At 37.8% G+C, this 121896-nt stretch overlaps 2 protein-coding genes across 2 annotated transcripts; one reads left to right on the plus strand and one right to left on the minus strand.

Annotated features, from left to right (window-relative positions):
- The first annotated feature begins 30539 nt into the window (after window positions 1-30539).
- On the plus strand, window positions 30540-32618 carry tmem121ab (transmembrane protein 121Ab). Its single transcript, XM_053489348.1, has one exon. The coding sequence runs from the start codon at window positions 30912-30914 to the stop codon at window positions 31860-31862; it is 951 nt and encodes a 316-aa protein (XP_053345323.1). The 5' UTR covers window positions 30540-30911; the 3' UTR covers window positions 31863-32618.
- Window positions 32619-61003: 28385 nt separating this feature from the next.
- On the minus strand, window positions 61004-121630 carry slc24a4b (solute carrier family 24 member 4b). The gene is made up of 17 exons (XM_053489406.1): window positions 121268-121630; window positions 106892-107002; window positions 85761-85837; window positions 82938-83012; window positions 82609-82693; window positions 82337-82440; window positions 77846-77920; window positions 77628-77653; window positions 77455-77508; window positions 76421-76512; window positions 72920-73089; window positions 71899-72046; window positions 67570-67736; window positions 67363-67477; window positions 64802-64914; window positions 63750-63815; window positions 61004-62788 (listed from the first exon to the last, which is right to left on the minus strand). The coding sequence occupies exons 1-17, from the start codon at window positions 121428-121430 to the stop codon at window positions 62636-62638; spliced, it is 1794 nt and encodes a 597-aa protein (XP_053345381.1). The 5' UTR covers window positions 121431-121630; the 3' UTR covers window positions 61004-62635.
- Between the last annotated feature and the right edge of the window lie 266 nt (window positions 121631-121896).

The following is a 121896-nucleotide window of genomic DNA, read 5'->3' on the forward strand; positions in this document are numbered from 1 at the left end:
TTAAGGTTGGCAGCATGGTGGCTTAGTGGTTAGCACTGTCGTCTTGCACCTCCAGATCCTGGATTCGATTCCCACCTCGAGTTTGTGTGCATGTTCTTCCCATGCTTTTCTCCCTCCCACAGTTCAAAAACATTTAGATTAACTATGGTTGAACAAATGGGAATAAATACAATGGTCACTATTGGCCTCCACAGTCCCTAGTTGGGCTACAGAGGTTCCTAGATGGATTCCGAAAGGGTTACACGATTCAAGAACGTTTTTTGACGAATGTTCTGACCTTGGATAGTTTTCGTGATGGTTAGATCAGTTAACTACCCTTTAGCTAAATTTCCTCTGGTTTATGATTCTTAAGCATAGTGAAGCAATCAGGTTTTATACTGTAAAGTTTAGAGCACAGACTCCTTTATACCTACATCCTCTAGGGCATATGCCACCAGAAAGGGTCCTACAGTACAAGTGTCTCAGTCCTGTGCCTTTTTCTCCAGCTGACCCCTGGGGTAACCCAATCTCTTTGTGTCAGGCTCCAGGTCTTGGTACCATGTGTTATGCGGTTGACCTATTTTTCTCTTGGCTTATTGGTTCCATATCAGGGTTTGCCTTGTGGTAGGTTATTGCCATCTGTAGATGGATGGGTTGAAATTGAAAGCCAATTTGACCAGAAACAGAATATAGAGTTTCAATTCTTTAAGGCACTGATTTGTGGAAAAAGAAGTGGCCTATTTTACCTTCTTTTTTTCACATTAGATATGTTCAGTATTCAGCCCACTACAAATGGCCTTAAGCTGGCTTTGGCACATAACAAGGGTGATGCAGAGGCGGTGAGCTTCACATCTATCACTGTGTGCTCATTTTGTCAGTGGATCGAATTAATTCATATACACAAATGTTGCTGTGCAACCCTCTTCACTTAACACCCCTTACTCTTAAAACTTACCGAAAACATAATCAGGGTATTTTTTTTCTGGAATATTTAAGCCTCCATAAATAATCTGATTCAAAGTCAAATTTTAGGCGTCATGTAAATAAAGGCTCGTTTGCATGCATGTGACAGATATCAATTACACATCACCACATGTGAGTGTTATCCTGGCACACGTTTAAGTGCGGGCTCTGTCTTATTATCGACTCTTGCGGGTATCATCTTCAGGGAGTTGAGAAGCTCTCAAGTTATTTGGAGACACAGCACATTTTGTCCCCACTTCCATTTCCTGCAGTGGCGTGAGAAATGTATTAATATGACCTTTAATCTGGGGATGAAAGTGCCATATTTGCATTACTCACATTCACCTTGGTTCTGGAAGGTGTGTGAATTAAAGGCAGACTTTTTTTTCTAAGTGTTACTAATTCTGTAGGTTGTGCTATTTCCAAAGGCTGTATGTGTGTAAAAAAAAATCACGTATGTCTCCTTTTTTTTTTTTTTTTAAGATGTAATTTTTAACTGGTGAATGACATGGTTTGCCTAAAGATACATGTGACCACTGAGGACAGTTCCTTCTCTTAAAAGATGGTTTGGTTCCATTTCATACATTTGAACCATTTTCTGTGATGGCTTGATACATTTAAGCATTTGGTAACCTCAACAAAATAGATGTCATGTTAAATAAAGTGAATTATCTGTTATGCAATGGCACTTCTAATCATATAGCACAGTTACGGAAAGGATTGATTTATGGTCGCCCCATGCCATCTCTTGACATCACTCCCTCCGGCTTGCTTGTCAGAGATAGAGCTACAAATTTATAAGTGTACTCACTCACTCACTTATTGTCTATACTGCTTTATCCTGTATACAGGGACACTGGTGGCCTAAGTGGTCCCAGGAGACTTAGGCCACAAGACAGGTACAATGTGGACAGTGTGCCAATCCATTGCAGGGCACACACAAAGGTAGTTAGGGAATCTGCCTGTCTTTGGACTGTGGAAGTAAACCATAGTACCCAGAGAAAACCCAGCAAACACACATGCAAACTCTATGCATTTATAAGTTTATGTGTTTAAAAATTTTAATCAGCTACAGTAACCTGAATAATGCTTAATGAATAGAAACACTGTTTTAAAAATCTTTCACTTGGCCATAAGAGACGTAGGTGTCACGATTATACAACATACTGTAGTAATTAAGTTACATAATAAAACTTGCTTCAATAAATTAATTGGAGAGACTGGTGATCGGTTTCATGTGAACTCACTGTGTACTGTGTTTCTAACTGAAAGATCATCTTAAAAATTCTAGATATACAATTCTTCACCCTGGTCAAAAGTTACGTACCATTGTTGCTTTGCGCCACCAGGTTCTGGGTTCGATTCCCGCCTCAGTGTGCATGGAGTTTGCATGTTTTTCCTGTGCTTTCAGTCCAAAGACTTTATAGTAAGGCTAATTGCCGTGTGTGTGTGTGTGTGTGTGCCCATCCAGGGTGTAACCGGCCTCGTGCCCAAAGTCTCCTGGGAGAGACTCCAGGCTCCCCACAACCCTGAATACAGGTTAAAGCAGTATCGACGATGTGTGAGTGAGTTTTCCTGGCTAATAGATATATCGATATAGTTATATATTCTAAGCTAGCTATATGGCAATAGTTAAATATGCTAGGCTAATCAAATTGTCCACACATTTGTTTGTGACAAATTTGTGGATGCGTTTATGTTTAATACTGTTGTTGTTTGTTGCTTTACCAGCAAGTTTTCTGAAACGTAGTCTATGTACTGAACATCTTTACATACTGTATCTACAGTAGACAGTTACACACTGACACAGTTTACTGTCTACATTAATCCATAGTTTCATCAATTTCTATTTAGAAAGCTGGAAATAACATACTACCAGAGATGACAGAAAACTGTATTTTTATCGTTCAAGTGCCACGGCTTCTCCGAGCCATCAACTGAATAAGGAGAGTTTTGTACTCTTTGAATGCTCTCCTATTCTGGATTCTGGGGATGCATATCTTTAAATGTAAGATTTGGCAGAGTGCTGATATGAGATCTATATATGGTGGTGGCCAAAAGTATTAAGAGAGGTAAAATTCATTGTTTTAATCATTTTTTGAATTTTTAAAATAATAACAATCAAGATAAGAATACTTTGTTATTTTATGCAATGAGATTGCAACACAGAAATCAATATTTACTTGATTTTGCTGGATCTGGCTGGGCATAGAGTCAAAAAGATGTCTGTAGTACTGTGGTGTCAATTCATTGCTTCCCTGAAGATCATAGAAGATGGTTTTTCGACTGTTACGGCATTCCTCACCTATGTTCAACATTTTTCTATTGGGTTTAGGTTTGGAGATGACCCCAGCCATGGCTCCAGAAGCTGATCACCATTCTCACATGGCCAGTTATTCACTAGCTTTTCAGTAAACTCTTAAAAATCAAACAGGCTAGAACTAATTAGTGACATCACCTGTTTTATGCACAGAGAGAACTCTAATACATGGCACATGTTGTCTTTATACTTTGAACATTGTATTTTCTTTTTTTAAAGATTAGCATTTTTGGTCCAGCGCCAATCCCTGGTTAAACACTGTTGGGATTAGGTTGATTGTGCTCCAGTCCCCCTTGGCTGACATCAATGTCTGTTCTTAGTTATGTTATTGTGACTGAATAAACACAAACCCCTGCTGAACGTTAAAATCTACTGTAAAGTTTTCCTAAAAACCAAACCATATTACAAACACATTATATTGACTCTGTCTTTTATTGTATCCCCAGTTCCATCCACCTGTATACTCGATTCCTAGATAGACAGACAGACAGACAGACAGACAGACAGACGGACGGACAAATACATAGATAGCGTGATAGACAGTTTCTTATTACTTAACGACTTCCTTTCATACAGTTGCACTGGGGTTCGGGAACTTATTTTCCATTTCAGCTGTTATTTCAGTTTCTACCACCTCAGTTGGCAAAATGCCAACAAAACATTGCACACAAATATGAAATGTAAACCCTGTTTTAAAGCAAATGCAGTGGCCTTTACCTGTTGATGCAACTCTGTGTTAAACCACCATCTGTGTCCACAGCTGCTGAACCATGAGTGATATTCTCTGGGTTATGTCTCTGGAAATAAGCCACATAAAAATAGTTATTTATATTATTTATTTGTTGGTAGAATGTAAACATTTTGACTTTTTTTTTTTTTTTCATTTTCACAACTCAAACACTTGACAGACAAAATAATTGGGCATGTTAATAGATAAAGCCAGTTGTGTTTACATCCTTGACATAATGCATAGGCAGAAAGTGTTTGTCATGCACAATACAGCCTTTGTTGGGTTTCTTTCATGCCTTCATTTTTGTGCATTTAAATATGAGGTGACAGCGCACTGTGCTAGTGTCATTAAAAGCTCATTGAAGAGTTATAACACGCAGCATCCATCTTTTAATATTAATGCACAAAAAAACAGGTAATAGCTTGAGATAATGTATTTTATTTGATCATATACAATAAAAGGGCATGTTTTGAATAATGTGATGGACGGATACAGACAATATGCAGGACAATTTAATGTGTTTACATATTTGTATTAAGTGGCTTAGTGGTTAGCACTGTCGCCTTGCACCTTCGTGGTCCAGGTTCGATTTCCTCTTCGGGTCTGTGTGCCTGAAGTTTGCATGTTCTTTCAGTGCTTGGTGGGTTTCCTCTGGTTGTTTTCTTCTACAATCTAAAGACATGTAGATTAGTCCAATTGACATTTCTAAATAATTATGTGTGCAATTCATGGATTGGCACCCCATCCAGGATAGGCTCCATGCTCCCATGACCTTGTATACGGGATGTAGCAGTATAGACAATGATTGAGTGAGTAAGTGATTTGTATTAAGAAAGCACCAAAACAAATCTCTACACTCCAGTATACGAGTGGCAGTGTGAACTGAAACGTCTCTAATAGATAAAGATCGTTGCTTAATTTCTGGAAGGATGAAAGAATTTTTCAGTTATGAGTTATTTAAGCTAGAATGAGTTATTTATTTATATAATTATGAGTTATTTTGAGCTGTGTTGAAAGTAAAACGAGTTCAGGAAGAAGACACAAGTTATTTATTGAGTGAAATAAATCAGTTTCATTTGTAGGTTTTAACCTTCCATAGTAAATAAAGATTAAATATTATACCGCAGTCTGTTCTAACCGAGTATTCTGATTGGACAAGAAGGAATAACAAAAGTGGTAATATAGAGCATAACAGCACTGGGACATTTAACTATACTGTATGTATCAATCTGTGTCACAGATGTTCTAACAATCATTACTTACATTAAGTAAAAAAAAGTAGGTCGGTTTGGTCCACAGTTCTGGAAGGAGGGAAGAGCAGCTGCCTGCCAAAACCCATATTTAAAGCCAGTCATAGGAGCACGTCCAGCAAGAAAACACATCTGATAATGTTACGTCATCTTAAACAACACTTTGTCTCCTTTTTAGTCATTCTGAATTCCCTCTGAACTGTCCGTGTTGTTCTGTTCACATCTCACATGCAATACAAAGCTAACTACTGTAGCTTCTTACACACGGCTGCAGAGTTCTTCTGGCTTCTTAACACCAGTTGCAGTTAGTTAGTTTTGCCAAGAGTGGAATATACAGTATGCGTTGGCGGAGTAAAATCAGTGATTAAATAAACAAAGAAATGTCACAGCTATGCTGATATTCAGCACAACAGCACTTCGTCTCATGTGATATTGCTTAATTATAGCCAAGTTTATATTTTATACTATAACCTTTTATAATATACCATATCTTCAAAAATATTACATTTAAGTAGCCTCATTTTGGTGATCTCTCATAGTGTTCGATTTTGTTACAGGTTGTCACATGAACCAGCAAGCAGATTTGGTACAGTAGTAATAAAATAAATCCCGCACAACAAACAATGCAAACCGCTACTTTTTTTTCTAAAATACAACAATTAAACATTAATTGTGTTGAAAGTCTAAAATGCTCGAAATACATGTTGCTGTGTTTTTGTTGCATTTTTCTTGCTGTCTATAAGAGCTTTTCGTTTCTTTTACTAAATACAGGAAAAAAAAGTTGATTCCTCTTTTAACATGCTACCCTCGTGTAGGAGGGGAGTGCAGACAGAACGTGAGTGATTTGCCTGTTGGAAAAAGTGCAGTGAACTTGGATGAAGAGTAACTACTGCAGAAACAAGCATCAGAAATGTGACAGTAGAAAACAATAAGGTCACGGTGTTCTGTAAGACAGAGCCGCACCAAGCAGTAGCAATCATCTTGTCTATTTTGGACCGTGTTGAAAATAAGGCGAAGCGAGGCATATTTCAGCGTAATATCTTCACAAAATGATACTGAAGTACATAGTAAACAACTATATATCATACCCAGTTCTTTACTATGTACATGTATCTGTTATCTCTCCTACAACTGCACTCCAGAACACATGCAGATGTTATAAACCTTTGCAGATACAAAGACGGATATATAAGGAATTTTTTAATTATCTCCCAGATTCGGTTACAATTAAAAAAAGATTAAAGCTATCTTTTTTGGTACATGCAGCATTTAGGCATTTGCCCTTATCCAGAGTGACTTACATTTCCATCTCATTATACTGTTCATCTGAGCAGTGCAGGGCTAAGAGTCTTGTTTAAGGGTTAAACAGGGACAACTTTGTGGTCGTGGGATTTGAACCTGGGCCATTCTGAACCATAGTCCAATGCTTTGACCAATGAGCTACCCCCGACCACTCTAAGGATAGCGCTGTCTACCCCTTTCCACATACACAAGCTCACTAATATAAGCTGTCGGCCCTGTATGGCTGTGGCCTTGTTGAGATTCAGACTTTGAGTTTTTCTCGATAGGGTGAATGTTGTTCTGTCGCATCATTCAGGAGCTATAGCTGTGCTATTAAATCGATTATGTGATTATGTCGGCGTATTCAATTCTTTTGTTAGGGATTGAAGGGAATGCAGGAACAGCGTAATCACAGATTACAGCTTTTAATGAAACAAAACGTAAATACAGGAAATAAACAGCAAACTGAACAGGAACAGAGAAACAAACCGATGCAAGACAAGAAACACAAAACAGCCAGGAGCTTTAATAATGACACTAATCATGGACTAATCATGGAAAGAGCGTGAAACACGAGACAGAAAAGCAAAGTACACGTCCCTAACACCAAAAGACAGAAAGAGATCCACCACTAATGCACCACTAGCTGACAATCCTGGCATCATTGCTTCAATAGGGCGTGTTTTTTTTTTTCCAAACCAGTATCCATTCATACTTTTAATGATTCATGTGCACTTACAGATGTTAAGTCTAAACTGGAGAGAAAACTGTATTTTTAGATAACACCATTTTTTATAATACTTAATGCTTCTTATCTCCCGATCTATGCTTCGTTTATTGTACGTAAATATGCATACACGTTTACATTTTTACTAAAATTTTTGTTAAAAAAAAAAAACATTTACTAAATACAATTTTATTTCCTTTCATAAAGCGTCTGTAACTTCCTTAAATGCAAATATTTTAAAGATCTTAATTGTCATTCAGATGAAACTTGTCCAATTTAGATTCCACTTAAAAAAGCACACACTTAAAAAAGTGTATTATTCTAAAATGCAAAATTGTTAAGATATTGCAACATGAATTTGACATGGTTACGGACACTACAGATTTTTTGCTTTTTATAAGCTTATATCAAAAACCAAATTTAGCAACAATTTTTATAGGTCATGTGCGTCTGGAAGCTTACACCAATTTAAGTATCAATACTCATATACTGTAAAAATCTGAATAATTTACATATTAAAATGCTAATTATTAATGCTGAAAATGGACATTTTGGGAGCTCGATAAAATTATCTCTCCAAAATGCATGAAATTAGCAACTTGAAATTTTTAGGGAAGCAAGATTGGTCACTTCCATGTTGTATAAATTTTAGAAGTAGCCTCTTTGGCACTCACACTGTTTCCTTGTCCCACAAACTACTTGTAAGCTACGATTTTTGCTAAATAATACATTTTTTGTTTTCTTCTTCGCCTTTGTCTTAGTGCAGGAGATTAGTAAAAAAGAAAAGATTATCACTTTGTATGATACATGACATTTAAACAATCAACCACAGAAATTACACAGCTTTTTTCGAATTGAATCAGCAGTCAGTCTTACCATGATTCACAACCCTATCAGGAATCAGAATAGATATCTAGTAAACACACTGGTCTCAGTGGCAGTCAGTACTCAGGACAACTTGTACGCATCATAAAGCAGCTGGCTTTTGCAAATTAGGTCATTTTAAAGTCATTTATTTACTTTTGGATGGCATGCAAAGAGTCGCTACGGATATTATAAAATGAAGAACGCTTTACTGCAGACAAGTATCACAGAGTAGAGTAAAGAAGACCCAGAGGAACAAAAAGAGGAAAGGAAATGATCCCCCAGTCGATTCAACTAATGCAATCTGGCAAGATGAACAGCCCTCACCTGCATGCCAGAACAGAGCACATAGAGATGGAGAGGGCTGAGGATGTTTCTGTATCGTTGTTCAGGTGCCCTCAGAAGAGACGAGTCTACAGGCATTTATTAAGGCGTCGAATTTGCAGAGTAAATGAAGCTGGGAGACTCAATACACCTTTACTGAACCACAAGAGAAAAATGTCAAGTTATAAATGGAGGTGGTATTACATTTGTGATAAAATGCCTGACATGTACGCCTACAGTGCCTTGACATTTTAATTTCATCCAAAGTTTTTTCAGGTCTGTATTCTATTATATAGTATTGTGCACTGCTATTCTTTTCTTAGTGTGGCACCTTTAAACACACACACACACACACACACACAGACCACACTTGGTTACCTGCCCGTACAGCTTTTTGTTTGTTTTCTTAGTCAGACCACTCATTAAAGTTTCAAGCAATGGATCTGATTTTGCTCAGTTGGTTTAACAATACAAAAAAATCATTAAAGTTCACATCTTAGTACTTACATAATCTGCATTTGGAATTTATAGAGTTTTCTCATTTTCTGTATTGCACATTATTAATTTAATAATTCAATCAATTTTTATGTGATTTTTCAAAATAATTCATATATATATACTGTATACCTGGTCATGTATGAGAACATCAATACACACACTGTTTGTCATCATTTACTGCATATAGCTGTGCTTTTTTCTGTTTAAAGCCAATTTTCCAGTGTGAACAGATTAAGAATGCATTCTGTACACCTTTGATAAATGATTGCTCGATGTGGGACACCATGCATGTTGATGAAATACCAGGAATCTAGTATTCTAGCCTGACATAAGCAGCTACAGGGAGCCAGTGGAGGCTGGTAGAGAGGGGAATGAGGTGCATGTTTCACTTAACCCAAAGCCAAACGCACTGCTGATTTTTGGATCGTCGCCAGTGAGATAAATAATTGAACTTGATTTGAGAGAAGACCCCGTGACCTTGTTTTTGTAGGACAAAATTACAAAAAAAAAAAAACCCATTGTAAATATTACCATACCCCATTTAGATGAATGTTATTACGAGATATCCTTCTTACACTCAATCTGTCCTTGTGAGTCCTGAATGTCAGTATATGATGATATTCATATAAGGACTTAATTCTTTTGTTAAACCATTTCATAAACTATTTTAAGACACTGATTGAATTTGTAGTTATCAGGTGCTAATGAAAAGAAATGTGCAGTGGACACAACACTAGAGTCTGAGGCTCAGGAGATTAAATTAATTAATAGGACTAATTACGAAGTTTAAACAATATTATTTAAAATTAATTTTACTGCAACTTTATGGAGTTAAGGCGGCATGGAGGCTCAGTGGTTAACACCGTTGCCTTGCACCTTCAGGGTCTGAGTTTGATTCCCGCCTCTGTGTGCATGTTCTCTCCATGTTTGTTGGGTTTCCTTAGAGTACTCCTTTTTCTTTCCACAGTCGATATATGTGCACATTAGGCTAATTGGCGTTTCCAGATTGCCTGTAGTGTATGTGTGCGTGTACCCTTCACTGTATTGGCACCAATACAGGATGTACCCTGCTTTAAGCTCTAAGACTCACTCAAACTAACTCTCATATAGTCTAATGAATTGTATTTTTACTGGATCAAGCTCTCACACTTGCTTTGTGCATGCCACCAGTCTAGGTTGCCATGTCACAACAACACAATCCCCCAATGCAGTGTTAAAACCCAGAGCTGGGAGGTATATCGACTGTTTAAGGTATATTTATATATTATGCAAGGAGATAAAGGTTGTGTCAGTATTATTTGATGTTGTTTTACATGCCACATTCCATGCCAGTCACTGTATCTCTTCTCTCCCACACTCTACACAGCCTGCATTCTCCACACAGCCCCACCCACACTCTCGTGAACCTTGTAAACTTGATGTTTACAATATATGCTCCAGTGTAATATATGCTAACTCAAACCAATAGTTTTGCATTTAAAAGTCAAAAAGTCATGATGGAAAAACATTTACATATAAATGTCATGATGGAAATACAATACATATAAAATATCCTAAGCATAGCATTATGACCTTTGTAAACTGCAGTATAAATACGTGTTCAGTACACACTCAATAGGGTTTTGTTTCTGTTTATGACAACTCTGATGGCTCAGTGGTCCACCTCAGTAGAAAACTTAATTCCTTCTACTTAACTACTTAACTACATCTCTTATGTGATATATACCAAGATATAATATTTGTCATTTGCATTTATTATTATTATTCACTATTGTTCAAAGGAAATGGCGCAGTGTTGGCCCAGGCAGTTATGACTCGGGGTTTGCTGATCGGATAGTTGGAGGTTCGAGACCAGCTACCATAGGGATGCCACTGTTGGGTCCTTGAGCCTGGCTATTAAACCTTCACCTCATACAACCCATCAGTGTTGGTCTCAAGCCAGGTTAGAAAATGGGAGAGTTGCAACAGAAAAGTTGCATCCAGTGTAAAAACCTGCGCTTAATTGTATGGATCAATGATGGTATCTCGTGACCCGTAAGTTAAAAGAAAAAAATGTTTAACGGGAGAAGCTTAGTAGCCTGATTTAAATTAAAAATTTGGACATCTCAAAAGTTGTTTTTAAACAAGATTTCCTTGCTTCATTAAAGTATTACATGGAAAGCAAAATTTCATGTCTCTCTTTTTTTTCCTGAGCCGAGAAATGATCCAATCCTTGACCAAAAACGGTGATTCTATTCAAACTGTAAGTTTTGTGATCCATTGGACCCCTATTAAAAACGTGACAGTTGACTGGAGATCCTACCACGATTGTAAAAATGTAAATAAATACAATGGTTACCATTGGCTTCCACGGTGCCTTGTTGGATTACAGAGGGTCCTAGATGGATGGATGGATGAATGGATGGATGGATGGAAGAATAGATGGATGGATGGATGGATGGATGGGTGGATGGATGGATGGATGGATGAATGGCGAGAATGATTTTTGTCTGGATGTTCCATGCCCCTTTAATGTAATTCTAAATGGTTTTTTTCCCTCATTGATGTGTGATTATTGTCATTATTATTATAAGTCTTGTCTAATCTATAGTGCTCCACCAAGGTGCTAAATTCCTCCTCTTGTCATCTGCTAAAGCAGGAATTTCCATGTGCTCAAAGTCATTTCAAAAGTTCATTAATAAAGACCATATATAATGTAAGTCATTGACATCATTAACCTTGTTAAAGACACCTCTGGAAAATGGTAGCTGTGAAATCTTATCTTCACGGCATGATCCATCAGCCTTTGGAGTTTTAAATATACCTCACACTAAATCTTAGCCTGAATAATAAGTAAGTTAAAAAAAGAATTTACAGACCTTACATTTACACCTAGCAATCTAATTCTTAAAGTGCAACTATATAAAAGCAAAAAAGATCAAACAATCATCGGGAATATTTTCTCCCAGGTTGACAGGTTATACAAGCAAGACCTTGACAATGCGTATGACAGCTTGTTTATCTAAAAAAAGACGGCAGTATGGATTTTTTTTTCTTATTAGAGCTACATTTCCGGAGATGTAAATATGTATAAGTTTTAGTTTTAGTGTCAGTCAATGTTTCACACACTATGGATTACTATTAAGACTCTAAGGCAGATGGTGAATTGTTTTTCTCCGCGTGCCTTGCTGAAGCAGAACTCCTCCGTATGTGACTCAGTGTGACCTGCTTATTTCTCGCTTTGGCTTTGATTGACAGGCGTGCATACTCTTTCTCATTCCCCTTCCCTCCATGGGCAACTTAATCATGCATGTTCGTTTTGATCTCCTATTCAGCTTTATGCATAAAGAATGTGTTTCGTGCAGATTTGCTGATAAAAATGCATTTGTGAAGTGAAGTTTGTCAAAAAATTTGACAGGCCATCAAGTTTTGCCAAGCTTAAAAAAACAATAAAATTAAAAGTATACCTAAAGGCACAGGACTGTCCTTGGTGCCTGTCACCCTTAATAACCAGGGCAAGGGCCTGACAGACTCAGTAAAAGGTGTGTTGTGTGTCCTCTGTGCTTGTCAGTCTCAATAAAAGGCATGTTGTTTTGGCTTGTCTTTGTCAGTATAAGGTGTGTCCTCTGTGCTTGTCAGTGTCTGTAAAGGGCTGTCCTCTGTGCTTATCAGTCTCAGTATAAGGTATGTCCCCTGTGATTGTTAGTTTCAGTTACGGGTATGTCCCCTGTGCTTATCAGTGTCAATAAAAGGTGTGTCCCCTGTGCTTGTTAGAGTCAGTAAAAGGTGTGTCCCCTGTGCTTGTTAGGGTCGGTAAAAGGTGTGTCCCCTGTGCTTGTCATTGTTAGTAAAAAACTTGTCATTTGTGCTTGTCAGTGTCTGTAACATGCTTGTCCTCTGTGCTTGTCAGTGTCAGTAAAAGGCATGTCCCCTGTGCTTGTCATTGTTAAAAAAAAGGCGTGCCCCAGTGCTTGCCAATGTCAGTTAACGACGTGTCGCCCGTGCTTGTCAGTGTCAGAAAAAAGACGTGTTCTATGTGCTTGTCAGTGTCAGTAAAAAACTTGTCTTTTGTGCTTTTACTGACAAGCACAGAAGACAAACACATACTTGTCTTCTGTGATTGTCAGTAAAAGGTGTGTCCCCTGTGCTTATAAAAAGTCAAAGGCGTGTGCTCTGTGCTTGTCAGTGTCACTAAGAGGTTTGTCCTCTGTGCTTGTCCGTCTCAGTAAAAGGCGTGTCCCCTGTGCTTGTCCGTCTCAGTAAAAGGCATGTCCCCTGTGCTTGTCAGTTTCACTAAGAGGTGTGTCCTCTATGCTTGTCAGTGTCAGTATAAGACTTGTCTTCTGTGCATGTCAGTGTCGGGTAAAAGCGTGTCTTCTGTGCTTGTCAGTTAAAGGCGTCTCCCCTGTGCTTGTCAGTGTCAGTTAAAGGCGTCTCCCCTGTGCTTGTCAGTTTCACTAAGAGGTGTGTCCTCTATGCTTGTCAGTGTCAGTATAAGACTTGTCTTCTGTGCATGTCAGTGTCGGGTAAAAGCGTGTCTTCTGTGCTTGTCAGTAAAAGGCGTCTCCTTTGTGCTTGTCAGTGTCAGTTAAAGGCGTCTCCCCTGTGCTTGTCAGTGTCAGTTAAAGGCGTGTCTTGTCAGTGTGAGTCTGATGTGTTTGCCAGTGTTTCTCAGTTAACAGCTTGTCCTCCGTGCCTGTCATTCTTAGTAAATTGCATGTCCATTGTACCTGGCACTCCCAGTAAATGGCATGTGCCCTATGCCTGGCATCACCAGTACACAACATGTCCTCTATGCTTGTCAGCCTCAGTAAACAGCAAATCCCTCTATGCCTGTTTAATCTGAGTCAGAGGCATGCTGTAAGTGCCTGGCAGGAGGAGAGTACGCCATCAGTTCCAAGATAAGGTGTGGCCTCTTTGCTTTTCAGTTCCAGTAAGAGTGAGTGACTCCGGTGAAGACATTGGTCTTTGTATCCTTCTGTCCCTCAATAACGTGTGGCTTCTAAATGTCTTTTTTTTACTACCATGAAACTCAATTAAAAAAGCACCGAAATTGAATTAACAGCTTCACCTGTATCATTAATGTACTGGGTTGCTTTTGCATACCAAAAGGTGGATATACTGTAAAGTATATAATAATAAACAGCCGGTGACTAGATCTATATTTTATTTACGCCTAATGCCTGCAGGGTGATAAAGACAAGGAGAAAAACATCTGAGCAACATACAGTGAAAAACACCCTTCACAGTGGTGATCATGTCTCAGCATTCTGTTTAGTCCATACTAATAACCCAATTACACATTACGTTGCTAAGGCCTGCCCACTTCCTGTTTAACTTAATTATCTTTCGGCTTCCCAAATGACAGCGGGTCAGTGTCGGGAGCAGAAGGTCTTTTCACCAGGAACCTCAACTAAACACTTGAAATAGCAGCACAACAATGAGGCTGTTTTTGTAATTTAATTTCATGGTCAGACTGTGGCCCCATGAAAGGACTGAATGAGAGCGTGCACTGAATTATAACACAGCGGAATGAATGAAGGGGCCTAGAAGCAATTTCAGGACCCTTTTTTTTCCTATAGGGCTCGCATTAATACGCATCTGAAATGACTTTTAGAGCTCCAGGGAGAATCGCTTTTGCAAAACTAAAAGAGAGGCAATGAAAGAAAACAAGAGTTAGCCAAGAGTCAGTTATTTATATGTGACACTGAAAGGAGGGACACACGGGTGCACCTAGGTTCTCATACTTACAGGAGACATCTATATTCCAATATTAGTAATCTCACACTAATATTTTTAAACTTCCTGCGTTTGGATTAAATCCGGCTATGCGCGGTGCTTGTAAGTCACTTTGGATTAAAGTGTCTGTCAAATGCATACATGCAGCTAATGCTATTTTGACATAAGAAAACTCATGCTGGTATTTCATTCTAACGCAGTAATGAAATGTGACACCAGGATGTAGTGTTTTCATAACAGGTTGCAGAATATGGCGAGTTCTTAAATAAATCGAAAATCCATCATCGCATATGGCATAGTTCACCAACCGCTCTATATACAGTACATGCACATATACACAAACACATATATAAAAGCTATACAAATGTTCAGAGGAATGAAAGTAGGAAAACATATTTAGAGGTGACAATGAAGCTAAAGACTTGGACGTTTACTAGATAACAGCAAGTCTCTAAAAACATAAGTGTCAAATGGTGGAATATATAAAAGATTCCACTGTTGTGTTCATTCGCAATGTTCTGACCCACTGAGTCAGGCTATCTCCTACCATTTTATAGCAACACGGTTATAAAATGTATTTACAATTACCCACCATATCTTATCTTTATCTCAATTGTTAGCGATTTTACAGGAGCAGAACATAAGGGCAAATGCAGGCGGCAGCCGTGAGTGGTAATGAACAGGACAATGAATAGGAGATAACCAATCAGGACAAGAAACATGTTTCTAAAAGTCAAAAAGTGTGATAACAACACCTCTGGCTTGCATGAAAGGCACTATAAGCTGACAGGGTTGTAGAAATTAAAGCATTTTCCTAATCACTCAGTTCATCTGTTAGACGAAGTGAATCAACATTTAGGACTTCATTAAGAAAAATAGGCATTTGTTGTTTTTGTTGTTGTTGTTTTGATTTAAACAGGTGCATCCTTTGTGAATAAAAGCATGTGGGTTTGGATTTTTTACCCATTACTTATTCACTTAAGTAAGAAACAAAATGTGATAGGCAGGAAAACAATTCACAACAGCGTGGTTTAATGTACGCTTGAAAAAAAATAAAGTTTTCAATTTCTTAATAACAGCAAATTCAGAAATACTTAATCCTTTTTAAAACAGTAATTTATTAACTTATTGTCCTTTCTATGTTTTTGTTTATTGTCTCAAAACATACAGTGTAGCAGTGTAGTGTCTTTTTTTTTCTCTCGAGCACACTTTCTCAAAGCTAATAGGATAAGGGTCTGTCCACATCCCAACGGACACATTGGGCACATCGGGCACCAAACAATCCTCTCCCTGGGGACATATCCATTGTTTCAATGGCAGTTCCTTACTTATGATTGTATTTGAGCAGTTAAGTGTGAAGAACCTTGCTTAAGGACCCATTGCTCAGCAACGCAGGGACTGAAACCCTGGGACCTCTTGATCATCAGTCCAAAACCTTAAATCTAACAAGAGAGAATAAAATGTACTGTAGATTGGCATGGTACCAAAAACCCACAGAGCCTTTAGTTGCAAAGGTCCAACACTAGCCTGAGGTCAGAAGTATTCTATGACCACCCTCTAAGAAATGTATTGTGTCACACTCTCACTCACTCATTTATCGTCTATACGGCTTTATCCTGTATTCATTGTCACTGGGGCCTGGAGCCTATCCCAGGAGACTTAGGGCATGAGGCAGGGTACACCCTGAACAGGGTGCCAATCCATCGCAGGGCTAGCGTATCACACTCTTTCAAAAATGATTAATTATATAGACCAGTCTGCCTTTTATCTTATATTTTCAGTATGAAATAAAACTATTGTAGTGGTTAAACTTAAACTCAACAGGGCATTAAAGTCAGAGAATGTCAGAATGCGTCTGTTCACCGTTTCCACTCAGCTGTTAAATGCTAACTGTGCCCAAACACTCACCTCGGAATCAGAGTGTATTCAAGAACGACTCAATTAAGAGAGTCAGTGGGGCGAGGTGTTGATTGCTCCTTCAAATATAAAGGGACGGAAAGAGCACCTGGCATACTAATAGTCATGGACCCCTGCCAGAGTCACATACGGAAGCCATTTTTAGGTAATAAAGATGATACAAGTGAAACAGACAGCTCCCTGCTGTAGTGCTGCACTCACACCATGTAAAGATATCAGTGAAAAAAATGGAATACCTGCCCTTTATTGCACTTTGCCACTAGGTTTGAAAAGGGTTTGGAAAATTATGTTAGATAGGATAAGCATGTCGCTGTGTTTAGGTCAGATTTAAGCACATGCAACTGTTTCTAGAAACCACTGCACATCGCCGGGGGTCTTGTGGGGTCCAGTACAGATGGGCCAGAGTCACCCAAGTGGCACAAGGGGAACCTACACAAAACTAGGCATAATGTTTGACATTTGATCCTATAGCTGTTTGGTGTATTTATAAATACAAAAAAAGAAAGTGTCTAATAGAATACCAATATACACAGTTTTGTTACTGTTTCTTGTGGTACAGTATTCTATGAAAGAAAATAAAAAGGCATACTATTTTTTTTTTTTACGATATAATACCTCCACTGAGTGGTAGATATGGCTCAATCATGTTCAACACATATGATATAGTGACTCTACCAAAAGGTTAAGCAGATCGTTACAGGATTAGGACAAGCCTCTATGTTTTTCGGGATCATATTTCTGACCTTAAAAAGCAGTTAATGAATGTGAATTCATTGCATAACTATAGTGGAACCTTGGATTACGAGCATAATTTGTGCAGAAACTGGGCTCGTATTTCAAAACACTCGTAAACCAAATCGAATTGTCCCATAAGAAATAAAGGAAACTCAAATTATTTGTTCTACAGCACAAAAAAATAAATACATACAAATAATAAAAAAAAGTAAAAATAAAACAAATTAACCTGCACTTTACCTTTGAAAAGAATACAGTGTTTCTGCGTAGAGCAAAGAGAAAAAGTGTGTGTGTGTGTGTGTGTGTAAAAGTAGGAGGGGTCTGTGTGTCCAATGACGCGCGCACACACAGACATAAAGAGCAGGATGATACAGAGAGAGAAAATGGATCTTTAACCTCTCTAATGAGACTTGCTTTTACCTTACATAGCGCTGTACGCACACGCATACAGAGACAAAAAATAAAATATGTTTTACACACGCATGGTCACAGTGTTATAGTAAACAGTACACACGTGCACAAATGTTATGGTTGGTTCACCGTTGGCTCAGTTGTGATCACATGAGGTTGGCGCCAAGACAAAAAGCGCATGCATGATACATGATACTCGGTACTTGTAAACCAAGACTTGTTTGTTTTCTTTGTTTACTCGCAATCCGAGGTTCCACTGTATTATGAATTATTCCATGACTACAATAAATCTCTGCTCTCTTTAAGCATGCATGCTCTCTGCATACAATAGATTATGATATGACTCTGTGATCGCAGTCTGCATAAAGTGCCTTGTACGAAAACTGCCACGATATTAAGTTTATCTTAAATGCTCATTATTACCCTTAGCTGAACGTCATTATGTTGCAGGCACTCAATAAAGCACTTTTAAGCACAGATTGTTGGCCAAATTGTACTACTGTAAAATAAAAATAAAAACCTTCTGTACCACACCTCTCATAAAGAGCGTGGCTGTCTAACTCACAAAGTCATAACGTACTCCGAACTAATTCATGTGAGTACAGTGATGGCCCCCAGCTGAGCATCAGAGCGAGCTAGGCGACGTTTTTCTCCACTTTAGAATCATTGATATGTAAAACAGTGCCGTACCAGACTCCCGCTGGCTAAGACTTCCCAACGAGTTCAGAGCTGTTACTGGATTACCACTTATCCATCACTGTCCAAGTTGATACCACTTTAAATTCCAGCTCTGAGAGGCGTATGTCGACGGGGGGTTTCATTCTAGCGCTGAAGAACGGTTTAAAGGGCTTATATTAATAATCACCCACCATAGACAGTAATACGCTTCCATTTGGAAATGAGTTCTTACCGGAATTAATTTATAAGAGTCAAATTAAGATGCTGCATATGCGAGGGACATTGTTACTGTGCAAATGAGCCACAGCAATCGGCTAATCAGTCAATTAATCTGTGCCAGATGAAGTGAATCACTATTCAAGGCTTCATTTAACAAAATAGATTGCAGCAAAGTGGGGACTTCTTGTTCTGTTTATCTACGCAGATGAATAATAGCACAAAGCATCAAACATGTGTTTAAGAAAGACTATCAAAAGTAGGTCTACCAGGTATTCATGTACCAATAGATTTAAAGGTCATCATGTAAGAAATATTAGCTCTTAGCTAGATAAACTTGTAAGTAGATGGATAGGCAGATAACAAGCTGGCTAGATAGAAAACCCTGCATGGAATCAGATAGAGGCTCCGTCAGGACAGTGTTATTCGTATACGATTGTTTACTTACAACCCAAAAAAAAAACACGTCACAATTCATGAGATGAGAGTGTGTCAAAACCAAAGGGACCGTTTTCTTTTATAAAGAAAACCGTTCTTATAGGACGTTGATGTGAGGTTTGTATTCAGGTACTCTCTATGACTCTACATGTTCGAAACAGTGTTGAAAGCTCACACTGGCAGAATTCAGATGAGAAGAGGCGAGTTCAAAAGCGGCTTTGAATGTCCAAAGCCAGAACAGAAACAATAGTCGACAAGGAAAAATATGAATTATTCTCAGACTGTCAGCAGCAGAGGTGTGCTGTGTGAAGTTTGAAAGATTTTAATCTAAATACCAGTTAGAAAAAAAAACAGCATAAATTTAGTGTGAGTATGTTTGTGTGTGTAAGTGACTATATATACACTGCGGCTCAAAAGTTTGGGATCACTTTTAAATTTCTTTGTTTTTGTTTAGTGATTTATTTTTTACATTCTAATATAATACTGGGAAAATCTAAACTATAAAAATAACACATATGGAATTAGTTAATTATGTAACAACAGATTCTTATTTTAGGACACGGAGGTCAGCCTTTCTGGAATAGTTCTTGTAAGAGTAGTATTGTATCAAGTGCATTTGCAAAACCCATCAAGCACCATGAAGAACCTGTCTTTCATGAAGACCTTTCCAGGAAATCAAGACCAAAACTTACCTCTGCTGCAGAGGAGAAGTTCATTTAGAGTTACCAGCCTCAGAAATCACCAATTAACAGACAGCACCTCGGATTAGAGCCGTTATAAAGGCTTGACGGATCATGTGTAGCAGATACATCTCAATCTCAACTGTTCAAAGGAGATTATTGGATATTAATGGACGCCTTCAGTATTGTCACAGAGTGTAGAAAGAAATAACATCAGGAACAACCTTGGAGTTAGAAAGGGATCCCAAACTTTTGAGCATTGCTCTTTTAATGATATCTTTACATTTTATACATTGGACCACCCGAATTCAGTCTCAGAAAATGTTCTGTCTTTCTGTCTGCCTGTATGTATGTCCAGCAGATTCCCCACAGCATCATGCAAAACTGGCTTTGACAGACTTTAATAAAACTTTTTAATTTAATAATCCAATTTTACTTACTTACTTGCTCAATGTACTGTAAACAAACACCTGTACCAATAGAGATTCATTTCAAAGCTAAACTGTGAATATTTTTACTGGGATAAGTTCGTATTTTCACCTCAAAAATAACAGGACTGAAGTGGTATAAGTGAGAAGTTTAGAAGTTGAGCTCTGTCCCTTACTTCCAGTGAAAGGAACTCTTAACTCTTCAGCATACCAAGACATTTTGGACAGTTTCATGTTGGGGATAACTGCACACCAGTGCCCAAAGCAAGGTCCATAAACACATGGATGACAGTTTGGTGTAAAGGGACTTGACTGGCCTGCACCTCAGTCCTGAGTCCTGACCTCAACCCAATAGAACACCTTTGGGATGAATTACTGTAGAACGGAGACTGTGATCCAGGTCTTCTCATCCAAAATCAGTGCCTGAGCTCACAAATGCGCTTCTGTAAGAATGGTCATAAAATCCCATAAACACACTCCTAAACTTTGTGGAAAGCCTTCCCAGAAGAGTCCAAGCTGTTATAGCTGCAAGGAGTGGGCTAATATCATATTAAACCCTATGGATAAAGAATTGGATGTTACTCTTACTCGTAAGTTCATATGCATGTGAAGGCAAACGAGTAAATACTTTTGGCAATATATTGTAGTGTGTATATGAGCTAAGCTCTTTGGGGAAAGTGGTAAAAATGTATCAAACAGCAGAGGGGAAAAATAAAATATATTAAAAAAAGGAAAAATGGAAAACTCTCTGAGAACACTATCATGCTGTAGTGTTTTGTTTTTTGTTTTACCTCAGAGCTTGGTACATTTTTGAAATGTTCTACACACTAAAGCATCCAGAATAAATTCCAACAATACATTTTGATCCTAGTTATTTCTGTTATTCTCAGTGGCAAAGCTTCTGTGTGGATGACCCATAATTTACTCTGAGCATATGTCATTTTCAACCCAGCTTTCACACTATTCATAAGTAGTTTGTGTCTTGTGGGTGTGGAGCAATGGATACTCTTCTGGGTGCCAGCAGCATTTTTTGGAAGAGCACAACATTTACAACAGTATACAGTTTATTGTTGCTGTTGAGTCTGGTCAGAATTCATTAGAATATGTGTAAAGGGTTATAAAATTGGCTGACTGATCTACATTATATGCCAGGCTTTGTATTAGCTATTAGCATTGCAAACTGTACCAGCTACAAAGACTGTTCAGAGACACAGTGATATCTGCTATTTTGCATCTTTTTAATATTTTTTGTCATCATCTCTCTCTTTCTAATTTTAATTTCAGTATCTCAAAATTTATATCCCACTGTCTCATACAGTAAACCCAATAATGGCGAAGGCTGCAGACTTGACAGCTTTCTAGAAGATACTCATGAAGAGCTTTCAAATATAGTCAAATTTACTGAGTGTTAGGATGGATGGATGGATGGATGGATGGATGGATAGATAGATAGATAGATAGATAGATAGATAGATAGATAGATAGATAGATAGATAGATCGATCGATCGATCGTATTTTTTTTGTTCACTTAATTTTTTTGTGATCGATCGATCACAAAAAAATTAAGTGAACAAAAAAAATCCCAAAAACAAAAAAGGAAATGAAAATATGTTCAACGGCCATTCAAGTCAAAAAAGAATTATACGTTTCATTCCCTTAAATTTTTTGGAGCAGTCATGTTTAAAGACTATGTGTGTAAAACATTTTTAAAAATCAACTGATAAATCTTAATAGTAAGCAAAAACAACCTCAGACAAACAACAATATATAATGTTTTTTTTATCGTGCCATTATTTAAAAAAAAAAACCTGTGGGCAATACTGAGTACCACCCATTATCTCAATAGCTTGTGGATCCACTACCTTGCAGCAATAACTTGAAGGAATCAAGTCAATCGTGTTTTTTTTTTCCAGTCTCTTATCATTGTTGAGGAATTTTGGCATATTCCTCTTTTCAACAGTGCTTCAGTTCATTAAGGTTTTTCGGTGTTCGCATCGACTGGGTTAAGCTCTGGACTTTCCAAAACCTTTATTCTTTTTATTTTTAGCCATTCTAATGCAGATTTACTGGTGTGCTTTGGATCATTTTCCTGTTTCATGACACAATTTCACCCAAGCTTTAGATGTCAAACAGATGGTTTATGGTCCATGAAGAAGAGTTCATGGTCAACTCAATGAGCAAGGTGCCTGTGACTGCAAAACAAGCCTAAATCATCACCCCTTCATGAGCGTGTTTAACAGTGGGTATGAGTTGTTTCTGCTGAACTGTTGTTTGGTTTCTGCCATTAAGGCTACTTTGTCTCTCATCTGTCCATAGGAAATTGTTGCAGAAGCCTTGTTGTTTGTTAGGATGTGATGTTTCGAACCTCATTTGTGCTTCCATGTACTTTGTAGACAGAAAAGCTTTTTTCCTGGCAACCCTTTCAAACAAACTGTACTTGTTGAGTCTTCTTTTAATTGTGCTGTCATGGAGTTTTACATTTAACATGCTCAGTGAGGTCTGAGATGTAGCTTTTCTATGTGCATTGTATGGGCTGACCTTCGGGTGAATGCGCTTAGACGTTCACTCTTGGGAAAATTAACAACTGTTTTTCATATGCCTTCCACTTAGAATGTTGAACACCATAACTTAGCCTTTCCATGGGTTTCATCTGTAAAAATATGCATAAACATTAGTAATTTATATATGAATTTATATATAATTTAATTACTAATGTTTATGCAGATTTAAACTTGAACTTGCATGGAAAGGCATGTTTTGACGATTAAATGTTTAAATGCATGTGTTTTGTTTTAATGCCTCCACATTGATTTAATTAATCATACATTTTGTTAATAAAATTGTTTCAAAAAATTATCTATAAGACAATCTTTTTGTTTGGTAAGTCTTTTTTTTTTTTTTTTTTTGGTTGGATTAATAATTATTTAATTCCTTGTAAATAATATCCATAGCATGATTTTATGATGATTAATTAAGATAAACATCATAACCAAGAATTAATCGAGAATTAATAATTCTAGTGGATGCCTTGTGGGTGCACACATACAGTGGCAGAATTTATAAAGAAAAATAAATCGTAAAAAACTGTTCATGCCTCTTTCTAAGACCCCGAAAATAAAATCAGCAACATTTTACCATGTAAACGTATGAATATCAACTGCATTCCTCTTAGAAAGCCTCATGCATTTAACATGAAAGCAGCTTTTTGAAGCTTTACCTCTGTGTCATTTAGTTTAAAAAGTCTATACACGCACAAACTAACTGTATACAACTCACCAATGTGCTAGAAATTGGTGTTGAAACACTAGCCCTTAGCATCTGCTCTGGAGAATCTTGACTCCCAGGCACTCACACACACCAACACTCAGAATAAACTCACTCTAATACACACTTAGGCTGCTGTCTCAGTCTCAGAGAGACAGGATGCTTTTGAGATGTGCATAGTGTGTGTGTGTGTGCGTGTGTGTGCACTATATATAGAGAGAATCCTATACATAAGGAGATCAATGAGCATGCATTAGAAGTGCAATCACATCCAGAACACCAGATGTGTTAGTACAGTATGAGTTCCTCCTGAGTGGTAGAGAAGTCTGTGTGATTCTGGTTTTCTTTCTTTCATTCTTTCTTTTTTTTTCTTCTATTCTTTATTTATTTATTTCTAACAAATGCTAATTTACCCTATCTATAGAGGATTTGAGGGACTCTCTCTGTATATTGTTCTCTTACAAAAACCATTCAGTAATGTACTTATTTATAGTCTCTTTTAGTATAATGACTGTCATGCTGTCAAATTGTCATTGTGTTACAATAGTCTGATTTCGTGAGCTAATGACAGCTCGTTGGCTCAATAGTTTCCGTGTTCTTCTGCAGATGCAAGGGTCTACTGTCACTCCGCTCGTACACAACTCCTTATTAGCCCATGTTTCTTTTTATTTATTATTATTTATTTATTTCTGAACATGCTTTGACATGTGTGAGTTGACAAGCATAAAAATGAGATTTAAGCCTCCCATCTGCTTCCTCCACACAGCACTAATAAGATGACCGGCTACAAACAAGAACTTCTCTGGTATGCATATTGTACATCGCAACAAGTTAATCTGATTAACGTGGGGACTGTTTTTTATTTCCAATTCCCCTGAGTGGAACTGAGGATGGAAGCACGGTTAAAGGCATATGGATGTGAATTGGTGCTCTGTAGATCACTGACTGAGAGCTGCTGTATACTGTACAGTATGTTGTGTCCAGGCTTTGTGTGGGAAGTTTGTGCTAGATCAGCTTATTGATTAAAAAAAGTCAGACGACCTTGACTGTCAGACAAGCAGCATGTTACTGTTTGAATGTTAAATAGGTCGCATTTGAGGCATAATTTGATACATTAGCAGCTTGGGTGGATTAGCGTTAGGGAAATTAGTGGCAATACCAGTGTATCTATACAAGTGGTTAAAAGCTTTTACTTTTCATGTTTTCTCACAGTAAGGATGCTCAGAAATTGTAGATATTTCCTACAATTTCTATTATATTAATACTATGAATAATTTTGAGGAATTTAATAAAGGACCTTTATATACTATTGAATGTGCAGTGTGCATACTATATGTGCAAGATACTTTAAAGTTGTGCAAAACAGTAGTACAGTAATGTGTACATTATTATAGGTGTTCAATCCGGGACTTTTAAACCTAAGCCAATTGAACCCACCATTATTTCTCGATATGATCCCCTGCTACAGTAATGCACTTATCCCAGTGTTTCACTAGTGCTTAGATACCATCAAGGTAGAAAGTTTTCTCAGCATGCCAGAGCCATGAACTAACTGCCTGCTTTATATCTGAAATGCTGACCTCCCAAGAACTCCGTTACAAATGGCTTGAGGCATGTCACTGTATGGGGGATGTGGTGATAACTCCCAGTCGAGTTTCTGTAATGTGCATAAGGTGTTATGTAAATAAATATGTGTATAGTTCCCACAAGCAGATGTGTCTGTTCTGTGTTGATTTTAAATTAATGATCATGGGAATGTTCTAAGTAGACTCTACAACCTTCTAAGTGCGACCTTCTGTATTATTGCGGCTGAGAGTCTCATCACCACACTGTCCCAAGTTTCCTGTACATTTTTTGCCTTTAATTCCATCTCAAGTCCAGGTTTCACTTAAACACCCCTTGTATTATGCAGAATGTGAACAGAAGTGCTGGGTTTGAGGTTAAAGTGTCTATTATGTTTAATGAGGATCATATCACTAGGGAGAAAACAAAAATTTTCAGTAAAAAGCTGTTTGTTTGTCTTTTTATAGCGGCAATGTCTCTGGGACTTCTTCTGGAGGCAAGCATGTGAAAGGGTCAAAGGGGTCAGCTATAATCGTACCAGCATGCTTCCTCCCTATCCCTGCTGTTATACTGTAGATGTCCTGAAGAGAGAGCAGATTACGTTCAATAACAATTGTAATAACCATTTCTGCTCTCCTGATTATGTGCCAAATCATGCAGTTATTGATGTGGTGAGGATGGATTTGGTGATCACAGTGTAGAACCATATTCTGCGGTCAATTTCTTTAACTGCCTTAGAAAGAAAATTCCCTGCTGTGCTCACTTGAACATCCTCAAGGTCTTGGCTATTGTCATGTGGACATGATGTTTAGCCAGCTTACGAAAAAAATCTATGATGTAACTGTTGAGCAAATAGACAGTGGGCTTCGTTTATCAAGCTGCATACAAACGAATGTACAGTGGATCCTTGTATTACAAGCATAATTCGTTCCGGATTTCAAAACACTCGTAAACCAAATTGCATTTTTCCATAAGACATAATGGAAAATTTAATTATTCGTTCCACAACCCCAAAAAATAAAAAGTAAAAATAAAAAAATTGACCTGCATTTACTTTACAAAATTTTTTTTTTATTCCAGCAGAAGTGTTTCTGTTTGTACGCGCAAGCGGTTTGTGTGTGTGTGTATGTGTGTGTGTGTGTGTGTGTGTGTGTGTGTGTGTGTGTGTGTGTGTGTGAAGCTTAAGTAAGGAGCCCCCCCCCTCTTCTCGTCTTACACAGTTACCCTTCCTCCACTCTTTTTACACACACGCGTGCACACAACAGAAACACTGTTTTATCGGGAAAATAAACAAAAAATCTCTCTAATGACACTCGATTGAGCGACACACTAACGGAATCACTGCTGTAAAATAAAAATAAAACAAATTAACTTGCACTTTACCTTTGAAAAGAATCGGGACAGAGCAATGTTTCTGTGTGGAGCAGAGAGAAAGAGTGTGATCACAGTTACACGTGACACTCGGTCAAAAATATGATACTCGGTACTCGTAAACCAAGACTTGTTTATTTTCCAAGTCAAAATTTAATTAACATTTTGCTCGTCTTGCGGAACACTCGTTCCACGTTACTTGCAATCTGAGGATTCACTGTATGTGCAACTAACTAAAACAAGTACAAGGGCATAGGATATAAGTAAAAAAAATCATAAAAATCTTATCCTGGAGCTTTCTTACTTTTTACTTACTGTTTATGCAATGAGGCACAAGCACTGATGTGGGATGGGAATTTTTACCAAGGCAGATATTACAGTATCAAGGCAGGTATTACACATATACTAATATATATATTTTTTTTGTGTAACAGTAATTCACAAGGTATTCCGGTGGTAAAATAAGTAAGGGCTGTACAGAGGATTTTAAATTATAAACAATTCCAACCCCTACTGACTTTGGGTATGATTAGCATTGCAATCTAGTGGATGTGTTTGAATTATTCGGACACCCATCCCTCACCTCCTCTCTGATAATAGAGTTCCGAAAGGTCATGCACGCCACTTTGCACTGGCTGGTACCCTCTTGGCTTCTACACGCTGATTCTGAAATACTTTCCCTGTCACAATGCTATTACTCACAGGTGCTTGCTATCAGCTTCTCTCTATATAAACTCATATAAAAAATATGAGTTATATTTTGTCACTGGTTGTGCAAGTTATTAGCTGTATTATATACCTACCACTATATAACCTTTTCTTGATTTTGGGATGATTTTGCCACATGGTTATCTACACATGCCTGGTTTTACATAGAGTTTGGATTGGATTTGCTAGTACTATTTTTGCCTGGAACCACAGTATATCAAGACTGTTTAATATTAGAACATAGGTTATAGTCATAATTCTTAATATTCATTTGTATGATGTTCAAGTCAAACCGGGAAATTTCTCGAGCTTTTCTTCAAGCACAGTCCAGTGATGGGAGTCATGGCTGTAATAAAACATTTAATTGATGCAAACATTTTAAAGAAGCCTCTTTGTTCGTGATTTCCGATCCCGGAAATCACAAACAAAGTCAGAGCCAACTGTAGCCATTAGCATGAACATGAGTAGAACGCTTGATCCTTGAAAATCGACAGTTACTTTGCCTCCAACTTAAAAGAGATGCATCTATGTTCTGTTGTTCTGCACAATCCCAGTTTGACTTGAACCGATGAGGCTCCGAACATAATAGGACAACATACTATATACAACATGTAACTAGAGACCCTTTTATATATTTCAGTAATTTAGACTTGACAGCATGAAACAACCCTCAAATTCATACCATTCCAATATTTAATTACTGGCATGTCTAGTGGTAAAAATATACAGGAAGCATATTTTAGTCTATGCTTCTCAGAGAACTGTCATGCATGATCTTTTGCCCATCCACCTGCAAAGCAGGCTATAATTAATGCCACGATATTGGCATGCATCAGTGCTCTAGAGACTGCAGTGATTTAATTCTGCACACACCTCGCTTTAATTCTAAGCATGTGGGAGTATAAATTGGAAGACCTCCAAAAAAACTTTTTTTTAAGTATAAGTCTTTACTTCTAACACAGCTCTTTATAGAGATGTCAGATGTACTCTACAGTACTCTACGAGGTACTCGGCGCTTCTAGTGTTAAAGGGAAAAAAGGAAAATAAAAAATGTACATTTGATTTGAGTTGCCAATATAAGTTTTAACATTGGCTAAGTTTTAGAGTACTTGCATTATCTTATATTTTATGCAATATATTATTATTATTATTATTATTATTATTATTATTATTATTATTATTATTATATAGCCAAATAAGTATGTGGACACCTGACCATCACATCTTTATGTGATTCTTCTCCAAACTGTTGCAACAAACCTAGAAGCAGAAAACTGTCTAGAATGCTTTTGTTTGCTGTAGCATTTAGATTTCCTACAGAGGGCCATGTCTGTTCCAGCATTTCATTGACACTATAAACAAACTGAGGTTTATAAAATCATGGTATCCCATGGCTAGCCTGGAAGAACAAAAGTGGCCAGCACAGAGTCCTGACCTCAACTCAGTTAGTCACAATTTTGGAATTAATTAAGAGTCTGAATCAGCCTTTTTTTTTGCCTAACATCAGTCCCCAGCCTCCCTAATGCTGAATAGGAAAATCCTCATGGCAATCCTTCAAAAAGTCCCCTTTTTGCCCTATGTCATCATAGATGTGTGAAGGGCCCACTTGTTTCTTTTTTTCCAACATCCGGGGCTTTTTGGGGGTCTTAACATGCTTAAAAAATCGACAGTTGGTCTACCATTAGGATGCCTGAGAGCCTGGGCCCCGGACGTGGCAGGGGGCCCTTTATATAAGATTTTGCTGCATACAGTAGCTCATACACACCTGAACGTATGCACATGAAACCCGGTATACATTTAAAGCTGAGCTGAACAACTTTTCCATTGCATGTCATGGGGTCTTCTCAACAGAAAATCAGTTATTTTGGGTCATTTTCAAATTTGAAATTTGAAATTCAATAAAAAAAAAACTAAATTATGGAGGGATTTTTAATATCTTAAATAGGTTAGCCATGACAATTCTCTAAACTTATGCCGAAAAGTGGAAATAACTTTGTGTGACATTATATTAAGTGACATTACATTGAATGACATCACATTGAGTGACATCATAGAGTAATCCTTATCTATGGCATTTTGGAGGTCTAAACATAAAATCCCTCCTTTTCTATAATTATAGCATAATGGTAATGGTATGTACTCTTTTAATGCTTGGGCCCGCTTACATTTGCTTGCAACTATATTTATATTTATGCTTTAAACTAACCAAGAGAGGAGCAATTTGAAGTTTATAAGTTTTGCATAAGAACCTTGCTCAAGGAGAGGTACTTGAGTAGTCTGAAGATTTAAACTAGCTGTACAACATGGCAATGACTAGCTCAGTGTGCTTTTTAGATGATAATATAGTTTTTCGTGCTTTCTGTTCTGGAAGCTCTGTCACTAAAACAAATTCCTTGTACGTGCAAGCGCACTTGGCAATAAAACTCTTTCTGATTCTGATTCTGAATAGCTGGCAAACTACACACTAAATTTCTTCGAAGTACATTTAAAATACAGGAAAATTGTGTAAATTAGATGTTTGTTGTACTATTCCACTGCCTGCCATATTATTCATATTGAATTATTCAGCATCAGATAACTAATACCTGGTTTCCCATTTTACACCAAGCCATCTGCATAGAAAAGCCTCAATGAGCCATACAAAAGCTGACATGCGGTATTTGATAAGCAGCAATCAGACAACAACATGCTGTTCCATTCATTACACGGCTTGTAATAAATCTGACACACTGGCTCTAATGCAGTCTGAGTGTGGAGCAGCGAGCTATACGTTATCATCAGATTTGTGCTGACATGCTTCTTTCCCCTCTCTCTCTCTCTCTCTCCTTCTCTCTTTCTCTACTCCAGGCTCCATCAAGCGCAAAGGAAGAATGAAGACAAGTGAGAGAGCCTCCCTTTTTGGGAGCCATGGATGAACATTGGCCCTTGAAAGTCCTGCCCTGCTATCTGGGTGATGAATGGCTACTCCACCGAGTCAATTGCTCTGCTCTACTTGATCCCTCACATGCTGTCTCTGGATTTAATATACACAGACATTCAAAGACTACCAGGTCAATTCAGTGGATCTACATTCTGAAGAGCTACACTATATTTTCTGCATGCGGTTTGATAACTCGATGAACCTAATAAATATTTTTTCTTATCGCTCTACCCACACTAACCTGAGCAGACCCCCACGTTACAGCTGGTATATGCATGCTAAGGATTTCCCTCGCTCAGCGTATGTACTCTGGCCATGGAAAAAATCATGGCATTTTGTCAATAAATGCTGAGGTGTGGTTAGCCGGCAGTCTCAGAAGTCAAGCAGAATCAATGAACACTCTGTGAGTAATGAGCGGATGGCTCTTACATTTAGTGGGCCAGAGAGGAACCACCTGCCAAAACCAAGCTGTGAACTTGGCTTTTTTTTTTTTTTTTTTTTCTTTCAGCCTTGTATTTCCATTGCAAAGTAGTTCGGCTCCAGCTTTGACTTGAATTGTGCATTGCTTCAAACTGGAATTATTACATCTCCTCAAGAAACAAAGGATCTCTTTTGAAAAAAGAAAGCCTGAATACACTCTTCCTATCTTTAGGACTGACTTTTTCACACCAGAAGTATACTTCAGCAAGAAAACACAGACCTGCAAAGCCACTTAAGGATTACGGAGTGAAGACGGAGAGCTTTTCAATTTATAGTAACGTAATTACGCCTGGAGGAAAACAGCTTTTGCACAAAAGGAAAGAGAGCTCTTTACATAAAGTAGCTAGGTACCCGGTAAATGAAAAGAGACTCTATTTTGACCCAGAGCTAGTGTGAAAAAAGGGGCAACATAGCAGTGAGTCAGCGTTAGTGGTGGTGGCCCTCGCCATGGTGCTACCACCACCAGATAAACGGCACGTCTGTCTCACCACCATTGTCATCATGACCAGCATGGCCTTCATGGATGCCTACCTGGTGGAGCAGAACCAGGGGCCACGCAAGATTGGCGTCTGTATCATCGTCCTGGTCGGGGACGTGTGTTTCCTCATAGTGCTCCGCTACGTGGCTGTGTGGGTGGGAGCTGAGGTACGGACAGCACGCCGTGGCTACGCCATGATCCTGTGGTTTCTCTACATCTTTGTTTTGGAGATCAAGCTCTATTTTGTCTTCCAAAACTGCAAGGCTGACCGCAAAAGTCTGGAGACCGTAGCAAGAAAAGCTCTGACTTTACTCCTCTCTGTATGCGTACCAGGCCTCTATTTAGTCCTGGTGGCACTTGACAGCATGGAATATGTTCGGACGTTTAGGAAGAAGGAGGATATGAGAGGAAGACTCTTCTGGGTTGCTTTGGACTTGCTGGACTTGCTTGATATCCAGGCAAACCTGTGGGAACCCCAGCTAACAGGTCTTCCCATTTGGGCAGAAGGGTTGATGTTCTTCTACTGCTACATTCTTCTTTTGATCCTACCATGTGTGTCATTAAGTGAGATCAGTGTACAGGGAGAAAATGTGTCACCGCAGAAGATGATGCTCTACCCCATGCTCAGCTTGGTTACAATCAACGTGGTCACCATCCTTATACGCGGCGTTAACATGGTGCTCTTTCAGGACAGCCGGGTGTCCACCATCTTCGTTGGCAAGAATGTGGTGGCAATAGCCACCAAGGTGTGTACCTTCCTGGAGTATCGGAAACAGTCTCGAGAATTCCCAGCACGAGAAAACGCAGCCGGTATTCCAATGGAGATCCAGCAGAACTCTGTGGGACATGGACAGGCTCTGCCCAATGCAACAAGCCTCCCACATGAACCAACGCCAGTGCAGGAGATTATCGACACATGACCAAGTAACCAATGAGAATCGAGTCTTCACGGCTCCAACCTGGCACAGTTCTACCATTTGATGAATACACAAAAAAGAGGGGACTTGTTGTTATTACTGTTTCATGTCTGAGTATGTGGACTGGTTTTCAACTCGGACATACTGTATGGAGGACCGCAACATACATAAAGCAAGCAGAAATTTTAAGGTGCAGAACAGAAAAACAGATTTCTACTGACTAAGCTGGCATATTTTGCCAGATTTTCTCTCTGTAAATGGCTGAAAACATCAAATCAACTTGTTTTCCTTTTAAGAACATTTGTGAGTGTGGGATTTTTTCTAATGCTGCATTTCTTGCTTCGTACCTGATCCACCAGATATCAGCATATCTCTAAATCGGTTCTTGCAAAGGACTTTTGATAGGTGTAGGATTAAAAAAAAAAAAAAAAGGAAGCAATTATTGATTTACAACTGAAACGAAACTCTTTTGGGAATGTCTGTTTATTGTTAGAATGAGATTTTTAACAAGTGGCTAGTAATTGACAGTGTTCAATTGCTGCAGCAATTATGACTTGTGGTTGTGCATCTGGAGAGCGTGTGAGTGAGGGTGAGGTTTAGATAATGATGATAGAGTGAAAGAGGGCCTTTGGCAACCTCAGCACAGAGAGTGAGATAAAAAAAAAAAGAAATTCAACCATTATCATGTATAATCTATGTACATTCCCTCACGAAAAGCCTTGAAAGACAGTGAATGCATTCACAGAGCTTAATTTGTTAAAATCGTACAAGTGAACATTATTATTATTATTATTATTATTATTATTATTATTATTATTATTATGTACTAGTGTGTGCTTCATTTATACATTTTATGTTGGAGGGTGTTTAATAAAAAAAGAATATTTAATCTCTGTGTTTGGATGCCTAAGAAAGACGTGCTAACTGTTAAAAATGTAACACTTCTTATCCTTAGCAAGAAGAAGAAAAAGGAAAATGATTTGCCTGTCATTTTCCTCCCACTACAGACCGCCAACATCAGTATGGGCTAAATACAGCAAATGTCACCGTCATTTAAATAAATTCTGCCAGCAAAAAGAGTAGAAAGAAATCACATGGCAACCCTGAAGAATAATGAATGATCTATACCACTATCAGCAGGAGCTCACCTTTCTTAGCCTTATCCAGCAAGGACACCATTTGTAAATCACCAGGCCTGTACATCAGGAAATGAATTGTGCTTCTTCTACAGGGTGGTAAAAGCCCCGTTCTTGCCCTTAGTGATTTATATATCATCCATAACCTCCTGATATATTCAATCTCAACACCATTAATTCAGCGCATGTGTATAATGTGAGGCGGTGTTTCGTATCTTGCCAGTTGTTGACACCCTCCTTGGTTAGCAGACAGTGCTGAGTAGACTCTTTTTCACTTGCCTCTGCTTTGCTGCACTTCCACACTTACCATCACTGCACTAAGTGATCACAGAGGCCAGGCTGCAGCCCATATATCTCCATGTCTCTCCGGGGTCATCGACAAAACCATTTTGAACCCATGTGCCCACTTACTTTGAACCAGCATCAGAGATACAGTACCTGAATCAATGGTAAAATATAACATAAGCGTGCTTACAATTAACGTTCGTACTCGTGGCATTGTTTATCAAGAGGCAAGCATGCAACTTCCTTAATATCTGCTCTCATTTTTAATGTTTTTCCATCTTGCTTTGGTTCAAAATGTGCACACAGAGGGTTCTTTTGTACTATATAAGAATAATAATATTGTAACATTAATACCTTAACATTACAATTTCAATACTATTCCAGTGGTACATTAGCATACAAATTTAATCCATTCTTGAGCTGAAACACCCATTCCCATAGGAAATAATATGCCGATAATCTGTTCCAGCCAGCCCAAAAATATTATTAATATTACCAATTTCCAACACTCTAATAATATTTTTGCAAAATGTAAATGAAATAAAATATTCAATAAATTGACAATAAACCTCACTTAACCTTAATTTATGATTTCTTTTGACACCGGCTGCTTTAAAAACCAAACTGAAAGAGGTTCCCTTTTCTTCTTGCTACCTTCCTTGCTAGTATTCTTGGAACCTATGGTGCTATGTCTTCACAAAATCTTTCACAAAAAGCAAAAAATAAAAAAACACATGTACAGTAAAGTCGCTTCACTTGGCTTTCCACTGACGCGGAAAGCCAAGTTACGGTTCCCAGACGCGCGTGCAACTTCGGTTCGGCTTGGTTTGTTCACTCGTATGCCCGAAAATGCTTCATATGCCGAGGCAAATTTCTTACAGAAATTTAGTTCTTAAGGCAAAAATTGGTGAGGTGGGGAGTTCATACAGTATGCTGAGCTACCACTGTACATGTTAAGCTATACAAGATGACCCCAGTAAAAATTTTGCCACAAACTTTATTACAGACTGTGTGGGAAAGTGTGAACAAAGAACAATTTTACGTTTGGTTTATTTTAACCAGCACAATCTGGATTCGTAGTGCGTAATTATATGTCATTAAATTTAATTATAAAGAGATTCATTTGTTTGTTCGTTTTAATGGTAACATTTTAACCTTGCCATTGCCATGTTTGTAACTCTCCTTTTTGCATCATCCTATAATATCCTATTTTCAATTGTTGGCTGATTTAAAGGAGCTTCATTGTATAAGCCACAATCTTGAGGTTTTAATTTATAAAATCTCTTCGGCTGCCAGAACTCGTTGCCAGCTGTCTTTGGTAGCAATGTCACTAAATCAGCTGCCAGTGAGCATGTCACTTTATGTGTTTTTGTAAGATCACAGATTTTCAACAAGATGAGTCACAGACGAGGCGGCGTGGCATTTTTGTCTGCAACAGCAAAGTTAGGCTAAAAATCATACATCATTGTCAACTCGCATAATCACAAACTCAACTCTACTCTCCTCTACAACTCTCAACTCAAAATGCATTTGTTTAGTTGTTTGGTATAGTGTATGCCATTAAATTCAAGTACATAAATAAAACCGCTACAGTGGCCATCTTGAAGCTGGAATCCATTTCTTCTTCAACCCACAGTTCAGGGTACTCCATTCTCAAATTGGCCGTAGCGTGTAAATGAGTGTGTGCCCTGCAATGGATTGGCACCCTGTCCTGGGTGTACCTCGCCTTGTGCCCTCTCAGTCTCCTGGGATAGGCTCCAGGCCCCCCCGCAACCATGAATACTGGATAAAATGGTATAGACGATAAGTGAGTGAGAGTTAATGAAGAAATTGTCTGATATGTCGTAAGACTTTGTGTAAAATGCCATTACCAAACCAAATGTTGCCTTTTAAAGTGTGTGGTGAATTACACATGCAGTTTATCATCTGGCAAATCTTTGAATAAATCTTCAAATAAAAGACTAAATAAATATCCCCAGAATCTTTGGATAAGGAAATTATACAGATTAAGTGTTTAGAGGAACAAAACAAAACAAAAAAGCCTGACACTGAAATAAACTATTTCAGGTTATTTTGACCCCTTCTGAAAAAAAAAGGCCTAGGCCTTGTCTATATGTGCATACAGTACTGTGCAAAAGTCTTGATCCAGCCCTCATTTCCACATATTTTGCTTTCAAGTATCATGATAATATTGTATCGGGTGGGCCCTGGTGATTCCCATCCCTATAAACCAGTGAGGAACAGGTGCCGATGATGACAGATGATCAGGCCAGTGATTAGTATACCTGTGATGAATGCTGAGTGGTTGGAACAGACGAGAGGGGAAATGAGGTCGCTGCTGAGGTTATTTGGTGGTTACTTTTTTAGCCTTCTGTTTGGTCAGCATAGCTTATTGTTAGGGTTATAGCGATTTTATGTAGACAACTCTATTTAAAAATTTTATTATTGTGTGTGTGTGTGTGTGTGTGTGTGTGTGTGTGTGTGCGCGCGCGCAGACTGTTACCTTGAATTGATTTTAGTTAGTCACCTGCCTCAGCTGGTCAGTTCGTCAGTTTTGGAGTGGACACAACATAAATATTAATCTTTATATCTCAGTATGACTATGCAATATGATCAATGTCAATTTTTGGTTTATACATACATTTCTTAAAATAACATGCATGTGGGATTTTTTGGGGGGTTTTTATGGCCAGAGAAGTAATCAACTTAATCTGTACACTGATAAAATCCTTTTTTTTTTTTTTTTTTTAAATAAAGGATTTTTTCCCCCTTTTTTTTTGCATTTAATGGTTCAGATGCCCTGGCTATATGGGTCTGACCACCAGGGCAGTGATTTTAAAACACCACTTGTGCAAGGAAGAAATAGATTTTTTTTTTCAACGTCAAGGATAAAAATAAATGATTTTGCTGGGAGCAGGGCCTTGTAGTGGTTTGGCATGCCATCACTTTGTCCCAAATATATTTATGGATTTTCACACAGGAAATGCTCAGGCAGACAGAGCAGAAGCTGCAGTGTCATCACCCATCACCACTGCAGAACAAATTAGGAAGAAAAACTGGACCACAGAAATACCTATAAGCATTGGCAACATGTAGGACTTTTGTACTGTAGGTCTACATTTGGGAAGCTTAAACCACATTCTCTGGGTAATGAAAGATACAAGCATCTGGGGTTTTATGATTCATAAATTTGCACAATTTTCAGTTGAGGTAGGTTTCAAAGACTAAATGGGTATTTTTTTCCTTTTTAAAAAAAAAAAGTACATTAGCTGTGTCGTTTAGGTGAGGCTTACGTATAATTAAACGACAATTTATTTATTAGCTAAATGATGTTAAGTTATAAGTAGCACGGCTTCCACAGCGTCCTACAATATATATATTGTAAACTATTGTCCTATTTCTTGCAAAGCTAGGTTTTTAAGCTAGTGCTCAACTTGATTTACTTCCTCACAGGTGAATTCATTCAAGAAAATAGCTGCTGCTGGCTTTATTCCTTATTCATCGCCCTTCCTCCCCACGTTGAAACAGCACTGTGGAGACTCACTTGCTAGCAATAACAAGGTGTAATGTTCTCCTTTCTGAAATGTTACGTTTTTTCCCCCTACTTTTATAGCTTTGCCAGAAGGAGATAAATGTTGCAGAGGTAAGTAACACAGTAAACAATGGGTGGATTAGTAAATAGGAAACATTTCATGAAATTAAATATAGGCTAGGCTTGAGTTTAGGATTAGCAGGGATGAAACAAAATAGTTCAAGTATTCATCTTTTTACAAATTAAATTGGTGTTGTTTTTTTTAGACAATCAACAAGTTATTTATACAAGCGTATGTGTGGAGATGTACTGTAGCTTACAGTAAAATGTTGTTAAATGTTTTCACCAAAATTGTGTAACTTTGTATACAAAGTATGGTTTGCAATTGTTTCTTATTACACACTGCTTTTTAATTAAAGATAGCTGGCATAAAAAAATCACTTTTTCAGGCTGTTACACACTAATATTATTATTATTATTATTATTATTATTATTATTATTATGGTACGAAAAATTAACCATTTCGTAATTTTCAGACATTCACATTTCTAATTTGTTTAGTATATTTCCAGGTTTTTGCGGCTATAGTAGATTTATGGCATGACAATGTGACATTATTACAGATAATACGCCATAACGGGTTTCCATTCATAGCCAAGAAATAAATCATGTCATGTTTAGTGACAAGATCTTGGACAAACATTACTGAATTCCCCCTTATGTGGGCTTTAATTCTTTATCCTGTTATATTTCATCATCCATGTTAGTTACAGTACTGCCTTACGTTATAGATGTCATTATGTTGAAAATCTAATAACATACACTCGGCAGTGCTGTAATGTAGATCAGCTGCCACTAACCATATTTCATACTGTCTCATTATCATGAACAGAGTAAAACTGAACACACATCATGTAAGCGCTAAGGTGAGCATGGAAACGAGGGGCGTTCAAGTCAAACCAGGACTTGATGGGAATGATTGTGAATCGAGGCATAAAACCGATTGACATTTACAGAAGCACAGTATGGCGATGAGACTCTTAGCAGCAGTAAAACATGTGAACGATGCAATCTTTTTAAAGAAGGCCTTTCCTGTGTGAATGATGAGCTCTCTGAACATTCAGAGAGTGGAACACCTGATCCTGTAAAAATGACGTTTAACTTTTGTCAACTTTCAGATTAAATGCATTTGTCTTGAACTGTAAGCAAAATCATTCAGCAACACCAACTGTTCTTTTGGCTGAGAGTGATTGCCACACACCCTATACAGTCCTGACCTCACTTTAAGCCATTTCTACATACTGTATCCAGGACATTAAAAGTGTTCCTGGGAGGCAAGTGTTTTAGATGAGAAGCAGGCAGTAGTGAGAAAACTTTTTACCTAAATGTTACCCAAGCCCTATTAAAATGCTGTGATAAGTGCATAGTTTTGCATGGGATTATATAAACAAATAAGGGTAGTATTCACTTTCATAACTGGCTTCTGTTATTCTGCACATTCAAAAATCTTGGTTTGACTTAAACAGACCTTGTAGTTTTATTATATTGATAAGGAAATGAGATAACCTCGGTTAAACATAAGTGATTATAAAATGTTATCCCTTTTTTACTGTAACAGATACAGGTATGATCATTTAACAAATGCATTTAGAACTTCTCCATCACCTCATCATTAGGGAGTCTAGAGTAATCTCCAGAAAATAGATTCCATTTATGAAGAAACTGAGAATAAATACAAAAGGATTAAATCAAGCTGGTATTTTTTTTTTTAAAAAGGCCTTTTAGCACATAGCAAAAGGTTTAATCAGCATTGGAAGGGATCAGACTCAATGACGGAGGGTGGATTAAGTCTAATTAAAAAGCAATAAAAGAACAAATAATGGATGATAATGGATAATGAATTCATAAATGAAACTTTAAGCCTTACCTAAAGTGAAATGCTGTAAAAGAGGGTTAATGAACTTAAGTAAAGTGCCTACACTTTAGGAGAAACTTTTCATTTGGAAATTTTGCTCAAGGTCAAAACAGCACTGCTCGAAATGTGTGAACTCAGAGCCCTCCAGTCTTTGTGTAAAAGTACATTTCCCATGAGGATCTGTCTTTATTAACATAATTTTAAAGCTGATTGCTGTCCTGGCCATGAGATTTCAACAGAGGCTAAAAAATGAACTATTTAAAACATGAGAATTTTCCTAAAAGCTTTGAATTCACCAAAAAGGAATATCACATATGATGTTCTACTAGATACACATCTGGTAACGGGAAGGTCACTGAAAAACTAACTTATTGTCATGTTCATGAGAAAACGTTTGTTTTGTAATATGATCAGGGTCAATACCCAAGTAGGCTGTGGCATTTAAGCAATGATTGATTGGTATAAATGGCCTCTAAGCATGCCAAGAAAACATTCCCCATACCAATACACCACCTCCACCAGCCTGGACCGTCAACACCAGGCAGGTCCATGGATTCATACTGTTGGGAGCAGATCCTGACTCCACCATCTGTCTGCCTCAGCAGCATTCGAGATTCATAATATCAGCCTACATATTTCCAGTTTCTCTTCAGCTGTTCCGTTTTGGTGAGCCTGTGCCCAATGCAGTCTCAATTTTCTGTTCTTGGCTGACAGAATTGGAACAAGACATGATCTTCTGCTGTTGACATATTGTGCATCCTGAAATGCTTTTCACCAGAATTGTGTGGAATGCTTACAGTATTTCAGTTACTGTAGCCCTTCTGTCAGTTCAAACCAGTCTAGGAATTCTGCATTGACCCCTCTTATTGACAAGGTTTTTTCGTCCACAAAACTAACAGCTCACTGGACATTTCTTTATTACATCATTCTGAGTAAATTATGGAGACTGCTCTGCGTGAAAATCCAAAAAGTTCAGCAGTTATACATTAGAAACACTCGAACCAGTGTTGTGTGATATTCCCACGTTAGAGCAGGTATGGGCTTGAGCCTTTGGTTGCAGAAAAGGAAGATCTCAGTGCTCCAGTGTACAAAGACATTAAAGATAATTGTGTGCTACCAAATTTGTGGAAAGTGGTTGTGATGGATAGGTGTCCACTTGTTTTTTCAGCGAAATAAAACAATATTCCTTTCATCAACTTGAAAAGGATTGATGTGCTTATTAATATTGGAAGTGTATTTGAAAAGGTGCATCTCGTTCAGCTGTTGCAAGCAGCTACAAATATTACATAAAGAATAATGCATGATAGAGCCTTTTGTTATAGGAAAAAAGAACCATGTTCATACATTTTTATGTACATTTGGAGGATTCAATTCAGCACGCACTAGATGACACATCAGAGGCAAAACATCACTGTCCGTCAGGATTCCACGTGGAACTATAAAACATTTAGTGATTCCCTGCGCACGGTCCGTTTCATTTTAAAATCTTTTCACTGTCATTGTGATTGCTGTCATGAGGTATGTTCCAAATTAAATTTCGACAGTACCTTGAAAAGAATTTACTGATCTAGAAAGTACAGAAGACTAGTACACAAAAACAGACCTTTCTGCAGCTTTGAATACTCTAAGAGAAATTCAAACGCTAGCTGCAATAAGCAAGGATGGTTTAGATTGGCAAGGATGGTTTAGATTACTAAATGAGACACAATTCTAGTTTTACCTTGAATTGCTCTGCAAGTCCTGCAGGTCAAGATAGTAAAGTATTAAAATCGCATATGCAATTTACATTTAAATGTTAATCCTTGTGGCATTTTTAAATAGTCACACAACAGATCTATCTTGGTAGTTTATTTGAATGTTAATGGTTTAAGAATAGGATAACCTCAGATGTGACGCTTCCTGAAATATGCCCATGCGTAAAATCAAAAGCAAAGCAAGATTTGCTTTTGTGTGTGTGTGTTTGTGTGTGTACTTTTTAACCTTTCTTGTTGTTCGCGTGGAAAACACAATTTGTATATCCCTACCTGTGCTAATGAAACGTGTGACGCTCTCTTTCATGATGCTGGACGACAGCAGCGATGTCAGCCATGTGATCCTGAGTGCAAACAAACAATATGCTGCAGCGTGCTGTGTTGCCAGGATTTATTGGATAGTTTGTTTTGTGTTCTCACGTCCCATCATGTCTACAAAATGCCCTTCTCTGTCTGCTGTATTTAAGGAGAACAAGAAATATGCAAGTAATTGCACAGCATTAAGTCAAGGGCTAAGTTAGGACTTATTATACTCAATGATGCAATGAACTGGTCAGTATCAGTCAAATTTGCTGTCATCGAGAAGACCTAGACTGATGACATGTAAATCATAGACTAGATACAGAAGCACACACTGCTTAGTCTGCTGACAGGTCAGGCTAAAGAAAGACTGATTTATGCTTCTGCGTCAAGTCAGTACCTGACATGCGTAACCTCAGAAATTTAACTACACATCGAGAGCTCGTCCAGTTCATCACCCCCTCTTGCACTCTTTGCTCTTGTTCATTAAGGCTCCCCTGACCACCATGGGCTCTAGATCCTTTAGCCGTACTGTTAATCGTCTCTGGAATTTTCTCCCCGAAAACATCCATAACATATGGGGGCAGTGGTGGCTCAGTGTGTTAAGGCTCTGAGTCACAGATCAGCAGTTCGAGCCCCAGCTCCACCAGGTTGCCGCTGTTGGGCCCTTAAGCAAGGCCCTTAACCCTGTCTGCTCCAGGGGTGCCGTAAAATGGCTGAACCTGCGCTCTGACCCCTGCCTACTAACAAGAAGCTGGGATATGTGAAGATTAAAGAATTTTACTGTGCAGTAATGTATGTGTGATGAATAAAAACTGAACCTATGACTTACGTACAGTATAACCTATAAGTTCTCCAACCACATTCAAATCTCAACTTAAGACCATATTATTCAGAAGTGCTTATCCCACATGGAATAAATTTATTTCTCCATTTGAAATGTCATTCGTTTCTGAATGTTTTAAATTATGTTACTTGTTTTATTTCATATTATTTCAATATCACTTACTACATGACCAGAGGTGGGTAGAGTAACCAAAAAATGGACTCAAGTAAGAGTAGCTGTACTTCAAACAATAATATTACTCAGGTAAAAGTAAAAAAGTATGTATACATATGCTGAAGTGTTTGTCTGTTTTGGCAGATAGAGAAGACACCACATTATGAAGCTGTTCTTTTACAAGTGAAACATGCTTTGTTTATGATGCCAGGGATGCATTACATGTGGGTTGGCAATTAATTCTGTGCTGAAATATACTTATATATTCATAGATTGTTAAAGTTACATTATGTGTACAATTAAAGGTAACATATAATCACACAAACATGAAAAACTACACATAGAAGTAATTTTTTTTTTAAAACTTACTCAAGTAAATGTAACAGAGTAAATGTTATTCATAATAATTTATTATTACCCACCTCTCTACACGACGTTATCTTTGTTATCAATGTTATCTTGTTTTATCTTTTAATTTATCTTTGGGTGATTAGAAAGGCGCCTATATAAATAAAATGCATTATTATTATTATTATTATTATTAGATAATTATTAGATTTGCTCAGTTTCATTCGCCATTGTTTGCAATTGAAAAATAAAGAGACTCAGCACAGTGGTATATAAAACCCAGCATCAACTAGTGGTTTGGCCGTGTAATTACAGAGTGACACAAACACTCAAGTAACCAACAACCAGAGTGACAACCAGCACTCAAGTACTGTATAACTTCTACCACATACCTGTAGGGTCTGCGTAAAGTAAGAAAGTAAAAAGTCAAGGTTAGAAGAATCTACATACGCACAAATCTTTGCAAAAAGTTTTAGGCAGGTCCAGCGTTTAAAACATTTAATAATTTTCATAATGTGCAGGTCAGAAATAAGGCAGTATGTGTCGGTAATGAAGCTGCTAAGGCTTTTAACATAGAGCTGCACAATTTTCAGTAGGTTATGTGTATTAAATGCATTTTCAACTTATCAGGCTGTAAACCCCATCAGATGGCAGGGAGCATAAGGTTACCACAGATTTTTATGGCCAAATGCACTTGCATGATGATAAAATATTCATGTTTTTATATGTTCATTTTTGTTTAAAAACTTTATAAATTAATATGCATTATTAACATTTTTATTATATAAGTTATTATATTATATATTTTATTATGTTAGTTTAAAGTGCTACTATTTTATCTGCATAATTTTCAGATGTTGGATTAAATTCCACCTACAAACTTTCAGTTGATGCCAACTGTAAAGTAAAAAAAAAAAAAAGAAGTCATTTCTGCTGTCTTGCATGCTGTACATTCCTGATTACTTATAAGCATAGATGGTTATAGATTGCACAACAACAACCCAAGACCTACATATCATGCCTGTATGTATTCATGTATTTAAGATTTATGGAAATAGCAGGCATCATATGAATGCGATGGAGTGCTAGTGCATGGGTTGTCAATTTCAGGTCATGCTTTTACTATATGAACGATCAGCATCTTCATATGGTTTCCCATTAATCTATATATTGTGCCACAAATGTACTTCTTGGGTCACTTCCAACCCTAACCCTGCAGGTCAGCACAAAATCTTTGCCACTTATACATAAATCACTCGTGTGTATTCACATGTACGTCCTCCATCTGTTTAGGATCTTCTATTATAGGCTTACAGTTAATGTTCTGTAATAGGAAGTAAACAGTACACTCTAAAGTAATTATGCTGTGGCCTTGTCAATATCACAATAATAAAGGGATAAATTACCTTAAGACCTCTGAAAGTCACAACAGTGATTTTTGGACTAGACATATCGAAATAACTACCTAAAGAAACAACTTTTAATTTTGTCCTAGATTTATATTATTATATTATTAAGTTTATTAAACAAATAGAAATTGCCATTTGACTAACAAATTACAGTATATTTTTAGCATAAACAATTTCTTAATACTGTGGCCTCACCCCTCTATGGTACGTTGAGGGTTTGATTCCTGCCTCAGGTCGTGCCCATGGATTTTGTGTGTTTTTCCTGTGCTTGATGGGTTTTCTCAGAGTACTCCTTCCACAATCCAAAGACATCTGGATAAGCAGTATAGAAAATAAAGATGGAATAATTACAGTATGAATACTTTCAAGACCTACAATCATTACACAATCCAAATTGATCAATCCATTATTCTTTATTTTAAAAATAACGAGCGAGAATGGAGAAGAACCACCTGGAACACTCCAGAATCCAGAAAAGTATGCAGCTAGCAAAGTAAGTGAAATAACGATATGCATACAAAACTTTATAGTGTGTGCTTTTCTAAATAGTGTCACAGCTGTGCTAGATAGCTACTGTAACATGCACAATATCTTGCTCATTTGTTCCAACTACCGTACAAAACTGCTCAGCTAAAGAATGGTTAATACAGCTGCATAAAATTTGATGAAAAAGGTAAGATTTCTCGGTGGGGGTCAGGGTCTAGCATTGTTTAGGGACAGACCATGTGACATGTTCCTCACGGCTGTCTCCCTTCACCATTAACTATGGACAGTCCCGAGGCTCTGCACACCCACTTATTGTTTTTGTCTGCATATTTTTAACACTGTTAAACATATTGTAAAGGATGCAGCAGTAGAAGATTGTTTGAAAAAATGTAAATGCATCGGTTGCACATCCAACAGCAGTAACTCTGCAGAGACCAGAGAGGATTCAGGGTCACAGCTTTGACTCCAGTACTACTCCAGGCATGTTTTAAGTGATAGGCAGAAGACAGCAGGGAGCTAACCTGGGTTCAATTAGCAGGAAAATGTTGTATAGCCTTGAACAAAAAAAAAGACTACCCCAGTACCACCTCAAACTTTGTATTCAAGTTGACATCTTGAAGTTACATGATACTCTAAACTTTATTTAAAGTACAAAAGTACTACATGTACTCCAAAAAAAAAACAATGTACAGTAAATAAAGTCAAATCAAATTCAAATTTTATTTGTCACATACACAAACATACACAGTACGAAATGTAGTGAAATGTATTATACGACTGCTATTGACCCTAAAAGAGAATTAAAGTTTACAAATAAGAAATAAATATAAATAAAAGAATACGATAGAAATTAAATAAAAAAATTTAATTAAACTAGGAAAAAATGAAACAAATAATAAAAATAGAAATGTGCTAGAAAAAAATGGAACAAAAAATAAAAATAGAAATATGATGTGCATAAAAATAGAAATATACTGTACAAATTGAAATATACTGTACTGGTGTGCAAATATGCATAGGACAAAGTGTCTTTGTGCAGAGGTTATTAAAGTGTCTTTGTGCACTGGTCCAGGATGTAACCGTAAACATGTAGTGTAGTTGTGAAGGTAGGTGTGCAGAGTTATTAAAGTGTCTTTGTGCAATGGTCCAGGATGTAGATGTACAAAATGTAGTGTAGATATTAAGGAAGGTGAGCGTGTAATTGTCCATAGTGTTCATGGATGTAAAAAGATTGATAGATTTGATCAATTATGAAAAGATTGGGTTAGTTCGTGGTTGTGGTTGAGAGACCTTATCGCCTGCGGGAAGAAGCTCCTCCTTAGTCTCTCTGTGTTGGCCTTCAAGGAGCGGAATCGCTTCCCAGACCGCAACAGAGTAAACAGTCCGTTATTGGGGTGGCTGAGGTCCTTCACGATCTTCCTGGCCTTGGTCAAGCACCGCTTGCTGTAGATCGAGTGCAGGTCAGGGAGCTCGATGCGGATGATGCGCTCAGCTGATCGCACCACCCTCTGTAGAGCTCGTCTGTCCTGCATGGTGCTGTTCCCAATCCAGGTCGTGATATTTCCCGTCAGGATGCTCTCTATGGTGCAGGAGTAGAAATTCCTGAGCACCTTGGAGGGCAGTCTAAAGTCTCTTAAGCGTCTGAGGTGGTAGAGACGCTGCCGGGCCTTTTTTACCACGGTGTTGATGTGACAGGACCATGCCAGGTCCTGCGTGATGTGAACACCGAGGTATCTGAAGCTGTCCACTCTCTCCACTGGGCTCCTGTTGATGACGGGGGTCTGGTAGCTCCTCACCTGCTTTGTACTGAAGTCCACTATCAGCTCCTTTGTCTTACTGACGTTCAGGGGGAGATTGTTTCTCTGGCACCAGTTCTCCAGATTTCCAACCTCCTCCAGGTAGGCCGTCTCATCGTTGTTCGTGATCAGGCCCACCACAACAGTGTCGTCAGCAAACTTGATGATGGTGGTGGAGCTGGTAGTGGCCACGCAGTCGTGGGTGTACAGAGAGTACAGCAGGGGGCTCAGAACACAACCCTGGGGGGCTCCAGTGCTGAGAGTGAGGGAGGCTGAGACATGTCCGCCCATCCTTACTGCCTGTGGTCTGCCAGTCAGAAAATTGGAGATCCACTGACACATTGATGAGCTGAGTCCCAGGTGCTCCAGCTTGGTGGTAAGTGTGGAGGGAATTATGGTATTAAATGCAGAACTGTAGTCGATGAAGAGCATTTTCACATAATTCCCCCTCCGAGAGTCCAGGTGAGTGAGAGATGTATGGAGGAGATGAGAGATTGCATCGTCCGTGGAACGGTTTGGACGATAAGCGAACTGTAGTGGGTCGAGTGGGTCTGGTAGTGAAGAGATGATGAAGTCTCTGACCAGGCGTTCAAAGCACTTCATCACTACTGAGGTGAGGGCTACAGTGCAATAGTCATTGAGGGAAGCAGGATGAGGTTTCTTTGGGACAGGAACAATGATGGATTCTTTGAAGCATGTGGGGATCACCGACTGAGATAAAGAGATGTTGAATATCTCAGTGAACACAGGTGCTAGCTGGTCTGTGCAGGCTCTGAGAATGCGGCCTGAGATGCCGTCTGGTCCTGCTGCTTTCCTGGTGTTCACTCTCTTGAAGGCTCTCCTCACGTCATGCTCGGTGATGATGAACGCGCTTCCGGTGCTGGCAGTGACTTCCTGTCTGCAGCCGTTAGCGCCGCTAGCATTAGCATCGCTAGCGTCTTTAGCTGCAGCCTCGAAGCGAGCATAGAAAGTGTTCAGCTCGTCTGCCAGAGACACGTCTTCGTTTATCATACTGGATGTTGGTGCTTTATAATCCGTTATTGTCCTTAATCCCTGCCACAGGCTCCTAGAGTCACTCTGTTGGAGTTGTGACTCTAGTTTTCTCCATTGTATGACGCAGCCTTGTACGGTTCCATGTCCCCCGACGCGAGTCCCGTGTTGTAGGCAGCGGTGCGAGATTTCAGAGCGTGGCGGATGGTTTTATACACCCACGGCTTCTGGTTGGGAAACGTTTTAATAGTCTTTTTTTCTACGGTATCGTCCGCTAGTTTCCCGATGAATCCCACAACCGCTTTCGTAAACACGCTGACATCATCGTCGGAGCTGTTTCTGAACATGTCCCAGTCTGCGTCATCGAGTGCGTCCTGTAACGCGGCCACCGATTGGTCCGTCCAGCGCGCGACCTCCCTCTGAACCGGAACTTCCTGTTTCAGCCTTTGTTTGTATTTTGGCATGAGGAAGATGGCGGCGTGGTCGGATTTACCAAACGGTGGACAAGATTGTGCCTTGTAGCCGTCCTTGACTGTTGTGTAGCAGTGGTCCAGTGTCCTTTCGCCCCTGGTGGGGCAGGTGATGTGCTGATAAAAGTTCGGCGCTTCGCGTTTGAGGTTGGCACTATTAAAGTCCCCCGCCACAGCGTCCCGGTGTTGTGTTTGTTGTTGTGTGAGTGCCTCATGCAGCTCGCATAAGGCAGTGTCCATGTCCGCTTGTGGTGGAATATAAACGGCGCTGATTATGACCGATGTAAACTCCCGAGGAAGGTAAAAAGGACGACACATGATGGACAGTAGTTCCAGGTTTGGTGTGCAGGAGCGTGTGAGAGGAACAACGCTCACACTGTTGCACCAGCTGCTGTTCACCATTGAACACACGCCGCCTCCCCTTGACTTCCCCGAGTCCCGTGTCCTGTCCATGCAGTGAACCGAGAAGAACTCGGCCGGCTGGATGGCGTGGTCCGGCACCGCTGGGTTCAGCCATGTCTCTCTGGAACTTTATCCTGGCCCTGAGGTCATCGAGCTTGTTTTCCAGTGACTGGACGTTGGCGAGCAGGATGCTAGGCAGAGGTGTGCGGTGTGCACGGGCTCTCAGCCTGTTCCTGACGCCAGCTCGTTTCCCTCGAGGCCGCCGCTTCGCGTCGCGTCCTTTGTTCTCCCTCAGGATCTCACTCGGCCAGCTCGGATCCGGAGTTAAAAACGTCGAATTGTGAGTACATTGTATACCAATAGAAACAAGAGTGTCTCTATCATAACTAATGTACCCCATGGTGGTAATTTTGCCGGTTTTAAAACGCTGTAAACTAACTTAAAGAACAAAAACAAAGAAAAGGTGGTCGGAGCAGTCGTGACGGCAGCCGACCTCACCGGCACCATCTTGGCGCTTTTAAAGCTTTTAAGCTTTTAAAAGTGAAAAATATGGCAAACAACTAATGGTGTTACTGTAGAGACTCTGGAGGTTTGGAGCTGATTTATTCACCTTGTGTACTGACATCTGCCTCATCCTTACTAATAAATATAAATCATTAGTTTTATTTATATCAAACATGTTAAATATTTTCGAAATCTGTTTTATAGCACCAACGCTGCTAAGGAAGAGAAGTTTAATGTAAATAACAAAAAGACTAGGTAAATGTCAGCCATTTATTTTTGTGTTTTAAGAATATTAAACAAGGATCCCAACATACTGGTTCGGGTTATACTTATATATATAAGTTTAGGAAAGCAGTGAACAAGCCCCTGAATACAGCAACACCTAATATTTTGGATGCAGATCTTTTAAAATTGGTTATGTACGGTGCATTTTGGACAAGCAGAATATTATGAAAAGAAAAATTGTTTTTGAATTTAATAAAAAAAAATAACTTCTATATTCTAGGGTAATTATGGGTAAAGTGAAATATTTAAAGTATTTTTTGTTTTAATTTTAATAATTATGACCAACAGCCCATGAAAATCAAAAATGCATTTTGGTAGAATGAGGGTAGATTTTTTCTCAACTGTAGTTGGGAGTAGATATAGTTCATATTATTGATTAAATAAAATTGAATGTCATTTTTATATTAGGGTCATTCAAGTCAAACTGGGACTTTCGATTGTGCAGAATAACATATTTATCTGAGCAAAAACTACCTTTATTTCTCTGTATAATCCTGCCATTAATGCACATATCCCAGCATATCACTATGCTTGGATACCATCAAGGTAGAAAGTTTTCTTAGTACACTGGAGCCATGATTAGACTGTCTGCTTCAATCTGGCCTTCCAGATGTGCAAGTGGTTCATGGGCAAAATTAGGTCCTTCATTGTCCTGCAAAAACAAAATGCCTTTATTAATTAAAACCAGGCCATTGTTTCCAAGACTGTTCCACTCACTGAATGTTCACGAAAATGACTGCAGTGAATTCTGATCCACCTCGCTCGGGATCGTCCACCATTCAAATGTTTTAATGCGGTTAAGAGTCTCATCACCATACTGTGCTTGAAGTCTTATGTAAATGTCAATCATTTTTATGCCTTCATTCAGAAGATATTTCATCATAAGCCCCAGTTTAACTTCAACGCCCCTCACAGATCTCTATGATAATACATATTAGTCCAAAAATATGTATATGAATGGAAGATCTCGCTTCATCAAAAAGGGGAACTTCTTAAGTAAAGCATGGTACCGTTGGTCATGGATATTCAGTGCCCTGTCTTCATTTATGACTATCCTTGCACTTTTAAGGCCTGGAAAGACCTACTGTATGCACACATTTGGTTTCAGATCCTACAATTAGCAGGAAACTGAGTGTGAAGGTGTTTCAATTTCAGATGTGAAATTTGTGACTCATTATATCCTAATTTCAAAGACTATTTTTAGCATATTAAGTGTATAAGTTTTTGCCACATGTACTATTTGGGAGACTGTTTACTAAAATAATTAATTTGGCTAACTGTTTTTATGGCATAGACTTTGTTAAATAAGTCATTTGCGAAGTAAACCAGGTTGAGTTTAGATTTTATTGTGATTTTTTTTTTTTTTGCAAATAAATACTTAATTAAAAAAAACAGATGTGTGTATAGTTGCTTTGTTCATAATTAGGTTTCATGAAATATATTGGCCTGACATAAAATACACACACACACTGCAGGCAATTTGGGATTGCAATTAATTAGCCTACTGTATTATCGAGGCGGGGTACACCCTGGACAGGGTGCCAATACATCGCAGGGCACACACATTCACACACTATGAGCTATTTGGGGACACCAATTAGCCTAACCAGCAGGTCTTTGGAAGGAAATTGGAGTACCTGGAATAAACTCACCAAGCACGAGGAGAACATGCAAACTCCATGCACACAGAGACGGGAATCGAACCCGGACCCTGGAGGTGCAAGGTGACAATGCTAACCACTACACCACTGTGCCACCCTGCTGTATTTTCTACACCTTTACTTTTACATTTACACCCTTACTTGATTTTATTACTTTCCTGTTTACTCAGTATTATGTAAAATGTGTAATATTTCACAAAAGAAAATTACAGTTTTAGAGTACAGCTTTTTTGGCATTTCATAATAAGAAATCAAGCAGACAATTACATTTATTAGAAAATTCAACACTGATCTTTGCCATGGTGGTCCGGCAACACTACTGTTATGGACCGCAAATGCCTGCAGAAAATGGTGAAGACTGCTGAGAAGATCACAAGGACGCCACTGCCATCCCTGCAGAGCATTTACTATTGCACAGTCCACAGGAGAACTGCCTCCATCCTCAAGGACCCCACCCATCCTGAGCACAGACTTTTCACACCTCTTCCCTCAGGCTGGAGATCCAGAAGTGTGAAATTTAGGACTTCTCGGCTTAAGAACTCTTTCTTTCCCACTGCCATAAGACTCCTAAGCAGCTGACAGGAGTTTACAATTATGGTATGCTATTTGCATCTGACTGCTGACACTGATTTTGGAACATTCATTGCGGAATTTGTACAATGAATGCACACTCAATGCACAAATCACACTCATTTCAGCCTTACTTAGACACATCACAGACTTCTCACACACTTTGCAGAATTTAGAAGAATCAATCGATCTATCTATCTATCTTACTTCCTTTATTTTTTTCCTATGTTCACACCTTAAAGCCAAAGGCATCAGTGTGTGGGTTTGACTGCCAGGACAGTGATTTAAAAATGTTTCTGCCCGGGAGAAATAGATCTTTCCCTGCCAAGGATAAAAATAAATGGCTTTGCTGGGAGGGCCTCGTAGTGCATTACCATCCCATAATTTTGTCCCCAAAATATTTATGGATCTTCAGGCAGGAAATGCTCAGCATAACTTCCATTTTAACAGGTCTGTGCAGTAGTGTAGAAGTTGCTGTCCACACGGTCACGAATTATCTCTGGAGGTACAAATAGGAACAATTTCTGTAACACCTCTGACCGCTGTAAACATGCAAATCAAGTTGAATGGCTAATTAATAGAATGAATAAAGTTCAAAGCTTTTACAGAAAACAAAATTTGTGAAGAAGAATGTCTACAGATCAGCATATCCGATAGGGAAAAAAATCTAAGTGCTCTCATTATCTTTATAGTTTCAGCTGATCTGTTTTACTTTTCTACTAATGAGAAATTTAATTAAAAGGGAGACATGACTTGTCAAGATTATTTAAATATATATTAAAACATTTTTTCTTTGAGATTTTTCCCCAATTTTTCCATAATTTAGTCATACCTGATCCCCCTCTTTTCTCTGTTAAACCACTCTCTCATTAAGGGACAACTTCGGACCAGGGAGGGAAAAGACTATCACATGCTTCCCCTGAGACACATAACACAACATTGCGGATGGCAACACACTGGGCAATCCGCTCTCTGAACTCCTGGCTACAGATGGCTGTTACTTTACCTGGAAAACGAACTTCTGATCTCCAGATAATAGAGTGAACAGGTTTCCGTTACAGCACTCAAGTTGTGATCTTTCACATGCTAGGTTGAATATGTGGCCAGACTATAATACTATTTATACACAAGTTTTTGTGAGTAAGATTATATTCATCCTCTTCTTTCAGTTATAGATTTAGTAATAATGGCATAAAAAAATATTTGTGCATAATAAATTCCTGGGTGGCTTAGGAGTAAGCACTGTCAACTTACACCTCCATGGGTTGGAGATTCGAATCTCACCTCCAGGTTGTGTACGTTATAGGTTGATTCCCTCAATCAATCCATTCATCCAACCTCTGTAGTACAACTAGGGACCATGAAGGCGCATGGTAATTACCTTTGCATTTACTTAAATTTTACGACTATGGTGGAACCTCCAAGCATGGGAAGAACAGGCAAACACCATGAACACAGACCCCGAATCAAACCCAGGAGCTGAAGTTTCAAGTCGACAGTGCTAACCACTAAGCCACTGTTCAACCACTATAGATTGATTGGCATCACTGTATTGTGTCTCTGCACCCCATCCAGGGAATACCCTGGCTTGTTTCCTTGGGTCCTACACAAGTGGTATACATTATATGATTGGTGGATTGATAAAAGTGCAAATCCCAATCAAAACATTCATATGAGACATATTTTCTAGGACATGAGGAGCAACTGAGCTTTGTTAGAAAGTCATACTGAAAGTGAAGATCTCATTAAGCATTTTTTGATTATTATGCCTGCAGAAAAAAAACACGGGCACATGTATACTGTACATGTCATTAGAGGCTCTGGGCTCATCAGAGGGCAGTACTGCTCAGTCACATTGCCCTAAAATATGTGATTAGCCTGTTAGCTCGGTGGCCTGCAGCGAAGCTCATTAGAGAAAATCAATCAGTCGAACACGGAATATTATGAACACATGGTAATGATGTCCATTCTTGCATATGTGAGGTTCTGAGGACATTTCGTATAATTCATTTTCTTCTGTAAAACAGCATACCAGTGAGCTTAAAATAGTCCTTCATTAATCATTCCATTCTAAGCTGTTTTACCATTAGAATGCAAAAAAAAAAATCAGAGACGGTTCAAACTAAAATGACATGTACAGTATGTAATTTTTCCCTCCCTTTAAATACAGTTAGCCAACACGTGCTACAGTAGGTGGCACACATTTGCACCTTTAAGCTTGACCTGGATTTAAGAGATAATGCGAAACAAAGAAGCCTGTCACTCATGCCCAAGTTATATCAACATACTGTAATGTGCTCTACATCAGACGCTTATGACTGAGGCGAACAATTTCAGTAGCTGGCATGCTAGTTGTGATGTATTTCATACAGGTGATTTTAATAGGGTAAAATCATCAGAAGTCTAAATATTCCCTTAGATTTGCAGGTAAATTACCTGAAAAAAAAAATCATAGTAGAATTATGCAGTAATTGCAGTTTGAAATCAACAGTGTGCTGTACATCACAAGCTAGCTAATGACTGAGGCTAACAATTTCAGTAGCTGGCATGCTAGTTGTGATGTATTTCATACAGGTGATTTTAATAGGGTAAAATCATCAAAAGCCTAAATATTGCCTTAGATTTGCTGGTAAATTACCTGAAAAAAAATCATAGTAGAATTATGCAGTAATTGCAGTGTGAAATCAACAGTGTGCTGTACATCACAAGCTAGCTAATGACTGAGGCTAACAATTTCAGTAGCTGGCATGCTAGTTTTGATGTATTTCATACAGGTGATTTTAATAGAGAAAAATCAGCAGAAGCCTTAACATTAGACTTTCTGGTAAATCACCTGGGGAAAAAATCATACTAGGAGAATCATGCTGTAATTGCAGTGTGAAGCGATCTGACTACCTAAATATGTTGAATGACCACGATTCTTTCTTCTATGATGCCAAGGCCATATTTCAGAATGACAATGCCAAGATTCATCTGGCTCGAATTGTATAAGAGTGATTCTACATGAGGAAATAAATGTTGAGATGTTGCATAGGTGACCCCCCTCAACCCACCAAAAAAAAAAAATATATATATAAATATATATATAACCAGGCAGTTTACCAAACCAAGCGTTAGCGTTAGCTTCTGCCAAATCAAGTGAGCCATAAACTTTGAATGTGAAAGCAAATAGCATATGAAACAGAAAATAATCTAGCTCCAGTGGATTACTATGGTTACTGAGCAATATAATACTGTGTAAACTGCCTGGTTACACACACTGATATTTTGGGGGGGGCACCTATGCAACATCTCAACATTTATTTCCTCATGCTCCAAGAATCACTCTTATACAATTCGAGCCAGATGAATCTTGGCATTGTCATTCTGAAATATGGCCTTGGCATCATAGAAGAAAGAACTGTGGTCATTCAACATATTTAGGTAGTCAGATGACTTCATTTTATTACCATGTAGCATTGCTCTGAGTCTAGCCCTGACCAGCTGAATACCACATGACTTTTGTCCAATGCTCCAGAGTCCAATCTATATGCTCCCTAGCAAACTGAAACCCCTTTTCTCCAATTGGCATCACTAACAAGTGGTTTTCTTAAGGCCACACAGCTGTGCTAATCCTGCGAGTGTCGAAATGCTTCTACCTCCACTAATATACATAGCTGTGATTTCTCCTGTCCAATTTTTATGATGTAACTTTACAAAGTATTTAAGTGATTATTGATCACAGTCATGACTTTTTTTCTGACAACACTTTCTCGGCAAAGTTTTATTCTTTCAGTTTTTAATAATACATTGCATAATTATTATATATAATAATTATATTGACACAGGACAATAATTTGACCTTTCTGAAACACAGTAACATCTTTTCAACAACCATGGAATATGTCTTCTTATATAGTTGTTTAAGAAGTGAGCAGCTTCTCATTACATTAGTTAGGGTTAAAAGAATTGTCGCCAGCTGAAACACATTAATCACTGCAGTAATTATCTATTCAAAGCCTTAAGGTATTTGCTTCATTATTTCTATATAGTGATGTACTGGATTCTACACTAGACTTCTTTGCATAGCAGACCATGAAACTTTTGCACGAGGTTGTAAAGTAATGACTTTCATGTACTCATTATTTTACTTGACTACATGGTCCACTGTACAAGTACTTTTTGAGTATAACTAAATCAAAGTCATCTTACCTCAGCCGTTTAAAAATACAATGTTCAACCATATGTGCAAACCTTCAAAACCCCAGTTCAAATAAAGCAACTTCATGCTGACAATCTGCTCCACATGCTTACCCAGCAACAACATTGTCTGAGACAGATGAGCCTAATTTATCAGCTGTCTTAACTTTTAAATTCTTAAAAGCCAAAACACATGGAGATATCAATGTTTTAGTGTGCAACATCCAACCTGCAGAAGCATGTAAAGGTAAGTCATTTGCTAGCTTTTAATGTTGTGGCTCAGGGGTAGGTGTTTCGCCTGCCACACGGAAGGCCCTGGTTTGATTCCCAGCCAATGCCCAAACCCCCCAGCCATGGACGCAGTGCCAGTACCAAGTCCGGATAAATTGGAGGGTTGTGTCAGGAAGGGCATCCGGCATAAAACCTGTGCCAAGCTGTTATGTGGACTGGATATTCTGCTGTGGCGACCTCTTGCCCGGGAGCAGCCGAAAGACCAACAGCATAATGTTGTTAAGTTGGAAAGCTTTATGGTAAACTTAAGATCTGACTTTAATGTTGTGCTGCATGAAAAATACCAGGATTAGCAGTAACGTAAAATTAACCTGATACCTAATATTGCATAGATCCCCATATTTTGCCACCAAATACAAGACAGACGCTTCCAGGGGTGGACATGGGTCAACATGGGCACTCTGACCAGTCAACAGCTACAGTATACAGCCTTATACACAGCAAGGTCATAGCCGTCTTGCCATCACGACATGGCTCTTGTCAGATCCTCTCAATCAGTCCCTTAGATCGCTCTCTCGCAATTCAAGTCACAGATCATTTACCATCCTGTTCAACAAGCAGTTCAGCCATGAGGCAAAATCTTGTCAACAAAATTATGTTTGAATTGCTTGTACATGTTTAATTAAACAGTTTGAACAGTTTAATTAAACAGCAGAGTGAGTCCACACAAAAACATTTTTGTAGAAGTGATTCCAAATTCTGTTAATGAACTTGATCCTGACTTTTTTAAAATCTCTGTGAAGTCCTTTTATTCATTGTCATATAATGTCTTCCACAATTATTGGCACCCCATCATAAGTGAAAATGTTTAGGAAAAACCCACCTTTTGGTGAAGTAAACCTTAAACTGAAATAAATTACAAAACACCATGATGTTTGCAGATGGTTTGCACCATTCAGATGTTGTACTGCAGCTAAGAGTCTTATCACGTACTGTGCTTAAAAGTCTTCTGTAAATGTCGGTTTATAAAACATCGGTTTCATGTCTTAATTTATGAGATATTTAATTCACTGTGCTATTTTAAATTGATTTCTGAACTATATTCACTTATTAGCGTTTAAAAAAAGTTGTTGCAAAAAAAACATATGCATCATTTCTTGGGTCATCAAAGTGTAATGAGGACATTTCCTCAATTATATTTTTAGCCACACTATTTCCAAAATAAATATATAGAATAAATATAAGAAGCTCATTAGCACAACCTGAAATAAAATCAGGAAAATTACCAACATATTAGGAAATGATTTGTATTAATATTAAATTTTAACAACATTTATGTTTTCCACATGCTTGTATTTTATCGAACAGTGGTCGAAGTGTGGATGGAGAATGTCTCGTAATTGAGTTTGATTAAAATGAATAAAAATTTTAATGCAAGCTGTCAAACGTACTGTATAATACCCTTTCTGTTCAACTGGTTAACCCTTTGAGAACACTGTTGCTCAGCAACTGGCAAGCATGAACACAAAATACTGTAAGGCTAATATTACTATAAGCAGCTAACATGTAACCATGAGGCATTTTATAATGGTGGGTTTAAAGGTTTAGTGATAGATGACAGGTGCCAAAATCCTCAAGAATATGATTTTTTTTTTCATATTTGTTGGTAAAGTCACCAAAAAATATCATCATTCTAAAACACTGTTGTGAGTGCACTTAGAATATTCCATAAATACAGATGTTTTATGACTTTTGGTATTTAAAAAATCTAAATAAATAACTTTGACTAGTAAAAAGAAATTACTGTACAACTCTATGTATGGAATATAGCTTATACTAACACTGGCTGTGGAAGTTAATTGCAACCCTGTTTTCACAGATGATGTGTTTTGGCTTTTATACACATTTGGTCATCATCATCTTTGCTAAAAGGTGGAAAGTACATGACCATAACCTTTGTCAAGTGACCAACAGCGTTTATTTGTTTTAAATACTTAGCAAAGACTACCACCTGCTGGTCAAAACTTTCTTTGTGAACAAAACTTTATGAGGTATAATGGTTTTAACTATTTATTGATTGATTGATTGATTGATTAATTAATTGAAGGGGAGCACGGTGGCTTAGTGGTTGGCACTGCCGGCTAGCACCTCCACAGTCTAGGTTTAATTCCCGCCTTGGGGTCTGCATGGAGTTAGCAAGTTATCCCAGTGTTTGGTGGGTCCCCCTGCCCTGGTGCTCCAAAGAGATGCAGCTTAGACTTATTGGCGTTCCCAAATTGCCTATAGTGTGTAAATGAGTGTGTATATGTGTGTGCCCTGCAATACGTAGATTGGCACCCCATCCAGGGTATACGCTTTCTCGTACCCTAAGCCTCCTGGGATAGGCTCCAAGCCCCAGTGACCCAGTATACAAGATAAAGAAGTATGGGTGATGAATGAGTGAGTGAATGATTGATTGCAACCTAAACAATACTGTAAATTTTTTAAAATCCATTTAAACCTAAAAAAAAAAAACTATTTATATCTCCAAAGACAGACATATTTGTAAACTGTACATTAAAAGTAACAAATATGCAAATTCTACAACATTACTGGTGATTTCAAAACTATATTAATTAATTACAGTAATTTTGTAACGACAAGAAAAACAGTTAGTTGTTATTTTAAGACACAGAGGTCAGCCTTTCTGTAATAGCTCTTGCAAGAACAGTATTGTCAAGTGCATTTGCAAAATGCGTCAAACACCATAATGAAACTGGCTCTCACGAAGGCCATCCCAGGAGGGCGAGACCAAAACCTACCTCTGCCGCAGACCAGAAGTTCATTTAGAGTTATCAACCTTGAAAAATGATCAATTGACAATATATATATATATTCTTTTTTTATTTATTTATTTTATATACAAACTTGAATTTAATTAATAATCACATTAACAAATTAGCGAGGGCACTGGTGGCTCAGTGGTAGGTGTTTCGCCAGCCATGCGGAAGGCCCGGGTTCGATTCCCGGCCAGTGCTCAAACCCCCCCAGCCACTGGATGCAGTGCTGGTCCCAAGCCCGAACAAAATAGGAGTGTTGCGTCAGGAAGGGCATCCGGCAAAAAACCTGTGCCAAGTTGTTGTGCGGACTGGGTATTCCGCTGTAGCGACCCCTTGCTGGGAGCAGCCGAAAGACTAACAACAACAATCATTTTAACAAATTAGGGATGCACCCTGTTTTTATTAAAGCATTAATGAGCATTTCTTGAATTTCCTAGATTTGTACATCCTTTTAATTTATCTGTGCCACAATTTGGCCCAGTTACAAGAAAATGTTTTTCATTTTGGGGTAAAATTTTCGAAGTCTGTTTTCTACCTTTTCTAATAATTAGCATTTACAGATAGTATTCTCTCTTTATAATATAAAATATTATAGGTTTATTTTTGTATGCTTCTTCAGCCTTAGCTGCTTATTTAGTACGTTTGAAAAGTCACCTCAAAACATGATTTAAAAATGATTTAAATGATTAAAACATTAAAAAATTGATTGCAAAATGAAAAATAGTTGCATAGTTTTGCATGGAGTCTTACTGGCTCTTAGATATTATGATGCAATGATTTTTGCCTGTTACCTTTTTTTTTTACAATTTCTTGAGAAAAGAAAACGTATAAAAAAAAATTAGTATCATTGGTATTATAAGTACAATAGTTTATTGAGCACCTTCAGTTACTCGTGTCACAAAGAGCTGTTCGTCCGGTTGTTTGATTTTTTCCCGCCTTCTGTTCCTTTCTTAAATAATTTTGAGGAAAGCTAAACTTAAATGTTTAAACAGCTTTTCAGTACATACACAATATATATTGCCTTATACCATAAGTAATACACCGTTGTAATTTTATTTATGTAATAACAGGTCTAACAGTAAAGTACAGGATAATCACAGGTTTTTTCATTGCCCTCAATAAAATACATTATTGTTTCTATGGTAACAGTTTAACCAGATACTTGTATATTGTCAGTTTTTAACAGTTAGAGGTAAAGTTTTTTTTTTGGACACAGGAAAATACATAAACACTTTTTTGTCTTTTTACCAAAAAATGAGTAAAGGAGGTCATCATTACTAGACTCTGAGATATGTAGAGGTCACTTCATGGTAAAAGTATCACGTATAGTTACAAATAAAAAAATATATATACAAATAAAAAAAGCCACGTATGGTATTAAGCAAAAAAAAAAGAGCCTAACTTATCCAGCATAGCCAGAGGTTAAAGTGGGCCAGAAACTTTGTGAAAACAGTGTTTCGGCACCTTCAATTACTATGAATAAATAAATGGTTTGGCAGTTGATACCAAAGATTCAAGAGTACTATGCTCTATGATCCTTGGTTTATACTCATGTTAAGCAAACTGTTAAATTAATATTTTTTTGCAAACTGGTTGCAACTTGGCTTTCCTTCAGGTTCGCGAAAAAGCATCACAAATGCTTCCGTCTCTAAAGTCGTGTTGGAGAAAACTGCACATGCATCAGTTATTTTGAGTGAGGTGAGTCATTTTCCCCACTGCACGACTATGCTGGGTTTTTAGATTCTCCCATCTAAAACTCATTTTAACTCCTGAATATAGCATCCCTCAACCAAGTAATAGAGATTGCTCAATAATTTTTTAATATGATGCAGTAACTCAATATGTGCTCTAAAAAAAACAGCTGAGCAGAACAGTAAAGGGTTAAAAGAAGGAATGCACTAACAAGCTTACAGACAGACAGACAAACAGACAGATAGATAAAAACAATGTCTGATTTTAGACCAAAAACTTTAGTGGCTGTATGAAATCAGAAATCAGGCTCACATCCAAGCTATAAGCAGTAGGGTATTGATGGAGGAGCTGATTAAAGCTTTGGTCCTCAAGAGAAACCACTCGCTATATCTGAAATAAAGAAAAAAAACCTTTCAGTGCTTAATCTCTCAATCACTGTTTCAGCTCTAAACCTCAAGAGTAAGAAAGAGGACATAACACATTGTGTACAGTGATGGGTCGTTCTCTCAGTCTCAGTGGCATCAGACATTGAAAGCATCACATTTCAACACCGCTATAAACAGCACAATTTAACTTCCTATTTCTAAGGGTTGACATATGACAAATGTACAGGACTCATTTCGATTTTTTTTAATGTTATTGCTTTACAATAAAATGCATAATGGATATGTCCATTATAACAAGACAATACATTCGTCGAAGTTAAACATCATTAATGGAATTTAAGTTTACAATAACTTAATACATATTCTTTTACGTGTTATTTATTTTTTTTAAATAGAGACACAAATCCCACATCATGTCAAGCTCACAGTGCATAGGGTCACTTCAATCATATTTCAGAACTGCAATTAACTTTTCCTCCATGTTCCAGTTATATCTCGTATGACTCGCCTGTACATATTATGCACTTGCTTTGTTTTTTCTTATACACAGTCTTAAATATGTACACACAACACATTCTACTTTTTGAAAATGTATTCATGTGTTTACGAATTGTGTGTCAGTACATTGTGTGCGAAACTATGGGAGAGCATCAAAAGGATATATGGAGACACTTACAGATCCAAGCACACCAAAAACTAATACGTTTTTATTTTCAGTCTCCACAGAGTAACTAAATTCTTTGCTCTCAAATATGCACTTTTAAAAAAAAGTTTTATTTTTCCAAAACAAATAGTCAAAGACAGCTGAGAATTCAGCATCATTATCTGTAAAGTATAGAAAATGGCACAAGAGAATTTGTTTCCCTGTCCATGAAATATAACCCCCATACAAGCTGCCGTTTAAACAAACAATGTCCTAAAGCGAGGGTAATCGGAGTCCCTCAGAAAAAAAACAAAGTAATGTATTCCAACAGTGTGTGTGTGTGTGTGTGTTTGTGTGTGTTTGTGTGTTTGTGTGTGTGAGGTCATGTCGTTCCAATCATGGTTAGCAGCTTCCAAAAAAAAAAAAAAAAGTCTCTCTTGCAGTCTCATCATGTCCAGACACAGATTCAAGTCGTTCACAAATGATGAGAAATATAATGCCCGTCCCCTCCTTGCATAGTGCCCCCTTCTGAAACATTCTTCTCATTCTTACTAAATAGCTAATAAAATCCTGGTGAAGAGCAGTTCAGGTTTGTCCTTCATGCGAAGACGTGAAAGCGCTGCTCATGTTGAGATTGCATATTTTAGCAGCAACCCTCACACAGAAATTAGACATGCGTTTCAAATGATGTGGCGCACGGATTTGTCATGTCGTGGTTTTGCAATATGGGTGTCATGAGCTTTTTTTTTTTTTTTTTTTCCACTGCTGCTGGATGGGTTTGGTTAAGGATCACCGAACTGTCCCATCATGTACTGTGGATTGAGATAGGATGTGCTTTCTGTAGCTGTGCGCAAATAGTCATCAGCAGGGCAGCTGTCTTCATCATTGGCTTTCTTTTTGTGTACAACGTCACAGAAGAACACATGGTACACGGATGAGAGAGGACTTGCTTGGATGCTTTTTTTTTTTCTTTAAAGTGCAAGTATCTACATGGAGAGTTGTTTAAAAAAAAATGTAAACCCATATCTGCAAGATGGAAATAAGGATCAGGATCCAACCTGGGATCCTCTGCCTCCTGCTCGAAACACAAACATACTCACAGCAATGATGCACAGGGCTCACTGCACAATATTTTTTTTTTTTAAATCCTTCAGATTGTGACCCAAAAAAAAAAATTTTTAAGTTAGATGACATGCCTTTTTTTTAAACTAAAAAGTATTTCCACATTCCTCTAGTTCCTTAGATTGAATAAGAACCTCTTTCATCTTTACAATACACGGCACATAACCAAAGCGTGATCCAGATCTTATCCTGCTGTTTTTCTACACACTCTCTTTCTCTCCCTCTCTTAGATTTTGCATTCGTATTACAAAAAAGTTTGACACGACAAAAAAATAAAATTTTCACAAAGTGCCATGAAATAAAAAAAGCATACACATCGTCAGTCACAGTGCAATGAGTAGTTAGAAATAAATTAATTAAATAGCGGCAATAAATAAATAAATAAATAACATTAAGCCATTGTAGAACGAGGGGGGAAAAAAAGGTAGGAGAAAGCCAACACAATCCACATTTGACAAATCCATTATGCAACGTGAAAGATGTCTTTTTTTCTTTTTTTTTTAATAAAGAATAAAAGAGCTGCCAACAAGAAGATCCTCCTCTTGGATCAAGGAAAAAGCTCTTTCCATGGTGGAATGCTTGTGTTATCGTTTGATAACAGTATGGCGAGGCAAGCTCCTGGTCACCATGGAAACACTTTGTTGACTGCTGCCATTGAGAGAACATCTGTAACTTACTGTGTGATAAACATTATCATCCTGGTCCACTTTGAGGTAATGGTGGTTTTAACACTACAGTGGAAGACCAGCAGCTATTGAAAGAAGAGAAAGACATAGATAGAAGGAAAAGGAGTGAGAGGGTGAGAGAGAAATTACATGGGATGGGAGGTGACCATTGGCAAGATGTGAAGGATTGCGTGGAATTCTAATGGTCCTCCTGACACATGGGCAGGTTGACGAAAGTGAACACGTTGTACTCGATCAAGATGGAGAAGCAGAGGAAGATGGCGTACAAGACCAGGACGTACACACCCAGCTTGAAGTCCAACTTCCACTTGTTGATGTGGATGCCCAGGATCTAAACAAGCAATGGTCAGATAAAAACAGAAATGAACTTGTCATTCTTAAAATGCAAGTTTCACACTTATGCCTCATCAATTTCTCAAATAAGGAGTTTAAGAAGATTTTTTTCTCCCAAGAAAAAAAAAAGTTCTTTTACACATACAGGAAAAGAGGAAATGGAAAACTTATCAAAATGAAAAAATTAACTGTTTGGTCTGGAGGTATACACTGCAAGGAGTTAAATAATGGCAGTCATCTACATTTTCCACAATTACCTCTAATATAGCATCTTACTTTTCCTAATTTTATGAAGTACATGGTACCTTAAAGCTGCTAAAATATAGTTGGTGATAAAAGCATTTTGTATCATTTTAATATTGTATACAGCAAAATATACAGTACTAAAACTTGTGAATCTCTGACGCGTTAGTCAATGGGGTGTGGCTTCACACACAAGTTGTTCCCAGAAGTGAAAACGAAGTTATGATGTGCATTTATTGTTGGAAATGGTTCTCTCTATGAAGGGAAAAGTATTCATATTTGGGTATTATTTCAGCTCATACGGGAGTGGTCGTACTGTAAACGGGGACCGAGGACAATTCCTTCCCATTACCGTTCCATTCCCCCAATCTAAAACCACCTGATGCCTACTTGTGGGGAATGTTAAAGGGGAGTGTGTTTAACTTTAAGGAACCGCCAAAAACTGTGCCTGCATTACACGACCAAATAGTCTCTTTTTAAAGGAGTCTGCGGCAAGATAATACCACAGGTGACGAGATAATACTGTTCTTCCATTCATTTCAGTACTGTATATTTTGGCGCGTACTGTATAAGCTTTTGATTATGCAGGTCATAATAAAAGTGCAAGCAAAACACACAAGGGACGTTTAAGTCAAGCCGGGAGTTTTGATTGTGCCAAATAACAGAACACAATTATGAAAGTAAAACTTGTAGAAAAAGTAAAAAATCACACCCACAGTAAGAGCGACGGAGCCGAGCAGCAGCACGACAGAATACAGTAACCCTCGGCTGTTTATCATCACCTGAATGAGAGAGCAGAAAAACACCAAGGTTAAAACACTTTATCAACAGGAACCACAGCAAACATTCTAATGAGAGTGTAAAACAGTGTTTGTGTATAAAATTTATTTTAGGCAGGCCAAGGACCTTAAACTGAAGTTGAATAATTTCTAATAAATCATATGCATAAGTTAATGTATCCCTTTATCTTCAGGAAGAGTTTTCTTCTGCTCAGTCATGATGGATATCAGAAAGACCTGGGTGCATGCTGGGAACGCAGCCTGGATATCAGGGCACCACACGTACACGCATGATGAGATTCATTTAGCGTACGCTCATTCACAATTGGGGCAATTTATATTAAATCTGAAATATTAAATCTATCATAAATACTATGTCCACCTACTGCTGTGGTAATTGAGAGGTTGGAGGGAACCAAAAAATGCAGAGGAAACACACAAAGAAAATATGCAGAAACGACCTGAGCTCAGGTATGTATAATTAGGTCAGGTATCTACAGTATAATAGCTCTGGTATTTATAATATCTATAAATAAAATAAGTTTGACTGTAATTAATACCGATCATCATTACTCATACAAAACAAAAACAATAAGAAAAAAAATCATAGGAGTTTGACGATAAGCAGATTTTGCGAACCACCGCACTATCTAAGGAACAAACTAAAATCTGTGGGTTTTCCTTTTTTTTTTTTATTATTCTAGTCATGCCTTATTTCCTCCACATCATATTTTCAGGAAGATACCAGAGCAAAGGAAGTGAATCCTTTACATCGGGATCTTTTGCATTGTTCACCGAGACGAATACATCGAGGGTTTTTAAATTAATATGAAAAGATATCCTAACTCAGTGGGACAGAACATTGCTTAGCGTTGAGCATAGTGGCTCTATAAAAAAACACCATATTCCAATATCAGCTCAAAAGCTGTACCACATTACAGTTAATGACCCAAGACCGGTTTAAGCTATCACAAAGTGGATGATTTTACCACTGAGCCATAGCTGATGGCCATCGTCTGCAGAGCCCATGGCAATCCGAGCCCCACCAGGATGTCGAACACATTACTGCCGATGCTGTTAGACACAGCCATGTCGCCCAGACCTGTAGCACAAATGCACACAATCATACACACACACACACAGTCAGTTAACAAAGCCTGCACAACCATACAATATCTAGAGTCAGACCTGCAGCACAAATGCACACACACACACACACACATTAACAATCAGTCAACACAGCCTGCACAGCCATATAAAAGGGTGTATGTGCTTAAATACAAAAATGTGACCCATCACATCAAATCAGGTAGTACATCAGATTTTGGGTGATTCAAGTTATGCAAATCTTCAGATTCCTGGTTCTCAGCCTCATTTTTACATCAGGATTTCCTTGCTACCCCCCAACAGTACCTTTACCATCAGGTTGCATAAAAAAAATAATAATAAAAGCAACTTTTATATTAAAACTGGAGTAACCAGCTTGGATAGTAGTCATAGATCAAAAATCTTTTAGTTGCATATCAAAATTATTTTTTTTGCGACAATTCAAGTACCGCCACACTGACTCCAAATTCAATTTTATTTAATAAAATTTCAATTTATCTATATTTGCATTTGAGGTAGTAATATTGTGCTGTTCCTCTATAATCCTACAGGGGTGCACCCTAAGAGATTCGCAGATTGGCAGGCAGCACAGCATCCTGTGCAAATTATTTATGAAATTTGTTTAGAATTGTAACAAAAAAAAAAAAAAAAGTGTAAAAAAATAAATAAATAAATAAGAAAAAATAAATATATATCTCAAATATTAATATTTATAAAATCATGATACTGTACCTAGTGAGTTGCAATGCAAGATGAATCAGTACCTTGGCATCATGATGATATTGTATTAGGTGATCCCTGCTGATTCATACTGTATCCCTATTGGATAATGTTCTTTAAAAACAATATTTAGAATTCAAATATTCTTAATTATGTTAAAGGATCGGGAAGATAAGGTGTTTCTCAACCATACATAAGTGCAAAGTCGCTCCTTTATGATAAGAGATGCAAGCTTGATGAGGTTAAAGGGCACAGAACAAAATCTGGCAAAGCAAATTACATGGACTCACTCAATACAAATTTTAAAAACATATTTATTTGTGCTGTCAATCGAATCGAATTTTTTTTTTTTTTATGCAATTAATCTCAGTCTATGACTCAGATTTAATTGTATTATAAAGATACGATGTTGGAATAAAGAAATGCATGACAAACAGGAAACAGATTATGCAGCTTTACATCATCTCAAACATTAACATTTAACAAATGTTAATTTTAATCAAACAAATTAAAATCTCTCAATCATATTGCGAGCGCCGTCTGTTCCTACAGCGGTGACCATGTCTGTCATCTCCTTTTCAACTGCTTTGGCAAAATGACTTTCTTCTGTTTTAAAAACCCCCAGAGTGAATGAGTGCAGTTGCCACTTGTCATTGATTAGATGTGCTTTTACACCAAGGTACTTATGGTTAATTACTGATGTCCAGTGGTCTCCAGTAAGTGCAATAAAAGTAGTCTTTGCCAACTGCCTCACTTTTACAGCCTTTTTCAGTGTCTTACATTTAATGTATTCTTGCAAAAGCTTGACCACACAACTTTGGTTTGGTTTTATTTAAACTTCTATCTAGAAGCTTTTTATAATGAAACTAGCTGTTTAGCACACATTGTGATAATAAGACAACCATATTATATTAGCACGGGCTAAACGTGCCGTTATCACACACACCCAGGTAACTGCGCTGCGATTATGGAAATCCATTAGGGTCAAACTTGGTCATATAATTAATTTGTGTTAAAAAAAAAAGTAATAACAAAGATCAGTTAGCAGATTAAAGCCTTGTATGTTTTAATAGCTGACATGAGCTGTGGTAACAGGAATTCTGAGAGGATTTCAGTCAGGAATTTCAAAAATCGTCACAGCTAATGCTAATCAGGCAGCTAAAATGAGCGAACTAGTCCAAATTCAAAAGATTTAGTGATTTCAAAGTTATATTTAGTAATGCTAATCATGTTTTCTGCTTGTAGTAGCTAGCAAAAATAAGCTAACCAAATAGGATTTTCAAGTCATATTTACATATTGATGAATTTTCATTGCTAATTTCTGCAAGATAACGAAAATGAGCTAAATTAACAGGAAAGTCACACAGAATACATATTCTGAACATTCAATGCAAGCTCATTAACATAAGATAATCTGACAGGATTTCTGAGAGGATTTAAGAACCAGCTGCTGCTTAATAAGGGTTGAATAGCGTGCCTGAGTTCATATACAGGCTAATCTGTTTAATAATAGGCTTGGATTATGTAGAGTACCACCATACTAGGCCCTGTGAGTGACTTGTTACTACAAAACTTATATTATTAGAACAGGCACATTCGTATAAACCTATAATCTCCATTGCAGTTCTGTTAGAGCTCCTGGAACTTATTCACAAGTGGGCAATCATAACAATAAATAAATAAATAAATAACAATCAACATGATTTCAATAGCAAGGACAAACCTTGGCGCGCAACTATCAGGCTGGCGATGCAATCTGGAACACTAGTGCCGGCTGCCAGGAACGTGATGCCCATAATAACGTCAGGAATGCCGAGGGTGTAGCCAATGATGGTCACCTGAAACAGCATGTAAGCTAGGAGGTCAGGAAAACAAAAAGCTATAATATAAGAAGAGCGAAACAGAAAATGAGGCTTAATGACACACTTACCATCCACACCATAAAGTAGGAGAAGATCGCAATCCAGACAGTCGAGAGGATAAAGGAGAGCATGAAGTACTTCTCCCAGCGAGGTCTGGCGCAGTTTGGGATGGTGAAGAAGAGCAGTAAGAGCAGAGGCCATGAGATCAGCCATTTAGTCTTGTTCATGCAGCCCTCTAAACACACAGACACACACCTTAACAACAACGAGGTAAAAAAAAAACGCTCTGAACTAACACTTTATACTGTTGCACCGATGATGGAGGACTTTCTATAGGAAATGATAAGAACTACAGCAAAAAAAATGCCCTACTGTTAAGAGGCTGTGATTTTAAGAATGCCACAGACATTAACAAGATCAAAAGTACACACCTTTGTACTTTGAAATGCAGTCCACTCACTCTTAAACATGTACTGGCCGCAAGCGCCTTCTAAATGTATAACTGTTTTGCTTCTCGCACATGGACTAATGAAGTTTTCCTACAGAATGCTACACGACACAATGTTTCATTAGCAGGAAACAAGCTATTAATGCATTATTAGTAGGATTTCCTATATAAGACACTTTATAAAGTTTTAAATGACACGTTAAGTGCTTTAAAAACAAGATTTGTTATAGACTTATTAGCATGACTTCCATCCATACAGTCCATGGGATCTTAATACAGTCTTAATCAGTTAATGTAATGCCACAGAAATTTTCCTTAAATGTCTTTAAAACTTGTTTGTTCATTTCTTAGTTTTCATCAACAATTCTGAAACAAAGAACATCTCGCCAATAAAGTCATTTTTTGTTTACATATCAGTCAAGTTTGGACACAATTTTGGACAAACTGTCTAATTCCATGGTCTTTCCTGATTTTTATTTCTTTCTACATTGTAAAACAATGCTGAAGGCATTCAAAAAAGGTATGCTCTGTAAAGCCTTCATAACAGCTCTAATCTACGATGATGTAAGTTGGTGATTTCTGAGGCTGGTAAGTCTAAATGAACTTCTCTGCAGCAGAGGTGAGTTTGGGTCTTGCTTTTTTGAGATAGTCTTCATGAGAGACAGTTTCATCATGGTGCTTGAGGGGTTTGGCAAATGCACTCGACAGTACTGTTCTTGCTGGAACTGGACCAGAACAGCTGCCCTTTGTGTCTTTAAATAACAACCGACTGTTTTTGTTGTTGCTTATTTAACTATTCTATGTGAAAATCACAAAACAAAAAAAACATTAAATTAGAAGGTGTACCTAAACTTACTATACTGTACAGTACATCATATATAAATTTATAACAACTTTGTAAACACACACACACACATATATATATATATATATATATATATATATATATATATATATATATATATATATATATATATATATATATATACATATACACACACACACACACACACACACACACACACACACACACACATACATATACTCAGCAAAAAAAAGAAACGGTCTCTGACTTTCAACTGTTTTTACTTTCAGTAAACTTAATGTGTAAATATTTGTATGAACACTAAAAGAGTCAACACCATAAAACATAAACTAAAAATGTTTCACAATGTTTTCCTGAATGAAGGGAGGCTCAAAATTAAAAGTACCAGTCAGTATCTGGTGTGGCCCTCAGCTGCTTGAAGTACTGCAGTGCATCTCCTCCTCATGGACTGCCTATTGCGGACAGTCTGAGCACTGATGGAGGGATTGTGTGTTCCTGGTGTGACTCGGGCAGTTGTTGTGGCCATCCTGTACCTGTCACGCAGGTGTGATATTCGGATGTACCGATCCTGTGCAGGTGTTGTTACACGTGGTCTTCCACTGCGAGGATGATCAGCTGTCCTTCCTGTCTCCCTGTAGCGCCGTCTTAGGCGTCTCACAGTGCGGACATGGCAATTTATCGCCCTAGTCACATCAGCAGTCCTCATGCCTCCCTGCAGCATGCCTAATGCACGTTCACGCAGATGAGCAGGGACCCTGGGCATCTTTCTTTGGGTGTTTTTCACAGTCGGTAGACAAGTCTCTTTAGTGTCCTGCGTTTTTAGAACTGTGACCTTAAATGCCTACTTTCTGTAAGCTGTTAAGGTCTTAATGACCATTCCACAGGTGCATGTTAATTAATTAATTATGGTTATTTGAACATGCATGGAAAACATTGTTTAAACCCTTTACAATGAAGATCTGTAAAGTTATTTAAATTTTTACAACATAATTGTTGAAATACACAGTCCTAAAAAAGGGGCGTTTTTTTTTTTTGCTGAGTATACACACACACACACATACACACATACACACACACACACATACACACACACATACACACACACATACACACACACATACACACACACATACACACACACATACACACACACATACACACATACACACACACACACACATACACACACACACACACACACACATACACACACACACACACACACATACACACACACATACACACACACATACACACACATACACACACACATACACACACACATACACACACACACACACACACACACACACACACACACATACACACACATCAGCCATAACCATCCAGTTTTTACTCTCTTTTTCAGTGTGCATTTGTACAGGAACTATAGGAACCATTACACACAACAGTAGAAAAAAAAAGGTTTTGGGCTGAACATGTTCAATTCATACTGAATTAATATGTAGTTAACAGCAATCGTTAATTAGAAAATATATAATAGAAAATGTTTTATTTTTTCACATAAAGGCAAAACTCAAAAGACTAAATTAAAGGGAACTAAGAAGATTATATCCCTACAAAAAAACTTTTATTATTAAAACAAAACTGGCTTAAATACACTGTCTACTATTGTACTTAAAACCCCATGTCGCAAATCCATAATTAATTTTTTAATGAAATGCCACATTTCACACAAGCATAGTCTGTGTTTGGGTGAACAAATTTTTCCCCCCTAAACTTTTTTAAAGCATTTCTTTCTCAGTAAGGAACAGAAGAGAGACGCAGTGAGAGAGAACAAAGTGTGATGCTCCCTATTATTGTCCTCTTTCCTCTATAATGGATTCTTTTGTCAGTGATGAACCAAGAATGATAAACACCTTTCTTCAGATCTAGTTGAGAAACCATTATTGCTGGTTTTCCCTAAATTTGTGTGAATCAGTTTCTCAAATAGACATTATAACACAGAATGTGCTCAAGAGTTTGCAGCTCACTAGCGACCTCAATATGACCTCCATAAGCTTCTGCCTAAAGCATTCAATTCAAAAGAAACTCAAATAGCTTTATTTCTTATTCTGACCAGTTGTACACCGCTGTTGGCAAAGAGTCATGTAAACTGAAGGTGTAACATTTACACAGTACGCTGAACACTGCAGTCACTTCACGGCTGTTTGGAACGTAAATGGAAATGATCTGCTTAGGCATTAGCGAATGCTAGTAATGATTTAGTGCATTATAAACAATTTTCTTTTTAAAGACAACCAACTGTATGCTTTAAAGAAAATGTTCCACTAGGCATTAATTTTAAGTGCACTATAATCAGCTAAACAACTTATCCACAAAACTGTAGCATCTGCATTAATAAAAGCAATGGCACATACAGTTGCTTATCAGTGATGTCTACCTGATTTGCATTTCAAAAACAAACTTGCCTAACCATTCCTACTGTATGTCTGATTAGAGATCTCATCACCTGTAAATCACTTGCTGCTGCTGAGGATGCTCCAACATGCACAGGCTAAAGTCGCCATGAGATTACTGCGCATGGTACCACTTAGAAAGCATAAAGATGGCTATTCATGTTCTTCATTGGAGAGCTTTAGGCTTGCAACAGTTTGCATTCCGGGACTACATCAAAGATTGAATGAAATCAGAAATGACTGATGCTTATACTCAAATATGCTCATGTGCAAGTTCTAGAAAGCGGAAAAGATTATAAATATCTGTCACTGAGATCACTCAGATGAGGATGGGTTCCCTTTGGATTCCGATTCTCTTAAAGTTTCTTCCTTATGTCATCTCAGGAAGTTCTGTCTTGCCTCAGTCACCTCTGGATAAACCTATAAATATTTCAAATGTATATACCAGGGGTGTTCAAGTCAAAAGGGGACTTGTGATGAAATTTCTTATAAATGAAGACGTAAAACCGATTAACAATTGCAAAAGCACAGTACAGTGATAAGATTCGTAGAAACCAGATCAAGAACAGAGTTGCACTGTTAATTGTTCACCTTTACTGTTCACTGATCCACAATTATAAATAAACAGGACTTTTTTTTCTCCCTAGTTTCATAGAGAAAACCCATCACCACAGCATTTGTTTTCCATTGATGTCTCTCTTACTTGGTATGGTGAAGGGTGAGGTCAGTTCTCCATCCTCCTCTTCACTCGGCTTCACTGTGTCCTCTGGCACATTCCCATTCTCAATGTCACCCTTTCCATCCACGACTGCCACCTCAACACCGTTGGCTCCCTTCATCAGCTTCTGCCTCTGTGAATAAGACGAAAACAAAGCAGCATTATTGTAGCGTACGATTATGCTAATAATTTAAGAATTTACTGTAGTTTCAAGGGAACTGCATAAACACTGTCAGTTTGCCAAGCCTAAGTTTGTTTTTTGACCTACAATAAGGACTGAGTTTTTTTAATGTGTTTCATGCAGTAAAGGTCCACATGTAAAGTATTTGAAGATGCTATTCGTACATTGTAGATAAACTGAAAAAGCAGCTTTTCTAATATTGTTGCCAAATTCGCTTACTCACTCATCTATACCAATTTATCCTGTATTCAGGGTCACAAGGTCGGGTACACCCTGGACATGGTGCCAATCCATCGCAGGACATATACACACACACACACTCACACACTACAGGCAATTTGGGAACACCTAATCTGCAGGTCTTGGGACCTGTAGGGGGAAACCGGAGTACCCGGAGGAAACCCACCAAGCACAGGGAGAAGCAAACTTTGGGTACATAAATAAAAAACTAACATTATACATTTTGTGTTAAAGTTGGCATTTCGTCATTTTCACCCGATATGGTCTAGACCTTATGCTAATCTTTGCTGCATGTACGAGGGGCAGTCATAAAATTCATATTATTATATGAAAATGGGAAATGCGTGCCCAAATTACTGTACGTCTCCGGAATTAAGTATGTTCATGAACATTTTTGTTATTTATTTCTTGTATTTGCAGGAAAACAATGCGATTCACGAAAAACTAGTTGACATGAGGTATAAAGATTTTTTCTTGCCAATAATAATTTTATGACCGCCCCATGTGGCTGTAGAGCAGTGTTTATATTCAAATGTCTTAAAAATTTTTTAAAAAAAACCTCGACATGAGACTTGTGATACGCACCTCGGTAATAATGAGACGACTGGCCATGCGAAGGCGGGTTTTGGGTCCGAAGTGGTTGGTCACCATGACACGAAGCCCAGCCTCGGGGAAACGGTAATTTGGAGGGCTGGCATTGATGATCTCGTCCACCATGACCACTGAACCTCGAGTATAGGCCTTACTAGGTTTGACTACACAGGGTACAGCACGACATGTTATGACATACTGTGAAATATGGATACGAGACATAGTCATAAAACAGACCAGTTAAAGTTAACAGACTGTTGACATCTAGTTTAGCTAAATCCTAGTGCATTAGTTGTATTATTGTGTTTATTTTAGAATTGTGTGTTGCCACAGAAATGGAAATGTTAAGAAAAAAAATCCTTTATAATCTGACAATTGTTGCTCATAGTTAAAATTACAGTCATAAATATTTGGACAGTAACCATTTTTGTATACGTGTTCTTCACTGTGCTTAAAATGAAGCAATCAAGACTTAACTGTACTTTCGTATTTGGTTAAAGAGGTTTAGCCAAGATATTGCTTTAACTGTTTATTAATTATATATGCATTTATTAATTATTTTTTTTTTTTTTTACAGTTCCTCCATTTTCAAAATTGATTGGACGAATTAACAATCATACAGTAAATATAAGGATTGTCTTTAATACTTGTACCATTGCTCAGAAGGATGTAGATCTGTACCTATAAAACATTTAGGGTAGAAATGTTTAGGTGAAAGTGACCATAAGGCCACATATCAACTTTTAATATCTTGTAAAGAATTTATACATTATTTATTTATCCAAGATTGAAGACAGTTTGCAGAACATTTACAAATAAAATGATAAAATAATACAGAAAAAAATAAAAGGTAAAAGTAGTGGATATGGATCATTCTTGAACAGAAGCTGAAAAACCTTCAAATAACTGAAATTCTTTTTGTTACTTGTGACCTAGACTGAGGTACCCGAGTAATTACTTGGCACACCTGGTATTTAATTATGTTGTTTCTGAGTTCTCACGTGCCTCTTTCCTAATAATGGTTTTGAAATAAAACCAAAAACAAACCTTGGACATCACCAACTGCTGATTTGCCAGGTGTTTACTGCAGCTTCCTCCCGCTGCTGATTATTTGTGAGGTTTTCTTCCTTCAGTTTCGCCTTCAGTAAGTTAAAAGCATGTTAAACTGGGTTAAGGGCAGGTGACTACCTCGGCCATTCAATGATATTTAATTTCATTAGTTGGGTAGCTTTCAGAATATTTTGGGTCATTATCCATCTTCATTTTATTTTATTACTTGCCTGATCAGAAAGTAGAGCACGCAACACTTTAGAATTCATCCATCAGCAGCTACATCATCAATAAACGCCACTGACCCATATATGACAGTATGTTAATAACATAAAAAAAATCTTTTTTTTTTCTCCTTTTTTTTTTTATCAGTAAACAGGCCTTTTTGTCTGTGGTGTGTTGTTATGCCTAATTTGCCCTTTTTGCCCTTGAGTGTTTATCAGTGGTTTTAGATGTAAATTGTTTGTATTTGTATTCATGAACGTAACACTTGATTGTTGCAGGTTTACTCGCTTCAGACTGTTCTTTTCTTGGCTAAATGTTGTGACAGGATTTTTCTTCACCAAGGAAAGAATTCTGCAATCATCCACTTCAGTTAGGCCTTTTGTTGTTGTCTGAGTTTGCCAAAGTATTCTTTTTTTTTCCCAGCCCCGACAATGACACTTCTCTGGCCTATATATTGCGAGCTCCTATGTACTGCTACTAAATGCATCTAAATTCAACCCTTAAAATGACATTAAACCTTTTATTTCTTCAGTTTGTCATGAAAGAATTAAAAACAAGCTAAAATTGCCCATCAAAGTGCTTAACAGTCAATTGTTCCATTACTTATGAGCATCTAAAAATGGAGGGACTATGAAAAAGTTTTTTTTATTGTTAGGACATTAAATTTAAGCTGAAATTCAAATCCATTGTGACAAATGGTCACTGTCCGAATGTCAGTCAGAGATGTCAGATAGTTATTCTATAATAAGACCTAAAACAATGGGCAAGCAGAAGCAGGAGTGGATATAGTACTGCTAAACAGACAGGCAAGTGAGCTTGAATAAAGCAGAACTGAGCTGAAAAGCCAGAATGCAAAAGAGAGAGAGAGAGTCTGCCTTCTAATTCATAAGCAAATAAAGAAGAGAAGAAGATAAAGAGAGCAGACACAAGGGATTGGCTTTTCATCATACTGCAGCAAATAAAATCATGCACGCACACCAGAATACAAGAATTGAATTATTTATGGATGTGACTCTATTAACACTAATCAATTCTATTACTTCTTTCTAATTTCACAGTAAAATATGTAATATTGTCATATTATACAATACCTAACAAACTTGTGCATTATGATATTTAACACATTATTATAGATACGTCGACGGCTTGTAGTGGTTAGCACTGTCGCCTTGCACCTCCAGTGTCCAGGTTTGATTGCCGGCTCCGTGTGCATGGAGTTTGCATTTTCTCCCCGTGCTTGGTGGGTTTCCTCCGGGTACTCCGGTTTCCTCCCACAGTCCAAAAACATGAAAGATAGACTGATTGTCATTACCAAATTACCCGTAGTGTGTGAATGGGTGTGTGAGTGTGTGTATGTGTGTGCCCTGCGATGGATTGGTACCCTGTCCCCACCTCGTGCCCTTAGCCTCCTAGGATGGGCTCCAGGTCACCGCGACTCTGAATTCAATAGTATAGAAGATAAGTAAGAGTAAGTGAGAGTCAGTGAGTCTAAATACGTCATCCTGATGATGCTACTGTATATAACAGAGGAAGCAGTTTATGTTCCTGAGCCCATCCTATTTAAAAGACAGCCACATTCCTTAATTTGGACGAACATAATAGCACAAATTGAGTTTGTATTGTAATTCTGTAAATATCATGATTTTATAAATTCAATATTACTTTTTTATCCAATTTTGTTGCAATTGTAAACAACACTGCAAATAAAATTCCTCCTACCACTACTGTACATCTTTAATTCTACACGTGGTTAATAGTTTAGATCAAACCACATGTAAAATTATAGAGGAAAAACAACACTTGACAACTTCATATGCAAACATTCATCAATTAAAATAAAATAAATATAAATAATAATATTTTTTAATAAAAAATAAAAATAAAATCCATTTTGGAGTCAGTGTGGCGATACATGAATTGCAACGCAAATCAATGACAATAAATAAGTAAACTAATTTTTCCTCTATCTCTAATATAAACCATAATAAGATACTGATCAATTCTAGCACTGTGTGAAAAATCGTTTTTAACTGTTATTCATCATTCTCTCTCTCTCCTTCTGCTAAAACGTTCATTTTTATCATTTTCATTAAAAAAAATTATTGATTTATTAATATTTCTCAATCGTTACAAACCACGATCAGCCTGCCTGTTTAGCCTTACCTCAACCCGGCAAAGGTAACGGAGGTTCATCAGGGACAGAAGCACAACAAACATTACCATCCTCCAACTCGTTTCCGCTTGCTGCGTTCCCGTTAGCAACATTCTTGTTGCCTTTTCCAGTGAAAAAAGTCTGCATGCTGGAGTTAAATCTAAAAGAGATAGAGACAGAAATACACAGGAGAAAAAAAAACAAGTGTCAGGAAAAAAGTAAACACAATAATGGATTTTTTATTTTTTTTGGGATTTGTAGAGTATACATTTATCATCCAAACATGGCTACTGAGCAATTTCTCAACTGGTCAGCGCTGTGCTTCATTCAAACCAATTTAAAAACAATAAAGAACTTTCTGGCAGGTGCTATGTTTCGTTGACGGCAGCTCTCATTTCCAAAGTTTCTACCTCAACAAACAGCAGAAAGCAACAGGGGAAATCAAAAGATTCACACACTACAGCTTCACTCATTATTGTCTTGAAATATTAAAAGATGGAGCAAAATTACAGTTATTCATGCTGAAAAGTTAGTACCCCCTCTTTCAGTTATCATCAGAAAATCAGTAGTAGGCACAGACAACCTTAAGTGTACCTTTTTTTACCATGCCATTATTTAATTTATTTATTAAAAGTAAAAAAAAGAAAAGAAACATGTGCGCAACATTAAACAATTAAGTACCCCCATGATTTAAGAGCTTGTAGATCCATCTTTAATAACTTAAAGGAATCGTTTTCTTTATGACTTCATCAGTCTCTCAACATTGTGGAGGAGTTTCGGTCGTACACATAAAACACTTGCATTCATGAGCTGAATACAGCTCACTGTTTAAACAACAGAGACGTTTCCACCACTTGATTGCTACTCCAGCAAGGCTAGACAGAAAGAAGCTGGTTGCAGTTCTGCAACTGCTTCTACTCAAAGAACTTTAATGCCGCGTAAAAGGTGCTTTGGCGGTACAGTACTGTACATGCTGGGAGGAAGGATGTTAGGCTATACTGTCCCCAGCTGGTATCTGTCATATGCTAGGAGAGAGCTGGCTGGTGGTAGGGAACTGCCATGTGACCAAATAGGGGAGAAAAATTATACACTATACACTCACTTCATGATCAGTATGTATCCTGTATACATGACCACCAACACCAAGCTCTCCCACCTGGAAGGAAGAAAGCCGTATGTAAAAGTCTGTTTCTGCTATTCACACTGTTAAACAATCGGCAGAAACAGAAATTACAGAATTAATGCACGCACACACACACACACACACACACTCACCAAACAATCTTCTCATCATAGATAAACTAAACAGAAAAGGGCAGAAAAAAACATGAATCATTAGGATAAAAAAAAGGATATCAGAGTGACATTGTGCAATGTTTTATGCATTCATCTTAGTACAAGTCATTTAATTTCGGCCAGCTGCAGATTTTGGATAAGTTTGTGTTAATGAATCAAATTGTTTGTCCTGCATATGTGTGTGCAGCAGGACTTACTGCAATCAGCGCCACAACAGACAGGATGTAGTAGAGAGAGTCCCGAAAAACAGCCCACCACGTCAATAACACCACCTGGCACGCACACACACACACACACACACACACACACACACACACACACACACACACACACACACACACACACACACACACACACACACTTGTGGTCAGAAACGGAAATCCATGTGATTTTCATATCATGAAAATATTAGGGATGAACAAGAGTCAATGTTTAAAAAAATAATATCTCTAATAGTTGTATTTATATGTAGATGTTATTTATACCTCCTTATGTGCAAGGAATACAAAACCTGAAATGTTCTAGTAGCCTCCTATACCATTACCTACACAAAATAAAAAAAATTCAGTTCTTACGTAATCAAACAAACAAAAAAAAAACATTTTTGTTAAACATAAATTAAATAAGTAAATAAGTAATTAAATGCAAAAATTATATTTACGTAAAATCTTTCATTATTTAATTACAAAATAAAATGATATTGCTGAGCTTTCTCCTGACAGTGAAAGTCTCATGCACGGCTGACGCGTTCCAACAAGTGCGCGTGTCATTGCTGTTATGGGAGGTATTACAGCACCATCTATTGGATCTTTTCCAAAACTGCAGCTTTTGTAAGAGTCCGACAGCAATTAACCAACATTGGTCACAGGAATCAGTGACTATCATCTTATTTACCAATAAGCTGATGCAAATTAACAGATAAATCAGTCCAAAGTTACAAAATATACTGTAAATTCGAAAAAAAGGACCACCATGATGTGTGAAAAAAAATGAAAGAAAAACTGCAGTCACCCTCGACCAGCCTATTTGTGCTCCTGAGTGTGTGTAAATTTCTACAAAAGACTAACTAATGCAATTTAATATAATGTGAACCTGACTACTGTAAATGCTGATATTATCAATAGTAAATCGTATAATTTGCATGGCATTTAAAGGGGTTATCCACTCTGTCTGCACATAAATGTAAACAAATGTCTTAGCAATCAAAGTGCTCATTATTATTATTATTATTATTATTATTATTAATAATAATTATTAATTAGTATTATATTATACCATTAAATATTTTAAATGCCGTAGTAAAATATATGTCACACTGCTGTTTATCATGCATTACCCTTATGGATTGTCATATCGTAAATAAAAATATATTTTTTATTATTATAAAAAATATATTCGAGTTCTGACTTTATTATCGGAGTTTAAAGTCAGAACATAAATTTACCTTCCATATGCAATATAAACATGCGAGTACGAAAAAAAATCAGCATTTCTAAAACTTTTAGTGTAGTTCGGTTTACACTAATGTTTACACATTACAAAAGTCTAACAAAAAAATGGTTCAACATGAACTTCATTTATAATGAAATATTTCCCCAACTTAACAGCTATGAATTATCAGAAAACCCATGTAGCAGCAAAGACATCATGCTTACTGCATAAACCCTCTGTTACTATGGAGTTGTATCCAACATTGTTGTCCAACAATGATGTACATGCCTCAAAAATGTCTTAAGCACTATACATGTAATTACTCCTGCTATAAAGCATGAAAATCATGTTCTTGTGTAATTTCGGCATGTGCAATTAAAGGACATTCATTAAAAGAAAAAAAATGGGTTTAAAATTAAATAAGACTTCTACATACGTATAAAGCACAGTCAACTGAATGTACTGCATATAAACCAAAGGTGTCGAACCTTTTTCCAGGACACAATTTAGTAGGAAATGGTTTGGCACAGGGCTGAAACACTGAAAAAACGAATATAACAAAAGTTGCTCTGATTATATAATAATAAATAAAAAATAAAAAAAATAACCCAAAGTTTCTTGCAGATGAGTATTTCTCCTGAAAAAGCTCTTCGGTACTCCCTACTGGTGCACTGTAGTTCTGATAAAGTTTGTTCCATGCTGGTCTATTTCCTGCATAACTACATCGTGATCCTATTATTAAGTCCAGAACAAATCTTCCATCCGTCTATACCAAGACGTTGTTACACGGCAATGTAAATTCAAGAAGCTTTCTGTATGATAATCTTAATCTCCATGAGAAGGCTGGAATGGATTTACTGCCAGTCAAAAGAAGCCTGCTTCTCATACATAAAGCCTAGACGCCCAAACGTCCTTCCATAAGAAAACACTTGCAGTAAAAGCACATCCATCCCTGCAGTGTGCACTGTATGCAGACCATGAACTTTTGACACAAGGTTCTGCAGCACATCCTGATTTACAGCGTTCCTGCAGGACTGTGTCGACATGTGGAAGTCCAGACATCACTCCTGCTACAACACTGCTCGATCCGATGGCTATCTTGCCCTGAGAGTAATCATAGCAACATCATAAGGCCAACAATTTCAGTTCAGTGTTAGTAACCAGGTGGTTACAGCACTGCGAAAGAACTGCTCCTTAACTTAGCTCACAATGCAAAGCAGCTGAGGGAACTTATTTAGGAACCTGTTCAATTTAGAATTAATTACAAAATAGTACTACTTACATACAAGGCTTTAAATGGTTTAGCTCCCTCATACCTAACCAGTCTTTTGATACGCTATAATCCACCACGTCCCTTAAGATCACAAAACTCCGGACTTCTGGTAATTCCCAGAATTTTAAAATCTACAAAAGGGGGCAGGGCTTTTTCATATTTGGCTCCAAAGCTTTGGAATAGCCTTCCAGACACTGTTCGGGGAGCAGACACGGTTTCCCAATTCAAAAGTAGGCTCAAGACGCATCTCTTTAATCTGGCATACGCGTAACTCATCCCATAACCTCATACTCCAGTACACCTATCCTGAATGGCAACTACGCTAATTCTCCCCATCTTTTCTGTATTTTTCTACCCATCCTGAGACATCTGGAGATTGTGCCAGCTTCATTAGACAAAGGCCAACCCTGCGAGGTTTCTAAGGCATCTTGAGAAGGACCTGCTCCAGCTAGATTCTGCTTTATGATGGCTGGAGCTACACATCCTGCTCCTGTGCTTCCAGTGATCTGACCCCATCTGCCCTCTGCACCTACTGCTGAACTGAATCTACACAACTTCTGATATATTGAACTTTCACCTGCACAACACACTTGATGTTATTTCTATCTGTTATCACCCAGATGAGGATGGGTTCCCTGTTGAGTCTGGTTCCTCTCAAGGTTTCTTCCTATTGCCATCTCAGGGAGTTTTTCCTTGCCACTGTCGCCGTCACCCTTGGCTTGCTCAACAGAGACATTTCATTCATCTTTCATTCATTTCATTATTATCTAGACACATTTTTCTCACACATACACACTTCCAAATATTTTATTTTATTTTCTTTTCTAAAAAAAAAAAAAAAATCTTTAATTTTTTTTTTTTTTTTGTGAAGCTGCTTTGGGACAATGACCATTGTTAAAAGCGCTATATAAATAAAATTAAATTGAATTGAATTGAATTGAATGATATAGGCTCTGTAGCACCAAATGACAGGATTTCAGTGTTGTGTAAAGACCTTTCCTTAAGGTTTAATTAAGGTATTGAAATATTAATGTAACAAAAGCTTAAACTCAGGAAGAAGAAATAAATAAATAAATAAAAATGCACTAATGTATCTTATAACCCTAATTAAACAGAAGGTTAACTAGAATTGCATCAAACCAGTGTTGCAATTTACAGATGACGTACAAGAAAGTTAAAGTTTTGAGAATGACCTGAATATTCAATATTTAATTTTATTTATTTGTATAGCGCTTTTTAACTAATTGTCACAGAGCAGCTTTACACAATCAAAAGAATTATTAATTAAATCACAATGAATATTAATTTAGTGCTTTTTATTATAATTGTCAGATTTTACCATTACTACAGATATTTCTATTTAATTACAAGCATTTCATTTGTAAACTGCTTTTATTGACAAGTTTATACATAGATTTAATATTTACAGTGTTGACCCTAATTTTTCAAGACTTCTGCAATCTGCCCTGATACGCTGTCAATCTGCATCTAGGTGACATAATGACTGATGGCAGCCCATTCTTGCATAATCACATAATCTTGCATAATGCTTGGAGTTTGTCAGAATCTGTGGTTTTTTGTTTTTTTTGTTTGTCCACCTGCTTTTTAAGGATTGACCACAAGTTTTTAAAGGGATTAAGGTCTGGGGAGTTTCCTGGCCATGGACACACAATGTCTGTTTTGTTCCCCGAGCCATTTTTGCCTTATGGCATGGTGCTCCATCATACTGGAAAAGGTATTGTTCATCACCAAACTGTTCTTGGATGGCTGGCAGAAGTTGCTCTTGGAGGATTTTTTTTGTACCATTCTTTTGTGAGATCAATCCCACTCACAACTTTGACTAAGAACACAGCCATGAATAAAGAATGGTATAAAAATATCCTCCAAGAGCAACTTCTCCCACTACTCGTCACTAATTGGGTTAATTAGTAAATAAAAATATATAATAAAAAGAGGCATGACTGAAGATAAAGAGATACTGTACCTGTCCAGCAAAAATCCCACACACGCCAATGATGCAGAGGATGTTGAAAACAGCAGAGCCAACAATGGTTCCAACTCCAACATCACCGTGAGTAATAAACACACCTGCAAAAACATACTGTATTAGATCTAAAATATTCTTGGAATGATGGATGGATGCATCCATGCATTCATATATATATATATATATATATATATATATATATATATATATATATATATATATATATATAGAGAGAGAGAGAGAGAGAGAGAGAGAGTGTTTGTTCTTACCTATAACAGATGCGAAGAGTTCAGGAGCTGAGCTTCCTGCAGCCATGAAGGTGGCTCCTGCTACATCCTCACTAAGATCCAACTTCTGCAGAACACACCCGATAATACGCACACAGATTCACATTTCGAGACACACACCCATAAACACAATTTACACACCACACACACACAGAGCACAGTTTATATACACTTCAGCAGACATTAAAACACAGACACACACAAGCATTGGCTCTAGGCCCGTTAGTGTTTCTTTAAAAACTAAAATGAGATGCAAGCATCCTGATTTCCTGTCTTTAGGAGGAGGGAGGAAAGGGCCCTTAAGCTCTCACCTCACAGATCTTCTCCAGGGAGGTCACGAAGTAGTCGTCACACACAATCGCCAGCGCCAGGAACATATAAAGAGCCTGTGAGGACACACACAGCAGGACACCCCAGACATCACACACTGTTATAGTTTCTCAAACCTCATCACATGTTCCGTTTTGACTTGAACAACTGGTTGTAGTAATCGAAGGTAAATTAAATGTTAATAATAAGGAGTATTAAACTATAAATAACAAAACAAAGGAAGTAGTCTATGGAAGTATATTAGTGCCAAAATTCTTCAAAGCAGGATAGCAGGTTGAATTACATGAACTGAAAAAAATGGGTGTTGCAATAAAAATGTTAGAAGTTTTCTGCATTGCAATTTAATCTGAATTGAAAAAAATCCGTAGATCATTTACAATGTTTGAAATTTTTGCCACTGCAATTTATTGTGGTTGTATATTTCAAGTGAAAATGTAATCCAAGCATTTAAAATTCAATGCAAAAATATTCAAGTTACTAAATTGCAGTTAAAAAATATTTTCAAGGGTTAAAAATACAACCTTCATTATTTTTTAATCTTACAAAATTCAGTTACTTCCATAGTAGTCTCACTTAAGGGCCAAATTAGAAAGACAAGATAGTGATGAACAAGATTATACAGAGACATAATTGTACTTTTCATTAGCTGATGCATACAACCAATTTAAAAAGTTTTTTTCTGAGCTCACCCATATATTGTAAAACCTAAAAGGTTTGGAATCAAAACTATACTGAAACGAAAAACCACAACCTTGTCAGCAGGGTTAATAAACCCATATTCTTAAAGACCAGAGTTTGCGTTGAAAGACGGCGAGTATAAACCAAGCCTAGTCAATAAACCTCTCTGATTGAATCCTACACAGCTCTGATGGAAGCAGCTCCTTGACCTAGAATTTGAGTCATCACTCCAACCTCCAGATGACATGATGAACAAATTGATGTATCTGCCTTCCTGTTTGGGTGCAGAACCAGGAGCAGGAATAAATCTCAGCCATAGGGGGCGACACAACACCGAGCAGACCATCAGAGTCGCAGATGAGAACACAAGCGGTACAGGCGTTATGCCAACCTAAAGTGTGTTACATAACTAGGAGCAGATTTTAAATGCTGCAAACGGCTGAGTAGTGTTAAGCGTTAGATTATCGCTATCGTGCCAGTGCCTTTATGCCGCTTTTGATTTTTGAGTCCTACAGGAATATAATATTTATGAAACAGTAGATTGTAAGAGTATAAAAAGAGAAAATGTGAAACTTTTTAAAAGAGGTGGATATCAAAGATTAAAAGAAAGATGGAGTTATAAAGGATGGAAATATGGAGACTAAAGCAGAGACATTATGGATGAAGAGAGAGCATAAATTACCTGGAATAAGGAGAAGAGAAAGAGAGATGAGAATGAACAGAGGAATGGAGGAAGTGGGTCATGGTGAGAGTGGATTTGATAAAACACATGGAGAGAAATTAATGGAGGATGAACTTAAAGGATGGTTATAAGGGGAGTTACATAAAGGGATGAAGAGAGAGATGGATGTGTACGTAGATGTGACGGGGATGATGAGGATGAGGTAGGAAAGGAGAGATACCTTAAGCCAAAGTAAGAGAGATAAAGACAGACCTGAAGAAAGGAGATTAAAGAGGAAGAGACAAAGACAGATAAAAGGAGATGGAGGTAAAGGATGAGATAGAGGTAAAAGTAGGGGAGATACTATAGATGGAGTGAAAGGGATGGACAAAATATAAAGGGAGAGAAATGAAGTAACAGTTGCATAATACATGGAGGGAAAGTAAAGTATGGTGGAGGAAGAGGTAGAACAAGAGACCGAGACGAAGGGAGATATAAAGCAGTAGATAATATGCGAGACAAAAATAGGAGGTGGAGGGAGATGGCTAAAGACAAGAGAGGGACTGAGGATGGGTTGATAAATGAAGATAAAGAGAGAGAGGATGCAGGAGAGATTTTAAAATAAATGGAAATAAAGAGGGATAGACAGTTAAAGAAAGTTAGAGATGAGGGTTAAGGTGAAGAGATTGAGGAAGATGTGAAGAAAATTAGAAAAAAAAGGAAGAGGGAGATGACGATAGAGGTGGAGAGAGAGGCATAAAGAAAAAGGGAGATGATGGGCAGAAATTAAGAAATACGTAGATAAAGGTAGACGCAAACATAAAAAGAAGAAAAAGAAGAAAAAAGATGAAGATCAAGATGGTGAAATGGATAAAAAAAGAGGAAGATGAAGGTGGACGTGGAGAAATAAATAAAGAAAACGGGAGATGAAGGTTAAGGTGGTGAAATAGATTAAGAAAGAATGAGATGAAGGTCAAGGTGAAGAGAGACAGAATAAGCATCAGAGATGGAATACAGAATATATAGAAATGAAGAAAGATAAAGCTGGAAGTAGAGATGGAAGTAGAGATAGAGGGAGAGATAAGAAAAAAGATGAAGAAAATGAAAGGAGAGAGACGGATGAAAGAAGATGTGAGATATGTGAAGAAATAAAGTTGGCGAGAGAGCTGCTGGCAAGGCAGAAGGGAATGAAGAAGGACCTAGTGTGATAAATGAAAAAGAGAAGAATGTGAAGATAGAGGTGGAGATGAGAGAAAGAGATGAAGGAAGGAAGAGGCATAAATTGAAGTGAAGATAAAAGGAAGAGATAGAAGAGAATAATGGTTATAGAGATGGAGGGGATGCAGATAATGGTGAAGATGAGAAGAAAGTATGAGAGAGATCGAGAGAAAAAGACAGAGAGAGAGAGAGAGAGAGAGAGAGAGAGAGAGAGAGAGAGAGAGAGAGGTGAAGATTTTCTCCTCACCGCTAGGATGTGCAGTAGCACTGCTCCACTTTTCCGCTCTGTGTTGGTGAAAAAGTCCTCAGGAAATTCATGTACAGCTGCAACACACACACAAGAAAAAAAAAAATAATACACATTTTTACTCTGATTGGATGAGTTGCAGCATCCTCGCTATACTCCCGTGACCACATATTTCAATTCTGTTAATCAGTGTATGAGGAGGTTGAAGTTAAACCAGGACCTCCGATTGTGCAGAATAACAGAACAGTAATGAACAGTAATGAAACACTCCCTTTATTTCTATTTATAATCCCAGCTAGACCAATGCATAACCACAGCGTTTCACTTGGGCTTGGAAACCAGGAGGGTAGAAAGTTCTCAGTATACCAGGGCCCGTAATTGGAATTCCTGCTTCATATCCAAAACACTAGCCTCCCAGGAACTCCTTTAATGGCCCAAACATTTGGAAATGGCTTGGAGCGAGGTCAAGACTGTATGGGGTCATTGTTTTTGTGGTTGGTAGCTGTTTTATGATGGAGGAGAGCAGGCAAGTAGAGAAAAGGTCACCAAGACCAAATTGTTGTTTGGGCAACACCCAAACAACAAGGCGGCATGGTGGCTTAGTGGTTAGCACTGTTACCTTGCACCATCAGGTTTCAAATCACGCCTCTGAGTGCATCGAGTTCACATGTTCTCCCCGTGCTTGGTAGGTTTCCTCAGGGTACTCCGGTTTCCTCCCACAGTCCAAAAACATGCAGATCAGGTGGATTGGCATTACTAAATTGGAAATTAACCTAATCTGAATCCTAACCTAGTGTGTGATTGGGGGGGTGGTGACTGTGTGATGAATTGGCACCCTGTCCAGGGGATACCCCACCTTGTGCCCTTGGGTGCTTGGGTTGAGCCCCAGGCCCCCCGCGACCCTGTATACAGGATTAAGCAATAAACACGATGAGTGAGTAAGTGATCCAAACAAACAAAACAAAAAAAAAATCTAAATTAACACAATCAAATGCAAGATCTTAAATCTTTTTCACTCAAAATACTGCATTGCAGTAAAAGAAAGTACAGTAAAAAAACAACCTTATCTGTGTAATGAATGCAAGCCTGTGGAATTATTATATTACTACAGGTTAAACCTTAATTTTTCTTTTTTTTTTTTTTTTACCTCGCAACCTATTATGCAAATTTCACTTTTGTGTTATTTTTAGACATTCAGATGTGTGTCTACAAACAAGCAGTTTCTTTTATAATTTTTAGATTTGTAATCTAAGCCAATTCAGTTTTCCCCTGTTGTGACCTCATAAAAGAAGAGCCCCTCCCCCCTTGGCTTGTTCTCTCATTTATATAGACAGTGAAATGGTGCATTTGTAGGAGGAGTAAAACAAAGTGAGTTAAAGGTTTGGATAAAATGAAGTGCATCATTTGTGGTGTGTTTTAGCTGGAGCATTAAACAGACACACTTTCTACTGTAGGTAAAGAAATTGTAGGATATGTCACCTATGGTTACAAGCAATTTTTCAAAAAACTGATTCAAACTATTATGAAATCAACTTAATCAACTCTGAAGCATATTGGTTGTATACATGCATCTCTTACCACATCAGACTGATAACCGTTGCGATACACACACACACACACGTACACAAAGAAAGGCTGCTGTGCAGCATGCAGCGATCTGCTCGTTCTGTTCAGCATGACTGGGTATTGCAGCTCCTCCTGAAAGGTCAAACTGAAGCAAAGTCCTTACAGTCCTCTGTGACAGGAATACAAAGTGCAGCTGTACCAACTCCTAACACTGATCTTCTGCAGCTACAGTAGGTCCTAATATTCCCCAGACCTGCTGGACTGAAAAAAATTGCATTTGTGTCCTATTTACCCGAGAGTGGTAAAGGAACGATGCAAGGTCTCAGAATAATACGACGTGACAGCTTTCAGTCTATCATGGTGTCTTTATATAAACACCTTGCTGTTATCAGACATGATTTTAGACACAGTTTGACACCGCAGGTTCACTACAAATAACTTACCGTTATTACAAAGTTTATCAGGATGACACGAGAAAAGATTTCCACTTCTTTCATCGAGCGGTACTTAACAGATGCTTTTAAAGGAGAAAAAAAAAAACTTTAGAAATATGACCTTGTGGTGACCTTGACCTTGTTTGGATTTATGTTATAATGGTATGAGGATATATCGCCAGTTGATCATTCTATGTAAATCCTTGACAAAGAGACAGATGGACAAACATACAACCATAAGCAGGCATGGGCGGGACTGAAAGACAGACAGACCTGAAAACAACTCTTCTGGCTCCTGAAAGCTAGAGAATATCCCTTAACTCTCCCATAAGCGGGACGTATTTACTAAATGCACACATGACAAACTTTTTTTTTATTTTTTATCAGTAATAATGAACGTGAGCACAGATAAACAGAGCTGTCTGACACCTTGGATAATATAAATAGCATGTTTTTTTTTCGCTTGTTGTCTTTCGGCTGCTCCCGTCAAGGGGTCGAAAAACAGCGTACCATCTGGTCCGCACACAACTTGGCACAAGTTTGATGCCCTCCTTGACGCAACCATTTTTCTAAACGAGCTTGGGACCGGCACCGCATGCAGTGGCTGGATAGTATGGGGTGATGCAACCTTTCAAACACATGACCAGGAGCAGATTATATACAGCATAGTTATGCAGAATCATTCAGGAAAATCCCTTCAAAATAATCTGAGCATTAACATAATGGAATCATCTGGAGATTTAGATTTTAAATGTGGGCATTTGGCAGATGCCCTTATCCAGAGCGACTTACATTTTTATCTCATTACACACCTGAGCAGTTGAAGGTTAAGGGCCTTGCTTAAGAGCACAACAGGGGCAATTTGGTGATTGTGGGATTTGAACCGGCGACCTTCCCAACCGTAGTCCGATGCCTTCATTACTGAGCTACCCCGACCCTAGATCACAAGTTTGGTATTTTATTTATTTCTGATTGAGAGCCCGTGCTGGAAGTCAACCTTTCACAGTTGGCAATAAGCTGTAAAGTGATGAAAGGAGCAATAATTGCTTTACGATGTCGGACACCACATAGGGAGCAATAGTGAGGCAGGGCGTTCTTCAAGCTTCCTGCTGACAAACGGAAAAGGCATTTGTGGTTAGCAGCGATTAATCGAGCCAACACGGATGAAAAGGGAGAGATGAGGACTCCTAACGGAAGCTACTGGAGCTCTGACAATGATTACTATGTATCAGGTGGTGACATTCGTCCTCTATTTGTCCTCTAATAGCATGTGCTATTAATAATAAAAGTTGAAGAAAATAGCATCCAATGGAGGTTCTAATTAAATTCAATCAATTATCAAGGTAAAGAATTTGAAAATTAAGCCAATTCAGTTTTCCCTTGTTGTGATATAAGAAGAGCCCCTCCCTTTGCCTTTTCCTCCTTGGCTTAGTAGAAGCTTATTTACGTAGACAATACGTAGGAGAAGTGAAACAAAGGGAGTTTAAGGTATTAATAAAATAAAATGCATTATCTAATATTTAGTCTGATATTAAAGATTAGACTAAAGCTAAGCGAGTATAAGAAACTAAATCACTTTTTACTGTGTGGCTTGTCCATTATAAACCATCACATTTGATGATCCTGCACTGTGATTTTTTGCATGAAGCACAAAAAAAAAAAAACAAGATTATTGCTACACCATACACCGCAAATATGACAGGTAAGCTGGAGACAGCAGGAGGAACGACATCCGCGGCACCTGCTCCAAAAATAGCAGTGTATAGATTAATGTCTCCAGCAGGTCAAGGTGACTCTACACCATTCCAGCCAACATCATACCTCACACACTCATCATACACACTGGTGCTGTGGTTTACCTCTGCTATCCGACACATCAAAGTGTCAAAGGAAAGGTTATAAAGTTAAACACACCCTACATACCCTTCATCCACTCATTCATTCTTTAGTACCCGGTTTATCATCATGGCCACAATAGCGATGGATCCATAGTTGATTGCAAAACACGAAGTCAGACAGGTCTACACCCTGAACAAGACCGCGGTCAATCAGACAGTAAAATGGTTGCTCGTGTTCCAGGATTGCTTTAACCCTTGTCAATTTTAGCGTATGGCCATGGTGCTGATTTTATTTTTTTTGTGTTATAAATATAATACAGTGTGTGTGTCAAAGAAGCTACTTCAAAATTTTATGCAACATGGAAGTGACCAATTTTGCCTCCCTAAAAATTTCAAGTTTCTACGAGATGATTTTATATGTGCCCCGAAATTGTGCATTTTTCAGCATTATACCGTATCGCTTCAAACAATAATCATTTAAAATGGAAATTAGTCATATTTTTTCAAGATTAATACTAACTATGGTGTAAGCTTTTAGAAGCGTACTTAATGTCCTGTAAAAATTGTTGCTTTAAAAGCAAAAGATCTGTAGTGTCCGTAACCATGCCAAACTCATGTTGCAATATCTTAACAATTTTGTATTATAGAATAATACAGTTTCAAGTTTGTCTTCTCAAATGAAATCTAAATTGGCCAAGTTTAATCTGAATAACAATTACGATCATTGAAGGATTTTTATTAAAAAAAAGAATGTCACTCTATAGTGCACAACCCTGATCCCTATATATTTATTATAACATAATGCAAATGCGCTGGTTATTAAAGGCTTTATGCTCTTGGCATCTAAATTTAAAATACTGTTTTAAAGGTCATATGTATTTGTTTTATTTGTTGTAGACCACTTTTGTGCTGGTAGGTAATGCCGGCCTGCGCCCCTGGCTACCACTGTGCAAGTACATTTCACACCTGTGGGAAACATTGCTTCGCACCTCCAGATTCTCACCTCAACTCATCTTTATTTGTATAGCACTTTAACAACAAGAATGCCCCAAAGTGCTTCACATAAGTAATAAAATAATACAGTAATCTAATGAATTCAAAAAAAATTTAAACTAAATAATAATAATAAATAAATAAAATTTTATAAAATAATATTAAAAAGGAACATAATTAAAATCACATCACACACATGTCTAATCAAAACAATATGTAAAATCAACATCTCATGTTGGTTTTAACACCCTCAGTAATGTGGCCTCACGAATGGTCAAGGGTAGGTCATTTCACAATTTGGGTGCCGCCACAGAGAACGGCCCAGAGATGGAGCATAGGGCTTAAGCAGATCTGGGAGGTGGGGCGGGGCAATGCCATGTAAACATTTAAACGTGACCAAGAGAATTTTAAAATTAATTCAGTACTGTACCGGGAGCCAATGAAGAGAAGCCAGAACTGGAGAGATATGTTTAAGAAACCCCAAAATAGAGAGCTTTACAGAAATCAATGCGAGTGGTGATGATGGCGTGGATGGCTATTTCAAAAAGCCTAAAGGACAAAACAGGTTTAAGTTTTGCTAATTGCCTTTACTCAAAGAAAAAGGACTAAACCACAGCACTAATCTGTTAGTTAAATTTAAGGCCATGGTCAAAAATAACCCCTAAATTCGACGCTGTGGGTCTAACATACTGCTCCAAAACTCCTAAATCCAGAGGTGGACCTCTGTCTTTTTATCATTAAAATAAAAAAAAATTTGGGCTAACCATGCCTTTATGTCACCTTGACATGTTGACAGTCTTGACAAAGTAGCCTTCCTTCTGTTTAAATGGGAGATAAATTTGACTGTCATCTGCATAGCTGTAAAAGGAGATGCCATGATTTCTCAGGATATAGCCGAGCGGCAACAAATACAACGAGAAATGAAGGGGTCCAAGGATAGACCCCTGTGGGACCCCATATGTAAGAGAAGCTTATGATGACTCAAGATCTCCAAATCCATACTTTACTTAACACTTACTATGTAAACAAAATTGAGCTGTGCAAATGAAGATTAAAAGGGACTTGCTCAAGTTTCCAAACAGTGAAACTGCGGCAGCCCAGGATTTTAATTCAACCTCCGGGTCTCAATCCTAAAGCCTTAACTGCTGAGCCGTCACTTCCTCTCCGGGTTCTTCAATGGCCCAGGTCATTCCCCTATTCCCAGTGAAACACTTTACATATCTATTGTACTTGGCACTAAATCACTTTATATACTGTACCACCTTAATATCACAAAAGAATGTGTATACTTATTCAATCACATCATAGATTTTGAGCAAAAGGATGCTTTTATATAGATGTATAAATTATACAAACTTAAACGAGTTGTAGCAATGGCAAGTATGCAGACATGTAGACCTCATGTACACATACGGTACACTACAAAATGAAAGGCAATTCATGAATAAATAACCAGACTGGATAATGCACTCACGCTGACCCTCTCCATCAGGCACTTCCCCTTCCTTATTATATGTAACATAATATATGGCACAGATACTCCTCTACATGTGCAACACACACCTACTTTGTGACTTTCATGTGTCCTGGAATGTGTCAGTGAAGTCTCAAAGCGTAAGAAATGTGAATAGTCAGCAGCTAGACACTGAATCATACTGTACAGTGTGCTCCTCTAAGCAAATTCACACAGGAGGCCAGTGTTCAGGCTGTGTGTGAATTATTCAATACACTTGAAAGGAGTTCCTGGGAGGCCAGCTTTTCAGACCTGAAGCAGGCAGTCCGATCATGGCTCTGGTGTATTAAAGAAAAAAACTTTCTACTTTATAAAGTGCACTAGTGAAGCTGGGGTTTATATCGAGAAATAAAGTGATTAGGCTCCATACATGTAGATGTGATTAGGCTCCATACATGTACACATCTACATAAGTGTGGCAGGAGTTATATATAAAAATAAAGGCAGTTTTTATTGTCATAACTGTGTTCTGTTATTCTGCATAATTAAATATTCCTAGATCGACTTGAACACCACTTAATAAGGGAAAAATATACATCATACTATAAATCCTGTAATCTTTGTTCAACTTACTAGCTCTCACCTATGTGCTCATTAGAGATAGGGACAGGATCGATTCACTGATGTATCTATTAATTATTATTTTTATATGTTTAATATAAAAAATATATACAGTATAGACCATTCGATTACCACGCAACTTTGGCACAGGTTTTACCCTTCTTGACACAACCCTCCCATTTTATCCAGACTTGCTGCATTCTTTTATTATAGACATTTAGGTTATTGGTGTTATTGGTGTAATTGTGGCATGTTCTTTTCATGTTTAATAATGGATTTAACCATCCTCCATGATGGTTTTACATAATGTTGTCCTGAATTGTTTTCACAGCTACTGTCTTCAGGATATCGTTTGTTTAGGCATGTTCTTTAACCATCTCTGGGCTCTTCCAGAAACGTAGCTTGATGGCAGACATTGAACAGCATAAACATAAATTAGCTTTGCAAAATTGAGTGTAAAATAGTTTTGGTGCCGATGTATTTTTTTCTTATGTTATACATATAATACAGAAAATGTGTGCCAAAGAAGCTACTTTTAAAATTTATCCAACATGGAAGGGACCGATTTTGCTTCCCAAAAAATTAAGTTGTTTTAGAGAGATGATTTTATATGTGCCCCAAAAATAACCATTTTGTCATTGTTACACGGTCTCGCTTGCATCAAATAATAATGTTAAATGCAAATTATTCATATTTCTTTACGAGTATTGATACTAAAATTGGGACGAGCTTTTAGAAGAATATGGCTTGTAAAAACTGTTGTTTATATTAAAGCATTCAGTGCAAAATTAAGGATTTTTTCCTTAAAAAGCAAAAAATCTATAGTGCCTGTAACCATGTCAAATTCATGTTGCCATATCTTAATTTTGCATTTTAGAATAATATACTTTTTTAGGTTTATGTCTTTTTATGGGAAATCCAAATTGGCCAAGTTTCATCTGAATGACAATGAAGATCACTGAATTATTTGAATTTAAAGTTACGGACACTACATAAAAGATCATAAAATAGTGTTTAGCAAATATGCTTTTTTTCATCTGAAAAAATATAAATGCATATGAACATTTAAAAAAAAAAAAGTATGGATCAGGAGAAAAAAAGCATTAAGTATTATTTAAAAAATGATGTTATAATATCCTGATATATCTGAAAACTTTTTCCCCAGTACCATGTTTTGCCCATATCTAAATAAGTTAACTCCTGGCGCTCGATAATAGTATACCAGTGAATGAGCACAGCCAATTAAGAGCGTACTAGCCATCTAGCTCCCTGGATCTCAGCACAGATAAAGATCAAGATCTATATTCAGATTTTAGCCGGTGAACTAAATAAGCCAGTCTGTATGTCAATGTCTAGACAGAAACATCTACGAATCACATGTCTGTCTGAATAAGATCTCTTACTTTCTTAGTTAGATTCAGCATGCAATCATAACTAAAACTTAAAACGCACTTCAATCAATTTTTCTTGCATTCTTAAGATATTGATGAACATTAACTAGATTTAGATCTTTACACACATTGATACATACATGAAGGTACTAATAAATCCAGCAAGTTCTCCTATTTTTGCCTATTTTCTCCTAGTTTTTAATTACTGAGTGGTTAAAGTTGTATTATGTAAAAAAAATATATAATAATAAACAAAACTACAATTTGTTCACATTTAAACATTTAGTAATATTGTTTTATATAGCAAAACACTAGAATTTATTCATGAATTATTATTCTCTAAAACACTAGGTTGAAACTAAACCTCTAATCTATTAACAAGGCACGACATGTAGCCGTTTAATTTTCTAAGAAAGAACCAACACATTATGACGAGCCAATCGCATCGCTTCATTCTGTCACGGGATCAATGAAGTAAAGATACTTGTTGTGCAACTCAGGATGCAGCGAGTGGTTTCAATGTGTTCAATGGGTTTTGGGAGAATGCTGAAGCCTATAAAAGGACGTTTACAATCTTTTGCCACTGGAGACTCTCTAGCAGTTATAAATGACAGGCTTAATGCCTGGGATACATTCTGTGAAATACAACAATGCAATTTGGAGGTGAGAACACCATATTATATACTTAAAATTATGTATAAGAGAAATGAGATGCATGGACTGTGGATGTAAAGCTGCTGGTTAAATAGCGCATGACTGTACAATGATAGGGAGCTGTCGTCTTGTATACAAGGTTTTATGTGCAGCAAATCTGAATTTTTTTCTTGATCTAAATTGCTGCCACTCCTTACTGCTAGTTTTTTTTTTATAAAAATAAGCCAACATGTTGCTGGTACTAAACTGCATACCTAAATGACCATGAACACAACTGCAGGCTGGTTTATCCTTAGTGACAAAATCATGCAATCTGGAGTTGTAGCTTTATAACATAAAACTCGCAAGGCCATTTGTGCTTAACACCCTTGTGACTCAAAGAAAACATGCACAAACATTTTTTTTTGCAATATTTCTTGCTTCCCATGAAAATAAATTCAGCATTTTGCCTAAAAGTAGGTGTATTTTATTAAACTACTGCATAGTATACCGTATGAGTTACAAAAGAACAGAGAATTAACAGCATTAAACCCGAGATCAATTCAAACCCAATCTAATTGTCCCCGTCAGTCCCAGATGGTTTTCCATTCAGAAAAAGCTAAAGTAAATCATTTAGGCTATAAAAATTGGTGTGAACTATAAAACTTGGTAAGCACACAGGACGTTTAACATGTTTTAATGAGACTATCAGATAGTTGTAGGGATGGCCATTCCTTAAACAACCAAGATCACAAACGATAACCTCTCCGTCTACTTCACATTAAATAAAACTGAACGATGAGTGCAAGTAAGGTTTTCGTATCAATCCTGCTTATTTGCTTGGGATACGACCTTGATGTTTACTTATACAAGAAATTGTTCATGTCTCTTCGGTCCTTCTAGTAATCTATCTCTCTGCCTTCTGTCTTCCGCTTCCTCACCCCCTAGACTGAATACAAAGCATGTGCAGCAAAGCACAAACCAATTCTGCAGAGATGGAGGTTCAGTGACGGGTGCAAAAATGCAAATCTGTGCATTATCTTGTGCATTTCCTGTGCTATATCCCTTACCCTAAAAAGACATGCACAGTGATTCTGGAGATTGCTTCCACAGATCAGGTAATTAGTGTGGCTAAGTATCCATTAAATACAGATAGACTTTTATGATAACACTGTAAAATAATAACACGGGAACATGTCCATTGCCAGCAATACAAATGAGCAATTTTGCATCAGGTAACTGATGGGAAAAATTATGCATACAGCAAAACCCCAAACCCATTAAGCAAAAACACTTTAAAGCCCAGGAACACACCCATCTCAAGGCATCATTTTCCCAAAACATATGCAGTATAAGCATTATACAAACAGCTGGTCAATTTACAACACTGTAATTTCTCTTACTGACAACACATTCTGAATCCCACAGGGGGAATTCAAAGGCGGCTTGCTTATTTTGAGAAAAATGTCAATTGTTAGGTGTGTTTGCTTCAATAAATCCTAACAGAACAGTAAATCCACATGCCTGAGACAGGCAGAAAAAATGGTTATGGTTGGCAGGTTGGTTTATGGTTTTTATTCAGATCCATAAAGATATTCTACATAAACAAATGCAAGAACTTTGCACTTTTAAATATGCACAGGGACAGACTGGGCCACCAAACAGGGGTGACGGCGACAGACTGGGCCACCAAACGGGGGACCCAGCTAGACAGACTACTGTAGGCAACAGACTGGGCCACCAAATCACCAGACTTTTCCTTCTACCTTGTAGGAAGCGACCACATTAAGTGAGCATTATTCATCACTCCTCCTCTCACAGGACCTGTTCTTAATCAAGACACACATTCTGCTACAGCAAAACTCCCAGCTTCTTCATAAATCTTCATCTCATCCATTTGTGTGAAAATGAACCTATTACAATTTATAGACTCCAAATATATGGCAAAAAACATGAATCTTCAGTTGATTTTAGATCTATGACGTCAGCTAACGCTAAAGCTTATAGCAGCCTTGTGCAAACTGGACGTCTAAATGCCACAATAAGCTCTAAAAGTATAATTTGACTCTAGATTCATGAAAGTCAGTTTTACAATGATAGATACAAATCAAACTGAAACTGATTTAAATCACGTCAAACATTTTAGTCTTCAAACTTTGGGTTACCCCCCTGTCCGAGTCTGAGACTTGCAGACAGTGATGTCATGAATATAAAAAAAGGCAAAGCCAGTTGTGATTGCGTCATAACTGACTTTACTTTTCCTGTACTGTACGTAGGATGAAGAATATTATTTTTTTTTTAGTTAAACAATTATAAGAACACCTGTGAAGCGGAGTGATGCATATAGTTCCATAGATACATAACTGTTGTGTTCTATATCTGCACTAATGGAATGCCTCTTTTAAAAGTGCATATTTATAATGGATATTGAAGTAAAGAGCATTGGGTCCAGCTGCTAACATCTGGTTTGCACAGGAATATAACCAACAGAGCAGACAATATACTGCCGTGAGCATGTGTGTTGGGGTAGAGCATGTGTGCTGGGGTAGAGCATGTGGGTGTGTAATCAGCTAGGCAAAGAACCAAATGTGCCAGATTTTGATAAACATACCAACAAACAAACAGACAAAGCAGAAGGGGAGAGAGAGAGAGAGAGAGAGAGAGACTACACATTATATAATAGGTGTTTTGCTTTTCTGCACTAATGGAAAAAAGCTGATGAGACTGGAACATCAAAGTCGAGGGAAGTTGTGATACAGAAGGACACCGGCATTCAAATTTCTATTTATCTGTTGGTAAAAATACAATTTTAAATTGTATCCAAACAATTTATTTTTTTACACATCATCCAATTTCATTTGGATAAGCATACTCATTTGCATAACGTTGTTAGCATTTGCTTAAACAGAGATGTGTTAACATGGCACAAGTTCCATACGGCAACCAAATGTACTCAGAACTCGGAATAACTCTACCTGTTTCACGGAAAAGCTGGAAAAAACGGTCATTTACCATTCAAAACAAATAGAAACCCATGATGTCACAACTATATGGAGGCACATGACATCGACAATCACCAGATCTCCTTCTGTACCATTTACTACTCGACAAAACTAAATTTTAAAGGACTCTTTTTGTGGCATCATATCGTGTTGATTAATTATTTTAATTAGTAAAAATGAACAAGACAGCTGTCCTACTTCATACTTTTAATTGTTCTTCTTTAAACCATAAATAAATAATTAGCATGCATCTTTAAATGGACATCAAATGTAGAGACTAGGTGCAGAAATATGACCTTGCTCTGGATTCAGAGCAGAAGTACAGGGGGGAGAAAGTATTTTGATTGGAGTTCAGGAAATTCAGCTTGGAATTGTGCAACATTGTGCGGTTTGAGTACAATGGATTGCAGCACCAGTCTCTCAGTGGGAAATCACACCAAATGCTGAAATAATCCATCAAATTACATGGAGTCCTTGTTAACTGTACCGTCTGCCAAGTGTAAATCCTGAAATGAAGCTGCATTTGTTGTAGTTTACATGTAGTTTAATGTTTATGCACGGACACATCTCGAAACCATAAGAATCCCTTCTTAAATGGTAAATAAGTTAAAATCTTTTTATTGAATTCTTAATCTTATTTAAGATTATGCATTGTTCTTTGTTGAGGAATATTTTTTATTAATTGTTTTTAATAATCTTTAATCTTTATTTGACTCAGTCACTCGACTTCTCATCAGGATGGAGGTGTGCAGTAATAAGCAACATGTCTTAATAGTGCGAATCACTTTCAGCATTGCATGTAATGCAACGGATTACACATACGTCAAGGAATGTAGCCTCTGTTTTTGGTTCAAATTGCTGAATCAGCGATAGTTAAAATATTCAGGGCCTCTTTCGAATGAATCAACCAATGATTTTGTTTTTCCAGTTTCTACTGCTACTGTCGGAGTTGCTAATATAGAAAATTAATTAATCTTCTGACAATCTAATTTAAGAATTCAACAGTGGCAGTTGGTGAGTCGGACATATTTATTTTAACTACAAATGTACTGTACCTGCTTAATTCAAGGGTTGGATAGTTAATGCAAAACTAATAATTAATTAGATATATTGTACAGTGGGCTCCAAGAGTCTGAGACTCATTAAAAAGTCTGTTGTTGTTTTTTTATCATGATTTAAATGCGAAATAAGCAGTTTAGAGTATTGAAGTTCTAAAAACAAAAAGTTTGACATCTTTAATATTAAAATTTTAAGATTCTGCACTATTTCTTTGTGTGTAAGTTATGTAAATTAAACAAAATGTACACTGTGATACACAATAACTGCTTTTTGAGGAAGGTCAGATTTTCTTGTGTCTGATCTCTGCTTTTGAAGCATGGATTCAGATGACACTCCAGTAAATTATAGGATTTTGCACAAACTTGTGGAGTCTATTTACTAAATAATAAGAAATTCATTAAAAAATGAGGGCAAATAAGAAGCAAATTGTCTCTGCATGCAACATCAGTTCTAAAATATTTATAATGTTGAATGTTTTTGTATTTTGTTTATACTTGGGATGATGACGATTAATTATTAAAATCACAGAATTGAACAGTTAAAAATAATGTTTGTTTTACATCATAATTCTCCATTCCTTGCATATCTATTAATCAACAGTCACCCAATGCAATATCACAATATCTTGGTCCCGATTTGAATAAAATTGTGATTTTATAAGTATCACAATTTTATAAAAATGCTAATTCAATATATTTTTTGAGCAATTAAATATAGCGCATTTATTATAACATTAGTTTTCTCATTTTAAAAACAAGTGCAGCATTTAAACAATACAAACTAATTTCAAACACAAAAGTTAAATGTATAACTTATATAATTCACTCCTACCACACAGAATGAAAATGTGTAAATAGTTTGCATGTAGATTTATAAAGAATCGGTGACCTTTCAACTCCTTAAATACCTCCAAAAGTCTCAAATCTCACACAGGTTGCGTGGTTGCGAGCACATGGGCATGGGACATTCAACTAATTTGCACCTGCGACGTTTTCTGACTTGTGCAAGAGTGTGTAATGAGGGGGTTTGAGACAAAGAGTTCTGGAAAAAAAGGCACAGCAAAGGCCTTCAACACACATAAGTTTTGATTATGTTGAGCATCTAGCTTAAAAGCATGCAACCGGACAAATACAAGGAACTTTAATAAATAGTGAATTTGTAAAGTTAAAGCTTTAAACATTCACACGTTAATGGTGGAGCCATTGTGCATGAAAGTGCAGAGAGAACTTTATACGTCCCAAAGGAAAATTGTGAGTGTAAAGTTACTGCTAATATTTGGTCTGTGGATGTGCAATATTAAATGATTATTAAAACATATTTGAATACTTATTTGTTTATGTAATTTCAATTTCAATATTTTTTTTTGTTAAGCAATCTGCCCGTCTAAAAATAGATGCACATATTAATCTCTCTCTCTCTCTTATGTACATACATTCTCTTTAATAACACTTTAGGCATACAGTACACTGACTGCAGTATTTAATATCACCTTGCAATGCAAACGCAAAACATAAACGTAAGAAAGTCTTTTTAAGAAGTCACAAAGCTTTTCATACACATTACATGCGATTCTTGTCTACAATTGATTACAGTTAAAGGGCTTGATTAAAAATCAGATTTTATGTCATCATCTTTCTCTAATCAACAAATCAGTGGGCGTGAAATTCGTTTAACTCAACTCGAGGTTCAAATCTTTTTATTTACATATTCTCCCGAAATGGACCTTTGATTCAAACTTGAGAACTCCGAGCCATGACTCATTAACCAGACTATAAACCCTTTTTTCAGAATTGGTGTCTACTTTGGTTGGATCAGCTAAAACAACATTTATATACCGTATATACACTCTCGTATAGCGGGTCGAGGTACGAGGGTGGTCATAAAATTATTATTGCTAATAAAAGAAAAGAAATGCAATGAAAACGAACGTTGGTCGTGAGCTTAGTCTTTCTCTACGTATCCTCCACTTAAGGCGACACACTTCTCCAAACAACAGATGATCTGGTCTTTTAAGAAGCCTTAAACCTCAGTAATCACGTCAAACACTGGATGTGAGGTCGGGGGAGTGCGGGAGACGAGGTAGAATTTCGTACCCCAAGTCGCCTGCATGATTTCCCGTTACATGAGATAAATGGGCTGCCGCATTCTGACACTCTCAGTATAGTTCCGCACAATTCTTTAGCGGAATTGTGCGGAACTATACTTTTTTTTTGTGGTTGTTGGTTTAAAAAAATTTAAATAAAATAAAAAGTGTCCATGAAATGTACTCATGTCCGGAGACATACTTTCGGGAAAATATTTCCATATTTTTTTCATATGATAACATTTTATGACCGCCCCTTATAGACTGACAGAAGGATACAGACAGAGGGAAAAAACACACTCCGATTCAGCAGAATGACAAACGCTGAGAGAGAACGTGGCTAATAGAGACAGACAGTAAACACAGTCAGAAAAGGGGTGAGACAGACAGTCAGAGAAACAAACAGATAGGCGGGCAGACAAACAAAGACGGAAATAAATAGATAGACCAACACACAGGCAGTCGCACACAATAATACCTTCAGTTATGCAGACATAATTTCAGAGATTTCAAAATCATTAGACAGACAGACAGACATGGACCATCAGAAAGGCAGTCCACAGGAGCATCCATAACACTTCTTTCAGTCGGAAAACAAATGAACAACCCACTTTTAAACAAGGCCATAAGTTGTATAAAAATTATGCTTGGAACTTTTATGTAATGAGGTCAGAAAACTTGCAGGGATAGCAAACAAACAGCATGATGTCTCCACATAACCAGCATACTGCTGAGATCTCAAAGTCTGGTTTTGTTTAGAACCATTAAGGAGCGAGCAGAAAACAGTGCAGGCCAACTACCAAAGCGTTACATAACATGCACACATGCAGAGAGAAAGCGAGAGAGAAAGAAAGAGCACAAACTGTAGCTCAATCACATACACACACTTTGTGTTCTATAGGTGTGGGGTCTGGGACTGGGGCCAGATTAACTCAGCAGAGTGTAGAGTCATCTGGTCATTATCGCAAAATACACACTAATAAAGGTCCGCATGGCAAGCCAAATATCTAGACTCTCACAGAAACACTCGTTCTGTAGCAATTCAACAATTGTTGTAAATTACCAAATACTGGGCGAATCTCCATTTCATCCCCAAATACCACACGGTCACCATCACAAAGTAAAACACTGTTGTGTATTAGACACAGATTACTGTAATTGGACAGTCGAAGGATTAGCAAGGCTCTTTCCCAAACGCTACCCGCCTTGTTTTAGTGGTCATGATGCACTATATGGACAAACGTGTTTGAACGTCTCACACCCAAATAGAGGGAGAGGGCTGATTGGCCGAGCTCTCTCAGTGGGAAGGAATGAGAGGTACTTCGAAAAGATGCAATCGGCTGGAGTCACGTGATTCGGAGGAAACACGTGATGTCTCGGGCCCTCCCCCTTTGACTGGCCCAAACACAGAGGCCTTTGGGATGAACTGAAACGAAGATTGCAAGCCAGGCCTTCTCGTCCAACATCAGTGCCTGACCTCAAATGCTCTACAGAATAAATGGGCACAAATTTCCACCCAAATGATACACAGCCTTCCAAGGAGAGTGGACGCTGCTATAGATGACAAAAATGGGACCAACACCATATTGAAGTCTATGTATTTGGATACAATGTCAATTTAGGTTTGGCCAAACACTTTTGTCCATATAGTGTTTCTTACTCATCTACAATGCTCCTACAAAAAAAATTACACAATCTTCATTTAAAATTAGAAAGGGATGGTTCAGCTCCGACATCACAAGCAGTATTCTCATTAGAAAAGCTGGGGTTGGAGGAATAGGATGAACATTCTGTCCCTTAAATCAGGCCCTATTCATTAGTGCTTGTACCAAGGTAATTTTTCTAAATGCTGAGATGTAGTGGAATGGCAATGCCATTTTTTCATATACACTGAGATACAGTAGCAGGAAAAAAGTATGGTATAAAGTATAAAGGTAAACTGATCATCCAAGTCAAGGGTATTGTCAAAACGTCATTATATGGCTAAAATAATAAACAAAACAAAAAAATCTGATCATTCATGTCTATTAGAACACACTCAACATTAAAAACTGTAGTGGAAAAAGTGAACCCTTGTCATTAACCTAACCTCCCTTGCCAGCAGTAACCTCAACCAAGTGCTTCCTGCAGCTGTGGATCAGACCTGCACATCGTTCGAGTGGAATTTTAAGCCCATTCTTCCTGGCAGAACTACTGGAGCTTTGTAATATTCTTTGAAAATATGACTCTCTTCAAGTGATTTTATAGCATCTCTATTGGGTTTAGGTCTGGTCTCTGACTTGGCCTCTCAAAGTTTTTCTGTTGTGGACTTCCTCATGTTTTAGGTAATTGTTCTGGTGCATCACCCAACTTCTACAGAGTTACAGCTGACATTCAGACATTCTCCCATTATCCTGAAGTTTTTGATACACTTGGGAATTTATTGAATTTGATATAATGGGGCGAAAATTTTGCCAATACCGTTGTGGAGTGCTGGTGTGCTCTTTCGCAAACTTCCGGCGTGCAGGAATGTTCTTTTTAGTTACACTGTTTTTCTTCATGGTGTCCTGTGATGGAGTGATGGACACGTGTTTTACATACTGTAGACTCATGAACACAAATGTTGGCCAGTTCAACGATGCCTCCATATCTTTGACCAGGTATGAATTTCTTAATTCTTTGAAATCACTTTGTAACCCATTCCAGCTTGATGTAAATCAATAATTCTTGCTCATATACTGTACCCTTTAAAAGCGCTTACTGGCAAAGCATGGCTCACATAAGTGTATTCTTCTTGTGCAGAGCAAACTTAAAACTGTGGTATTTATCACAGTAGCTCTAGTTCATACCTCCAAACTTATTTCCTTAAAACGCCTTATTTTTATTTCCTTAAAAAGTATGCCAACACCTGACTACTTTTTTTATGTCATTAACTCAAGGATTGACGTACTATTCCCACTAGCACTATGAGGTTTTTATGATTGTTCTAAATAAAGATATGAAACATTAGAATTTTATTGTGTTATTATTTTAGGCACATTATATTTGTCAATACTTTTGCCTTAGATGAAAACCAGATTACATGACCAATTAATGCACAAAATTATGAAATTCCAAAAGGTTCACAGATTTGGTGAAAGACCAGAATTTCATATTCAATTTCCTGATATTTACAACTGAATATAATAGGGCATATGACCCAATTTTTAGAAGAGCAAAAGTACTGAAACAAATCGAATTTTTTAGAACAAGAGGGATTTTTTCTTTTTTTTTTTGCGTGCTTCACTTTATCATACAGGTGCTTTTTTATGGATTTCCTGATACAACAAGTCTTTCAGTAATCAAACCTGGGAGTGGCAAGTAAAATTTAACTCAAGTTTTGCAAAAATCCCCGTTCTTTCATGAATTTTCCACATACTGTACAAAGAGGTTGGACAGCCTTTTAATAAATTATGTTAAAAACTGCATTTGCTTTATTCTTGTGCAATATTAAAAATGAGTGTGACAAATATGCAAAAAAGGGAAAAATTCTTTTTTTTTTTTTTTTTTTTTTTTTTTTTTTAAATGCCACTGTAGGTTGTTTAACAGGTCCAAAGCTAAAAGTGAACTTCTGGTCTACTGTCTGATATTCATCTTTTAAGATCAAAACCAAAATTTAAACAATTGTATTTTTTTTTATCGTATCATTCTAATATTTTTTAATTTGTCTGCGGAACTACGATCTGATAGCTAAAAGTGTTTATGCAATGTATCAAACTATAGAACTGTTTTGTGCAATAGAAAATAAAGCAATGAAACAATAAGAAAATATCAGTTACAGTCAGTTTTTTAGCTTCGTGCACAAGTACAACTAATTGAATAGATAACTGGAGACAGGTGTGAATATATAATAGCCTATGGGGTAGTGTGTTTTTATAGACTTATTGCACTTCTCTTTGACTGAAAAGATAAAAACTGGGTTCTTAAAAAAAATACCTTTATAAACAGTGTTAGCATATGACCTGGTGGTATTTTAATGTCGGGTACTTAACTCAGCCATGGCCAAACATTGAGAATGAGATAAGAATAAATATTAATTTTTACAAAGTCTGCTGCTTTAGTATTTTTAGATCTTTTTGTTGGATGTTACTGCGACATACTTGAGTATAATTACACGCATTTAATAGTGTCAAAGGCTTTTATTGAAAATTACATACGTTTATGCAAAGAGTCAAGCTTGTCCAGTAAAGAAAATGTGAGCACTGCCATCAGTCCTGTGTCATGCCAACAGTAAAGCATCCTGATACAATTCATTTCATACACTCAAAATTTTGCCTAAGAACACAGCCATGAATAAAGAATTTAACAAAAAACATCCCAAGAACAAATTTCCCCACCATCCAAGACCAGTACACAATATGAACTCTGGGAAGAAAACACAGAAATTTTGGGTTTATAACCAGGAAACTCCCAAGACCTTAACCCATTGGGAACTTGTGGTCAATCCAAGTGGACAAACAAAAACCCACAAATTCTAACAAACTCCAAGCATTGATTATGCAAGAATAAGCTCCCAGCGGTCAGGATGTGGCCCAGAATTTGATTGACAGCATGCCAGGGTGACCTGCAGAGGTCTTGAAAAAGAAGGATTAACACTGCAAATATTGACTTTTGCATAAACTTAATATAATGGTCAATAAAAGCCTTGACACTTATGAAATGCTTGCAATTATATTTCAGTATAACAAAGTAATATCTGACAGGGCCTCCGAGTGGCGCAGTGGTAAAACGCTCGCCCTATCATCCGGAGATCGCTGGTTCGAACCCCGGGTGATGCTGTTTTCCTCTCACAGCCGGAGGCACAGAGAGAGCTGATTGGCCGAGCTCTCTCAGGGGGGCGGGATGAGAGGTATTTGTGCTCCCACATTAATCACGGCTCTACAGCCAATCAGGGGCGTCTGTGAGCTCGCGCACGCGGAAGGGGCGGCTAGCGCTTTCCTCCGAGTGTGTCACTACGCCCCTAACGGTGCGTGAGCGAGCAGTTCGAAAAGATGCGGTCGGCTCGCGTCACGTGGTTCGGAGGAAACACGGGATAGCTTTCGCCCTCCCGACTGAGTGGTAGTAGAAGCCTTAATGTGGGAGCCTTCTAGTGACGGGGAGGAATTGGCCACGACTAGATTGGGGAGAAAATCGGGGGAAAAAGAATTGGACAGGACTAAATTTATAAAAAAAAAAAAATAAAAAAAATAAAAAAGTAATATCTGACAAAAAGATCTAAAAACACTTTTTTTTTAATTAATATTGAAAATTAATATTTGTGTTATTCTCAAAACCTTTGGCCACGGCTGTAAATTAGGTGGGATGTGCATCGTGACTTTTCCTCCCACTCAAATACTTGAGACCCTTTATGTCTGTGCATGGGTCTGGCAGAGGCACAAGATAAGGGCTGGGGGGGGGAGAAATAATCTATGCCTCATAAGTCTGTCTTGAACATATCTGCAGTGATGCACAAAACCACCATAATTAGACTTTTAATTGAACAAAGTTAATAATACTAGATATCTCTGATGGAAAAATAAAATGCTATCAGCTACGGCTGTCAAATTTTAATTACTTGAAAGATTTCGTATTCGAAAACTCATTGTTGAAACAGAAATGCGGCAATGAATCTGCCTGAAGGTGCTGGATATAATAACGGAAGAGGCTATGTGTGTGGGATGTAGATATGCAAGTCAGCACTGCAGCAGCCTATTACTGGAAAATCTGCTTTCTCTCTTGAGCCAGCCATTAAAAGAGAAACAATTCAAGCCATATTATCTGTACATCAAAGGTAGGCGCCGTTGAGCAGGAAAACCAGAGGAGAAGGACCTGAAGGAGGGAGTGCGCATAATCCTGAGAGATCGCAGACAAGATTTTGATCGGGTAATCTCGTCAGTTGGCTCTCTTTAGGATAGACTGCGAAGTTAATGGAGTCCGCAGCTTATTTTTATACCACAAAGAGACAGAAACTCCAGCAATGCACAGACCCAGTGAATGCTGCACTTTCAGAGCTCACATCTATATTTGCAAGTTCTGAGATGATGAAAGCGTCCTCTCTTACCTGGCTCAGTACAGTTCTTCTCTACCGTCTCGTTGTTTTGTGCCAAGGCCATCAGCCTCCTGCCCCAGTGCGCGTCAACGTTTATCCCACCGTCTACGATCATGCCGTGTCCTAAAGAGAAATGGAAGCACTCGTCAATTCAAACTGCATGAGTCACCACACTGAGCTCCAATGAGGAACAGGAAAAATACACATCAAATAAGCTGGCTATAAAAAATATTTCATGATAATTTTTCAAGCTGGTATGAACAGGCATAGCATGCAACTCTTCATGTCCAGGTTTAAGCCCCATTCTAGTGAGATTGGATCTAGTAAGGATCACATGACCATTAAATTAAGCATGGAAGCTCTGGGAGGGTGATTTTTTTTTTTTTTTTTTTAAACAGAAGATAAAGCATAAATGTGCACATGGTCATTATTCTCAATTACAATCAGTAGCAAGAGGCATGATGAAAAAAAACGATTCTTGTGATACTTTGGACAAATACTGAAAACAAGAACTGGGAATACACTCCAGAATTCATTATAGTTTAAATCACCAGTCATTACATTACTTTGCAATGTGTGAGCATACATTTATTTACTTACGCACCGATTTGGGTAACGTTTTAACATGGGTATAAATACAGATAGTCTCGGATCACAAATTTCCACAGATACGAATAGACCTATGAACATTTGTGGGTGCGAACAAATCACAGAAGTCTGGTGTATTGCATGTGTGGGTTTTGGTTTTTACCGGTTTCAATGGGTCAGTCAATAAGTACGATGATGGTAAAGATGTAGCAATGGTAAATAATCCTAAATTTCAAAAAATACTCAACAAAACAGGGTTCACAGTCCAAAACACTGGAAAACAGCTGACAAAATGACATCTGGGATTCCCCTCGCGATTTAAAGGCATTCCACATACCAGTAAAACCTTGGATTACAAGTAACTTAGTTAGCAAGTGTTTGGCAAGACAAGCAAAAAATTTTGATAAATATTTTTTTATTTTTAATAAAATAAATTTTAACAAGCAAGGTTTTTCTACTTGAGCAGTCTGTATATGCTTTATTTGCCAAGACAATAATCTGAGCAAATGGCTCCTCTCTCTTGCGATTGTGGGTAATCATCTCCCATGCCCAGCTCTTAGCACATTCAGCCTCACTCATAAAGTCAACATCCATGTGTGTGCGTGCGTGCGTGGGTGTGAGAGAAAGTCTCCCTGCACAATACTACTCTTACGCCTTCTCTCCTCTCGTCTCCAGTGCAGGTTAATTAGTTTTACTTTAATTTTTATATGAATGTTTCTGGCTTGTGAAATGGAGTTTCTATTATTTCTTATGGGAAAATTCGCTCTGAGACAAAATGGCGTCCGGAATTCTCCTCGCAATGTAAACACCGTTACATTTGATGTGAGATTAAGTACTCCTTAGGTGCGGTTATGTTTTTTTGGCCACATGAAGGCAGTGTGAGGAATGGGGATAGAACATATCCGACTTACGATCCCGTCATTAGAACAGAAATTGTTCGTAAGTAGGGGACACCCTGTACTAGGGATGCACAAAGTTTCGAGACTAGTTTTGTAACAAGCCAACAGATAGCAGCACAAGGTTGCACACACAGTCACATGGAGCATGACCTTCATAAGTCAGTGTGCCAAAGACATCATCCTGTGTACAGAAGCTGTGCATTCTGACCTATTCTGACCACATCTGCCACTTCACCATAAACAGCAAGTTACCGTGCGATGCTGTAACGAGTTGTTTAAAGTGTTTTGAGCGGCACGTGCACTTCAAGAGCGAAAGAACATCACGGGAAGACGACAAGAGATCAGGAAAATCTTCAACGAGGTCAAGCCCTAAAAATGTCGAAACCATTCAGTAACTTGTGCATGCTGACTGCCAGGGAAATCAATTTAAATTTTGTATAAAAATTTGTATAGCGCTTTTAACAATTGACATTGCCTGTTGTATGGCTTTGTCTCTGACAAAAGCCATTAAAAGTGTAAAATACAACTATTTATTTAAAATGCCCGGAAAAGTACATCCCACTTGAACAGGCTTTCATATGCATATGCAAGAAATGAAAGAGCTGTCACTACATAACATAAATCATACTACAAGATCTTACAGTCATTTGTGAAAAACACATCAACAGCCTGTTGGCGGACATTTCAGCCTTCCGCTTTAGCACTAGTAATGTCTCTCATTAGTTTAACTGTGCAGTGGATTGATGAGGATTTCACTTAGCAGAAAGGCATCCTACATGCAAAGCGGTTATGAGGTTTGCACATTAGACAAGCAAGAGCCGATGGGTTTGATGAGGTGTTTCAAAAATCTATTTTGCAGTATTTCTGAGCAGAAATCCATCCTGCTACTCCTATCAGCAGTCACCTCATTAATAAACACCAGTAAACAGGTATTCTGAAGTGCCTTACATGCTGTTGCCATACCACCAATTGCCTCCACACCTTGTTTGATGATCTGGTATCATTCAAAACATGAGCCCTTCCTTTCCCCCTACACATTCTTCTTTTGCAATAATGTATCAGAATTGGACAGGCTTCTTTAACAAGTTTTTTTCGGCAAATTCCAATATGGCCTGGAGTGTTACCAGTGGTTGGTGTAAAAGCAAATTTTAACAATAATATGCAGATGGGATTGGATTGCGAACATAATTTATTCCAGGAGCGTGCTTGTTATCCAAAGAACCACACAGAATACTGTACGAGTAGTTTATAGCATAATATTTGTACGAGTATAGCAGGAGTCTATAGGAATCAGCGTTGTAATTTGCCACACAAAAGAATCACCATACTTAACGGAATTGATTGTTCCCCCATTTCTAAAGTACATATATATTAAATCCCGACACTCCACCAACTGCTCTGGCAGACGGTACTATGAGGTGGTAGCCACATTAGTTTGTAAATGACCAATCAATCAATTCCAATTACTGATTTATTGGCATAAAGTCTACGTTCAGAGCCAAAATCCTCATCAAAATGAAAGTACTATTTAGTGTGAAACATTGTTCGGGGTGCCATAAGCACAGTGTGTCCAACCAAAGTTAAAATAAAGCAGAAATATTAACGGCTCTTTAAATAATTAAATATGTCTGCGTTTCTGTTGCCCTGCCTTGAGAAACTCATAAGACACTTGTGGGTGAAAGTCAGGCTTGATAAATGCACCCTATGCATAATGTATCAATGGCAGCCTTTGAGCAAGAGAGCATGTACAGTTGTGACTCACTCACCCCATTCATTCACTTCATACATTTACGCCGTTTACTGCCGAATTTAATATTCGGTCCAAATACAAACCCCACTTATAATAAATAAATAAATCATATATTTTCATAGAAATAAATAATTTTTACATTTACAAGGGTGAGCCCAAAATTATCTGCACTCTGGCTATAGAATCTATATTAATTATTGTTACAAAAAAATATATATAATTTTTGATATAATCTCCTTGCTTTAAAAAAAAAAAAAAAAAGTTTCCGTATTTCTCCATTAAAACTGTTTTAAGTTGAGCTGCGATCCACGGATGCAGCGCTGTCTTTACTTGACACTTCGATGGAGCAAGGGAGGATGCTTTAACACCTCAAAAGTCTGTCGTGGTGTAGAGTTGTTTCAGTGCCACCGACATTGATCTGTGATAGCAAAAAAGTACAAACAGATTTCTGAGCCACGTATGCTGCCGTCAAGATGAAATCTTTCCTCCGCGACACCCATGAGTATTTCAACAAGACAATGCAAAAACATATTCCAAAAAAAAGTCAAGGCTGTGGAGGGAAACCGTGCAAGTGCAGGAATGGCCTGCTAGCAGTGCTGACCATTTTGAAACAAAATGTGACGAAGAAATACCTGGACTTCTGCAAATCAGGACAAAATAAGTCATGAACCTTTCTAGGTCTAATCACTTAAGTCTCTAAACATCTCTTAAGTATGGTGGAAGTGGTAAATGCGTTACTGACTCAATTTTTTAAATAATGTTGCCAGAATCAACATTGGAATTTAAGATCAAAGATAATTTATAAATACTGGTTTTTGATTGGAGTTTGCATGTTCTTCCCGTGCTTGGTGGGTTTCCTCCAGGTACTCTGGTTTCCTTCCACAGTCTGAAGACATGTAGATTAGCCTAACTGGCGTTTTCAAATGGCCCATAGCATGCAAGTAAATGTGTAAATACTTGTGTCCTATGATTGATTGGCACTCTGTGCGAGGTGTGCTCCACCTAGTACCCGGAGTCCCCTGGCGATTGGCTCCAAGCGGTGGAGTGGTTTCTGATTTGGGGTTGTACTAAACATATCAATCGGTCTCTCACAAATTTGTTCCTTTTGCTATGTTTGATTGAGTCATTTCCTCAAAAGGCTAGATTTTTCTTTTCTTCAGATACATGCTTGCCATATACACATAGAACATTGTCTGCTAAAAAGGGCAAATAGTGATGCCTTTCTTTTCCCAATGTCTAAAAAATAAAAATGCTACAGAAATGTACAGCTCGTGGATTGAACCATGCCCAGAAAGAATTCAGTATGGTCTGGGCAATAAATCTCATTTTATACAACATGAAATATACTTTCATAAAAAGTATAAACCTCTAATAAAAAGACAAGCCATCTATACATAGCCAAGACATTTTAAATATGCAAGCCAAACTGATTAAAGTAGGTAAATATGGATTATGCTGGCTAGCACCACATGACACACAAACACAGCTGCCAGTTATACCATATGGACCGATATCCTGTTTCAAATTCAGTCACAACCCGGCATCCTGTCCACCTCAGGGACACATGATAAATATCAATAAAGACAAAGTACAGATTAAATAATGATTGATACAGAAAACAGCTGTCCGGTCAACACAGACACAAGGACAAATGCCAATCACCACCGATGTCCATGTCATGACCTCTCACAATGTTAGCATGCAGGGAAATATGCACTAAATTTTTCTCTACAAAAATCAAACCAATGCAGGGTTATTTCGTCGCCAAATACACAAACACTGAACAGTACAGACAGTTTGTGAGTCAATAAAAAAAAAAAAAATAATTGAATGGTGGTGTCTGATCTAAGAAAACTCTTCATACAGCTCCACAGAATGATGCATCAGAGATTACCCCGTGTCCTTGATCCTGTTTGGAATTACCATTACAGGATTACTTTATGATAAAGTTCTGGAATATTTCAGGCTATAACAACTGATAAGTTTATAGTAATGATCTAGTTTTAATAATGCCAAGAAAAACACTGCCCTCCTGTAATCCAACTATGCAGCATGGTGGCTTATTGGTTAGGACAGTCGCCTTACACCTCCAGGATCTGAGTTTGAGTCCCGCATCAGGTCTATGTGCATGGAGTTCACTTGTTCTCTCTGGCATGTGCTTGGTGGGTTTCCTTCTGGTGTCCTGTTTACTCTTACAGTCTTAAGACATGCAGATTAGGCTAAGTGGTGTTCCCAAATTGCACATTGTGCACATGTGTGTATGTGTGTAGAGGGGGGAGGAGGCGGGGGTCCAGCAATGGACTGGCACCCTGTCCAGTGTGTACCATGACCAAAGTCTCCTGGGATAGTCCCCCTCCAAGTCTCCCTCCCCGCAACCCTGTACACATCATAAAGCGGTATAGATGATAAGTGAGTCAGAGTGATAATCCAACTACTCAAATATTTCATACTGTTTTGCCTATTTATTAGAATATTTAATCTTTTTCTTTGTTTGTTTGTTTTAAAATGTCGAAGCAGACATTAGTTTATAAAGAAAAACAAATCATCAATTAATATGATAGCTTTAAATTTAATAGCTTTTTCTCCTATCTAAACCTATAATAAAATAAAAAAAATAATAAAAATTATTTCCCTATGGTTTTGCTTCATACACCACACTATGAGAAGCACTTGTCTATGGGAAAATCTCGTTAAAAGATTTGATCTTAGACTATTAAATATTTATGCCGTTTCATAGAAAAAGGTAACGTTTAATAACGTGAAAAATATCGGGAAAATATTATCTCCTCCCGAGTCGGCTCAGAAGCTGCTGGAAAATTGAGTGCAGGAGAACCCATTGACCCGGTCAGTGGAAAAGGGATGTGTGTAAGCCAGAAAAATGGCATTCAAATATCCAGCTTAATTTAACCCTGCTGTCACTGTGTCCATCAACTGGCCATCATCGGAGAGGTGAATTTAGGTTATTACCTTCGGCCAGATACAAACAGGAACAGTCAGACAGAACTCGTCTGAGGCAGAGAAACGAAGGGAGAGGGGGGTGAGGATTGGGTGTGCACATTTTTCCCTTCTTTGATCCCTCGCTTTCGGATCATTATGAGTGCAATCATGAGAGCTGAAAAGCGGCAATGCACCCAGAGCGCCTTTCATCACACCACCATTACAGTACACACAAAGACACAACTATTACTGGTGATAAATGCTTTGCATTCCAATACCACATTTCCTCCTGCGAAAGTTAGCATTCTCGCCATGATATCATCTGCTGTATAATGTGGTTTTATCATAATGAACACAGCTCTTTTTTTTTTCCACATTCAGGAAGCTATAGAAGACATCCTACCTCTCCCGGAAGTTCTGGGATTGTCCCACATATTTTTGGCAGTTCACTACCATCTGCAAATCATACAGTATACAATATATTGGAAGTTGAGCAAGTGAAAGCAAGGAGAGAGAGAGAGAGAGAGAGCACATGCACATAGAGATTCATCTCTTTTTTTTTAACCGACTAAACCTTTCAATTTTCTTAGTTGGCTGAACTCTACAGTATTTCTCCCCCCACTGTGCAGAATAAGCAATGTCAACTGTTAATGTGTGTGTGTGTGTGTGTGTGTGTGTGTGTGTGTGTGTGTGTGTGTGTGTGTGTGTGTGTGTCTAATTGACAAAGTACACTAATAAAAGTAATCCAAGTGTAATGTTGTGTACATCCATAAGAGAGGCAGCATCATTGACCTCTGATCTCGTCTCTCACATGAGACAAAATAACGTGATACTCTGGGAGATTCAAAAAAGAAGAATTAGAGTTGAATTTGTCATCCAAATCTTGTTTTTGTTTTATAAATATGCAAATTGGACACACACGACCCTTTTTAACAAACCAGTATTTCAGATAATCTAGTACTGCACAAGCTGTATTTGTTTATTAAAACTTAATAAGCTCGCACTGAATGCAAGAAATAAAACACAATGAGACATGATACTACAGAAAAATAATCAATAAACGGGAGGGGTGATGGCTCGATTACTCAAGTTTTGTTTTCTATTACCATTTTGGCTTCCAGTGCTTTGGAAAACAACACAATCAAGATTAAAAAATAACAGCTTCATATTTCATTGCAAAATGGTATTCTGGTTTTGTAGCATACAGGCATATGTAAGTCGGTAAACCCTATTTTAATTATATAAAGATCATTTGATCGTACAGGATCTTACAAATACATTATATCAGATTAACAAATATTTTTCAAAGACAAAAAAAATTAAAATAAGTGTTTCCGTTTATGTGTGTGTGTGTGTGTGTGTGTGTGTGTGAAAAACTTAAATAAGAGAGGAAGAAAGGTTACTGTGTAAGACGATAAGAGGGAAAGGGGGTCTAATTCCTACTCTCCTCTTACTTTAGCTTCACACAGAAAACACACACACAAAACAGTGCCTGCACGCATAAACGGAAACACTTAACTGTCAGATTTTTCTTTTAATAAAGTGCAGGTTATTTTGTTTTATTTTTACTTTATATTTTGAATTAATTATTTTTATGTATTTATATTTTTGGGCTGTGAAACAAATATTTTGAGTTTCCATTATTTCTTATGGGAAAATTCGCTTTGGTTTACGAGCGTTTTGAAATACGAGCCCATTCCCAGAACAAATTATGCTCATAATTCAAGGTTTCACTGTACTTTCCAGTTTCAGGACACATAAATAACTTTACCTGACTGTTGCAGGATAATCAATACAGTATTTACGTACTAAAAATACCCTGCAGCTAGGGGTGGGCGATATACCGGTAGACACGGTTAACCGGTAGAAATTTGATCTATCGTCTTAATCGCGGTTGAGATCACGTGAAGTTGCACGTTACATAACCACGCAATACACATACACTTCTATGGGAAGTCAAACACATCTAAAGTGGGACGAAACCGTGGCACCCGATTGAGCCGGCGAGGGCAGACCTGGATAAAATAATATCCAGACCCGGTGGATCACACAGCGCGGACCAACTTGAGCAGCGCTGCTCGAATCACAAACCTGCGCGACTCTGGTAGAAATGGACCACGCCGACCATCAAAATACATTTTACCCCGCTGGGATGCACACGTACAAACCAGGAAACAATATTAAACAGTCCTGACATTTTAAATAAATTGTTTTTAAATAAAAAAAATAAATAAAAAAAACAGTGGGTCGCGCAGGTTTGTGATTCGAGCAGCGCTGCTCAACTTAGTCCGCAAATAAACCAGATCATCTCTGCGCTATCCAGATAGTTGCGCTGCGCTGTCCACTGCCCTCGCCGGCATAATCGGGTGCCACGGTTTCGTCCCACTTTTGATATGTTTGGCTTCACATACACTTCGACAATGGAAGAAGACGGTGCAGCAGCAGTGAGTTTGCTTACATGTGACAAAACCAACAACGAGGAGATTGTAAAGAAAAAAGGTGGATCGTCTGTGGTGTGGAATTGGTTTGGGTATAAGAAAAGTGATACGAATGAGACGAACGTGATTTGCAAGGTATGCAAGTGCACTGTTTTAACTAGCGGTGGAAACACGTCAAACCTTTTCTATCATCTGAAATCGAAGCATCCAAACGAATATGGCCAAAGTAAAAAAATGCGGCAAACCTCAATTTACAGTTTAAATAAAATTACATTATGTAAAACAGTTTCTTTGTGTTTGAATTTTTATTTATGCATTTTCAGATACAAATTGCTATATTGTAATATATATCGTTATCGAGGTAGAAAATTGCCCACCACTACGCTGCAGCATAAGATTTATTACCTGCATCATAAGGATTATTATTTAGTTTTTTTTATGTGGTCACCTGCTATAGAATTGACCGTCATTTCCAACAAAATTGGCAATAAAGTAATGTAAAATTGACAGTACATAAATATACTATAAATAAACTATAAATTCTTAAATGCTATAGAATAATATGTACCACAGTACATCTAGTTAACACCGCATACAATTGACGTGAAGGGTCTTGCTCAAGGATGACTCATGCTTGGTTTGGTCATGCTGGGATTTGATCACATGACCTTCGAATGGGTGACTTGCACACTTAACTGGCAGCTGAATGCAATCTTTCAGTGGACCTAATTCAGTGCTGGGCTTAGCACAGCCATGCTGATATTCAGTACAACAGCACAACCTCGAATGTAATCTTGCTTCTATGCGACAGTTCCACAAACACCATTCATCATCAATAGATCATTATTTGTTTCTTTCTTTAACCAATTATTCTGCTAACACAAAACAGGTGATGTCACTAATAAGTGCGAACCTACCAGGTTGAAAGCTGTGCTGATTAGAACCAGACGGTTTAAAAAATGGATCAAATACATGGCAGGACTTCTAAAGTTTACCACCTCTGCTAAGGAGACAAAATCTGTGTTCTTATAAGCCTTAAGTATACTGCACGAGGTATTCAGCCATGTTAAGTGAGATTCCAAACCGCATGGAGCAAAACTGCTCAGTTCTGCAAACGGAGTGAATAATGGGTCTCCACTTCACCAGAAAAGGGAATAAAATTACTTCTCGCTACAGCGTGTGGGGAAAGGGAGCTTAAAAAAGGATTTATATATTCATCATATTAACATTATTATCAAGGACGACATCACAAGACAATTTTATAATTATTTATAATTTTAATTTAATCAAGAAATTCTTAGTATTATATAGGCTAGCAATTAGTAAAAAAAATAATAATAATTATTCATACATTGTGTAAATTCATTAAATAATTTATTTACAAATTATAAACATTTTAATAGTATGTTTTATAATGAAATCAGGGTTTGTTTCCATAAATATTTAAGATTTATTGTCCGTAGTGTGAAAATTACACAGCAGCAGTGACAATCTGGGCCTGTATTCACAAAGCTTTTTAAGCCTAAAAGTTACTCCTAGTAATGAAATTCTAAGGAAATTCTTAGAATAATGACTTTTTTTTCTTCTCTTTAAAATTAGGACAAAATCTTAGTAAAGATGAAAATAATTCACAAAACATCTTAGACCTAAAAACAGCTGCTTAGGTAAAAATTGTTAAGAGTAGAGAGCAGGACTTGCATTCAATTCAATTTTATTTGTATAGCGCTTTTAACAATTGTCAGAGGCTTAAGAGTTTCTATAACAGATATAGAAATATTCTCCAAACATTAAACAAAAGTAAACACTGGTCTTCTGTCCAATTTGGTTTTCTTGTTCTTTTACTCCCTTACATCTCTTTTGGATTGTTGACTACATACCATCCAAAAGTGGAACTTAAATAGACTGTCCTGCAATCAACCAATCACAGTTCTTGAATTGCTGCGTCATCCCTAGCAACCGGGTCAGCCACACCTCCTCACTGAGAAAGTTTTTTTGTACTTTCCTTACTCAGAGTTGCTCTGAAAAGTTATCCTAAATCACTTTTAGTCTAGGACTCCCAACTAGGACTTTTTAAGCTAAGATAGGAGCTCTCTAAAAGAAATCTAAAAAGCTTTGTGAATACAGGCCCTGATTACTTAATCAGAAGTAGCTGTTGTATACTGTAAGTTACAAAATACTTTTTTCCTAACAAGAAGGTTATGAATTACATCCTTAGCAAAAAAGCTTTAGCTGTTACCTCTCACAGCCGGAGGTCTAGAGAGCTGATTGGCCGAGCTCTCTCAGAGGGGAGGGAATGAGAGGTACCTTGTGCCTTGTGCTCCCACATTAATCACGGCTCTACAGCCAATCAGGGGCTTCTGTGAGCTCGCGCACGCGGAAGTGTGCGAGTGTCCGAGTGTGTTACTCCGCCCCTAACGGTGCGTGAGCGAGCAGTTCGAAAACATGCGGTCGGCTGGTGTTACACGGTTCTGAGGAAACACGTGATAGTCTGTCACAGCTGAATGGTAGTAGTAGCCTTAATGTGGAAGCCCCCAGTGACGGGGAGGAATTTGCCATGACCAACTTAGGGAGAAAATCTGGAAAAATTCTAAAAAATAAGATCAAGGCAAACTCGCAATATACACTTTGGTATTATTAATTTATGTAACAAATTAATATAGTAAACATTTAAGGAATAAAAAAATGGATTATGTACGAGTGCTTTAAAATAGTCAAATTCCAAAGGTCATGTAAATAGCCATTATATATTAATTCACAGCACAGACTAAAGTTGTGGCATAGGAGATGAGCAATAAAATGGGCATAGTTCTCCACCTATTGTTGCAGTTTCTCAGCAACACAGACCAACTGAAGACTGTTGTCTATGTTAAGAACGCTGCTCTCATAAAATGTTAAAATGCTCCTCAACACTGGACAGGCAAGTTCTAGCTATCAGCACACTTCTACCTGTAAGGCATTAAAGCATCTAACAATGCGAAACAGTACTGCGCATGTTGTACATTCCAGATGATAATCAGCATGTTCCTGTAGCGTACGTGTTCATGCGACACTGCAGGTAGTAATAATTCAATACCATGCAGCTCCACTGTTCTCACACACACTGCAGCAAGAGTACAGACTCAAAGCAGAACTCCACAAGCATAAAGAAAGCATTCTGCTCTGACCCATCCAGAGTTACAACTATAAACTAAGAAAACAAGTGCACTGTGCCTGGAGAGCAAGTGCCAAGTGCCATCAGCCCTGTCAGAGAAATTCTTCGTTAGAGCTATTGACAATCTGTCCGACTGTGGCAGGTGACAAATGCCATGTGGATTGAACCCCATAAAAAACTCGGTCCTGATTCATTATTTTCCATACAACACTAGTGTCAAAACTCAGAGTATCAAAGATCTTGCATTATACTTAAAGATTTTTCCAAAACTTTCGAGCTACGATTTGCAAATATTCTCCGAGGTTTAAGATCTGTGCTCCAAACAATGATGTAATGTTGATATATGGGATAAGTGCACAATGTGTATTTTTCCCCTATCTATGTTGTACACATTGTCAGCGCTTTGCTACTAAGAAGTATAATATAATTTTTTCCAACCATTTAGCCCAACCCTAAAAAAAATAAATATTCTGCAAATGCATTTAGACAAACATGAACTTATCGCATTGCACCTCCAGGATTTGGGTTCGATTTCCGTCTGTGTGCATGGAGTTTGCATGTTCTCCTCATGCTTGGTGGGTTTCCTCCGGGTACTTGGGTTTTTCCTCCCAAAGACCAAAGACCTGCAGATTAGGTTTATTGGTGTTCTCAAATCGCCTAGAGTATATGTGTGTCCTATGATAGATTGGCACTCTGACCATGATGTAACTCGCCTCATGCCTAAAGTCTTCAGGATACGACATAAAGCGGTATAGACGATGAGTGAGTGAGTGATGAACTTGTATGATAATTTTACAGCATTTCACTCATTGGATATGCAAGATTAAGCATCAGAATAAAGAAAAAGTGTGATCTCTGTGATTTGGCTGACAAGGTCTTCTTATTGTTTATCCAACTTAAGATCGGATTTGTTGTGTGTTCCAAGATCATTTTCTGCACAACACGGTTGTTACAAGTGCTTATTTGGGTTACTATACTGTAGGCTTCATGCGGCGCCCAGTAATTATCAGACCTGGTAATTTTCTCTTAAATAATATGTTTTAGCATGCATACCCCCTGCTCACATTTATTTTTATTATTGCATCATATTTTTCTTTATTATTTTCACACCATTCGGTGGAAACATCCAGAGATTTGTTGTGTGTGAAAATACCATGAGAATCACCTGTTTCTGAATTCCTAAAACAAGCCCATCTGGCACCAACAGCCATGCCATGGTTACAGAAAAAACACATTTTTTTTTTTCCATTCTGATGTTTGATGTGAACTAAAGCTCAGGACCTGTATTTGTATCCGTATAATGTTTGTGTATAGTGCTGCTGTCAAATGATTGGCTCATTAAATAACTGCATGAACATGCATGTGTTCCTAATAAAGTAAATGGTGAGTGCCTATCATACTCCTGATTGAAGTATCTTGCAATGACTCTGGAAACTTGTCCAGTACTGTTGTTTCGATATCCTTCATTGATTTTTTTTTTCATAGAAAGAAGCATTTAAGCATTACAGGCCTGTGCCAAGAGCACAACCTAGAAGGATCACTCACTCACTCACTATGTCTATACCGCTTTATCCTGCATACAGAGGCGCAGAAATCTCTCAGGAGACTCGGGCATGACGCGGTGTGGGATGCCAATCCATCGCAGGGCACAAACGCACGCTCATACACACTATGGTCAATTTGGGAACGCCAATTAGCCTAATTCTGCATGTTTTAGACTGTGGGAGGAAACCCGAGTGCAGAGAGGAAACCCACCAAGCACAGGGAGAACATATAAACTCTATGCACACAGGCCCGAGGCAGGAATTGAACAGATCCTGGAGGTGCATGCGACAGTGCTAATCACTAAGCCACCTAGAAAGACCAGTAGATCAAAACATTGCCTGGCCTCTACCCTTCCACCTGTTCAGCATGAATGCCCCTACCAGGACTTTAACCTCGCCAGCATAGCGCTATGATTCAATGAGGCATGCAGACACGGTAATGATCCTCGAGAGGGGATCTACATTATCCACATAATCTACTAGATGTTAATTTAACACTACATTTAGGACCAATACCTTTACAGTACTCACACAGAATCACATGTGTATATAAAATGAGAGCATTTGATCAGATTCCTGCGAACGTGTACATGTCCTTGCATTTACATGGAGGATCTGTGCATTTAGACCTCAACACTAATCAAAAAATGTGTGTGCCTAGGACTGGGAAACACCTTTACAATCAGAATGATCATCTGTCAGCACAGCACCTTTAATCCCAGTGACGTACCGAGACTAATGTTATCTCACTTTGACATCCGAACTAGTGCGTGACGAAGGTACAGGTTATGGATCATCTTTAAAAATAAATAAATAAATAAATAAATAAATAAATGCTTTGCGTTTGAAATGCATGCACAGGAACAGATGCAAAACGTGTTAGGCATGTTAGTGCGGATTGCACTGCAGAATGGAGAGCTTTAAGTCAGCCTTGTGTGTGTGTGTGTGTGTGTGTGTGTGCAGCAATGGGATCACTTTTCTGCAGAATATCCGAATCAGCTGTGCGTGTGTGTGTGTGTGTGTGTGTGTGTGGTTTGCAGCAGCAGCACCTCGGTTTGCTGGGAGGTGATAATGGACTCACCTGCCTGGGTGAGGAGCTCCGACATGGTCCAAACCCCCAGCAGCAGGCTGCACAGCAAACCCGCCTGCGCGCACAGCAGCTCGCGCCTCTTACGAACTTTGAATATCTTCGCGATGGCGCATTTCTTCTTCATGCTGTCACTCTGCTCCAATTCGACCATCATTTCATTTCAGATGCGGCGTTTTCTCTCGCTTTTGGTTCATGCAAGCGCTTTCGAATCAATGCAGCATTCCCGTCCCGAATCCTCCTACCTGTCCTAGAGCGTATATAACGATGCAGATCTAAATACATGCACGCGCTCGTTTGCACGCTCCTCGCGCTCACCTTCTTTCCGCGTGCAGTCCCGCAGACGAACCCGAACGCACGCGCGCGCCCCCGGGCTTGTCTTAATTGGAAAGCCGAGCAGATTTCATCTTCTTTAATTGGTCGGTATGTATGGGGCGTGGCTACGGGGCAATCCCGCCCACTCGAACCCATGCGGAAGACGAAGAATTATCGCGTGCTTGCCGCCAGCGTTGATGCTGTGCTCAGGCTTACTCCATTAGATTCGATCCTGCAAAGTGACTGGGTTAAAATTATTTCGTTTGGTTCATCAGCGTGTCTTAGTTTTTAGCTTGTTGTCAGCCATA

This window comes from Clarias gariepinus, chromosome 27, assembly GCF_024256425.1.
Source record: "Clarias gariepinus isolate MV-2021 ecotype Netherlands chromosome 27, CGAR_prim_01v2, whole genome shotgun sequence".
Lineage (NCBI taxonomy): Eukaryota > Metazoa > Chordata > Actinopteri > Siluriformes > Clariidae > Clarias > Clarias gariepinus.

Coding starts and splice junctions, on each gene's coding strand:
- tmem121ab (XM_053489348.1), top strand. CDS start 30,912: ATGGTGCTACCACCACCAGATAAACGGCACGTCTGTCTCACCACCATT.
- slc24a4b (XM_053489406.1), bottom strand. CDS start 121,430: ATGATGGTCGAATTGGAGCAGAGTGACAGCATGAAGAAGAAATGCGCC. Junction 85,838..106,891: donor GAAGAACTGTACTGAGCCAG/GTAAGAGAGGAC, acceptor TGTGTGTTGCAG/CTGTACATGAATTTCCTGAG. Junction 64,915..67,362: donor CCTGATAGTTGCGCGCCAAG/GTTTGTCCTTGC, acceptor TTTGTGCTACAG/GTCTGGGCGACATGGCTGTG.